General features: G+C 37.4%; 1 protein-coding gene and 1 non-coding gene across 6 annotated transcripts; both read right to left on the bottom strand.

Annotated features, from left to right (window-relative positions):
* Nucleotides 1-29,017: 29,017 nt before the first annotated feature.
* Nucleotides 29,018-130,968, bottom strand: KTN1 (kinectin 1). Of its 5 annotated transcripts, none has more exons than XM_059182167.1 (44): nucleotides 130,833-130,968; nucleotides 103,293-103,845; nucleotides 99,496-99,633; nucleotides 97,886-98,056; nucleotides 96,792-96,922; nucleotides 91,162-91,278; nucleotides 88,944-89,084; nucleotides 84,011-84,117; nucleotides 83,064-83,196; nucleotides 81,677-81,764; nucleotides 78,605-78,771; nucleotides 78,141-78,209; nucleotides 76,655-76,692; nucleotides 75,876-75,966; nucleotides 75,458-75,526; nucleotides 74,900-74,937; nucleotides 74,674-74,755; nucleotides 73,750-73,818; nucleotides 68,094-68,128; nucleotides 67,606-67,696; nucleotides 66,844-66,912; nucleotides 66,184-66,221; nucleotides 65,228-65,318; nucleotides 64,991-65,059; nucleotides 63,874-63,911; nucleotides 62,935-63,025; nucleotides 62,790-62,858; nucleotides 62,271-62,308; nucleotides 59,500-59,590; nucleotides 57,649-57,717; nucleotides 56,485-56,522; nucleotides 54,859-54,949; nucleotides 52,744-52,830; nucleotides 49,154-49,243; nucleotides 43,570-43,650; nucleotides 42,695-42,784; nucleotides 42,476-42,568; nucleotides 41,431-41,502; nucleotides 40,900-40,983; nucleotides 40,656-40,739; nucleotides 38,176-38,259; nucleotides 36,187-36,279; nucleotides 34,896-35,016; nucleotides 29,018-29,505 (listed from the first exon to the last, which is right to left on the bottom strand). In XM_059182167.1, exons 2-44 carry the CDS (start codon nucleotides 103,813-103,815, stop codon nucleotides 29,501-29,503), a joined length of 4,074 nt encoding a protein of 1,357 aa, XP_059038150.1. In that variant the 5' UTR covers nucleotides 103,816-103,845; nucleotides 130,833-130,968; the 3' UTR covers nucleotides 29,018-29,500. The 5 variants fall into 5 exon arrangements, with proteins under 5 accessions (XP_059038150.1, XP_059038151.1, XP_059038152.1 ...); XM_059182168.1 differs by lacking the exon at nucleotides 130,833-130,968 and adding an exon at nucleotides 130,534-130,641; XM_059182169.1 differs by lacking the exon at nucleotides 40,656-40,739.
* Nucleotides 70,133-70,296, bottom strand: LOC131837710 (U1 spliceosomal RNA). The gene has a single exon (XR_009356302.1). It is a non-coding gene; the product is annotated as a U1 spliceosomal RNA (small nuclear RNA).
* Nucleotides 130,969-144,179: the final 13,211 nt, after the last annotated feature.

Raw genomic sequence — 144,179 nt, 5'->3', positions numbered from 1 at the left:
CTATATGACCTCAGGTAAGTTTTTTGTGAGTCTTACTGTTCTCATCTGTAAGACAAAAATTTGGTACCTACTAACAATGGTTTTGAAAACTAAATAATATGATTATATAAAGTATATAGCAGATAGCCTAGCATGCTGTGTGTTTTCAATAAAGACTACTTTTCTTCGTCCTTTGTCTCACGATCTCCCACCCCTGACTCCCAGATGAGGATCTAGTGATCCTAAACCTAGCTCTATCTACTGGGTTTCTCATTTACTTTTATAGAGTTTAGTCCTTCCATAATTAAAAAATTGGGAATGACTGGGTGGCTCAGTCAGTTAAGTGCCTGCCTTCGACTTAAGTCATGATCCCAGGGTCCTGGGATCGAGTCCCACAACAGGCTCCTGCTCAGAGGGGAACCTGCTTCTCCCTCTCCCTCTGCCTGCCTCTTCCCCTGCTTGTGTGGGAAGTTGCTTGCTCTCTCTGACAAACAAAAAAATCTTTTAACAAAATTAAAAATTGTACATGTACAACATACTTACACACACATAGTCATTCAGTCTGTCACTCAAATAATATTTATTAAATACTATACCCATTTTACAAATGAGATGCCTCAAGCAGTAAGAGGTTTCATAACTTCCCCAAGGTCATACATTAAAACATATATATTTACCTCATATTTTAAGGGCTGATAATATTCAACAGTATTGATAAATTATAATTGACTTAATCATTCCCTTTTTGATGGACATTTTTGAACTGTGTTATGTGTTTACCATCACAAAAAAGAAACCTCCTTATACATTTGTAACTTATTTATAGAGTAAACTCTTAAGAATTGGATTGCTAGGTCAAAGAGGAGAGAAATTTAAATTCTGATAGAAGCTGGAAAACTGCTCTTTGAAAACATCTTTACCAGTTTATCCTCCTGTGCTTAGGGTAGGAATGGGCCCTTTCCCCAGACCTTCATCTACACTACCCCCTTAACCTGCAGCAGCTTGTGCCCCTGGAGCAATGTTTGCCGAACCATATTCCCAAGAATACCCTCACTGGGCACTGTTTAGAAAAAGCTCCTGCCTGGAGAGCATGCCTCTTTCTTGTCTCTGGTAGGTTAATGCTTTCTTTCACTGCTTTCACACATAATGCATTTGGGGAGTCTGGCTGGAAGTGAGCTTTGTTCTGCTCTGAACTACTCAAGAATAATTCATCTCTCTGAAAGGTAACTTGTATATTGATCCAGAAACATTGCACGAGTGTAGCTTTTTCATTGATTCTTTGATAATGGGTCATTTCATTTCTATCTCCTTGTGACTTCTCTAACTCGGATAAAAAAACCAGGTGACCCTGAGCACATAATTCTTCTCCGTGGAAAGCATTTTGCCTGCCGATTCACATTAGCTCAAAAAGCGACCCTGCAATCCTCCAAGTCATTTAGAACAATACATTCCAGTGATGCCTCTCCCAACCTGCCTTATTCTTGTTTAATATTTGGGCAAGAAACTAAAGGAGTCTGAAGCAAATTGCTTCTCATATTTTCTTGGAAGGAAGCAGAAGCAGACCTGAAACATCTTCCAATGGAGTGAGCCCACATGGACGAGAGCACTTGTAATCACTTCCATTGAGTGATCTTAGCCAATTTACAACCACATCCATTGAATTTATAATGATCAGCTGGGACTCACAGAGGCCTAATACCCAGGGCTCCACCGGGGGTTGCTGGCCAATAAATATTTATTGATGATCATTTGGTGACAGGGAGTGATGGGCTCAACCAGAAATTCAATCTTCCTGCAAAAGCGTCCCAGCCAAGATTCCTCCTCAAGCCACACAGATGCAGTACCCAGAGAAATGGGGGCAAAAAGAACTTTGAAGATATGTGAAAACTAAGAAATAGAGTTCTATGATTGTTTTGTTTGGTGAAAAGTAAAGGTAAACTCCTTAAGCATCACCTTTTTAACCAAATTGTCAACAAAGGGAAGAAAATTTGGAATTCAACATTTTGCTCTCATGGATTCTGAATTTTCCTTCCTATTTCAAAAAAGTATTTGAGTGATATGAGGCAGCAGGCATATAGCAGGCTGCACAGAGACTAAAAGGAGGCCCAGGACAAGGAATGAAAGAAATAGAAAGCAGGAAAAAAAATGGCAGAAAAAAAAAAGTTAAGAGACCCTTTCAACCTATGACCTATTTCATTGGCACTGAAAAACATTTAATCATTATTTCTCTCAAAGATGAATCAGCCTACTCTCTCCACTTGACAAACAGGAAAATTAGAGAGATAATTTAGCTATCAGTGTTCATCATCTTATTGGAGGGTGTATTAGTCTAGTCAAGATATGACAGGTTATGCTGCAGTAACGAAGAACCTCAAAATCTTAATGACTCAAAACCATGAAGGTTTATTTCATGCTCAAACCACATGTCCATCTCAGGCTGCCAGGACATTCTGCTCATCAGAGTAACTCAAGGACACAGGTGGACAGAAAAGCCAATCGCCCTTTCAGAAGGAGAATCTTGCATCAACAATTTAACATTCTGGCCTTTAAGTAAAGAGCACTGATGACTACCACAGAGGGCAATGGTTAAGGCAGGTCTAGCTTTGACTCCCTGTTTCTCATTAACCAAGTGACCTTGAATATATCACTTAAACTCTTGGAGGCTCAGATTCCTTATCTGAAAAATGGGAATAATACAATTTCTCATGAAGTTGCTGTCAAGAGTAAATAAGATAATAACCATAAAGAATGAGCACACACTTGGGGCTCAGAAAATGATATGCTTTTGTTTGTTTTTTACTATATTAAAAGACTTGCAGCGAGCTCACTGAGTTCACACAGATGGGTGCTTTTGCTCATTTGCACATTGTATGCAAAATTCTTTAAAATCTGAATTAAACTACAACATCTATACATATCTCAAGGCTTTCATTGTTACTTATCATGATTCCTAACAGTTCAGTTTTGTACATGGGGAAAGGTGACCAGAAGGAGATGGCAGAACTGAGCCAAAGCTGTTCTACAGTTAAGAAAGTGTTAATATCCAACTTTGTGTCTCCTGACTTCCAAAACAATCTTATTATCTCATGGCTATTCCCTGCTTTTTGTGCGTGGGGGCAGAGGAGACAATATGCTGCACTCCAGGATAGCATCTTTAGCAGCAAACTTTTAGACACGGATCAAGTAAAATCAAAAGATTATTTTCATTATTCATACACCATGACTATGCTTCACAACCATATTTCACATAATAACTAAAAAAAAGTAAAGAAATTAAAAAAATGATTACAATTAAACTGTAATAATGGCTAACATTTACTAAGAATTTACCCTGTGCCAGGTCCTATTCTGAGAACTTCTAGAGGATTTTCTCATTTACTCTTCCCACTAACACTATGAGGTAGGTAATAATGTTACCCCATTTTGCACCATGAGGTGAAGTATCTTTAAGATATCCTAAATAGTAAGTGGCAGATCAGGAGTCAAGCCCAGACAATCTTTTTCTCAAGCCTATGTTCTTAGCTTCTTCACTACAGAGTCATTATTTCTGAAATCCTGCTTCCCAAAAAAGGGAATGGGGGCTGATGCAATTCCTCCACAAGTTCAAAGTCTGTGCTAAGAACTGTAGGATCGTTCAGACATACTGTTTTACCCTGTTTACACTCCATATTTATACTCAGCATCTCCCCAGCATGAGACAATTAACAAACAGATAAGTTCCTGAACATGTAAAGAAAGAGCAGAAGAAAAGGGGCAGACTGGAGCATAGAGAAGGTGATCAACTGATAATTACTAAATGACTGAATGGCAATTCATCATCACCAACTGAAGAAAACTCAAATTAATGCTCTTCTTGTGCTAGTCAACAATATCCCCATCATAAATGAAATATGAAATTCATCATCTCGAATCTGTCAGCCCCTTAACACAAAATACATGTGCCGGATTCTGAATATTGAACCTCATTGCACCACTGCCTTTTTACAAGCCAAGGAAGAGGGTTTATGCAACAAAGCGTTTTAGGGAAGTGTCATAAAATAGAGGCAGAGGGCGGGGGGAACTCATGCTTATCTCCAGGGAGAAGGGGGAGACCCCATGAATGGAACAGGCAAGCTCCATTAGTCTGAAAGTTACTACTTCTGTGCTATGGGACCAAAAAAATTGGAGACAGAATTTAGTACCTACTATTTTAATGGTCAACTAAAGAAAATTTTATAATTCTCTATCTATGAAATTTTAAGGGACCAAGTTGTCTATACTAACCCCAAGATGTCATGTTCCGTCAAATAAAACAAATCTCTCTCCAGATGAAGACAACATTAAATGTAATTCTGTTTTTTAAAATGCATAACTGATTAATAATCACTTAGTCATGAGCTAATAGAACTTACTAGGTTCCCCTTCCTGATTTCTCAGAAATATCTGGAAATTAATGGGATATGATTTATCAGACTAACCCTATAAGCTATTTTCAAGCCTTTGTTCCCTTTTTTTTTTTTTTCAGGTGACAAAGTGGGCTGCAACTAAGAATTTCTGTGATCACAGTATATGAGTACCATTGCTAAGTGGAAACTGCAAGGGTAACACCAGTTTGCCAGGGTAGATTAGTGTCACATATAAGGCCTCGTCAGTCAACAAGCCTCATATCACACACTTCTACTTGCTGTCCCCACCTCCTCAACTGTGCCTGTTAAAAAAGGCTCAGCCCCAGCAGTTGGTGAATGGTCCCAGCAGTTGGTGAACTGGGATCAGAAATATATGAGCAATGAAAATTTATGGGCAAGGTAGAATCAATCCAAATTCATATACCCTAAAACAATTATGAAACAGTCTCCAAAGTTATCAATTTGTTATCAATAGCTTTCAAGTCAAATGAAACAGACCAGTGTCACTGAACCAACAGAGAGCCAAGATAACCCAAAAGGAAGCCATATGACTTTCTGTCTAGGTGCCTTAATTCAGAAATGATGGAAGGCACTCTCCTGCTTAAATGCTGAGCAGAGAAATAGCTCTCAAAACTACATGTGGTCTTTCTCACACCTTTGGGGTTTTCTGGGCTAGGTCATGGTGGCCATGTTGGAAATGGGAACTCGGCACCAACAACATACATGTAACTACGTGCCCATTTTAGGACTTAAGTTGTTACTTTCCTCTAGGCAGAAACTAACTCTCTAATGGCCTTGGATAGGAGCTATAGCACCTGTATCACCAAGATCTAAAATTGCTTTTGTTAAACTGATGATAGTATCACCATCTTGCCAATAAATACCAAATACATCAGCTCACACTTCCTGCTAGCATAGTAGTTTTTCACTATTCCACAAAGTGCCAGGCTTTCCCAGAATGGCTCACAGACTGTTGCCAAGACAGGAGGGGGAAGAGAAGGTCAAGAGGGTGAAGCATCTATCCCACCTCCACAACCAAGGCCTATGTTTTATATGTTTCATAAGGTGGGGCTACAGTTTTCCACTTGAAAAAGGGTCTGCTTCTTTAAAAAGTATAGAAAACGCTGTTCGAGGGGATGCCCAGATTATCAGAAAAAAATCAGTATCCAGTGTGCCCCATCACAGAGAAGCAGCTACGGAGGTTTCCACTTGCACCTGCGTCCCAGGAGGTACAGTCCCCGTGGTAACAGTGTCCCCTCCATGCCTCTACCTCCCCCCTCCTCCTTAACACCTGGCTCCCTTCCCTCAGAAGGTCTTGGAGAACCTTCCCTCCCTCCTTGACGCCCCAATTCTGACCTGAGCCCAGAACGAGGGGAAGCGGGTGCCCGCGCAGGAGTCCAGCCGAAACTGACCGCACCAGCTCCCTAGGCAGCTCTGCCCCCGCTACTCGGATCAGCAAGGAGGAGGTGCGGGCCCTTTATAGGGCAAAGGTGACCGAGAGTCAGCCACTTCTCAGAAGCCCCGGAGCCAGGCCATCCTGCCCTGGCTTTTCTGCTCTTCCACCCACAGAGCAATGCCCCTGCTGGTGGAGGACAAAGGCGCTGCCCTCAAGACCCCAGTCCAGTACCTGCACCTTGGGGCGGAGGCCCAGGACGTGGAAGATCTGTGCAGTGGTCGCCCTGGACGAGCCCCCGGCACAAGGCCGACTTCAGCAACCCAGCGGCAACCCCAGAGCCAGCAACTGATCCACGTGTCGAGGCGGCCTCAGGTGCCTGAGATCCTGCAGCCAATGGGCGAGCTGCTCGGGCGCATGCGCATTCACTGCCAGGCTCGCCAAGCGCGCAGACTCAGGAGCGGACCTGCTGGACCAGTGCTGGGCTTTCCCGGAGCATCTCCTTCGTGAGTGGCGTGCCTTCCACTGGCTGGCCCGAGACCTGCGGTGGGTGCTCATCCTGGAGAACTCGCCCGCCTGCCACATCCTCCCTCCGGACAGCTCCCGACCTGACGGGTGGCCTGCTGGTTTGACAACGTGAGCGACCCAGAGCTCCACGAAGTCACACCCTCCCTGAGCAGCCCAGCCGCGCGGATGACCGTACTCAGTGCTCATGAGCCTCAGCAGGGCAGCCGAGACCTGCCCTCACACTGGGGCCCACGCCCCTCACACGCGGACTGATCCTTAAGAAAGCCCAGTGACCACCGCCTCCTCAGCATCACGGGGAAGTGGGCTGGCCCCACCAGCCTGACCAGGCTGCTCAGAAGGCAACAGGCTGCACTGAGGGCAATGAGCCCCTGGCTCCTCTTGTCAGTGCCTTAGAACCTCCTTCTTCTTGGGCAACTGGTGGGGCTGAGTGCCACGCCCCGGTTCTCTGTATCTTTGCTTCTATGTGTTTCTGCTGCCAGACTGAGCACCGTGGCCCTTTCCGGTTCCGTTTGGGTGAGGGAGCAGGTTTCCCCCTGCCCCATTCCTTGGGCCCACAGTCTGGGAACAGTTGACTCCAGTGCCTTCCATAGAGCTCTCTTCCCTGCCCAGTTTTCCCAGGGCCGCAAACCCCTCAGCCCTTGCCTTGAAGGGTCTCCAGGTTGTGGCATTCTAGGGTGGTAGGGGAGGAACCAGTCTCCCACCTCCTCCCTTGGGACTGATACAACTGCCACCAATCTCTACCTAGGAGGGCAGGGAGGGGAGAAGATCTGTTACCACTTGTGAAGGAAGCAGGGGTCTGGATTCAGGCCCTCAGAGTCCAACTTCTCTAGGCTTATCAGCAGCTGAAGGCTGCTCCTCCACATCACTCAAGCCCTGACCGCTCATATTTACCTTGACCACCCCAAGGCCTTGGGTCTTGGCTCCCCCAGTTCCTGGTGCAGGGGCATAAGTAGGACCCCTTTGTGGTGCCATATAAATATGCATATGTGTACATAGATTTCTAGGGGAAAAGAAAAGGAAAGGGTTGGAGTAGAGACACTCTTTCAACTCTTTCCTAGGACCATGAATTAGAGAGAGGGAGGGAAAGGATTTTTACAGTTTTTGAACTACTATTTTCTGAATGAAACAGGCTAGGCCAAGAGGCCCCCAGGCCCCATCCTTTGTCCCTCACACCCACTTTGTTACAATTATTCATTAATTCAGTACACATTTATTGAGCATTTTCTCTGTGCCCAGCATTGTGCTAGGCGCAGCAGCTGAGCAGGGTTGGGAGGTGTCTCGACACTTACTTGGTGCCTCCCCCACCCACCCCATACTTAACCATTGCCTTTTGGGGACCTGTGGGAAGTGGGACCCTTTTTGTGCATTTTGGGAGACTCCAGGAAGCCTGACCAAGCTGTCCCCCTCTCCTGTGCCAACCTGCCCCCTGAAGCCCCCTGTCTTGCCCCCTGCTGGCTGGGGGCAGCTGCCAGGACATCTTACAGCTTTGACTTCTTTATCTGAAACCCCTCCCCCGAAATGAGGAGTTTGGAAGTCAAGGCCTTGGACTGTCGCCAGGGTCTAACAGTTAAGGGGACCCACATACCAGTGCCAAGGGTGATGGTAAATAGCGATATCATTGCTCCTCCCTGCCTCCCCCCCAAGAACTGGGAGTGGGAGGGAGGACAAGTTTGATCTAAATCAGGTGACCTTTCCCTTTTAGTGTCTTCTCTGTCATTGAACCCCTCAGTGTTAAGACAACTAAAGAGAATGCCAGAATCTTCCCCCACCCCACCCTCCAAAGAGAAGCAGTTATGTGTATAGCAGTGCTCTGGGTTTTCAGAGTAAGGTATTTTCCTTTCTCATTGGTGAATGTTAGTTACCCCTCAGTACTCTGGAAGGAACCAGCAACCCTGAGTGCCTCAACAGCCTAATGGGACCCCTATTTGATTAACAAAAAAAGAAAAGAAGGAAGGGAGGAAGGAAGTAAAGAAGGAAAGAAAAGACATGAGGAGAAAGAATAGGAGATATGAACAAGACAAGTAGTAAAATAGAATGATGCCACCATGGACATGCTATCTTGTCACCTAGTTTCACAGAAATTTACCCATCTTTATAGAAATGGTTCAACACAGCTATTAAAATCTTCGCACAGGGGCACCTGGGTGGCTCAGTGGGTCAAAGCCTCTGCTTTCGGCTCTGGTCATGATCCCAGGGTCTTGGGATTGAGCCCCGCATGGGGCGCTCTGCTCAGCGGGGAGCCTGCTTCCTCTTCTCTCTCTGCCTGCCTCTCTGCCTACTTGTGATCTCTGTCTGTCAAATAAATGAAAAAAAAAAAACAAAACAAAACAAAAACAAAATCTTCGTACAGACGGAAGGAAGCTGAGAGACCAAAGAACTTGAGTAGAGGCTGTGTCTGTGTTCAAGAGGCTGTGTCTGTGATGGCCTATCAGCTGACAGTCCTGCTGAGTCTACAGAGCAAGGGAATCTAGACCCCAGGCTGAATCATCCCTAGTCAATTCTGGATGCATCTCCAGACAAAACAGCAGTCAGACACTCTGGCACCAAAGATATGACCCAAGAAAATGCAGGGAAATGATCTGGGTACAGGTCTATGATCCCAAAACAGCCTATGGCAAAAAGTCTTTGACTCCACATGCATCAGACCGCTTTCATCCTGGTTGTCCCCGCATCAGACACAACCACTGGCAAGCTCCTTTCAGAGCAGGCCAAGATAACTCCTGCTTCTGAGGCCAGAGCCCCAAGACACCCAAATGGAACTTCTTTCAAAGCTCAGAGAGGATCACTTTAAATGACTTCTCCTCTAAGCACCGAGTCTAGGAGAAACTCCAGTCTCATTGTGAGGGGCACAGACCTCAGTGCATCTGGGCCGAGGATTTTGAGGTGGAAAAAGACAAAGCTCTGCATTATGCACTGCTGGGTGGCTTTCCCAGCCCCTTAAAGACCTTCCTCCATCTTATCTGCAATCTGACCCAGCCTAAGAAACTCTGAAGTCATGAACTAATTCTTTCTCTTCTCCAATAAGGCAGCTTCTTTCATACTAACATTACTAAGGTGACCCCTCATCATTAGCTTGGCTTGGAGGCTTAGCAGCTTTGCTCTGTGGTGGCTTTGATCTGGTATTTTCATTATGATATCTACAGAAGAATTTGGGGACATTTTATAAGCCCTAAAGACCTAAATTGGATTTTTAGAGATTCATCAGCTCATGAAATCTTAGGTTATGTCATTGTTGTGTGACAGCCAATAGAAAGGGATCTGAACTATGTGTCTCTAGTGACCACATGGTTTCTCACAGTGAGATTCCTCTACAGCCAGGGCCATCAGACAACCCAGCGACTAGCTAAAGGAGGTGGCATTGTCAGAAGACACCAGGACTTCTGTCAGCATTTTCTTTGTCCCTGTAGGGGAAAAAGTTCCAGTTCTTATTTCTTTGTTTGCCAACAAGATGCTCAGTTGTCTAGAATTCATCTGTGAAGAGTCCCACAGGAATCTGGCAGTCACACCAGAGCAAAGGAATTCATTCCAAGTGATTAGAATGGAAAGTTATAATAGTAACTTGCTAATATCATTTATTCACAGCAGAGATTTGCAGTCTTTGCGGGCTGAGCCATCATTTTGTTTATTAGGAAGGAACGATATCAAGCTCCATCAGAGGAATTTAGATCATTTAAGTACAAGAGATTTAAAGGCTGTACACATACCTACCAGTGCATAGACAAAAGAGAGAAGATGCAGCCTTATCAAGGCAGGTCCAGGCAAACAGCAAGGAAACGAAAGATGGTGGGAGAGGTCTTTGTCCTCTGATTCTGTATTCCCCATCCCAAACTTGCCATAGAGACACTGGAGACTAGTCTCCCTGATCAGAGCCCACATCTCCCACATAGTTGCCGGATTCTGCTTCTGGTCCATGGACAGAGTCTCTTAGAATGAATGGCATAGGACAGTGGCCTAGATGATAAATTCAGAGGGTACTTCAATTTGACCTCCAAAGCCTATGTTTGACTACTCTTAGCCTAGATTCTTTAGGCAAGGATTAAAGGCTAATACTTTAGTTGGGAAGTTCAATGCCAGGGCAATAAAGTGAAGGGAAAGGAAGGTGAGTTAGGGAAGGATGGGAAGTCAATGCAAGCTCATGTCTTACTGTGCTGTCCGCTGCTTCCTGACAAGTCTTAAAGAGAGATACCAGTGGGTATACCTACTTGGCCACACATGCTCTCTCCATTCAGGCTGTAAAGAGAAAAAAAGAAAAAAACTGTACCACGGGGCTGTCCATCAAAGGGAGGAATGGAGAGGGAATTTACTCATCTCATCTCGCTGGCTAAAATGTAGCCTATTTAATTTCCCTGCCTTTCTGAGTTGCACCGAATGATCCTTACTCCTGAGAAAGCTAGGACCTCCCCCCCACCCCCCCCACCCCCATGGCATGGTGCTCATTTACATCCAGAAGTACTGGAAGGAGACAGACTCTGGGCATCAGAACCGCACCAGATCCTTGCCGGAGTCCATCCCCACCATCACAGCTGAGACCAAGAGAAAAAGGGGGCCCTGAGATGCATCAGATAAAATGACCTGATAATGTAGTTAAAGGACATCACTCTTTGCTCCTGATTTTCAACATAGCTGTCGTTGATTCTGAACCCATCTCGGCAACTGGCAAAATCTGGAGGTTGTGGGAGAGCCTACAGAAAGGAATCTGAGATACGTGCCTCTGGTGACCACAAGGTTTCTCACAGTGAGACTCTTCAGCAGCCTAAAGTAAGGCAAGGAGCTCCTACCCCTCTGCCTGTCTAAGTGACCTTCAGGAATGGAAGACGTCCAAAGCTTTTTTGCACCTGCTCTCTCAGACAGGCTTTCCACTTTCCAGCCGCAAACATAACGTTGGCCAAATTAAATCCGTTTTGGCCCATTGGGCTATTGTGGGACTGCTCTCTAGTTCTTGGTCTGATGATGCGTATCAAGAAGTCAGAAAGAAGTTATGCGTGCCCTCTTCCCTATATTGAGGCAGGCAGCATAGCAATAGAGCCACTCAGGCACCCCAGTAACATCTTTAAAAAAAAATTAGAACCTCTTCATAGACCTGCAGTAAGGATGAAATGAGACATTCTCTGGCGAGTGTCTAAACAGCACCTAAGGGGCAGCTGGGTGGGTCAGTGGGTTAAAGCCTCTGCCTTCAGCTCAAGTCATGATCTCAGGGTCCTGGGATCGAGCCCCACATCGGGCTCTCTGCTCAGCGGGAAGCCTGCTTCCCCCACTCTCTCTGCCTGCCTCTCTGCCTACTTGTGATCCCTCTCTCTCTCTCTCTCTGTAAAAAGAAAGAAAGAAAGAAAGAAAGAAAGAAAGAAAGAAAGAAAGAAAGAAAGAAAGAAAGAGCACCTAAAAGTCAAGAAATACTATTCATAAATAAAAATCTCTTGTGTGTTATTATACTTCATGGTTTTGGTCCTAGCTGCCAAAAAATTGGGAAGTCAATGTGACTGCGTTTGACCTCCTCATTTACACACTTCTTTATTCCTCCTGACTTCCAGCTTTATTGTATTTGCATTGACATGTGACTGTCCTTTATAATAAGCTGCATCTTTTTTTTTTTTAAAGATTTTTATTTATTTGTCAGAGAGAGAGAGGGAGAGAGAGTGAACACAGGCAGATGCAGAGGGAGAAGCAGACTCCCTTCCGAGCAAGGAACCCGATGTGGGACTCGATCCCAGGACGCTGGGATCATGACCTGAGCCGAAGGCAGCTGCTCAACCAACTGAGCCACCCAGGCATCCCTAAGCTGCATCTTTTACCTCCTTTCCCATGTGCTGTTCTCTTTACCCCATCCCCGCTGCTCCAGGTAAAGAAACCGGCAGCGGTCTGTGTCCTGCAGCCAGTGCCCTTTCAGGGGTCGGTGGCTGACAGCAAAATGGTCGCTCCCTCATTAAAAGGTGAGGGCAGGGAGGTAGGGTCCAGCTGTCAGCAGCAGAGTGCTGGGGGGTAGCAGAGTGCGGAGGAAGTGGAGCTGGAGTAAGTCCTTAAAAATAGACAGACCCCCCCTCAGACAGCTGCAACCCTCACAAGCCAGCTCCCCACCCCGTGACCATCCTTGAGCCATTTAGTGCTGGCCAACACTCTTGTGAGGAGGTAGGAGGCACCCTATTTTCTCCTGCCCAAACAGTGCATTCTGTTGCCTACAACAGTGAGTCTCTTGGGTAATGGACAGGATAGTTCATTCCTCCAGATGTAAAACCCCAGACTTCAGAACAGAATTGCAGTTTCCACTAGGTTACTAAAGCTGCAGATTTCCACATAACTTCCCTGGGACCCCAAAAGTCTCACTCACCTTTGTGATTCCTTTGCAACTACCAAAAGGCCCAACAGCTCAGAGCTAGTGGCTTTTCTGAGCCGCAGCCTCCCAACACCGCCATTCGTGCTGCTGAGAGAGCCGACATAAGGTGCGGGGGAGAGGAGGCTGGGAGCCAGCAGCCGGACCCCCGCCCCCCTCCCCCCATACTCCATGCTGCCCCTTCCCCCCACCCCCAGGTGCTGCAAGCTTCCCCTCTGTCCCAGAGTGCTCCATGCTCCCTTCAACTCCTCTGCCCAATGCTCACATCCGACCCCGCCCAGCAGCCAGGGAAGTTATTTGCACTGCTGAAAGAAAGACTGCAGCAAATGCTCCTGCTGTGCGGGATGGAAGAGAACCTCCTGCTTCTTCAGGACTGCAGATGGTCTTCAGCTGTGAGCACCTTTGGGCCCCTGTGCCCCCAGGATCTTTACAGTCCTATCCATCATCTCAGGCCACGGGGCACAGACTGAGAATAAGGAGGGAGCTCTGGAAATGTGGAAAAAGTCCACTGCAAACCACTCAGAGCCCTTCTGTGTCAGGAATCCCAGATGGACTAGGAGAACTGGGCTAAAATAAAGGGTCTGGCCTCACAGTCCTGGGAAACCTTTTAATCCAGAACAAAACAGGCAAAGAAAATCCAGATGCAGTCCCCTCTTGGTAACACCAGAACAATGCCTGCTTATTTGTTCAGGCCCCAGCCAAACCCAACAAAATAAATGTAGTCATTCAATTTTCATGGCCTTGACTAAGACTGTCAGAGTATAACATTAATTTTATAGAAAACATTTTCTGTATCTGAGCCCCCATTTTGCTGAAGGCAGCAAACTTCATCTTGTCAAAGTTAAATCAATGTCAGTGCCTACCCTGTCTTCATCAGTCCGGACCTCTTTCAGCCCCTTCTTGCCCATTGAGGGGCATAAGACCTTTGGATATTCACACTGAACTAAGAGGGATGCCAGGACCCCGCCAGGCTGCCTCAGGGCCCCCTGGCAATTCCCCCATCACCTGTGACTTCTCCACCTCTGGTCTTGAAGGACGGGGAACACAGGTCATGCTCTGGTGCCACCTAGACTTATCTGGGATTTCTATCAACATCTCTCTTCTGCTGCTGGGCTCTAATGGTTTGATCCTTCCCCTGAAATACTCCTAATATCAAATTCAATTTATCTACTAACTCAAAAAACAAAACCAAGGACAATTCTCCAAAGCCAATAAAAAGTTTGCAGTTGTCAAGAAAGACTGACCTTGCTTACTCATTTTTTCCCAATCCTATTGTTTATGCAGTCAACCTTATCCTCCAACAAGTTTTTTTGACTTTTGGAACTCAAATAATAATAACGGTAATAATAACAACAATAATGGTAATTTTTAAATAGCAACAGCATTTATCCTCTAGGCAAGGAACTACAGGTTTCACTGAGCACAGTAGAGCCCAAGGAACTTGTGATCCCTAGGACCCATTTTTAGAGCCTCCCTTGTTCCAGGTGTCTGCCTTGGGTATTGAGCCTGAAAGAGCAAAGAAAGGAAATGCTGGTTTTTTAAAATAAGCAGTTTTTTTGGAACCCAAAGGAGGTAAAAATGTCTTACCCCAAATCAGTGCTGTAGAAGCACTTGTTCAACAGAAACAGGAATAGCCTCTGCCGTCAAAAGCTGTGGCTCTCCTGCAATTGTCTTGAAGGGAAACACGAGCTAATAACACAAGTTGCCCTTCAAGCTGCCATTACTTGATGATTTTCCCTCTTCTTTGTGAGATTCCTTGTCACCAAAAAATAAAGCAGAGAAAATTGAGACAGAAGATAGGAAAAGGAGCAAGTAAAGATCACAGGTATATTTACCAGCCTATAAAATTTGGAGACTTTAAAAAAAAAATAGGTGGGGCGCCTGGGTGGCTCAGTGGGTTGGGCCGCTGCCTTCGGCTTGTGTCATGATCTCAGGGTCCTGGGATCGAGTCCTGCATCGGGCTCTCTGCTCAGCAGGGAGCCTGCTTCCTCCTCTCTCTCTCTCTCTGCCTAATTGTAATCTCTCTCTGTCAAATAAATAAATAAAAATCTTTTAAAAAAATAGGTGTTATCTTTCTGAGACACAAATGCATAAATAATGATTTTTTTAAAAGATTTATTTATTTATATGAGAGAGGGAGAGAGAGCACAAGTGGGGAGAGGAATAGAGGGAGGGAGAGAGAATCTCAAGCAGACTCTGGGCTAAACATGGAGCCTGACATGGGTAGGGCTGGCTCTCTCACAACCCTGAGATCATGACTTGCACTGAATCCAAGAGTTGGATGCCCAACCAACTAAGCCACCCAAATGCCCCCATGATGAAGGTTATTTTATTTCACTTTATTTCTGATTTAATTTTAACTTTCCTACTATTATACAATTTCTAATATTGATATATCATTACAAGCCATATTCAAATTTCCTCAATTATCCTAATGCTGTCCTTTAAAGTCTGATTTTTCTCTAGTATTCAAGATCTAATCAAGGGTCACATATTGCATTTTATTTTTATTTTTTAGGATTTTATTTGTTTGTTAGAGAGAGAGAGCACAAGCAAGGGAGTGACAGGCAGAGGGAGAAGCAGACTCCCATCTGTGTAAGGAACCCGACAGGGGACTCCATTCCAGGACTCTGGGATCATGACGACCTAAGTTGAAGGCAGACACTTAACTGAGCCATCTAGGTGTCCCCTGCATTTTTTTTTTTTTTTTAAGATTTTACTTTTAGAGAAAGGGAAAGAGCATGCATGTGTGAGGTAAGGAACAGAGGGAGAAAGAGAAAGAGTCTCAGGCAGACCCCAGGCTAAATGTGGAGTCTGACATGGGGCTCCATCTCAAGACCCTGAGATCATGACCAGAGCCGAAAAGCAGGAGTCAGGTGCTTAAATGTCTACACCACACAGACGCCTCCATACATTGCATTTGGTTAAAATGTCTTGTTAATTTCCTTTACTCTGGGGTAGTTCCCTCATTTGGTTATTTGACTCTTTCTTCTTGAGCGGATTCAAGCTCAACATTTTTGGCAAGAATCCCATGGGGATGATACTGTATCTTCATGTGTCACACCAGAGGCCAGGAGGTTGATTTGTCCACTATCGGTAATGTTGTTTGATTACTTCGGTTTGGTGGTGTCTGCCAAATATCTCCATCATAAAAGTGCCTTTTTCCTTATGTAATTAGTAAGTGACATAGGGATGATCCTTTGAGACTGTGAGAATTTCCTTTACCCAGTGGCTTTGGCATCCATTAGTAACTCTTACCTAAGTTAATTATTATGATGGTGGTTGAAAAATGATGGCTTTGTAACTCTGCCATTCCTCTGTATTTACTAACTGGCATTCTTCTACAAAGAAAGGCTTTTCTTTCACCCCTCTCTCTTTTATTTAGTACAAATAAAGACTGGTAGAGTCTTTTGTTAATGTAATATATTACTATCCACTACTGTCATTATTAATTTTGATACTCAAGTTATCCCAAATTTGGTTAGGGGAACCCCTTTAAATAAATTATGTGTCCTTTTGACATTTCCCCTTCAGTATTTCTTTGAACCCTTAAGAATTAGTATTTAAAATGAAAGAAAAATGGGATGCTGGGTGGCTCTGTGGGTTAAGCGTCTACCTTCAGCTCAGGTCATGATCCCAGGATCCTGGGATCGAGTCCCACCTCAGGTTCCCTGCTCAGCAGGGATCCTGTTTCTCTGTCTCCCTCTGCCTCTGCCTGCCACTCTCCCTGCTTGTGCTCTCTCTCTGTCAAATAAATAAATAAAATCTTAAAAAAATAATAAAAATAATTTTAAAAAATAAAATGCAAGAAAAAGATTAAGGGAAATGTGGAAAGAGGAAAAAGAACCATGAAGGACTAGACAAGAGGAGACTTATGGTTTCAACTAAAACAGAGATCTTATCTTCAACTAGAGCTTCCCACCGTCCACTACAGGGGTCCAGACATGCTTTGTGGCCATAGGAACCGGTCTAACAATAGTCTATGTGCTTGAGTCATAGTCTTGTGGGAAGAACTCAAGATTTGTCCTCCAATAGGTTCCAAAATTCTGTTATGGCTGGCATATAACCTGTTTTCAGAGGGGTGGAGAAAGGTAGGAATCATCCTAAGGGCACGGGAAGTTCAGCCCAACTGATTGGTCCTTGGTTGTTAAAGGACATCGAAGTTCGCAAGATAAAAGTGTGGGAACTATTAGATGAACCCACCTCCAGCCAGCCCTGAATGTGAGAGAGAGGCAACTCTCCATGAGAGATTTAACAATCCTGCTTTGGGCCCCTTCTAACAGGTGGTAACACAAAGGTAAGAGAGCCACTCTTCCCTTGAGCAGCAGAGCCCCATGCAGCTGTGGTTCCAGGGAAGCGGAGGAAAAATCGAAGGTGGCTGAGGGATTATCCGGTCAAACAGAATTGACACCACAGGGGGGCTTCTTCAGGAGTACCAAGGATTGACCCCCAGAAACACTTCAGAGTAGGAGAGAAAGGGGACTGTTTGGATAATTGTGCAGAGACAAGAGCCAGATTAATATGGGTTACACAATAAATAGTGCTTTACCTGGATGGCAAACAGAAATGATAAATATCCCTGAATCAAAGGCTCAGTGGGATTCCACTATGTCTCAAGGTCAACCAGCGAGTGAGGGGTATTCACCCGGCTTGAACTCTTAGCCCAATACTTTTTTCCACCTAGCAGAGGGGGTGTTGAAGAATTCTAGAAGAAGGGAAAGGGAACACATCTAAGAGAAAAATGCAGATGACAATGACATAGAAGTAGCCATCAAATGATCTACATACAATAGTCAAAGAGGCCAGCTCAGGAGAACACTATTATTGGGATGGGAAGGATCAAGAATGTACCTTACTATGGTGAAATGAAGTGGAGAGAAAGAAGGAGAAGTTGAACCTCAACAAAAACAAAAAAGATCACAAAGGAGACAGAAGGTAAGAAGTCAGAGAACAAAGAAAAAGTCAATTCCTCTCCCTTTAATATCATCCATTCATTTTGGGGGGCAACGCCCACTATTCAAAAGCATTCAGAGAGTCTAGGATGCCTTTGTGGAGACACCTCAACAAAAACACAACATCAAACCTTTATGAGAATGCTTGCCAGTCCCTAATACAAACCTTTGCTTTTCTATTTCAAACCCCTGAGCATCATTTACAGGAAAAATACACTTGCCTTCCAAGACTACATACAGCTTATATGCATTGTCTGTTGCCTCCCCCTAGTGATTGCGTATGTGATGTGCACTAAGAATCCATTGACAGAGTTGGAAAATTAAGTGACCAATGATCACAATAATTGTGCTTTCTACTTGGCTGGCATTGCACGGTCCTCCAAATGCTCTCATACATGTAGTCTCCATATCCTGACCACAGCCCTGTGAAATAGGCACCAAATGGCCTCATGCTGACTTTGTTTCAGAGCCTGTTCCCCAAAACTGGGAAAGGAGAACATGCTAAGAGTTTAGAGTCAAACCCTCCTGTGAAGCCTGGTGCTGTCACGCATCTCTTTGTGATTTCCAGCCGGTGCCTTCTGTGCTGTGCCTGCATTGCTGGATGCACGGAATGGGGCCGAGACGGCAGGTCTCGGAGAGCTGCGGGAAGGGCTCAGTGAGTCCGATCTGTACTGGCCTGTGCGTTGTGCCTGGGGTGAGCGAAGGCCCGTGCAAATTTTATGGTTGTCGCTGCTGCCGCTATTGGTAATGGCATCTTGGGGGAGGGGTTTCTACTTCCTTAGAAATCCATTCATGGTTTCTGGACCTCCTCAGAGGCATTTCTTCCTTGAAACTAAAAAACATGCAGCTAGAAAGTACTAAAATATACTTTCTTTTGTTTAAGTATCCTCATCTTCCAGTTACTTCTCCCTTTGGGACCTGGCTGATGACCTGTTACACGCTTTACTTTTAAAGAAGAATGTTGGCATTTCACAAGAGTCCCCTTCTGCCGTCCCTCACCTTCGGTCACGAGCCTAGAGCGACACGCAAACCCACAGGACACTCTTTCCCGCTGCTCCCTCAGCTCCTGTGAATTTCTCTGTCCACGCCCTAGGCACCCAGGTTCCTGAGCACAGCCAGAAGAGTGTGTTCAGACCAGACTTTGTTCAGCAAAGATGCTCTTACTCAAAGGCTTTCTACCATGGTGGATAAAGAGAAGTCAGTGATCATGAGGAAAGGGAGAAAAATACACAGGAAGCTCTTTAAGACTAAATCAGGGGCGCCTGCGTGGAGCAGTCAGTTAAGCAACTGACTCTTGCTTTTGGCTCAGGTCCTGATCTCAGGATTGTAAGATCAAGCCCTAGGTTGGTCTCCATGCTCACCATGGAGTATGCTTGTCCCTCTTCCCCTGCTCTCTCTCATTCAAACAAACAAACCAACCAAACAAACAAACATACATACATCAGACTTGTTCTTTGGTCAAGCTCATGAAGTACATGTGCACACATAGAAGCCCACAGAGGTTCAGAGCAGTTATAGGCTCATGAGATCTATCTGGGGATGGTGAGGAATAACTCCGATAGTTGGCTACCAAAAATAGGTCCAGCACCTGGAATGAGCAGATGTCAGGGTGCAGAGCAGTTTGTTTCCGAGCACTTTTGACACCCTAGGAGTCACCCAGGCATAAGGTTAACAAGGGTTAACTTCTGTCTCCACTCCCTGACAAGGTCAAGACTTGCCAGGTCTCTTTTCAGTCTCAGGAGATGACAAGTTGGGGAGAAAGAAAAAGGGAAAGCAGGGACTACAGAAATGGGTTTATCCCGATGCCGCCTTCCCCCACAGTGAAAAGGAAACAGTCAGTCTTGGCCAGACCTGTTTTGAATCCTGGTTCTACCCCTCCCTGGTTCTACCCCTCCCTGGTTAGTGTATCCTGAGAAAGTTCTTCAATCTCTCCAGTCCTCAGTTTTCTCATTCTTAAAATGGGCATAATAATAACAACTCCTTCTTGCAAGGAAATCAAGAGGAGTAGAGGAACATGTAAAATCCTGGATCCTCTTAGGCAGGCAGTAAGTGGAACTTTTGTCATTGTTCCCTTGTAACCTAATCAAAGGCCCCTGGTCCCATCAGCGAGAGTGTGATCACAGCCCTGCCATTTTGCCCTACGTGATCACACAGGGTCCTCCAGGGCCTCGAGGCTAATGGCCCTTACACGGTGCCTCTTGTGTTATTCTTGTGCTTAGGCTTCATTAATTGTTTCAGAGATCTGTTAGGCACAACCCTCCCGAGATTCCTACTGTGCCCCAGAATAGCTTACAATTCTTCACATTAAAAATGAGCATCCTGCACTCTTCATTTCTTACCCCAAGCCCTCTGGGACATGTTTAAAACAATAATCAAAGCAGCATAACCAGTTGACACAAGTCTTGAATAAAAGCAGGCTGCACCTAATCCCATTCCTCTTGAGCTCATTAAGTGACTTACAGTCCCACTTTAAATAAAGCCTTTCACTCCAGCGGCTGAGCCTGAGAAGCTGCTGAACATCTTAAAGTCACTGCTCGTTACTTAGGTCCTCCTCCTCGTTCCTCCTGAACGCCCCCTTCCTGCTCACCCTCAGCCTCCTCTCCTTCAACACCCTTCCCGCTTTCTTGCTCTGCGCCCCCAGTATCCACAGATGATGACGGTGACATCTGATAACATGTATGGCACACTTACAATGTGCCAGGCATTGTTAAAAGCAGTTTACACGTGCTATGTCTTTGCCTTCTACAACAAACCCATGTGTGCATTTTTCACATGAGATGACTAAAGCACCCACATGTCTGAGGAACCCAGGACCACAGAACCGGTGGACACCCAAACCCACCAGGCACTGAAGAGCTCTCAGCCATCTTCAAGGCCTTCCTATGCCCATCTGTCTTCCACAACCCCTGACCAGGTCCTGTCCTGTCTGCCTCCTCGGTTAGCCCTGACTTTAGTCTCTCTCATCTGCATTGTCCTGTTTTAGCTCAGGGTCTCACTGCCTCTTGCCTGGATTCTTACTGCTGCCACCTCTCCACTGGCCTCACTGCCACTAGTGTGTCTCCTTCCCCACATCATTCTCCACGCGGCCGCATCATTCATTCGGTTCTTCAGTCATTTAACAAAATAGTACAAAGCAGCTATCACAGGCCAGGCACTGTAATAGCTTTGGGTTCATCCAAATGGTAAGATAGTCCCTGATCCCAAGGAGCTCTTGGTATTGGAGAAGTCAGACTCGGGGATAACGGAAAGAAAGACTGTATGACAAGTAGTGCAGAAGCTCAGAGGATTACTAAGTTCTGCCCAGCATTGTGTAACAATTAAGACTGATTTCTGCTGTAAATCACTATAGTGGTTTAAACAGAGTTGGTGTTTTGTTGTTGTTTCAAAAAATGTACTCAGGAGTCTGGAGGTGAGAAGTTACAGGGGTAGGTCAGAGTTTCAAAGATTTGGGGGTTTCTTTTCCGGTATTTCTTTGGTTTGTCCTATATGCCACAAGATGACTGCTATATCTCCAACCAAGGCAGGTTAAAGAGAAAAGGCAAAAGGGCTAGATGAGCTCATATATTCCTTTTCTTTTTTCCTTTTGAATCAAGTGAGATTTTGCTTTCTAAGAAGTCCCTTCTGTAGTCTTCAACTTAGGGTTCACAGCCCAGATCTGAGCTATATCACCACCCTTCGCTGCAAGGGAAGCTGGAAAAGTGAGTATTTGGCTTTTCAGCCTCTAATGGGGGGCGGCAAAGGAGAAGGATGCTGGGTGTGGCTGTTTAAGTGGACAGGCCACATATGATCAGAAAAGTTTCAGGGCAAAGACTATGCTTGCTATGGTCTGAATGTGACCTCCCAAAATTTGTATGCTGAAATCTTACCCCCAGATGATGGGTTTAGGTGGTGGGACCTGTAGGGAGGAACTAGGTAGGTCATAAGGAAGGAGCCATCATGAATGGGATTGGCGCTCTGGTAAAAGAGGCCCAAGAGAGTTCCCTTGCTCCTGAATTGTACCACGTGAAGGCACAATGAGAAATCTGTGACCTGGAAGCCAGCCCTTACTCCACCATGCTGGCACCCTGATCTCAAACTTCCAACCTCTAGAACTGGAAGAAATAAAGTTCTGTTTTCAAGCCACCCAGTGCAAGGCATTTTGTTATAGAAGCCTGAAAGGACAAAGATATATCTAAACCGAGTCTTGATTCCTAATTCACACATTCCATAAATGAGTGCCATGATGGATATGCTGGTTCTCATTCAGAAATGCTTTAAGAGTGAAACTTTATGGACAGAACTGTCTTGTCTTCATTATCATGTACCCGCTCAACAACAGGGCAGATTTAGATGAAGATGGAAACACACCTAACATTATCCATCACCATTTCCTGTATCTCTGCCACTCCCCACCCTACTACATTCCCTTCTTTGCCTATATCTCCCATTTCAGGCCTTAGTTTAGATGTTGTGTTCTCCTGAGCCATCCCTGACTTGGCTCAGTGGACCTCCCACACGACTTTCCATGATTTGTAACCCCATGCGGCCCTTGGAGCTCTGTGGAGACTCTGCTGTGTTCCAGACCCAGATCTCCTAAAGACTTAAAAACTTGAATGAATAAAAGTCATACATCTGCCATAAACATATTGTAGCATACCTGTATTTATAGGAAGTGCCTTTATTCTTAGCCAGAAAGCAAACAAACAAGCAAAAAACACCTGAGAAGTAAAGCCAAGAAGGAATGGGCTTAACTTTGATATGATCCAATACCAAGAAACTACTTCCTGTGGAGATCTGTAGAAAATCCTAACACAGGAATCGAAATTAGAAGAAGACAAACCAATAAATTAGGCTGAGAGATGGTGTTCAAAGGATCTAAACCAGTTTCCTGGCAGCAAGGACCCAATTCCCCTGCCTCAAACACACCTCAGTGCACGTGCCAGCCCCTTGCAAGTATTTGCTATAGGAGGCTGATGTAGTTTGTCATGGGAGGGAGGAAAATTAACATCAGCCACATCGCATCTCACTTCCCCCACAACCGGGGGTAATTGGCTGTGCTGTATGTGGGACAATGCTACACAGCTAGAACATGCTGTGACAAGTAAGCCCCGGTGGCTGAACAGATTATTTCTTGCCCACTCGGTATGTGTCCGCACAGATCTCCTCCAAACACGGATCTGGAATCTGACAGAGCTCTCTGGTGTGACTCCATCAACCTGATCCTGCATTCCTAGCCATGGAGATCTTGCACTTGTACTTGCCTTGAGGGCAAGAGCAGCTCTATTGCAACTTGCTGCTGCTTCCTTCTTCCTCAATGCATAGGCAGCTGATGTACGTACCTTTAGCTTTTATCTGCTGCTGTCTTTTCCTCCTTCCGATGGTCCTTCTGGAAAGAATCCAAGACAATCCCACTGGCTTTCTCCCTCCTGTGCCTCCTGTCTGGCCTACCACAGACATCCACATATCTTTCATTCTGAAAAGTTTGTGTAATGCAAGCCATTCAGCTTAGCCACTTCTCCCCTAACCTGCCAACGAAGCCACCACCTTTTGGCCTTCGGATTTTCCCGAAGTCATTCCCCAGTCCATTCTTTCCCAAATGCAGAGGATACATTACAAGCTCTAGAGACGGTCCCATTGAAAGCCCTCCCTCTTGACTGGAGATGAAGGATTCCCACCATCCACCTATTTCTCCCCTTTGGTGGAGGTGGGACTCAGCAGAAGAACAGCAATCTCTGAAAAACCCTCTTACCTCATTGCTAACTCTGAACCCCTTTATGACATCAGAGTGGATGGAATTAAAAGCAGCAGCACCATTTCCCCCATCTTCCACTTCCAGTCCTGCAGATTTCAGAATCTCACCACTTGACACATTTGCTTCCACTTTTATTCAGACATGGAGCTCTTTGCCCGGCATGTGTGAAGGACAGGGGTAATGGAACTTGGTTTATCACCAAAGAACTGGAGATAAGATGGACCATCGAGAAAGGGATAAAATCAATAGGCAGTGTAACTTTTTTTTCAAATGTTGTCAAGGGGCAAAGGCCTCCGTAAGGGCAAACGACAGGAACAGTGGCATTTAGAGGCCAAGAGATCTAGAATGATGTAGGACTGTATCAGAGGATAGGACACTGGAGAATCATTACAAGGTTCAAGGTGTGGTCAAAGGTGTGAAAGGGATGAAGGTCTTTGGAGTCTTTCGAATAACGGCCCTCTCCCCAGCCACATCCTAATGCCCAGAACCTGCGACTATGTTATGTTATATGACAAGGGCCACCTGCGACTGTGATTAAGGATTTTGAGATGGGAAGATGATCCCGGATTATCCAGGGGGGCCTTCACTATACTCACAAGGGTCTCTGTAAGAGGAAGGCAAGAAAACCAAAGGAGGATTACATGTGACAACAGAAGTTATGTGTTTGGAATGACACAAGCAAGGGCTGCTCACCAGCCAAGGAATGCAGGGGCCCCCAGAAGACAGAATAGGGAACAGATTCTCCTTGAGAGCCTCCAGAAGGAACAAATCCTGCTGACACCTTTCGTCTACTGAAATTGACCTGGTGCTTCTAGCCTCCTGTAAGACAGTTAAGTTTGTATTGTTTGAAGCTGCTAAGTTTATGGTAATTTATTATACAGCCATAATCAACTCTATAGGAGTCAAGGTCTAAATCTTTATTCCAACTGATTGGAGAGAAAAATCCCAACATTAGTCAATATGAAGAATAACATTCATGCACATTCAGGTTTGGAGTAGTGGAGATAGAGAAATTCATCAAAGAGGAAGGAAACTTAAGATGAACTTGTTTTCAAGAAAATACTCCTGGGGCGCCTGGGTGGCTCAGTGGGTTAAAGCCTCTGCCTTTGGCTCAGGTCATGATTTCAGGGTCCTGGGAGCCTGCTTCCTCCTCTCTGCCTCTCTGTCTAGTTGTGATCTCTGTCTAGTTGTGACCCCTCTGTCAAATAAATAAAATCTTAAAAAATATATATATATTCCTTGTGTGGCATAACCTGGAAATATCAAAAAACACCAAGAAAACCACCAATTGGCACTTTACATCTTTTTTAAGTTTTGGGAGAATTCCGTTTTCAAGGTAGTAGGCTGACATGCTGCAATCTCTCTCCACCTCTCTGAATTTGTAGAAATTATAGAAATGATATAAAAATAATAAATATTTGGCAATGTTTGAAAATAAAAACTCTCATTTGACAAGAAACTGCAAAGAAAATGCAAAAGAAGAAAGTTAAAAACCACAATGCACGATTTTCAAAGTGTGGTCACCAAACCCTTATCAGCATCACTTGAAACTCATTCCAAATTGCAAATTCCTGAGCCCCATCTCAGACCTAACAAACCAGAAATATGGTAGGAATATATCAATTAACAATTTGAATTTAACAAACAGAAAATATCCATTCCCTTCAATTGCTTGGAATATTTAAAAATATTGACTACTGGCAACCAAGGAATTGAAGAAAATTCATTGTTGTATTTGGGTTCGAGTTTACTAGAGCTGCATTGTTTTATTACTTGTACAGCTAGCAAGGAGAAAAACTAGATGCCCAGGGCTGAAAAGCCTGCACAATTTAGATGGTGATCAACACAATTCATCAACCTAAGAACAAATTTCCATTTTCTACAACTATCATCTATAGATTACAACAATACCATGTTTTAGATATTTTGAAATGAATACTGCTTTGAGCAGATAAACAGAAGCTCAGTATTTTGGCAATGAATGAAATCCCAAGAACTCTGTATTGAATAGCTCAGAAAGAACCTGCTCTTAATTCTAACTCATGACTTCTTGATTCTTCATAGCAAGAGAATGCATAAATGTAAATAAGACCTTCACCTACCTCTTTGACTCTGTTTCCTGTGTTCCTGAGATCACCAGAAAATAAATATTACCCAATTCTTAATCATTTTCTAACTGAAGAGGATAAGAATTTGAGATTTCAAATCACTTCATTTAATGAACTCATTTCCTGCCACAACTTCACATTCTTGCTGATAAATCTTTTATTCTAAACCAAAACTAAATGATTGTTTTTGTTGTTGTTGTTTTTAATTTCTTTCTCCTAAAGTCTCCAAAAACTCTGGAGATTGGTGTCATATAAGGCATATTCACAGACCAAATGCAATATTAGGAAATAATACTTTAAAAATCCATGATTTGGCTGCCTGGATGGCTCAGTCAAACATCCAAATCTTCGTTTCTGATCAGGTCATAATCTCAGGGTCATGGGGTCAAGCCCCATGTTGGGCTCTGCATGGAGTCTGCTCCAGATTCTCTCTCCCTCTACCTCCACTCCTCTCACTTTCTTGCTCTCAAAAGAAAAAATCCATGATGTGAAAAATACACACTCCAAAAAAAAATAATCTCTTACCTTAAAGGAAATAAAGTTACATAAAATTTTCACAAATTGGTGATATTTAAATGTCCCTTTGAGGAATATGCCAAATAAACTGTGGCATATCCATAGTTAAAAATGAAGAAAAGAAAAGAAAAAAAGCTCCATGTATAAATTTTAAAGCTAATATTGGGCAAATAAAGCAAATAGCAGAATGATTTATATAAAGTTCAAAGACATGTGAAATACATACTATTTCTGGCTACACATATATATGTTAATTGTGTAACATGAAATTAAATGATAAACATCACCTTTGGTGCAGTAGCTACCTCTGGACCAGGGCGGGGTATACAAGCCTTTTAAACTGTACCTTACTTTAAAAAAAAACAAAAACAAAAAAAAGACCACAAAACCTTACGCAGGACAAAATGTTACTTGCTATTGAGAGGATACTCATAAGTTTTTTTTCTGTATGATTTTCTGTATGTCTAAAATACTTCTGATTTTTTACAAATTAAGAACTGAAAGACAACAAAATCCTCCCATATCAAAATCTGTGGGATGCAAAATAGTACAGAGAACTTAGCCTTAAAATGAATTAGAAAACAAGAATTGAAAATAAATTATAAGAACAAGAAGTTGGCAAAGTGCAGCAAAATAAACAAACAAAAAAGATAAAATGTTTTTAACATTTTTAATTCACTAATCAATGAATGAAATATAAACAAAATACAAGTAAGAAAGTGCTGATAGTTGCCCAGTGTTGGGGAAAAAAACATGCCAGGACAAGCAGCTCTAAAATTTTTGGTCTTAGAAATCCTTTATACTTTACAAAGCTTTTTTGTTATTTCTATAACATTCAATGTACTAGAAATTGAAACCAAGAAACATTTTAGATGTTCATTTCTTATTTTAAAATAACAACATAATGAATATGTTTTTGTTAAATGTAACTTCATTTTCCAAAATAAAACCAACCAAAAAGATGTAGCGAGAAAACTGGCATTACTTTACATGTTTGCAAATTTCTTTACTACATGGCCTAATGGAAGCCAACTACTTCTGTGTGCAATCTGCTGTGATGTGCTGTCTGGGTTGAGTATATGAAGAAAACCTGGCCTCTGGACACAAATAACATGTCATTGGAAAACAGACCAGCAGCCTTTCAGACCACTGTGGATGTTCTCAGACAGAAGAGCAAAACTCAACATGTTATAATCACAGATTAATTACAACATGGAGTCTGAAACCCCATCAGTGAGCTTTTGCACTGTTACACTGAAATCCATTAGAATGGATCTCATCACCATGCATGATTTTGTGAACACTGTGTGTTGGTCATTCTCCCCTCCCTGTCGGTTCTTCTCAACCTGAGTAATTTTCTTAGGGCTTCCTGCCTCAATTGGCTGCAGTGGTGGCAAGGGGAGTCACTAGAGACAGAGAACACAGGACTCTCTCTCTGGATGTTCCTTTCCTCTCTCAGGGATCTGCTTATAACACACTGGGAAAAGGTGGACAGTTGAAGATGGAAGAGGGAAATATGAAACTGTCCCAAATTGGAACAGACCATGTTATGAACTTCTTGCCACTTCAGAGGCAAAAAGGTGAATGTGTATTGATTTGGATGTTGAGGGAGAGGACACAAAATTAATGAGATTGAACTGAATCCTTAATTTAATAATTTAAAAATTGTTTTAACTTTTAAAAATTCAAACATATGAAGAGGTTGAAAAATAATTACACATTTTTTCCAAGGAACTACGCTGTGAAGGGAAGGGAGAATGGCAAGAGAAAGGAAGGATTTGTTTTCTTTTTTCAGATGGCAGAGACATAGGTATATTTATAGACAATCGCCAAGGAAAAAGGTTGAGAGATGATATGGTATCTAGCCTTCCAATCAATTTTCCAGTGGTTTGCTGAAGGCAGCCAGGTAAGCCCTGAGGTAGTCCAAATCCTCAGGCCAATCATCACTGGCCATGAGCAGCCTCTTCAGTTTATCTCTACATACTTTAGAAACACTATCTGGTGTACACGGGATGATATGAAAAGGCACCACTTCAAATAATTCTCTATAAAACTATAAAAATGAATTTCATCCATTCATTTGTTTCAATACCTGAGCACAAATAAGTGTTAGGCACTTGCTCAAGGGTAGGAAAAAGCAAAGAACAGAAGAGAGGATTCCTGCCCTCATGCAGCAACTTTCTAGCAGGAAGAAGAGGTGTGACCAAGTATATACTGGAGGCTATAAACATTGTAATAACAAAAATAGGTAGGTGGATAGGGAGGCAGGGGGGATACTGGATGATCCAGAAAGACCTGGTGAGAAAGGTGACATTCAGATTTCCAGATGGTGAAAAAGCAAGCCACAACTGACATCCAAGAGAAGAGAGTTTTAAGTAGAAGCATTAATGAAATAGCAAGGAGACCACAGTATGGGGCACCTTGGTGGCTCAGTGGGTTAAGCCTCTGCCTTTGGCTTAGGTCATGATCTCAGGGTCCAAGGATTGAGCCCCAATCAGGCTCTCTGTTCAGCAGGGAGCCTGCTCCCCCCCTCCCCACTCTGCCTGCTGCTCTGCCTACTTGTGATCTCTCTCTGTCAAATAAATAAAATCTTTGGGAAAAAAAAAAAAAAAAAGGAGACCACAGTATGGCCTAACAGACACTTTCATATTCAGTAGCACAAGACAGCATTCAGTGGTTAGTTAGCATCTGTAGGGTTCAGTGCTTGCATCAAATTATCTAATTAATTAGAACTTCCTCAACAAAAAATAACACATGCAAATTATATAACATAGTGCCTGACAAGAAGGACACTAAAAAGTTACCTATTATTGGTTAATAACAGTTAAGTGTAAAAGCAGAGCTCTTCCACCAAAAGCTGGAGTGGTGGGTCTGAAAGCTAAATTGTCGCCTCGGCTTTTCTGCAGCACACAGCACTGCAGGACACAGTTCACAGCGCACAGAGCCACACAGAAGACCCAGAACTCCCCTTACAGAAGCTGTATGAGTAACAATACCTATCTTACCTTGTCCAAGAGCTGCAATTAATAACTGTGTTCTAAATTATGTTCATCGGTATAGCTAATGAGATCTGCTAAAGCACAATGAAAATTAGAGCAAGTTTGAATAATAAGCATCCCTTTATTTGCTGACGCCATTACAAAAAACGGATTACATTAGCAACAAAAAAGTGTTTTCTTGAAGTCAGAGGCAGTTCCCCCCCCCCAAAATGTTAAGTAAAACAGTGTACAACATCAGTATTAAAATGTTAAATTTTATATTGTCTTTACCACTTTTGATCTTCTGAACAATTTTATTGAGCAAAATAAGATAAAAGATTACATGTTTATTTTATCTTCAGGAATGTAAAGGTCTAATTATTCAAACAGTTTTTTATTATAAAACTAAACTCTGAAGGTGTCTACAGAGTTGGCTTTTTTTTTTCTCTCTTTAAATCAGTAGTCTAACAAGGATTAGAAAAGACAAAACTCTGTTCAGTGTTTCCGACAAAGTAGAAAGGGTGAAAACATAAATAAGGCTTTAATTTGGCAAAATATAATACAATGCCTTCTGTTATCCTTGAATGAACAGTTTCCCAGTTACTTCACTCTGTAAAAGATCAGAAAGAAACAAATTCATTTTAAAAGAAGAAATAAAAGGCAATCAGAAGACATTTGTCAAACACCAAACATACATACTCTATTTGATCCAGCATGGCTCTTTCAACTAGGATCAAAGCAATTATACTAATGGTAATCAAAAACAAGGGAGAAATAACAGGAATCAGAAGTTTTTGAGGTGGATTTAAAAATATGAGTGAAAACCTCAGACCAAACAGAGTAATGTGGGGATTTAAAAATACCATTAGAAAATTTAAGAGAACATCGGGAATCCATTTTTGTTAGTTCTACTCAAGAAAATATAAAGCTAATGAGATGAGTAGCACTGAAATTTACAACTCTCCCCCATGAATAAAAGTTTCAGACAGAAATTTTCTGAGGTCATGTGAAGCTTTCCAAGTCAGATAAAATGACTGTAAGAAATTAAACCTCAAAAGTCATTAGAGAGACTAAAAAGACTTAACCAGATCCAACATATAAATCCTGGTTTGGGAAAAATAGCTAAAAAGATACTTGCAGTATAAATGGGGAACTTGAATATGGGTTTAATAATGGGTAATTTTATGTAAGTACTGGTTTTGTTTGGATGTGATAGTGGTACAATGCATTTATAACAGAATGCTTTTGTTCTCCAAAGATGCATACCCAAGTGCCTAGGAATAAGCTGTCAAATCTGAAAGGTACTTTCAAACAGTTTGACATTAACCAAATACGTTTATACATGGAAAGAAATGAAGCAGGTAAAGGATGTATGAGTGTTGCACTGTTCTTTCAGCTTTTCTTTATGTGTGAACTATTTCAAAATAAAAAGGGAAAAAGAATGAGAAATAGAAAAAGTGAAGTTATCACTGGCTATTATGTTCTCCATTAAAAACAAGATTAACACTGGATCAGAAAGTCTACATAGCCCACAGGTACAGGACACTTTAAGTGCTACGTAAACACACAACAGAAAATGAAAATGAAAATCAGTGATAGCCAAGTGTAAAGTGTAGATATAAAAGCTACTTTTTACTCTGGAACACTAATCCTTATACTTCAATACCACTATAAAAGAATATCTTTCAGAAACAAGAAACAACTACATCATAAGATCTATTTGTCACACAGAACAGGGAGAGCACCTACATATAAAACACATACACAAAACATCACCTCAATTTTTTTCTAGGTAACACTAAGAGTCTCTCCAACTCACTATTGCCAACAAAATACTTTAGAAAAAAGTCAGAATTGACAACCCAAACTGTAAGATGCTGGCAACAAAGGATTAGACAGAATGAGGAGGAAAAAAAAAAGCATCAAGAAAAAGAGGTCAGGGCACAGAATGCCTGAATTACAAAAGAAAAGTACTCACTAAGAGCACAGGCACTGGGCAGAGATCACCTCAATTTAAATCCCAGCTCACCCAGCCACTAACTGCATGACCTTGGGCAAATTACAGAACCTCTGAGGTTCGGCTGTAGAATGGCAATTAAAAAAATAAACAACAACACCTACCTACCCACTGCCCTGGGTTGCTGTGAAGAATAAGCAAATGACCACAAGTCAGAAGCCTCTCAAGCTTAGAGTGATACTCATAAAGTGACTGCTGTTAAAAATCAACCTCCTGGGGCGCCTGGGTGGCTCAGTGGGTTAGGCCGCTGCCTTCGGCTCAGGTCATGATCTCAGAGTCCTGGGATCGAGTCCCGCATCGGGCTCTCTGCTCAGCGGAGAGCCTGCTTCCCTTTCTCTCTCTCTGCCTGCCTCTCCATCTACTTGTGATTTCTCTCTGTCAAATAAATAAATAAAATCTTAAAAAAAAAAAAAAAAAAAATCAACCTCCTCCCTCCACAGGATTCCATAAACGGGACCTGAGTGTTACAGTCTGAGTGTTTGTGCCTACCCCCAAAATTCATATATTGAAATTCTAATCCTCCAGTGTAATGGCATTTGGAAGTGGGGCCTTTGGAGGACTCCACCATCATGAATGGGATTAGTGTCCTTCTGAAAGGGACCCCAGACAGCTCCCTTGACCCTTCTGCAACGCATGGACTGTCAGAAATAAACGTTATTTAAGCCACCCAGTCTATGCAATTTTTGTGATAGCAGCCCAAACAGACTAAGACATTGGAGTAATGAAATCTTCTGATATGGTCAGACATATAGTTTGAACACTTAGAAGACAAGCAAATATGAAAGAAACATAAGAAAAATAGATATCTGGGAACAACAACAACAAAAAGCATACTATAAAGTACTAGTATTGTTAGTCCAAAGCTTAAAAAAAAAAGTATCTTAATTCATACAAAGGAAGGAAAAAGATGACAATCTTCTATTTTTGGGGTGGGGGGATAGGAGATAGGAAGACTTCCAAAATAAAAGAAAGGTTAAAGTTTTATAAATTAAGGATATAAGGTCAATACACATACCCCTACAGCTCAGAGAAAGGCTAAGTAATGTATATTAGAATTCAAAAAATTAAATAACTGCACATCGTCATCCCATTTTTGCTTTTTTTAAAGATTTTGTTTATTTATTTGATAGATCACAAGTAGGCAGAGAGGCAGGCAGAGAGAGAGGAGGAAGCAGGCTCCCTGCTGAGCAGAGAGCCCGATGCGGGGCTCAATCCCATGACCCTGGGATATGACCTGAGCTGAAGGCGGAGGCTTTAACCCACTGAGCCACCCAGGCGCCCCCTATTTTTGCTTTTTAAAAACTGTTTTTCCCTTAACAAATATGATATATACTTGCTGTATATCTTAAAAAGAAGCAAGTTTCCTGACATCAGATATTAACCTATTAGCTAAGTTTTGATGATTAATAAGCTGTATTTCCAATTTAATCATCACGTAATAGTGGGTTTGTTTTTCTCATCCAATATATGTACTAGTTTTAAAAGAGTTCACAAGAGGGGCGCCTGGCTGACTCAGTTGGTTGAATGTCAGACTCCTGATTTTGGCTCAGGTCGTGATCTCAGGGTTGTGAGATGGAACCCTGCATCAGGTTCCACACTGGCCATCCAGCCTGCTTAAGATTCTCACTCTCCCTCTCCCTCTGATCCTTCCCACCACCCCCTTTTTAAAAGGAAAAAAATAGTTCACAAGAGGAAGAATACACCCAGCTAAAAATGATGGCTGAAGTTTTAAAGGCTGTGGAACCAAGGAAACTGTGGGGAGGGGCTACCACCGCCAATGCCAGGTAGAACTTACAGAAGAAAGAGTTCTCAAATGCCTAGCAGACGCTTTTCTTCATACAATCCATTCTATCCTTCACACTGCACTGCTGATGCTCAACCACCTTTCCACCTGCCAAATTTGGACTGAGGTTCATTAGCTGATGAAGAGTTATCACTTAGAAAAGCTGCCAGCCAAACTATAGTTTGTTTTTAGCTATGTTGCCAGGATATACATATTTAACAAGTTACTACAATTTCATAAATCAAAGAAAAACTCTGAAAAATAAAAGTGTTATACTACCAACAATCAGTAGAAGTCTCAAATTTAATATGAAAATGACCAATGTGGAAATAGGTTCGTAAGACTTAGTATGAGCAGACCACGTGTTTGGGAAGAAAAAGAAACACTAAAGAACACCTTTGAGGTGCCAGAGAGATACTACTGATAAGGTTGAAAGGCACAGGGTAGGAAGTAATCTTACAATTTTTGAGGCTCTCAGAAATGAAGTCCTTTCCTTATCACACCAAGGCCTATGGGATGACTTCAGCCTATTTAGCATATAACTATTTTTAATTTCTTATACTGGAAATTTATACTTTCAGTATCAAAACAAAGGCCTGTATCAGATCTAGCAATCAGGAAATCACTAATGACCTCAGCAAAAAAGTTTTCATCAGAATGCATTCTAGTGTACACAGAGCTGTTAAAACAAGTAAAGAAGTAGATACTGTGAGAATAGTTTCTTATTTTAAGAATCTCTGTTAAACAGTAATGTTAAAAAAAAAATTAGGGTGGTAACTGAAGGAAGTACAAGGTTAAAATAAGACATTAGAGTAGGTTTTCAAGACTGAGCAGAATGAGCATGTGCAGAGAAGAGAATAAGGCTGAAAACATGGGAAAGAGAGTTACCAGCAAAGCAGGAAGCAGATTACTTTCTAATTTGGAAAAGGGAGGTAATGTGGCAGAAGTTTAACTATAGGCGATGGAGAGGTCAGCTTACCAAGGATAAATGATTAGGGTGTAATTATTTTTGCTGACAGGTTAAAAGAATGAGTTGCATTTTTCCACAAAATCTTATGGAGGTAAATGACCTGATTAGCAGTTTTTTTTTTTTTAAGATTTTATTTATTTGACAGACAGAGATCACAAGAAGGCAGAGAGGCAGACAGAGAGAGAGAGAGAGATGGAAGCAGGCTCTCTGCTGAGCAGAGAACCCAATGCGGAGCTCGATCCCAGTATCCCAGGATCACGACCCGAGCAGAAGGCAGAGGTTTTAACCCACTGAGCCACCCAGGCACCCCCTGAATAGCATTTTATTTTTTATTTATTTTATTTTATTTTATTTTTTAAGATTTTATTTATTTATTTATTTGTCAGGGATAGAGGGAGAGAGAGCAAGCGAGCACAGGCAGACAGAGAGGCAGGCAGAGGCAGGGGGAGAAGCAGGCTCCCTGCCGAGCAAGGAGCCCTATGTGGGACTCGATCCCAGGACGCTGGGATCATGACCTGAGCCGAAGGCAGCCGCTCAACCAACTGAGCCACCCTGAATAGCATTTTAAAGGAGAGTTTATGCTAAGGCAGACCAGAGGACAATCATTCTATAAAAGTGAGACAGAATGCCTCTATAACCAAAATGGTGATACATCCAACTTTTCCAGGACACCTAACCTATCAGGAGGGCAATAAAATTTCATAATATTGTTTAGTTAATGATATGTTTAAAAGTGAGATTTCTTTGATTACTTTATAAGCAGACTTAAGTAAAAACTCAGTTTCCAATTTTAAAAAAACTGTGATGACTTGATTTTCAATTCAGTATTTAATCTCAGTAAAAACATTTAACTTTATTTTACCAAGTTATAAAAAAAAAATCACAGATACTTTACCGAAACTAAGATCAGGATAAACTACAGAAGCAGCTGCCCATATTATGCAATGAATAAAACCTAGGTAAACAAATTGTAAGAGAGCCTGTTTTATAAGAAGGTCAAAGGAGTCAAAAAAAGGTCCCCCCACCCAAAGCTGTGAGACCAAAACATGGAAGAGATGAAAATAAAACTCTAAGAAAGCTAAACCTGTTATTTGCAGGGGCTGAAAGAGAGAAAGGGAATATTTCAATGAGGGCAACAGGAGCTCTGGTAGTCCTGGTAAACCCTCACTACAAATACACACATTCTGTCAATTAGCCCTAAAGAGACAACAGTACTTCAGTTACTCTTACCTAATACCTGGTAGTGTTCTTTCTCCTTTGTGAGCTGTTGGTTTACTGCCTGAAGCAACTGCTGTAACTGTGTGACAGTCTGATTTAGACTTACAGACATCGTCTCCTTCTCAGAAGACTCCTGAAGAGAAGAGGGAAGAGATGAAAAAACTCCAAACATAAGGAAAAGGTATTTGCAACCTAAAGCAGAATATTTTATTGTTTTAGATACAAACATGAGAAATCTTTAAAATGACAAAAATTAACAAAAAACACATATAGAAACAGTGTTTGCTATCTAGTGACACAAATTAGGTTGCACCAAAGAAAGCTACGTTATGGGTGCCTGGGTGGCTCAGTGTGTTAAGCAAGGCTTTCCTCACTTTCAGATAAAGCAAAGAATTTTCTATTTTTCTTTATGATTTAACTTTTTAAATTTCTTTATGATTTAACTTGTATACATATACATTTAAATTATAAAAATATTACTTAGGGGCACCTGGGTGCTTCAGTTTGTTAAGTGTCTGCCTTCAGCTCAGGTCATGATTTCAGGGTTCTGGGACTGAGCCCCACATAGGACTTTCTGCTCAGCACAAGCCTACTTGTGATCTCTGTCAAATATTAAATAGATAACATCTTTAAAAAAAAAAAAAAAAAAAAGGCTATGCTAAGTCATTAGGCCAAAAAGGTGAAAATCCAGACTCTGATTAGTAGTTGTAAATCCATTTCTCGTCTCAGAAAAAAAATCTGCCAGACACCAAAGGAGAGGACATTCTTAACAGTAAAACTAAGTTCACATATATTGAGCTCTAAGTGCTAGGCAGCACCGTTTTAAGAGCTACGTACTACTCTTACGTTTTAGATAGTAACTCATTTATTCCCTTCAAAAATCCTACAGGTTTGATGCTATTAATATGGCCTTTCACAGATGGGGCAACCAAAGTACACAGAAGCTAAGTAAAGTTGTCCAAAGTCACACTGCTACTAAGTAGCAGGGTCAGGATTCAAGCACAGGCAGTCTAACAAAGCCCACATTCTTCAGCAATATACCATAATACTTCCAAAACAAACAGTACAATTAAAGTACTATCTTACTAAGCCAAAGTGACATTAATAAAAACATTAATTAAAAAAGTGCATTTCAGAGATGGAATATCTGGAAGAAAAGACAACCTTCGGTAAGAATCCAACAAAACTGACAGAAGTATATCATTTTTTTTTAGTCAGAGAGAGATCTCACACATTTTTATTCTTCATGTAATTTACAACAAGGTAATTAGCCTAGAGATCTGGGGTAAAAGAAAATGCATACCATTTCTGGGGAAACATCACTATTCTCAATAACAGTAGTGTCTCCAGCAGCTTTTACTATTTTTGACTGAATGAGATCCAGCGACTGTTGAGCCTGTAATGAAAGCAATATGGTAGCCTCTAAATACTACAGTGGAGTATTATGAGGGATAAAAGGAGTGATTTTCTAAGGTATTTTGTACAAGACTAAAGTTCATCTCAAAATACAATGGACAGCCAATCTACTCCATTTTTTTCTTCCAAAATGAAAACTGTTCCCTCCCTGACCAGATTATAAAAACATATGCTTGTTTTAAAAAGTTCAAGCAATAGAGGATATGTAAAAAGACATTAAAAGAAGAAATAACCACAGTTGATATTTAGGTTAACATTAGTCTAAATAACATTAGTCTAATCAAGCATCAGCCAAATCTGGCCACAGCCTGTTTCTGTATAGCTCACAAGGTAAGACTGTTTTTTACATTTTTAAGGGTTGTGTTAAACACACAAAGAAGGGTATGTGAGAGAAACCATACATGCCCCACAAATTCTAAGTAGTGGCTTTGTTCTGACCCTCTTTTCCAGATCCCTCTTGTATACATATACATGCTAACAGAAAACTTGGGCAGAAAATTTCATATAAATGGGCTTTTAACATACCTGCTATTTTATACTCGCTTGTTTTACAAAGTATTTTATTAATATTTTATATCAATAAATATTTATGTGCATTTCTAATCAAGTGTTGCACAGTATTTCTGGCCTATAGATATGGGGCAGTTCACGGTCTTCTACGGTTGCATTAGCGATCATAAATAACATGACCTGTTTAATATCCTTAATACTTGAGAAACTAAACTGCTAGGCTAAACCTGCATGTTTTATATTTTGATCAAGAGGTCAAAAAGTTGGGGCGCCTGGGTGGCTCAGTGGGTTAAAGCCTCTGCCTTTGGCTCAAGTCATGATCCCAGGGTCCTGGGATGGAGGGCCCTCTGCTCAGCAGGGGGCCTGCTTACTCCTCTCTCTCTGCCTGCCTCTCTGCCTACTTGTGATCTCTGTCTGTCAAATAAATAAATAAAATCTTGAAAAAAAAAAAAAAAAAGAAGTCAAAAGTTAAAATCACCTATCAAACTAAGTCAGATTGCTCATCCTTGACAATGTATCATGAACCTAGGTTTGAGCAACCTGAATTCACATTTTATCTACTGATAATAGTAACACCAAAATAATCTGAAGCAATTCTGAATTCCTACACTTATTTTTTCATCATGCTAAATGTACTCTTTGGATTCCTAGACTTTTACATAACAATTAGAAGCTATATCATACAAAACAAACAAAAATATTTCTTCCAACCTGTAAAAAAGTGACATATTTGTTTTCCTAATGACTCCCACAAATACAATCATAGAGCTAAAGCAGCTCTGATACAAGCATATGTGACTTGCACTATTAAAAATACCTAAAAACAGAATTAAAAATAACTTGCCATCCTAATGTAGAGAATAAGAAATGTAATCTTAAAAACTACCCCCCCAAAAAACAAAAACAAAAACAAAAAAACCCCTCCCTACTTATATATGAGATTAAAGAAAAGTGTATCTCCACAAAGAAATAAATGAAAGGAACAAATTTCTGAAACATCCAAGGTCTACACATTTTGGATCTATAAAAATCAAAAGAAACATACTCTGTAAGCAACTACGAAGAAAATCCCAACAAAACAATATATGGATGTAACCCCATTTTTAAAAAAGAGTACCTTCAATTACACTTAAAACTTAATCTGTACTTTATAAAGTAATTACTTATATATATGTGTTGAAATAATGAAGCAAATTAAGAATAATCGAAAAACAAGTCAGAAAGTAGTTCCAAAAATGCAACAGCTTAAATTTATAAACACATTAATATGAACAAAAATCCAGAATTAGCAGTACGTTTACTTAAGATTCAAGGCACAACAACATAGCATGGTGATATGGCATCTTTAAGACAAGCAGTGTCTTACCTTGTGCAAGTCACCAGCTACCTTCTGTCTTTCACTTTGTTCAGTTCTAAGCTTTGTGAGTGTTTCATTTAACTGTGTCTTTAACTGTAAAAATAAAGGACCACAATTAACTTAATTTGCATCCTTCTTTGATTGTGCTGAGACCTCTAGAAGAATGAATGAGAAAGAATGGGATCGCTAACAGTTATTATGCACAGTGGATTAGCCAATATGCTGCACCAGATGTATAGAAAAGCTAAGCAGTGGAGGTTCCCATCTGGAAAGCTAAATATAAGAAAAGCTACAGAAACAAAGTAGGGTTCAGAGTAGAAAACTGTAAATGTAAAAATAAAACCATCACATTCCAGTAAAGTGCCTTTTAAAAGTATTACTATTCACTATTCATAAAGTACTTCATTCATATTTAAATTAAAGTAAAAGGCAAGTAGGCCAGAAATTTTACTGATTGGTTTTTTAAGGACTTATGACCTATAGAGTTAACAGTCAATTGTGTAATATTTTTAAAAACATTGAATGGAAGATTACAAATCCAGTAAAATGAAAACTTCAAAAATTTAAATGTTGATCATCCTTTAAAACATCACTAAAGAAATCAGTGCAAGACCACACGGGCCTAATTATACAATAAACAATGTCTTAAGATACACTTCTCAAGAACCAATTTGTCCCAACAGTTATAAAGTTCTATAAACTCTAGTGCCAATATGTAATGCCTCTTCTCATGATAAATGCTCCGATTAAATAAGAATGAGGGAAATGGACTACACTGACAACAAATAACTTTCTTATTAAACTCATCAAGTTAATTAATTTTCCCTAACACTGATAGGCATAATACTCGTTTCTGGAGACCCAAAAGGGAGAAATATAAGATACTAACCTTTCCAACTGAAGAAAGGATTAATGAGGGACATTCCATTTGGAAATTTTATTTGGGGAACTCTATCTAAAGACCCAAATGCTTCAGGTTTTGCTCTTTCACTTAACTCTATTTAGTACATCAGAGTACTACTCCCTTGGCCGCCAAACATACAATGTATGTATAAGCAAAAAAATTATTTTATCTTAAAATGTGCCAACAGTCATCCTGAGCAAACGGAACTAAAATAAAAATTATGAATTCAAGGCAAAAATAAGAAACAAGTATCATTTAAAATGGCCCCTTAACAGAAGTAAAGAGGCAAAAATACAACAAGAACATTAGGCTGAATTTAACCATAATCCTATGGGTTTGATGGTACTGTTGGAGTTAGCTACTAAGCACCAAAGTTGAAAGTAAATTTTCCAACAATTGTAGTTAAAAATGATTTTTAAAAAACACATTATAAGGTAAGGCTTAAGGCTTTCAGCTATGGCATAATCACTGTCCTGATCTGTACAATATATATAACAAGCATATGTATAAAATTAGTCACATGTTGCAGTGGGAATGATTCAATTAAATAAAATGAAGAAGATAAGTAAAACCAAAATTTTATTTCAAAAATAAAGAGGGGGACTCTATGTGTACTTTTCAAAGAGCCCTACCTTGAAAACTCATTTCCATAAATCACTGCCATAACACAGAAGACCAACCACAACTGAGTGAGTTAACAAGTTTTATTTGATACACACAGCAGTACTAAGAAAATTCCAAACCGGGCAAGACTTAAGGTGAGGAGAAAACTAACTATAATCTTCCTAGAGTTTATTCAGATACTTCCAATTTAGTCACGTGTTGTATTAATTTTTCAGTCATAGAAAGACGACGATTGTTTGAAACATACAATGAGACAGTAATATTTATGTAACAGCTAAGAAGCAGTATAAATTTGTAAATTTGCCAGAATCCATTAAATTTCCAGAAAATTTAAGAATGGGAATACAGGGTACTCTGTCATTATAAGGCATTTAGCTATCTTTAGTTAACTTTAAGTCTACAGTTTTAGAATTGCTATACTCTAAATATTATGTTGATGATAAAGACTTTCACAAGCTTATTGTTATCTATAAATTTGTAGGAAGACCAGTTAAAATAAGCAGCTGGAATTAATTATTGCCCTTGAATGAAGAATATGTATCTTCAACCTTCAATAATCTCCTTCAGATTAGAGAACAAGACCAGTTAACTATCAATCATTAACTCTAAAAAGAGAATCTTCACAATTCAGCCAATCTTTATCTATTTGTTTCACTTCTTTATTAACTGAAAATAATGCTGTCCAAAGAATTAAGTTTTACAAAACATGAATTTTTTTCTGGAAAAAAGAGTTGCAAGCCAAACATGCCATTGTTAGGAGCTAAGAAAGAAGGATCATTTTAGAAGTCAAGAAAAGAAAGATCAACTTAGGAGTCATCAGAATACGAAGATTATCTTAAAACTTACAAAAATGCCAAGCTAAAGATGTTAGCAAGGAGAAAAAGTTTGGATGGTTTCTCCACATGTCAACACAAGTGTTTTCAGAGCCTACTTGATACCCAGTGGAGAACAAGCTTCTTACCAAATTTAGCTCTTCATTCTGTCTTACTGCTTCAGAATATGAATCATCAAGTTTTTTCTGCAATTCAGTCAACAGATCTTTCAGCTGCAATGAAGTTTAGAGTTTAAGATTGATCTCCTTATGATATCCCATGTTTTGTACGCTACTTGGAAGCTCTGCCACAAACAACTTACACTGAAATATTTTATCACTATTACAAACTTAATTTAAATTGAGAAGCAAGGTCAAAAAATTCTTTAAGTACCTCTCTGACTTCTGTAACATAGGTAGATCGTTCAATTTCTGCCTTCTCTAGTTCCATTTCCAAATGCTCTCGTTCTCTTCTCAGCTAGCAATGCAACAAAGAAGAAAATGTTAACACATTTAAGAATTCCTTTCGATGCTATGATGCTCCCCCATAATGGAAAGTTATGGAACTTACAAATATAATATCATCTCAAACACTACCCAAGATTTTTTTTTTTAAAGATTTTATTTATTTGACAGACACAGATCACAAGTAGGCAGAGAGGCAGGCAGAAAGAGAGGAAGGGAAGCAGGCTCCTCGCCAAGCAGAGAGCTTGATGCAGGGCTTGATCCCAGGACCCTGGGGATCATGACCTGAGCTGAAGGCAGAGGCTTTAACCCACTGAGCCACCCAGGTGCCCCTACCCAAGATATTCTTAAAAGCGTAACAACTGCATCATTACAGAAATCTTAAAAAACAGATCTTAAGACAATGCTTAATGCTAAAAATGAGTCCACAGGTTATAAGTCAAGCGATGAAATAACATACATTTTCAATATCTTTATTTTCTCTTCTTAATCGCTCTAGCTCTTGTTCTGAAGATGTGACTGACAACTGCATCTGAAATGTGAAACAACTATATGACCAAGTAAATCAAGAATATAGAGCTGCTATCTTGGAGAATTTTAATCAGACACTTCAGAGATTTTGAAATGCGTCTCATTCTAAAGTCATAGTGAATTTTAAAAGACCTTGAAAGTGAGAGCATGACATTTAATTTGATTTATATTGTCACCAAAACGTACCCCATTGGCATATTATATTAAGGCCTAGCTAGAAATGCTTATTTTTTTTTCTAACAATCATTTAATAATTGGCTATATTTAATCCCCAAATGCATTAACATAGAATACCACAGGCAATGCTAAATTCTGTACAGGTTGGCCCAGGAAAACAACTGAGCAACAGAGGACACTCTTTACTTTCCCTTTATTGTAATGGATTTTTATTACAGTATAACTGGCATACCATATCCTGTTAGTTTCAGGTGTACATTATAGTGACTTGATACTTTCATACATTACAAAATATTCCCCACAATAAGTCTAGTTACCATTTGTCACCATATGAAGAGGACTACTACAACAGATGACACTCTTTACCAGAGCCAAGTAAATGGGAGAAAAATTAGGGCTGTACAAGAATATTCAGATCACATGAAGAGAAAGACTCATTAACTTTTTCTTGAAAACGATATCATGGGTCACTTATCAACATCGCAAAGCTTGTTCTGAACCCCAAATTCTTTGCCTTATTTTATCACATAGTAGTTCTATAACTTCCAAAGCATTTTACATTCTAGATAACTACCTTTCAGCCATGCTCTAAAACAATAATTCTCAAACTTGGGTGGGCATCAGAATCAGTTGTGGAAGCTCTTTAATGTACAGCCTGCTGTCTCCACAGTTTCAGATTCAGAAAATCTCAGGTGGGGCCCAAGAATGGGCATTTCTAACAAGTTTCTGGCTTATGGATACTGCTGATCCAGGGCCCACATTCTTGAGAACTACTTGCTCTAAGCTTTTTAAGGTACCTGTTTAATAGTCTTCTGTGATTCATCAACCTTAACTTTCCATTTATTTTCTTCTTGCTCCACACTTCTCTGTAGTTTCTGTAAAATTCCTTCCTATGGGCAAAAGCATAGTTGTTTTGAAAAATTCATGTTCTAATGACAAGATAAACTATTTAAGCCACTAAGGAATAAGTTAATTTAAAAATAAAGCCAAAATGTAGGTTAAAAATCATTTCCTACTGTTTCTGCTAAGACGGATTTGTATTTTTCACACTCGAGCTGTAACAGTGTGTGCATTTCATCAGCTTCTTTCAACTTGTGCTCTAGAACCTAGAAAGAATGAAATAAAGAAAACTTCTCTAGTTTTACCAGTTTTGTGTGCTTCAAATTTGTTACAGTATTTAATGGTATATAATGACAAATGGTTTCTAATTGTTTTATAGTGAGACACTACATTTCAACCTTCTTGAGTAGCAATCAAGTTCAATGACCCTTTTAGTCATCAGTCTTTACTAAAGAAACTCTGAGTCTGATTACTATAAAATATATTACACAATTTATAACAGGCTTATCACTCTTTAGCAGGATGATAAAAATCAAAGCAGAACCACATGTGAAGTCAAGTCACAACACCTATGCTACACACACATGGAAAAGAGGATTTTATTCATGCCACTTGAGATACAAAAAAAATCTTCCAAATTTCAGCTAAGATAAAAACACATCTAGATTCCAAACACTTTTAATGATGTATTTGGGGAATACTTTAGCAAATCAGTCAGTTTCTACCTACCTACCTCAACTGATCTTTACTTTTTAAACCCAGGCTAAAAAGAGAGTAAGAGATAGTTAAATATACAGTTTCAGAAATGATTAAGATACAGAGTTAAAGAAACAGCAAACATTAGCTTTGTATACTTATCAAACGCAATGAAGACTTACAGCATTTCTATCAAAATTTATACAAAATGAAATCACCTTCTTACACTTTCTCAAAAGGTCATTATTCTACCCATAATATATACTTTATCTTTCTAAGCTCATAAAGATAAGTCTGATTTACTTCTTATTTCCATGTCTGGTTACAACATAGAGAGTTCATTTCTTGAACTAACCTTAACCTCCTCTGAACCTGAAGTTTCAGCCACACATTCTTTTGCCTTCTTTTCAAATCCACGCAACCATTCACTGTAACTCTGTAAAAAAGAGAAGTCAAAATAACCAATTTTCAAAAATATCTAAATGAAACAGGTAAAACATTTGAATCAACCAAATTAGATGACCATGAAAAAAACCTATAGACAAACACCACCCCTCTGGAAATTTCAAAGAACATAACTGCTGCATAAATTGTACCTAACCCAGTCTTGAAAATAATAGAGATAAATAGAGATCTGAGTTCACTTAATTCCAGCCTCTACCACTTACTAGTGCCAGGATTAATAGATTCAATCTTTAAAACAGAGAAAAATGAAAATAAATAAATTTCAAAACTTTTCTCGGGTAAACCCATTCTCAAAAACTAAGTGTTCTGAGTTCATGAACTAATGAAGTTCAACTGAAAATACTTTATTCAGAGGATTTCAAACACTATGAAGGCGCTCCAGGGATTCTGAAAATACTTAGAAATACATACATATAATGAAATGTTTTTAAAAGCATAATGAGAAGCAGTAAAAATACATAAACATTTACTTGTTTAAAAAAATTTTTTTTTTTAAGATTTTATTTATTTGACAGAGAGAGAGATCACAAGCAGGCAGAGATGCAGGCAGAGGGGGAGGTGGAAGCAGGCTCCCTGCTGAGCAGAGAGCCCAATGTAGAGTTCAATCCCAGGACCCTTGAGATCATGACCAGAGCCGAAGGCAGAGGCATAACCCACTGAGCCACCCAGGTGCCCCAACATTTACTTGATTAAACCAAGAAAGGGGGAGCACCTGGGTGGCTCAGTTGGTTAAGCAACTGCCTTCGGCTCAGGTCATGATCCTGGAGTCCCGGGATTGAGTCCCACATCGGGCCCTCTGCTCAGCAGGGAGCCGGCTTCTCCCTCTGCCCCTCGACCCTTTCATGCTCTCTCTCTCTCTCAAATAAATAAAATCTTTAAAAAACAAACAAACAAACAAAAAACACCAAAAAGGGGGCACTTTCGTGGATCAGTCAGTTAAGCATCTGTCTTCGGCTCAGGTCATGATCCGGGGGTCCTGGGGCTGAGCCCCACATCAGGCTCTCTGCTCAGCAGGGAATCTGCTTCTCCCTCTCTCCACCCCTAACCCTGCTTGTGCTCTCTCTTGCTATCTCTCTCAAATAAATAAAATCTTTGAAAAATTATAATAAATAAAAACAAAAAAAGCTCTATTTGTGCTGATAGATTAGCTAATGCAAAAACAAGGCATATACCTTGGTTTAAGTCATTCTAGATTTTAGAATAAATTATCCTACATTTTTGATGCTTCTTGTCCAAATTTTAAACTCTGATAAAGAGTATCTCTTATAGGGGCACCTGGGTGGCTCAGTGGGTTAAAGCCTCTGCCTTCGGCTCAGGTCATGATCTCAGCGTCCTGGGATCGAGCCCCATGTCCGGCTCTCTGCCTGCCTCTCTGCCTACTTGTGATCTCTGTCTGTCAAATAAATAAGTAAAATCTTTAAAAAAAAAAAAAAAAAAGAGTATCTGTTAGATACTTAAAAGAGACTAAGAGGAAATTTGATTTAAACTCTTGGGTTCAGTTTACTTCGAGGAAAAAGAACACATGAGATTTCTATCAACTGCTCAAATTTAAAGCTTTACAGATATGGCTGAATCAGGATTCTCTATACTTTATCAAGTAAGAATAAAAAACAAATAAAGCTGGATGCTGTGATCACCCCACAGTACAGTAACTCATAGTTCCAATTGGTCAAAAAGGCCTATTTTTTGTAAAGATTTATTTTTGAGGGAATGAGAGAGCCAGTGAGCGAGTGAACATGTGGTGTGGGGGAGAAGAGGGAGAAAGTCTTAAGCAGACTCCACACTCAATGCAGACCCCAACGCCGGGCTCGTTCTCACATCCCTGAGCCCCTGACCTGAGCCAAGACCAAGAGTCAGACACCTAACATCTGCACCACCCAGGGGCCCCCCAAAATTACATTCTTACATCATAAATTTGATCCAAGACTAAACGTATACTATTAAAATCCTACTTAGCTTCAAATACTGGAATTCGATAAAAGTTAAAAGTCAGCTGAAAAGATGATTTAGTTGCTTAAAGTTTGTAAACATTCCTCTAGGTCATATAGTTTGGATCTCTCCTATATTGATTAGCTAGCAGAAAAGCAAAAGAAAACAGTAAAAGGATTTTACTTCATGTATAAAATTCCTTTTATATCTACTGACTATATTAACTTAATAACTTTAATTAACAGTTTTATCATAAATTAATCTATCCTTCACATTTTCAAAAAGCCTAAAAATGCTATACTTTTAGTAGCAGAGTTGATATATTTCTATATATCAATAGAAATAAGAGACTACATGCAGAAATAGCCAACTTTTAACAAGCGGATGAACAAAAGTGAAATATCATCACCCAAATCTTATGGTAATTTATAAATATTTGTAGTGTCAAAACCTATATGGCGGTTGAGAGTAATACTGCGGTTAAGAAAGAGTCTGTTAGGGCCCCTGGGTGGCTCAGAGGATTAAAGCCTCTGCCTTTGGCTCAGTTCATGATCCCAAGGTCCTGGGATCAAGCCCCACATCAGGCTCTCTCCTTGGCGGGGAGCCTGCTTCCTCCTCTCTCTCTCTCTGCCTACTTGTGATCTCTCTCTGTTGAAAAAAATAAATAAAATCTTTAACAAAAAAAAGAGTCTGTTACATTAAGAAGAATTTTTCATGTCAGTGATTTTATACAATCTTTAAAGAACAGATATCATAATCACTAACTCTCAGCTCAATATAGCCAAATATAATAAATCCCAATTTTATTTCCACTAAGTAATAAAATTGTAAAGTAGAAATAAAAACAGGTCATGGCCATAAAAGAAAAAACATTAAATAAACAAATAGCAACCCCTTTTTCTAGGCTTCATGTAAGACCAGCACTAGAACTAACAATGTATCCTTAAGTCTGTCCAGTACAAGTTGTCTCATTAGTTGAACTCATAGTGGTAAACATTTAACTATAGTGATCAAACCCGAATGTATCCACAACAGTTACCAAGGAAACAAAAGAATTGCTGCTTCTTGTACAAGTTAAATGTAGACAGTATGTAGATATAATCTGAGAGCAACAGCTAAACTCAGACTACACATAAAATGGACTATTAAATTTACTTATACCACACCTAGCACCCACAGAAAGAAGAGCCAAGAGCTCCTCGGAGAAACAGTTGACTCCCAAGTTTGGGGTAGAAGACGTAAACGATATATCAGAAACATCTTGTCATATCACAAAACAAAGAAGCTGTGGGAGTTTAGCAGTGCTGTGTCAAAAAAAAAAGACTTGGGGCGCCTGGGTGGCTCAGTGGGTTAAAGCCTCTGCCTTTGGCTCAGGTCATGATCTCAGCGTCCTGGGATCGAGCCCCGAGTCGGGCTCTCTGCTCAGTGGGGAGCCTGCTTCCTCCCCTCTCTCTGCCTGCCTCTCTGCCTACTTGTGATCTCTGTCTGTCAAATAAATAAAAAAAAAGACTTGATAACCAGCCTAAGTAAGTTCTCATCAGCCAAAGAAAAACAAGCAGACCTTTTACAGACCTCATGATAGAAGTGCACAACACTGCTATGAAGAAGTCTTGCCTTGGGGCGCCTGGGTGGCTCAGTGGGTTAAGCCACTGCCTTCAGCTCGTGTCATGATCTCAGGGTCCTGGGATCAAGTCCCACATCGGGCTCTCTGCTCAGCGGGGAGCCTGCTTCCCTCTCTTTCTCTCTGCCTGCCTCTCTGACTACTGTGATCTCTGTCAAATAAATAAATAAAATCTTAAAAAAGAAAAAAAAAAGAAGTCTTGCCTTACTCCATCCTACAACTGAAGGACCAAACCTGAATCTCATCAGGACTCTACTGACTACCAATTTATGGGACATAAAAAGAACAGAGAACACACTGACACTACAGGGATGCAGTTGGTTAAATCCAGACTGGGAAATTTCTTATGAAACTACCTGGTCTAAAAAAAGGCGGGGGGTGGAGGAGGACTGGGTGGCACCACTGGTTAAGCATCTGACTCAATTTCAGCTCATGAGATCAATTTCAGGTCATGAGATCAAGCATCACATCAGGCTCCATGGTGGGTCTGGAGCCTGCTTAAATTCACTCTCTTCCTCTTGAAAAGAAAATAGAAGAGAAGGGGGGGGGGGGCTGCTGACATATAGGAGGGAATCTGCAGAATCAAAAGGATCTATGAGACATCTTAAACCAATCACATACTGACCTTACTTAGGTCCTGACTATAACAAACTAGAGTAAGTGGTTGTTATTTCATTAAAACTGAAAATTTATATGGCAAAAGGGAGAAATGCAATGACAAATGTATAAATTAAGGATTTTTAATATAATTTTTAAAGCAATCCTTATCTTTTAGAAATATATACTAAAATAATTATAGACAAAATGCTCAGATGTTTGAATTCCTTCAGAATAATCTAGGAAGTACAAGAAACAAGGTAATATAAGACTGTGTACTGATGAATGGGGTACACCAGCCTCATTATGCTATTCTCTCTACTTCTGAGTATTTATATAATTTTCCATGAAAATAAAATTTTAATCATTTTAAGAAACTACATGCACTCACTCTGCCCTCAAATATTCACTGTAATAATTCTCTGAATCAGAGAAACTTTTATCTCTCACTTAAGCTGAAGTAAAGCAAGATCTTCTGTATTATCTTCAAGCCTTTCCTTAAAGAAGTTAATAGGTGACCAAAATCTTGAGCTTTGAAATGAAAAGAGCCTGGTTCAAACTATTAACACATTTAATTAAAAAATAAGGCGTTCCTGGGGCGCCTGTGTGGCCAGTGGGTTAAGGCCTCAGTCTTCAGCTCAGGTCATGATCCCAGGGTCCTGGGATTCAGCCCCTCAGGGAGCCTCCTTCCCCGTCTCTCTGTCTACCTGCCTCTCTGCCTACTTGTGATCTCTGTCAAATAAATAAATAAAATCTTAAAAAAAAAAAAAAGGTGTTCCTAAAATTAGAAGAAATCTATTTTGAGGTGTCGGGGTGGCTCAATCAGTTAAGTGTCCAACTTTGACCTCGGCTCAGGTCTTGATCTCAACATCATGAGTTCGAGCCCCATGTTGGGCTCCATGTGCACTGTGGAGTGTGTATATATATATATACACACACCTATATATATATTTATATATATATATAAAAATACAAAAAATTAAATTACAATAATAAAATCATGCTGTTTTGAATAAAGCTATTAAAAACATAACTGGTTTATTAAACATTAAGAAATATTTCTCTCCCAAATGTTTATGATCTTCTAAATAATACATATTATGTAAATTTCATAGCATACAACAAAAGTATCAGTTGAATAAACAGAAATGAGTTTTGAACCAAGCTATTTATCTTACCTACTCAAAAGCACCCAATGCTAAAAATAGAAAAGATTAAGGAATAGATGTACTTCTAAACCAAGTGTAGAATGCAAATGTTGTTTATTCACAACTTCCTTAAATAATGGTAAAGAGGACTTATTTAAAAAATAATAAATCAATCTTACCAAACTAGGAGGAACAGATACTTTTGGGAATAATTTTTTGAGAACTTCTTTAGCTTCTAATTCAATAGCTTCCACATGTTGTTGTCTTTCCTAAGGCAGAAGATGAACCAAGTCAAACTTACAAGATTATAGAATTTTTTTAAAAAAGCCTTTTAAGCTTTAAGGGAGGAAAAAGTCACAGTATTTTAAAAATTCATCTTAATACTGACAAAAGCTACAATTTCTTATTTTAAAACGTTAAAATGCTTCCATAAGAAAAAATCTGCAAAATTTCTAAAGCATCCTAAATAATGATGTTTTAAGTTAATCAAACCAAGGCAGTATCTGATAATATGGACACTTTCCTTGCTCTTAGAAATCAAGTGATCTCCCTTCTAGAAACAATGAAAAACACAAACAAGAACAAAAAATTAAAAATACACTTCCTACAGCTAAAACTTAAACTACATGCAAAAAATATCTACCTGGACAATATAACTGAGGCTTACTGGCTGGCAAATCTCTATTAAAAAAAAAAAAAAAAAAAGCATCATGGGATTAAAAATGGCATTTCCACATTTCCAGTTTCAAGGTCAAGTGAAGTTACAAAGAAAAAAAAAGGCCATCAAAATTTGATGGGTGGTACATATACAAAAAACAGGAAAGAAAAAGAGGAAAAATTGATGGTGATTAATTCACCAATACCAAGTATCAAGAAGACTAATTCTGACACTCACAGGACTCTATCAGCTGTAAATTTAAAGGTATTACAAATGCATGTCTAAATTTGGTGATTTTAAAACTACAATGGATATCAATTATTAACTCAAAACTATGGTTTGTCAAAATTAGGGTAATGACTTGATTACACGTTAAATAAAAATCTAATGGTCAAACTACCTCTACAAAATTTAAAAAATGACACCCAAAAAACGCACATCTAAACTAAGCCAAGAAAAAAAAACACTTGTGAAGTTCAACAGATGACAAGAAGGAAAGCAAGCTAGCAACATCTCAACCTTATCTTCCAAACACCATTTAAATGTAACCTTTGAAATCCATCGCTGATTTAAGATGAATACACATCAATTTAGAAAGTAAATAAGGGGCGCCTGTGTGGCTCAGTGGGTTAAAGCCTCTGCCTTCAGCTCAGGTCATGATCCTGAGAACAAGCCCCACATTGGGCTCTCCGCTCTTCGGGGAGCCTGCTTCCTCCTCTCTCTCTGCCTGCCTCTCTGCCTACTTGTGATTTCTGTCAAATAAATAAATAAAATCTTAAAAAAAAAAAAGTCTAAATAACATGAAAATCTAAAATTACACAATAAAAAGCTAGAGATTCACCACATTCTGTACACACACAAAAAACTTTTTTTCAACATTAGTGGCAGTATTTTACTAGATGTTTTAATGGATTACTTCCAGTGATTCAATAAAGTCCACTATTTTTCAGAAATACACCTAACTGCAGAAGATACATTCATTCAAGGAAGATGATTAACTGCTAATTCAGCATTAATTCACAATTAAGAGGTCATTTTTATCATCTGACGACAGAAGTGGCAGAACAATCACTAAAGAAAAATAGGAAAAGAGCACTGTGCAACGAAGTTTTATGGAAAACTTTCCAAGGGAAAAAGAATCTAACTAAAAGAAATGTGTCTTATTTATAACAAGAGGGAGAAAAATAAGTTAATTTTGATTTGTACTAATTTTGCTAAAAAGTTTCCATCTAATTTAGTAGTTTGGTTGTGGGTAGCATTTTCTATTCCACTTTAATACCCGGAAAAGATCTGGATATGGAAAGTTGCTATTTTTATCTAAGTGTAATATTTATGAAATATCTTCCACATGAGCCTATCATTTATAGTAGCTCCTCAAGAGTATTTACTACTTTAAAGATAACTGTGAAAAAGCAGTGTATCACCCTCTCTTACATTTTACATAAAGTTATTGTTACTTACTTCTATCATCTAAAGCACTAAAGGAGTTCTACAGAGTTCTTTCTCCTTCCAGCATAACTTATGGTTCTGCTTCAATCAACATCACTTTATACTCAGGCTGTCTGACAACAGTGTAAATTCCATTAAATTAGAGAAAGACTGGAAATTCTATTCTCTGCAGATCACTAGCTATGCAAGCCACCATACACGTGGTGTTGAGTTTTGAAATAAGGGTCAATTTCTATACAAAGCACACGATGAAACATGGATAAATTCTAGTTCTCTTTTGGAAATAATATGCAAGAATGCCGAAAATGATGGCCTGTAATTTCTTGCAGGAATGGCATGATATTAAGTAAGGGATGCATACTTCCCAGAAACCCAGTCTCATGAACAAAATAAAAACTACAAGGCAGGTGTTAAGAGTAAAATACAAAGTAACAAAATCAACCAGAAATTACACCAGAACCCCCATTGCTAATGGAACTGACTGCAACCACTCACAATGAAATAAGTCCTACCTAGCTGGCCCTGCTTTCTATTTTCCCTGGCCTAGATTTCTCTAGTCCCAGTGTCTGCCAGCTGTCCCAAATTAGGTCTTAGTGAAATTTAAGGCAGGTGAATAGGTACAGAAGTACAAGTCTATTACACTAGAGGAAAAATAATGACAAACATACTTGATTATAAAAAAAACTTTATAGAAACTATTCTACTTAAAAAAAAAAAAAAAAAAAGTCCTTCAAATGTCATTAAGACCTACATTTAAAATTCAATAGATTACCATGGTCCACAAAATACTTAGAGAATGCTCAACTAAATCACATAATTGACTTTATTAACCCATCTACAAAATTCAATACCCCTGTTCCACATATATTCCCCCCCCCCCACATATATTCTTGATAGAAACTGTCAAAATGCTTGACTGAACTGGCACATTCATTTGTCTCCATCTTTAAAAACAACTCTTCTCAGTATTAAGCCATCAGAATCTCTGAACCCATGGAACAACCTGAACTCATGGAGAATATCTTCTATTGTTTTGAAAAAGAGGGAGCTATATATTTTAGGAGTACTTTATATACTCAGGTCAAAAGAACTATCCCTTTTATTAATATTCCATACTAAACATAACACATGCCCCATTACTGTCCAGCCACTTCAAAACCTGAAGTTTAACTCATTTCTTCTAAGGAACCACCAGAATTGATCCCTTCCCTTTACTTAACACTTCGATCATTTTCTACCTTGTGTGAGTCATCTTGGTGTGCCCCAAAGAACTTAGGAGAGTTAGTGTGCATCTAGGTATTCAATTGTGATCGTTAATTCAGTTAGATTTTGGGGGGCCAACGTTTTTACTAAAGTGCCCTTAACTAACCCACAAGGGGTACAGTGACAAGAGCTTACATGGGTAGCATAGATCTCTTGAGATTTTTCAGCTTAAAGCAGTCATCACCAAAGCTCAAACAATCAGGTAATCACAACTGCATGCTCAAAATTAAAGCTTCAAAGAGTAGATGAAAAAAGCAGAGATGACAGAGATGATAAATGTGGATGATAAGGAGATTTTATATTTAAATTGCAGTAAAATTAAATGCTTTAGTCTGATTTTAAGACAAGCTGCAGATTTTCTCTGTTCAGTGGATTGCTTCTAGGAGTTAGCATTACAACCTTGGAAGTCTTGTTCACTTTGTCCTGCAGCATTTTTTCAGTTGATGCCAATGCTTCCATTGCTTCCCAGTTTTTCTCCCGAAGGTCCTAATCATTTTTAGAAAGAATGATTTCAGTTTATCCATAATTGAAAGATTTTTTGCTTTTTATTTCATCAGTATTTTGCACTGCATTTAAATGCTGGTTACTGCAAAATTATTTCAATGGGAAATATGTATATTAGCAAAAAAATAAAAAGCAATGTTTAGAAGTCTGAATGAGAAAATAAAGATGCCCACTTCCCATGTTTTAGTATACACACCAGATATGCCAGCTATAGAGTAATTACTGTGTACATGTGACAAAGAAGAAAGCATTCAAAAGTAAACACACAAACCAAGATAAAACTATGGTTTCAGGTACACCAAATATTAGGGGATTAAGGACAGGGCAAATACACAAGTACTGCAAAAAGCTTTACATATGATTCTTAAACAAGGCCCATGAACACTCAGACTTTCCACTACAGCAAAACATTGTTTCCTCTAAATAGGTTTTATTGAATTAATGCATTTCGAGTCCACCTAGGAATAACAGAGTCACTCCTTGTGCTTGCCCATCTTTTTTGGCATAGTCAAATGTGTATGCCATAAAGCAACCTGACATGAATGTATGAGCTACTTGATCAAGGCTGAAAACAGGGAGGCTGGAAAGCTAAAAACCACATTCTTTTGGAAGAGAAAAAGAAGTCACTGGAAACTGAGTTCTGAACTATCTATTTTAATAGCATTTCATTAGCAAATACCAGTAAGGACAATCTGCTATATTTCAGTCTTTCTTCAGATTTAGAAATCTAAACATTAGATTTAAAAAAAATAAAAAGCCAATAATCTTACTGAATTCTTAATGTGCCCAATACTGAACTTGGTGCTTCCCATAAATTCTCGTTAACTCTCACAACAACGCTAAGAGGTGTTTACTCCCATTTTATAGATGGGGAAACCACAGGTAGGGTAAGTTAACAATTTTGGCCAGATGTACACAGCCAGGGTGGTGGCTGAACTAAAATGGACTCATTCCCCAATGTTCTGGCTCTTTTCACACACTTCAGTGCCTGGTGCAATGCTGCTGCATTAGACTGCTATTACTATGTCCACCTCATCTCAGAATCCGGATAATAAAACACAGTTAAGATGTTAGCAGTATATTGGCAAATTCACCTCAGGTTTTGTGGCCAAGCAATACTGTTAGTAATATTACACAAAAATACAAAGGGCAATTCACGTACCTAATTTTGACAAACTCAGGAGTGCAAGTGCATGTCAACTTGTTAAACAAATTTATGCAAATTTTGAAAAACTAAGCTTTCATTAGAAAACACATATCAATTTCCTACCAATATCCCCATAAGAGATTTCAGTAACATGTTTAGCCTTGTTGACGTCTTAGCAATCATACTTTTGTGTGCAAAAATCCCTTCTCTAGCAAGAATGTTTGGATTCTACTTACAGGTATCACCTTCTGGTCAAAAAGAATTTAAGAAAATCACCCAAATTCACTAAAAGTATTCAGTAAAAGTATTAGGACTTAAATTTCTTAGGGTACTACCCCTTCCCATTCTAGTATTAATGTATTAAGGCTCTAAGGCCCCTAATAATCTTAATTACCAAAAATCTGATCCAAAGGAGGTTCCACAAGGCTCTGAAAGACAAGTACTGAAAATACTAGGTTTCAATACTGGATTACTTCTGGTTTACAAAAAGGCTAGCCCAGTCAAATTAAAAGGCGATGCCACTGATTTTAAAATACTGAGATGAAAAAATAATTTTTTCAAATAAAAGTTCAACAGAAAGTTAGCTGTATTTAAAAAAAAATAAGAAATCTGAAGCTGTAGTAATTATAGTTCAATATCTAAAATGATAATTAGAAGTACACAAATTCATCTTTTCATTTATTCATTAAAATATCTGTTCTCCAATAAAACGATTAATAATCCTCCCCAAAAAGGCACACACAGAACAGTACTTTCTTACAAATATCAGGAAGAAAACTACAGAAGTAAATTTTTTAAAAATGTGATGCACGGTATTTCAGTGAATAAAAAGAAAAACTTTATTCTGACAAAGATTTGCTTACATTGTTTTTCTTCCTCTGGTGTTCAACAGCCTCCTTCAAAGAATCTAACTCATTCTGAAGACCAGTTATTTCTTCCTCTCTTTCTGAAATTCTAAACCAGAACATAAATACAGATAGCAACATTTTAGGTAAACACTGAAGGTATTTATTACTACAAAATAAAAACAAGTAGATGATGCTTTGCAAAACTTATTAACTTAACAAGCAAACTCTTTTAAGCTTAGCTATTAATTGTCACCATAGAAAACCTATTTGTGATACATTCTTACTTTCAAAAATGGCTTTTACAATATGGCATGATGATATTTGTGCTCAAGAGAAATCATCCTCTTAAGAAACAGTTCATGAATATATGAACTGCTGTAGTTATAGTTGTTTCTATTTTTATCTGTGGCAGGGAAGTAGCTATTTTCAGAAGAATGAAAACTGACATAGACATATTCCCTTTGATATTTTTCCCAAAAGGTAATGAAATTAGTTATGACTTTCTTTAAATGGCTAACCCACAATAGAAGTATGATATTAATGTGAGGTAGGTATCATCATTTTCATAACATTTTCAAGATTCAGGTTCTTCTAATTCTAATGCATTAGTTAATTCCCAGAAATGCAGAAAACAATGGCAAAGATTCACAATTTAATTCTGTTACAGTTGAGAGCAGCTTGGGTAGAAAGTTAAATTACAAATAGCTCCTTCTTAAGAGTAGGTTCTATATAAAAGGCTGGCAAATTAGGGATTGAGGCCCAAACAACAGTCTTTTTTAGTCTGGCCCTCAAGCCCAGAGCTGAGATTATGGTTTTAAAGAATTGTTAAATCAAACAAACCAAAAAAAAAAAAAAAAAAAATGGGGGGGGGGGATGCAAAACAGAACTCTGTGGCCCACAAAGCCTAAAATGTTCACTACAGGCCATTTATAGAAAAAGTTTGCTGACCTTTGCTCTATACAAACTCCAGACTCAATATACCAGTAAATAATTCTAAACTAGTAAACTAACAACCTTGTAAATGAATCAAGATAAAAGAATCTTTACTTTTATCACCTAATACACATAATGTGGATAACAACTAGAATATTCAAACATACCAACTTAGCTGAAATGACCTTAAATATACCCTTTTACAGAAAAATACAAGCTAACAATGAAAGAAAAATTCTTTAGTAAAAAAAAGTCTCCTTAAGGTGACTGGGTGGCCCAGTCAGTTAAGCATCTGACTCTGGGTTTCAGTTCTGGTCATGATCTCAGAGTCCTGCTCAGTGGGAAGCCTGCTTCTCTCTCTAACTCCCCCTGCTTGTGTTCCCTCTCTCACCGTCAAATAAATAAAATCTTTGAAAAAAAAAAAAATATATATATATACACACATATATGTATTTTAGCTTTATTAGATGTTTTCTAAAGTACTAAAAACCTTAAAATCTCCCTTAACAAAAATCCAAATATCATAAAAAAGCACATCAGTTTAGCCAAGGGCATAGCTAAATGCTAGTGACCCTGTAGTTCAAGAAATCCAAACATTAATGGAAAAATTAGGTGCCATTTGAGGTACATTAAATTCTTATCTGAGAACTGTTTAACACATAAAAACGATTACCACTATCCAAACCGTGAATCAAAATTATTACTTACACTTTTAATAGTTCTTCATGTGGGGGAAAAGATGATGCCTATTAAAAAAAGTTAAATGTTATTTCAAAATAGTTATTTCTACAAGACTACAAAAAAGCTCTTCTCAGATATAAATTAACAAAGGTAAAAACACTATATATTCTACCTGTGACCAAGTATAATTTTAATAAAAATATGTATAAGTTTGGAAAAGTACTGAGTGTTAAATCGAACTTCGTTGCCACAACATAAACTCTTCATTTAGCAAGTATTTATCAATTTCCAATATATGTAAAGCACTGAGCTAATGCCCTAACTCTTCCTATTGTATAATTCTTATTTGACTATATTAAACTTCCAAAAGCCAAAAACAAAACAAAACAAAACACAAAAACCTTAAGATGAAGTCAAAAGAAAAACTAAGAAAAGTTAGCTTCCATGTAAAAACAGAAATTCTACATAATATGTATAAGTACACAGACCTTCACATACAGTATTTACATTCAATCTCCCAAACTTACCTACTATACTATAGTATCCCAAACTGAATGACTACAATCTCCCAAAATGAACCACTGTTCTATAATCTTCTTGCTAAGAACACATTCTTTGGCCCCTCATAATACTCTCTAGCTTACATATATTCAGAAAAATCAAACCATATTTTCTTAACACCTTAAAAAAAATTACACATTTCCATTTTATTTTTATTAAGCAGAATTATACCTTGAAAAAGTATTTTAAATAGAGGCCAACTATTATTCATAACATTATACACTTCCTAGTTTCTCTCCAATTACTAAATTGCAGGGAGGACGGCTGGGGGGGGATGGAAAGGAGGAGGGAAATGCGGTATACACCTAGAGTTAAACTGACCTCTCTAGGATTCTAACTGACTTGCTAAGAAAAACATTCTGGAGTATCTGAAAACACAGAGATATATAAAAGAGCTAGAATACAGGTAGCAGTATTATTTGCATATACCTTATAAATTATAGATTATTTTATCTTGCATAAGGCATAGTAAATTACTCTTTTTAAGGACATCTTCTAAATACTTATAAATAAAACAAGATACTTTAGTCTCCATAAAAAGGCAAAATAGTTAAGAATACTTATAGACAGTTATGAGTTATATAACTTCTTACCACATAACTGAAGGGCAAGCTACCTAATAGTACCTACCTGTTGGTAGTTCAGTTGCTTAAACTGCTCGATTTCAGACTTAAACAATTTGTTTTCTTCCTGTACTTCCTATTGAAACAAAAATTAAACATGAATACCTGCACAGAAATTATTTTCCATATAAATTTTTGAAACATATCATATAAGCCAGGGTAATTCTAAAATAGTTTTTTTAAGTGATCATTTAAAAATAAGCCCTATATTAAAACACAGTATAAAATTAGAATAAATTACTCAGTAACAATCTGAGAGTATGTCTCAATGGAAGAGTTCAGGATCCAGAAACAGATCCAAATACCTCTAAGGTATATAGGGTGACATTTTGGATCAGTAGGTCAAGTTCTAAGTGACATTTTGGGCTGGATGTTTCTCTGTTAATAGGACCATCCTGTATACTCTGGCATGTTCAGCAGTATCTATGGCCTCCATCCTCTATATGCACTAGCACCTCTCCACCTGCTATGACAACCAAAAATGTCTCCAGACATTGTCCCCTGGAAAGCAGAATTACTCCAGTAAAGCAGTAATGGATTCTTTAATAATGTGGTTAATCTTTTTTTCCCCCAAAGCTAAAACACTATTCTCAGAACTTACTCAAATAAATTACACGAGTAAGACATCAAACAAAAAAGCAAATTATAAACATATCGAAACGTGAAAATATTTCTATAATCATAGAGTAAGAGATACTTTTCATTCCAAAACTTCTCAGGAAATTACTTATATTTGAGTATATAAAAGTTTTAACTTCCAAAAGTAGGAAGAAAAACACAAAAGAAATTTTTTTAAAACTTTAAGAAAACAAGTCACTTCTTAGGTGACAAAAGGTTAATTTCTCTTATTATGGAAAAAAAAAAGGTTTTAATTTGGTGAGGAAAAGTCAACCCAGAAAAAAATATGGGAAAAATTAAAGGCCAATTAATAGAAAAATCAAGTACTTCTCTCACAATCAAATGCAAATTACAACAATCCAACCATCTTTCAAGCATAATATCAAATGTTTTCATCTTTGTCAGTGTTGGGAGAGAATGAAAAGGAAATGGCCCCCTGTTTCAGTAGATGAAACAGATGCAAATAGATGCAAAAAAAAAAAAAACTTTTGGAGGGTGATTTAGCACTATCTAACAATATTTAAAATGAATCCACTTAGCGGAGAAAGAGAACGCAACAGAACACTTGGAGCAAGAAATGTAAGCAAGAGTGGTTGGAAACAATACAGCCATCCAAAATTTGCTTTCATTTCAAATTAATGTTCTTTCAATACTTTCAATACTTTCAATATAACAACATGGGGATGAGGAGATAAGGATTTTCAATTTTAACTACCTCTTTTCAAAAAGAAACTACATAACCTTTGGCCCAAAATTTTGTTTCCTGGAATTTTAAATACAGATATACTAGCAAAAGTACTGACAAGGCACACACAAGGATGTTCACTCTTGTAATAGGAAGGCAACCATATGCTGTAATCTAGGCATCCATAAACCAAGACTGGTTATATAAATGACAGCAGATGACACAACAGAATACCACAAAACCATTAAAACTTGAAGACAGAAATGTGCTTACGTGGAAAGATCTCAAAAACATTAATAATAGAGGGAGAAAAGCCAAATACAAACTTGTGTATAGTTGAATACATGTGTTTAAAACAAGTACACACATATTTTATGAATGGACACTTTCTCAAAAGATATACAAATAAGTGCTAGTTTTCTGAAGAATGAGACCCAGTACCTGGCTGGGAGGAAAGAATCTCTCTATCCTATTTTCTTTTGTGGTAGTTAAAATTGTTTAAAATATGCAAAGACAATAATTCACACAATAATTAGTTTTAACTAATATATTCACCTGTAACAGCTTTGTTTTGCTAGAAAGATCATTCTCCCTCTCTTTTAGTACAGTTTCTATTCTCTTCATTTCATTTTCCTTTTCTTTCAACCTAGAATTTTTATAAAGACCTTATATTTAGTTATACAGATAAAAAAGGACAACCAGACTTCAATACCACCCATAAGGAATAAAAGCAGAAACAAGGTCTAACAGATCTTCTCTCCAGATTACACCAATTTATAAATTTGTTTTAAAAAACATTCCAGAATCACTCAACTCAAAGTACATCATAAAACTGTTACAGTTTATTTCATAGTTAACATTTCTTAAGCAAGCATGGTTTTATCAATGCAGAAAATCTAAACCAAAAAAAATTTTTTTTAAAACCCATTATTAGTTGATACTGGAACTTAAAATATGGCCAAGCCTTTGTAAAGCTATGCTACATATAATTTAATCTGGTTCTCCTTTATCCAACATAGATTTAAGTCTTACTCTATCTAGCTCATGTGAATCCCAATTGCCCTTGTCAACCTAAGCAAAAGCCTCAGTAACACCTAGCGCTATTAAATTGATCTGTTTATCTATTTCCTCAGGGCAAGAACCCATCTTAGCCATTTCAGGATTCCTGGGCCAAAGGGCACAAAACCGGCTCTCAAATATTTGCTGAACTGAAAGTTATTTTTATCCCACCTTAATGTAGAAAGAACTTCAAAATGTTTCTAGGTCTACATGAAAAATGGCAAAGGAGAACACATGTAGAATAGGATTAAAAAGTTGAGGGGAATCCCAGAAAAACTTAAATACATATTGTTAGGTGAAACAAGCCATTCTGAAAACCTATATTCCGTAGGATTTCAACTATATCACATTCTGGAACAGTAATTATGGAGAGCAGTGGTAGCTAGAGATTGGGGGTGGTTGGGGGTGGTATTTGGAGGAAGGAAGGGATGAACAGATAGAGCCAGGAGATTTTTAGGACAGTGCAACTATTTTGTACGATACTATAATGATGGATACATGTCATTATACATTCCTCAAAACCCACAGAAGACAGAAGAACCCTAATGGAAACTACAGACTTCAGTTACTAATGGTATTTCCACACTAGTTCATCAATTGTAACACACCTACACACTAACACAAGATTTAACAAGAGAAACAGGGTGGAGGTGGGGGGAAAATAGAAACTGTACTTTTTTCTCAATTTTCTGTAACCCTACAATTGCTCCCCCCACAAACCTAATTCTATTTTTTTATTTTTTCAAAGATTTTATTTCTTTATTGGAGACAAAGAACACACAAGCATGGGGAAGGAGCAGACGGGGAGGTTCAAGCCAACTCCCTGCTTAGCAGGGAGCTTGCCACAGGACTCCATCCCAGGACCGGAGGATGGAGATCATGACCTGAGCTGAAGGCAGACACTTAACCAACTGCGCTACCAAAGGGCTCCTATTAATTTTTTTTAAAAAAGAAAACTAATGCAGAAATAGACCTAAAATCACATACTTTGGGGCACCTGGGTGGCTCAGTGGGTTAAAGCTTCTGCCTTCAGCTCAGGTCATGGTCTCAGGGTTCTGAGATCGAGCCCTGCATTGGGCTCTCTGCTCGGCAGGGAGCCTGCTTCTCTCTTTCTGTCTGCCTCTCTGCCTACTTGTAGTCTCTGTCTGTCAAATAAATGCGTAAACGCTTTAAAAAATAAATAAATAAAATGGGGCGCCTGGGTGGCTCAGTGGGTTAAAGCCTCTGCCTTCGGCTCAGGTCATGATCCCAGGATTCTAGGATTGAGTCCCGCATCGGGCTGTCCGCTCAGCAGGGAGCCTGCTTCCCTTCCTCTCTCTCTACCTGCCTCTCTGCCTACTTGCGATCTCTGTCAAATAAATAAAATCTTAAAATAATAAGTAAATAAAAATAAAAATTTTAAAAAGCACATATTTTAATGATTTATATACCTACTACAAACAGGTCAGAAATGTGTCTCTAAGCTTTCTATTAGCAAATGAAACAAATACCTTGATAACCATACAATGCCCCTATGATAAACAATTAGCTGTACAAATGAGAATTTTAGTGTCAAGAATAGAGACATCTCCTTTGTCCTCATAAAGACAATGACCTAATATCTTCAATATCTTACTTTTAAAGACACAGTTTCAAAGGGCCACTTCTTAAACATCCAAAAAGATTGATGGCATCACAGCAAAGCAAAAATATCTTAAAAGTAATTCTATAGTATGCCAAAAAAGATGAAGTCCAGATATCCCTCTCACCACTGTGAACTGATTTAGTTAGCTAAAATTAAGAGAACAGACATTTTAATACAAAAATTTTCTAGGATGAACATCTATTAAGACTAGTAGTACCTTCTGTGCTGATCAGACTCAATATTTTTATTCTTTAGCACAGTAACTGGTATGAAAACAGATAACCATTCTTCTCAATAAGCAAGTTATTTCTTAGAGATTAAATAATCTTCATCAAGGTTATAACTAAGATTATCTTCTGGTTGATGGGTTTGATATAACTAAGATTATCTTTTTGGTTCATGGGTTTGAAGGGCTTGGAAAGGATAATATCCCCATGTATCTGAAAGCACTCTCTTTTATTACCCCATGTATTTGAAAGCACTCTCTTTTATTACACCAAAAGAGACTTATTAGCTTATATGCCTCTGGACTTTAATTCCTAATTTAACAAGAAATGACTGAGAAGAAACTCATGGTATTCAAGTACATTCTGCAAAATAATGAGAACTTCCTCTTTGAAATGCTGTATAAAATTATACTTACACAGTCTCAAGTTCTTCAAATCGTGATGCAGAACATGCCTAAGGAAGAGATTCACATTTTTAATTCTAACATCAAGAAGATCAGGTATTACAAACTACAAAGTATATGTACTATATATAAAGCACCAATAAAATAGAAACATAAAAATAAAGACATAATTTTATGTTAAAATTAGGCTATCTACAAAGATAGAATGAACTTTAACTGGATTTTGTATATCCATTTCTTTAAGGATTACAGATTAATATACCAATTAAACATGGATACTTAGGTAAGTTTAAGAGTCAATCTCAAAAAGTAAGGATGGGAAATGCTGTTAGGCTTAGGCCAACAAATCAGGCAGAAAGACTTGAAAAAGATAAAATTTAACTTATTTTATCAACAACACCACAACTACAGTACAGTAATTTTTATGCCAAGTAAACTAAGAGAGTATACTAACTTCTTTATTTTCTAACATAATATAAAACAGACTCCTCACTTTTTATGTAATGTGCTGGTAATCTATTTATACTATACCTCTTTCAAGTTACATTGTGCTACCTCCTGAACATGAGCTTTTAAAGATTCATTTTCTTCTTGAAGATCCTGAAAAAGAATTGGTATGAATTGAACTGACAGTCAAGTATAAAAAAGGTGTTTACTTTTGTTTTTAACTTCTTACCTGTAACCATCTTCCTCGACTGGCTAGGTCTTTCTCCTTCTCTTCTAAAACAGTCTTCATGGTCTTCATCTGTTCTTCCTTTCCTTGTAATCTGAAAATAAGTTAATAAGAACTATCAGTGAAAATATTACAGAACCATACAAACCAAAATTATTGACGACTAGAGAAGTAGATTTTGGATTGTAAACACATAAAATAAACTAAATATTTTAAGTAAAAAACCATACAAGATTTTACAGATAATAAATTAAGAAGTATAAGATGATTGGAGTGCCTGGGTGGCTCAGTCAAATAAGAGTCTGCCTTCAGCTCAGGTCATGATCCTAGAATCCTGGGATTAAGCCTCATATCAGGCTTCCTGCTCCGTGAGGTGTCTGCTTCTCTCTCTTCCTCTGCCCCTCCCCCTGCTCATCTTGTGTCTTCTTCTCTTTCTCTGTGTGCTCTTTCTCAAATAAAATCTTAAGAAAGTAAATATAGGATTATTAAAGAAAAAACTTCCATCTATCACTGCAGATCCAGATACTGAATAAATCAGTGTAGCTCTACTCTCACTCCATATCATCTTCTTTAAACCAATACCAGGAAATCAGCGTATTACCACTGGTTTGGCTATGAAATACATAGTCAGTTTCACAGTGGCTATTAAAATGGGCAAAGAGCAATATCTCAGTCCAAGGTCATATTCAGATTATAGATTATGAAAAATAAGACTTTCCACTCTACCCCCATTTCCATCAAAAAGCTTAAGTTAAATCCTAATGAAAACATAAAACTATGATAACATTTTGAGATATAATTTCATATTCCTAAAAATACTACATGAAATTAAATAAAAAGCAGCTCTGATTTTCATTATAACTATAGTGTATTGAATTATACATACTTATATTTAACCTGTGGAAAAAGATATTAAAGGGCAATGAAAGAAATGGTACTTACAAGTTCTGAAGCTCCTGAATTTGAGAAGTAATAGATAACTGAAAGAGAAAAAGAAAAAGCAGAAAAAAGGCTATTTATAATCCATTCAAATGACCTTATGCTTTATGATAAACTTTAAAATGTGTACACTTCAAATTACAAAGATCCTAGCTGAATTATTCATGCCAAAATGAGATGTGTTTGGATTTTGACTTCTTTTGATTCCAAAGACAGGAAGAGTAACAAAATAAAAATTGGAATAATAAGTCTAAATAATGTGGTAAATCTAAAGTTGTGAGAATTAGAGTAGTAACTGTACATATACCTCTCTACTGTATCAGAGCTCTTCTTTCCAGTTTTCCATGTCATCTACTCAACAGTACTCAACACTGTCCTTTTTTTTTTTTTTTTTTTAAATCATACAGTTATTCAACACCAACTTTTACCTTCCACTGTCTTCTCACAAGTTCCTTCAGATTTTGGCTTAGGTGTCAGTTCCTCAAGAGATTTTCCTAACCTTTCAATCTATATCAGAGAACTGTGATCTTTTCATCATACCCTGTTTCTCTCAACACATGATCTTAAATCATTAACACAGTGCTTTCACAAGCAGAAGGAACTCAGGAAATATTGTTGAATAACTCTGTGGGATGAATGGATGAATCCTCACTTTTATGCAATCTTACTTTTTCAATGAAGCCTTATCAGATTAAACTCACCAAACCCCATCTATGTCCAGTAATCTCTGGCTACCTCTGAAATACCCTCAATGCCTTTTGTTCTATAGGCAAAAGTTAAGCAATACATATTCTATAACAAAACATTTTAATCCATGCAATTAAAAAAAAAGGTTAAAAAAAGATTTACCAAACTGTTTTCTGTTTAACTTGGCAAACTAAAATGAAACATTAGTACAGAAAACAATTTTTAAAAGTTAAAAAATATATTGAATAAAATATCAAGAACACTTTCTCAAATCAGGCATAAATAAATAAAATACATTTTTAAAAAATGCACATAACCCAAAATACTTACAGCACACTACTAAAAGTTTTTTCTGAGTAACAAGAAAAAAACCAAACAGCTCATAAACACATACACTAACAAATCTGTCATGCTATGGCTCTGGGATTTTTACCTGTTGAGCCTTTTCAAGCTGGATATTTCCTATTTCTTCTTTTAGAGCCTCTATTTCCTGTTTCAAATCCTTGACAATGACAAAACAGACAAAATTGGACAATGGAAACACAGAAATTGACATAAAATGCAATGTCAGACAAACACATGAAATTAAATGATATTCACTAAAGCTGATAAACAAGGGGGAAAAAAAAGGAAGAAAAAACCCAGCACACAGTTTACTCTCTCCCAATACCTGAATAGTTTTCTCCTTATTAGCAACTTTGAGAACTTCTGCTTCCAGAAGCTCTTCCACAGACTTGATCTTTCCATCCTTTTCATGAATCCTTAGATGAAGAAATGCAGTATTAAACTTTAATAGAAATCAAGACATAAACAAATAGCACCAACAGGGGTTATCCAAATTTACTCTTCCATTTTAAATAAAATAGCAAAGTAGCTTGCACATAAGAAGGGAAAAAGATATTTAAAAGTCTTCTTAAATGAGGGGCGCCTACGTCGCTCAGTCAGTTAAGCATATGACTCTCGATTTTGGCTCAGGTAATGATCTCAGGGTACTGAGATCAAGCCCAGCATCGGGCTCAGTACTAAGAGTGGAGCCTGCTTAAGATTCTCTGCCTCTGTCCACCCTGTCTAAGAAAGAGATGGCAGGGAAGTATTCCTAAATGAGAATTAATCAGTAAATACCAGATGGCTAAAGCTGATACACAGAAGGAGATACACACAATACTTCAAAAGTGCATAGAGAATGATATGACTTATACCCTGAAAAACACCGGGAAGAATCAAGTTTCTCTCAACAATATTGGCTTCCAGAGTTCTGAAAGCAGTGGCAGAATGTATACACAATTATGGCATCAAACTTTACAGAGGTCAAGAAGAAGATAAATGCTCTCTATATCCAGTATATCCTGTTTTGTTGTTGTTGTTTTTTTTTAGTAGTTCAATTCTTACTGCAGAAGCAGAAAATTAACAATTCGATGCCACAAGAAAATAATTGGAATTACGAAATGTTTTAGCAATCACACTGCACTAGAAAAGTACAACGAAATTCCCTTAATCCAGCAGTGAAAAATTCTAGAGTGAAGGTTAAACTAACATACAGCTATCTAAATTGCACAAAACAAGATCTATGAGCACTAAGAAAATGGACCAAAAGAGAAAGACCAGTTTAAAAATATCACCACTTACACTTTCTTAAGTTCTTCAACTAGAGATGCAAAAGAAACCTGGAAATAGGAAAGCATCCTACTTAGCAATTTGCTCAAAATATTAATGAATTCAGAAACAGAGAGTATATTATCCTTAAATTTTCTATTATACCAAAATCTAAATGAGAACAATAAACCCAGGAATTCTTTCTAGGTTTTTTTTAAATGTTCTAATTATGAAAATGAAAAGCACTCTGAAAGTAAGTAGCTTTAAGGCTACTTATGGAAAGTGTAGGCTAAAAGAAAAATCAACAGATACAATGTTACAATAAATGAATAATTCTAACCAGATAAGAAGAAAACAGAACTAGGAAATTGCCTAATTCCAGATAGCTCCTTCTACTATTATTTAGAGTCTTTCTCCACATTTGTACACTCAGAACTTTTATAACTGCAGTAAGCAGCAATGACATCCTATCTAGAGTATAGCTACCCAGTGTCTGGTATATAGTCAGCATTCAAAAAATTGCAGCTTCTAGTACTGTTAATCAAGTCACTAATCATTCACAGATTAAAACTATGACTGACAAATTCCACATTGATGAAAGGAGGAATAACAACAGACTTGCTCTATTTGAAAAGAACAGGTTTGTGCACTGTTTAAAAAGAGAACAGTTGCAGGATCTACTGAATACATTACCTGATCATTTTGCTTAGCCTTTAAGTCTTGAACTTCTTTCGTCAGAGATGAATTTTCTGTTCTTATTGCCTTTTTCAAAGATAAAGAAACACAACACACTCTTAACTTTCTAAAAAATTAGCTATCTTCAAAATATCCTCATTTCTCATTTTTCTTTAGCTGCTTCTTTCCCTCTCTGGAAGACCCAGAAGTCTCTTTGTCACACATGTCTACAATTCTGTAACTTCTGGAGATACTCAAATGAATTTTTAATTCATTTATTCCCACAAATATTTCTACCTATGTTTCCACAACCTCAAGAGCACATAGTATACCACTTAAGTGGTATACTTAAGTCATTTCTCCCCCTAAACTCAAATACATCTTTAACATTTCTTCCAGCAACCCTGTCCTTATCACGTTAGTTAGAACTAATGATAATCACAGAACAGAACAGGAGTCTCTCCTTTCCCTGGCCTCCAATACTATTTCATGAACTTATGAAATCTGTTAGTTTTCATCTGGGCATGGTGGAGGTGGGGAAGCATTAATTACAAACCGAAAAAAAAAAGTATTTCATTAAGACAGTGAATGCTACAATCAACTATGCATTTTTGTATTCCTAATAAACTGTTAAGTTTAACGGAAAAAAATAATATATTCATTAAATGTGGATAACTAATATTAAGTTTTAAAGGTTATGGAAAAAATCTTAATTTACAGTAATCCCCTTCATGTTCACAGACAAACTCACAAGGAAAACAAATGTACAAAATGTTTTACATTCAGTTCCTCCTCTTTTGTGGCCACTTGAATAAGTCCAGTTTCAAGTAACTCTTCTACAGTCTTCAACTTCTCATCCTTTTCTTGAATACTGAAATCATAAATTTAAAATATATTAACCATTTTTCAAGGTAAATACTATCACTGCTAAATATTTTATATCAATCAACTCCTGTGTCTCTCATTTTTTATAAACTTAATTTCTAGAAAGGTTTCTGAGATCTCTGATCATGGTCTAAAAGTACTTCTTAACCAATAAGTAAAATGTGTCAAGTAATACATAATGGCCTAAATAAAATCATTCCCACACCTAACACCACAAACCTACTGTAATCCCAAATCAAACCAATCAACAGCATGCCACCATACTTCCATTATGAAGTACAAAGAGCACTTTAAAAATCTAGATTAATATAGTTAATAATTCTGTTATCTCAAATTTGGTAGAAATTAGTCATTAAAATATAAAAAGAAAAACTTAAACTTACCATTTTTCCATTTGTTCCACAACATCTTTATTAGGCTAAAATAAAAATCACCCCAAAAAAGAAAAATGTTTAATTTTACTAGGTTTACATGATGTAAAACTAATTTAAAAATATGATTCTATGAAAATTGTTTAGTTTTAATTAGAACCAAAATTTAGGAAGGTGAGCCATACTTGAAGACTGCTAATAATTAAAGTGTTATTTAATTTAGAAAACTCAAGACAAAAGAGAAGCAGCTACACAAAAGACACAGAAAAGGATGAAGTATGAGCCAGTAAATTATTAATTATTAATTAATTATTCAGTATCTTCTGAATAATTTTTAATTGCCATAAAAGAAAATCTTAAGAATAAAGAAGAGAATCTGCCTTAATTCTGTATCAATTCTGTTCTTTGAATATAAAAAATCCAAGGCTCTAAAGCCTTGAAGACCAAGAAAGGAGGCTTTGTTCTTTCTTCTAATAAATTGATTTTTGACATTAAAAACTAAAGTATAACATTTATATGGGCAAGTGCAAAAATCCCATATACAAATCAATTAATTTTTAACATGTAGATATTATGTGACCACCACCTAGACAAATATATACAATGTTTTAAAACTGATTATAAGTTGCAGGAGCAACACATGAATATATTCTCCCTGTAAAGCATTAAAACAGGATATGTAAACTGACCCCCACTTTTAACTACTTCCCTTCCAGCATCTCTCCAGAAACACAAAAAGTTCCCACTGCTATAATTTATTTTGTGTCCAGAAGAGAGGCTTCCCCGTTAGCATTCCTAAGCCTTCAGGCAGCTAAGTAGCCTACCAAAACAGACTTGGGGTGTTTTCTTTGAACATTTTTTCTGCCCATCCCATTCCTTATCTGTACTTTTCTAATTTTCTAGTTTCCTTCTTTTCCCCCAATTCTATTATAACCCTTTTCACAAGTACTATTAATTTTTCCATTGCCAAATCCAAGTCCTGAGACTCCACTTCTTACATAATTCTAAAATTAACCCCCTTTTCTTCAATGCCTTAGGTTAGGCCCTTGGCTTCATCCATCTCAAATATCACAATACCACACTATACTTCTCTCTGCCTGTTGCCTACAAGGAGTATTTTGTGAGGGGTACAGGAAAAACTTCCCAATGGGAAAAATTTCCCTATTACCAGAAAGGAGACTGGAGTTGTCAAAAGTATAGTAAGTCAGGTTTATAAACTACAAATATAAATCATGCAATAAGTTTACAAATTTTTCATCAAGATGGGTTTTTGTCCATCTTTATTTTTGCTGATGGCCATCTCATGTAAGGTTTAACAGGAGCATTTGGGAGGCTCAGTCAGTTAAGCACTGGACTCCTGATTTCAGATCAGATCATGATCTCGGTCATGAGATCAGGACACGCATCCCAGCTTCATGCTGGGTGTGGACCCTGCTTGGCGCTCGCCCTCTCTCCCTCCCCTACCACCTCCCCTCCCCCAACTCCCACCCAGCCAGAGCGCGCTCACACACGTGTAGTCTTTTAAAAAAAAAAAAAAGATTAAACAAAAAATTTGTAACCGTATGGTGATGAATGTTAACTATTAACTGGACTTCTGCTGTGCTCATTTCACATTATCAACACATAAATCATTAGTCCTTCTGAAACTAATGTTATATGTCAATTATATCTCAATTTTAAAAAAAGACAACACTATTAAGTCCAAGTTATCTGCACCTTAATCACTTACTGCATTATACCTTTAGTCCTACATACTTCTCCCCCACATAAATTCAAATACCTCATTGTTACCAGAGTGATCTAAAATGCTAGATAGAACATTTATTCATCCTTGCAATTATCTTTCAGGGATTTACCAACATGCTAGCTCAAGTTCATGGTCCATACACAGCATACAAAGTCCTTCATAATTGGGCTATAGCCAGCCTTTCTCTACTCCTTACACTGTATCCTTTGCACTTCTACAACATGCCAATAAACTATGAATACACCAGTTTGGCCACACACTGCCATGACCCATGACTTTTTTTTTTTTTTTTTTTTTTTTAAAACAAGGGAAAGCACACACACAGTCCCCCACAACCACAAATTATGCAGTCGAGTTTCCCACATTTGGGGAAATCGCAGGAGTCAGCACATCCGGAGTGCAATGGATAAGCCTTGCCCTGGGAAAAACACCTTTCTGACCATAGTATCTCCCCTGCCAGGTAAGTATTAACACTTTATTCCCTCAGCTGGATTTCCCCTTAGCTGTTGGGCAAACTGATGGCTATTTTTCCAAATCAAGCCTTCTCTGTGATGCCTCTTTACCCTTAGCGTCCGTCAGAATTCATTATCTCTTCCTCCAACCCTGTACCACAGTTAAAGAAATTTATTCATCATACTTTTCTGTGTTACACATCATTCTCCACACTAAAAGCCATATTCCTGAGGGTAGGAACCAAGTCTCATTCATCTCTGTAGCCTCAGCATGGAGCATAGTGTCTAGCACATACTCAATTCATAAACCTGAATGAAATTAATTTCCTTTAACAGAGGTACACTTTAACATGTACTCTCAGTCATCAGCTTACCAAATATTCAATTGCAGAAAAGTGACCAGCTTAGCATCCATCCAACCTTTTTACTTTAAACATTACCGGCCTAACCCAATCCAATTTCGTTCTCCCTAGACAATTTCCCAAACTACATTTAATACAATAATAAATTCTTCTGCAATAAAACATAAACAGGCAACAGGGCAAAGAGGAAAAGATTTCCTACCCCTATAGTTTTCACTAATAAAAATCTCCTAGAATAAGAATAAATATGCTGTCCCTATGCTTTAAAAAAAAAAAAAAAAAGATAAGTCAGAACCTTGCTTCCCCAGAAGTTTTATTTTGAATAAATGAGATCCTAGTAAGTAACTGATTTATTTGCTTCATTAGGGTTATCATATAGGCTTATATCAGCATGGAGCCTTGCCCTCTTTAGTGTATAAACAGGTTACCTTACCTGGTATTTGTTGTCTTTCTGTCTCCTACACCTGAAGAAACAACAACTTGGCACCATCACTGGTTTCTGTTTCAATAAGCTCAATCTTTTCCTCCCAGATAAAAATCCATGGAGCAAAAAGACGGAATTTTTTTTTTTTATATATATAACTAAACTGTTCATCTCTCAACTGTCACTTAGAATTCTGACTGCTGGATAGGAAGGGGTTAAAGAAAGGTGGAAATCAAAGAAATTAAGATTACACTAATCTTTATCTCTTCTTTCACTAGTGATAGCAATAAAAATGACTAGAAAAGAAGCCAAAGAGATGGTTCTTTGGTCTGCCAAGATGAGAAAGCTAAGTCACAACTACAACCAAAACACACCATTGTAGTTAACATGCTTTCTAAACTATTTTTAAGAGAAAGCTTTAAGAAGAAAAGTTCTAAGAATTACCAAATGGCAAATCTTAAATTAGTACCACAAAGTAAGTTTTCCTTATCAAATTCTTTTAAAAATGTAGCTATAAAATTTTGTTCTGTGGACTCTTCATTAAACTTCCTAAAACTATTCTTCATTCATTAAAACCTATCTCATGCAAAAAGCTGTTATTCTAATAGAATATCTACAGGTACATGGAAATCTTAGGAGTATCAGAAAGCTGATTTGGTTAAGGTAGAAATTAGAGGATTTTTTTTAAAGATTTTATTTATTTATTTCACAGACAGAGATCACAAGTAGGCAGAGAGATAGGCAGAGAGAGAGGAGGAAGCAGGCTCCCTGCTAAGCAGAAAGCCAGATGCAACGTGGGGCTTGATCACAGGACCCTGACATCATGACCTGAGCCAAAGGCAGAAGCTTTAAGCCACTGAACAACCCAGGCGTCCTGAGGATTTTCTTTTTTAATATTAACTTCCACACATACACTGGGGAATTTTATGTAAGATATTAGAATGGCAATTCTTAAATCATCATCATATTCTCTTTAAGAAAAAGAAAAATTTAAAGCTATTGGTTTTGTTCCTGTCTAATGAGGCAGAACTAGAGGATTAAAAGATTCTAAAAGTTAAAAGATTTGTAAAGATTCCAGTTTTCTATTTAAATGTAAGAGTTACCAGCACCATTAATACTGAAATCCCACAACAGAGTCATACATTTCTAGGCATTTGTTTTCCCTTCCATGAAGTTAATTTTAGGAAGTATTTAAAAGCTTATACACTGAAATAAGTTTTTCAGAATCTCTATAACCAACTCACAACTTAACATTCTGCTTTTCTGGGCAAGAGGTAACACAAATCAAAAATTATCAATCACATTTTACCTCATCCAAGTCATTAATGTTACATTTCCTACTGGTATTTTATGTAGCTACTAAAAATTTAAATGCTGCCAGCTAACCAGAGATTCTAAGATACATCCAGACTTCAGAGATGCTAAAGTGAGGGGGGACAATTCTTACAACTGATGAAATGAATCTCTTATAAGCTATATGACAACAAAGGGAAATAAGATTTAACAGTAAGACTTAAATATTATTTTAGGATTACAGTGGCATGAAGTCATGTCCCCGCACTGCACTAAATATCATCAGTTTAGCATTACCTCCTCTACTGCCTTTTGTTTGCAAGGGTAAAGTATATACAAAATAATAAACATCATGCAAGGCATTATCATATTTAAGAGGAAGAGAATAAGATTATTTCTTGAAAAGTGAACAGATATTAACAAATACTTCCATAGCATGTGGCTCACCTGAAAAAGAGCTACTTATACCAATTTAATACCTCCACAATGTGAATTTTAAAATAAAAAATGAAAGCATGTATCTTTGAAAGGAAGTGTTACCATCTGCAACTTACATTTCAGCTTCTAATACAAGTCCCCACGTTTAACACTATTAGAGAAACATTCAAAGCTATTTTAATGTGTCATCTAATACCAAGAGTTTCTAGAGTATTTTTAAACCCTGGAATTTGAAGAGTTCTGTAGGAGAAAAGTCCAAAGGCAACTCTTAGGAACAGCCATAGAATGGACATTGCCTGGAGCTCCAGTTTATGGAGCCATGTATACTAAGGCTGCTACAGTTTTGATAGGTTGCTATAAATACAGAAGAGTCTGATGACAGCAGAGGGTAGAGAGGAGATGAAAAAATAAATATTCTAACGGAAAGGAACTGAGGTTTAAAATGCCTGCTTAATGCCAACCACTAGGCGAAGTACTATACATAAAGGTCCCCATTTAAATCTAACAAGCTTATGATATAAATAAAATCTCAGTGTAAAAGACTTGGAATAAAAGGTCTCAAAAAGGTTAAGCAATTTGATCAACATCACTCCACTTTTAAGTGCTGGTAGCAGGTTTCAAACCCACTTTCTTTTTAGAAACCATGTTGCCTTAGAAAAAAGGCTCCAAAAGTGTAAAGAATTTTATCCTGAGAACCAAATGTAAAATACTTTTTTTTGTATTCTATGGCACTTTTTTTAAGTGCTTATAACAGGGAGTTAGCATTAGCTTCCCCTCAAGGAAGAAAAAAATTTTTTTAGACACTTGATAAGCACAAGATGAACTGAAATGCAATGGAAAGATATACCCATAATTCAGCAAAACTCCTCAAAAATGAGCTGGATATTATTTAAGAAGAATCAGATCTTGTTAATATTAGATATTTCAGCCTTATAATTCATTAAAGCCTTACCTGTTCAGAAACAAGAGTCTGTAGCTTCTGAACTTCTAACTGTAATGCTTTGTTTTGGTCATTTAGAATCTGAAGGGAAAAAAAAAAAACCTCAATATCCTGTTCTATTAAGAAAAGATAAAGCAATCATTTGAATAGGTTAAAAAAAAAAAAAACCAACCCCCCCCCCACCATTCAAACCCATATTAACCCTTCAGATATACTTAAAGTGACAGGTGAATTATATACTGACCTACAATGCAAATTTCATGTGGTTTCCATTTTTCATTTTCAATGAATGTACTTCCAAAATATAAAAATACAGGACTAGTATAAACAATCTGTATAATGATCTCTAAAACTAGTTTCAACTAAGCCTTCCACTTCAGTCATGTGTTTATTCCAAAACAGAACAGTGTTAACACTGTGCTTAGAATTGTATCATGTGTATTTCAAAGAACTGAAACAGTCTATGCTAATGGATTCTGGGAAATCCTGCTTTCCTAAGTGAATATTTACAGGATTCCTATTAAATTAAAGCAAAAAAAAAAAAAAAAAAAAAAAAAAGAGGAAGAAGAAGAAGAATACAAATCTCACACACATGAAGAGATGTACCCCAGCAGTACGAATGCGCTCAACTCAAGCTGAGAGGCCATGACCAGAAACTAGCACTGCACTGACAATGGAGGCAATTAAAACTATCACACACTACCAAATGAAAACCACAGTAGAGCAAAGACTGAGGCAAAACAAATTTCAAAAGTCTATTATAAGAACAGATAATCCAGGCAAAAAGTGTAACATTCATTGTCGTATAATCCCCAAATAAACTACAGAAACATTGCTTCAGGCTGATTTCATATAAAAACTAGTACAATTAGACTCGTTTCAACTGAAAATTTTAGTAGGTTGTTCGAAGCTCAGCTGACAAGCTTAATCACACACCTTAAATTCTTCCATTTTGTTTGAAATTTCACACTGTAGCTGTTCTTCAAGCAATCTTATTTGATCATCCTTAACATGAATACTATGAGAAAAAAAAATCAATAATTCACACTAAGGTTTACATAAATCATGTGCACAACTCTCAGTTATGAGTAGCAATAATTTATGCAACTATACTTGAACATAAATGTATGAATGGCTCCATGTACAGCAACACTCTAATCACCTTTTTTGCATCTTCTCCAGTTCATGTGCAGCAGCAGCCTGTGTTTGGAATGGGATGAGAATTAAATCATTTCTTAGGAAGCACTCAAAACCATTCTTTCCCTTATTTTTATGTACTGAAAAGCTGCATTTCCATATATTTGAAGTAAATGTTAAAGCAGTATCTACGTATTTTTGCAATACTTTTTGCTGTCCAGTATTTTGTACTTCTCACTCATCAAATTTTATCCAAATGAAACTATCCTTTTTGATTAAATAGCAGAAGGCTAAAACAAATCAGCACATTAAGAATGTTTTAGTGGATTCTTTGGAGATCCGAAAAGTGATCAATTCATTTGATCAAACATGAGTTTCAACATGAAAATAGTACTATCTAGGTGGGTTGTAACAGTCATGGTCAAATAGAAGAGGCTTTCAACAATATGCCATGTAACCAAACACAAATAACCATTATATTTACTATGTATATGAATGAAATTAGGGCTTGCAATTCCAATGGAAGTAAGTATAGACAAGGTCAAATTCTGACGTAAACACTCAACAGCTATAAAAAATCTACCTGTTCATTTGCCAGGGCCTGTAACTTTTGCACTTCAGCTTTTAATAAGAAATTCATATTCTGTATGTCCTAGAATAAGAAAGAAAAATATGTAAATATGCTTGTAAAGCATCTCTTCTACCTAAGTAAAGGTCTCAAAGTGAAGGCCTCAAATCACAATTTCTTAAATAGGAAAAGGAAATCATCAATTCCTGTTATTTAGCAAACTTCCCAAATTATTGTGAATTGCATCATATGAGAAAATCCTCTGAACTTCTTTTCTTGGAAGGCTAACGAGGATTTTGTAGCTTAATTAAGAGACACACATTTTAAATGACTTTAGAGTATTTTCCATTTTTCATAGATGGTCATACTGATTACCCTATCAGAATAATTCAATGCTTACAAAATAACTTGCCATTTATCAGAATTACTGTACCTTAAGTTCCTCCTCTTTACTTGTTAAGTGATCATGTTCATTTGCTAAAGAATCTTCAGTCTGTTTTATCTGCTTATCCTTTTCAGCAATCCTTTAACAGGAAGTACATTTTTATATTCAATAAACATTTCGAAGTCAAGTCACAAATCAAAAGATTAAAAGCCTTTAATATGCTCACGCTTAGTTAAGTAGTTTCTCATGCATCTGTACCCTCCATTTCTGTAGCTCCTTTCAGTTTAGTACTATCTATCATATACATTCTACAACTTCCTAAAATACATACCCCTGTTCTAAAACTTGAGGTAAAAGAAGTATTTTGTTCAAGCTCACAAACCTGGTAATGCCAAAGCCAGATTTTAGATCTTCTGAACTCAAGTGAGCCATGTCTATGTAAACTAAACAATACACTAAAAACAGAACCTTGTTTTGGGTATCTCCATATAGTTAAAATACAGTGTAGGTAATAACTACTTATGAGGCACAAAAACTAATTTACTTCCATTAATCTCAAATCACAATTCTCTTTCACTGCTAAACCCCACATAAAAAAAAGGTTCCCCAACTCTTTTTACGATGAAGACATAAAAACACAAATGTGTTCGTGCAATGTTTAGGAACTCAACTCACTGAGGTAAGGGGGAGAGCAAAAGTTGCTCCAGATGTAGGTAGGAGTATTTTCTGAATAAGTCAGAATATAAAGCAAATCATGTTTTGATGGAACAGGTATCATTTAGTGGTGACTAAGCAATTATAAGAGAAGTGTAGAAAGGCAGACTTACACTTTATGTAACTCTTCTGCTAGGACTGAAGCAGAGGTCTAAGAAAGAAAAACAGTATCAACATAAAAGCATTTAAGTCTAAAAGTTGTACAATAATCAAACAGCTTTAAAAATTAAAGAAATTAATGTATATCAAGTTGTTAAGGCAATATCTGGCCCATGATGAGTGTTCAATAAATAGCTATTATTCTGAAAGCAACTTGATCACCAACAACCAGTATCAGGGAATTATACTGCATAAAGCAGTTAAAATGAAACAAATTGCCAGACCTGGAAATTATATAACTGACAAGTAACAATATACAAGAAAAACACCTACAAAGGCCATGTTTCATCTTTATCTTAATAACAACTTCCCATAAAGAAATGATACAGTTCATGATTAAGGTAACAATTAAGTTACCTTAATTTAGTAATTTAGTAATAACCATGCTCCTCTTTTTCAAATACATACTTATAGCATTCTCTATTTAATTCCTGATAAATTTTCTAGAGCTACCTCACAGCTAATAACTTAAGACTTCAATCCACTTTGAATTGGTAATTTATATATACATGTACATTCACATATGTACAAACATCCTCCTCTATAGTAAAAAATTCTTAGTTCATTTTTTATTACAGTCTCTACAAAGAAAACAACTAGAAACAAATATGTGAAATCTCAAAATTTTGGGGTCTGAAATTCAAGAACAAGTTTTTAATGTTAAAATTACTTTTTAAGGTAGAAAAAACTAGTACTTTTTCTACAATTTTTAGAATTTTGAAGTTGAGGAATTGAAATGAACAGTACATGTTACAGAAATAAGTACTTAGAAGTTTTTCTTTTTTAATATTGTATTATAGATATATACACTTTAGACTACATCTATGTTAAAAAACAATGTTGCCAAAGTATAACAGGTCTAACAATACAACTTGCAAAACTCCGGAAGGTGTCCCCACTTGCTAAACAGAAGTTTTAAAGTGATCTTTTTGCACAAATAATCTGAGATTATGTATTAACATACTGTATTATATTATTAACATACTGCTACCACCTGAGGGTATATAAAGTTTTCCCTTATGGCCAGTGAGTATTTAGTAAGCATTTTTAATACATAAACCACTATTCTAAACACCATTTGGGCAATTTCTTCTGTTTGAGTCAAGATTATGAACGTTTCTTCCTCCTATGGTAAAAACTTTCCATTAGTTGGATTTGGACTTCTTTCTTGGTATTTTCCCGCAACACTATATATATAATTATCACAGTGTTGGGCTGATAGTCACAGGACTATCAGTGTTGATTCACAGACTAGTTTCCCAACTACTAATCCAGTGCCTAGCACTCAACAGGCATTCAGACAATTAATTTAATGGCTAAGAATTATATTCTATTATATCATTATTAAATTATATGTATTTATATTATATATTGGTAATAATATGTTATCATTATTATAATATATATTAGTAACAACAAACAATATGAAAGCACATTTACCTGGGCAGCTATCTGGGAATGGAATTGTTGAATTTGAGCTTTCAAAGCCTCGTTCTGCTCCAAAATATCCTTACATAAATAACGACCAAAAAGAAGAGGGGGGAGGAAGTATGCTATTAACAAATATACCAATATACATGAATTAAATGAGGTACAAACTTACGTTTATCTTTAAAAAGCCATTCTCAGATTCCAAAAGCCATAATTTTAACAACAATGACTAGGCACTATATTTTGAGAGTTGATATAGAAGGTAAATTAAGAATAGGTTGTGTTGTTCCTAATCTAACACAATTTAAGACTGAGTGAGGACATCTTTAAGCACATATTCAAACACACCATATTGCAACAACTGCTCAAAGATTAAGTTATAATTATTCATCACCACTCCACAATTAGGATAAAGTAGATGGTCTTCTCTCTTCTACAGAGACACAGATTTTCTCAAAAAGAGAATTAGATACCTGAACTTGCATTTGTAAAGACTCTTCTTTGGTCACCCTTTTTTGCTCCGATTCCATTAACTGCATTAGTCTCTGCTCCAACTGTTGCTTTGATACCAAGGTGTCTGTGAGCTTACTATGCAGACTCTGTACTTCATTTTCTTTGGCCACAAATTTGCTCTGTAAATCTGTAACCAAACAGCATTTTACAAAGTTCTCTTCCTTTGCATGGTTATTACTATTCATCTTTAGCACAGGCATTATCTCCTCTAGAAGAAAACTCCTTGAATCTCTCCTCTTTTCCCCCGCCTGCACATGGCTCCTCTGAGTAGTCCAGGTTTACCTTTATCACAGAACCTGCCACACTGTACTAATTCCTCTCCTCGCCTACAAAGTACACTTTGAGATCAGAATTACCTTTTCTCTATATCCAGAGCAGTGCCCAAGGCTTGGTGCACAATACATTCTCAAAAATGTGTTAAGTTAATGGTACATGGATGCTTAAAAGTGTTGTATCATTTCTTGAAAGCATTCTTTATATCCCCAAAGACAATTTAGTAAGTTATCTAATGAATTTCTTATAAATTCCCCATACTATCCTACCTGGAAAAGAGAGAAAGTTGTTGAGGGCTGACAAATGTTCTGGTGTAGAATGAAATACAACTTTTCTGTTGTACTTTTTTCTGCTTCTCTTATTAGCAATGACCCCAAAACAACAACAACAAAAAATGAGAAACAAACACAAACTATCTTTGATGCAATCAGAAATGAATTAACTCCAAATCCAGAAATTAAGATAAAATGAATGGGGAGATAGATGATCACTAACATGGAAGGGGAAGGTGTCTGAAAAATCTGGGAAGTCTCAGGAAATGGAGGTACTAGGTATCATGAGAGCTACCTCTTAGCCCCACAAAACAAACAAGTCCACCACCACAACCACCACGGAAGAGAAGCAAATACAGAGAAAAAAAGAAAATGCAAGTGTGTGTATATTTTAAAAGATGTTCCTGTCATAACAAAACACCAATAACAGAATGAAACAGAACTCAAAAAAGGACTTATAATTACACATACTGGTCATATCCAGGATTGGAACTCAGAAGAGCGTAATATTTCTTTACCAGCAATAGTGAAAGTCAGAACACTGAATTAATGCCTTCAAACTTCTGTGGGGAAAATTATCAATAACCTAGAACTCTCCATCCAAACTACAAATCAAGCATGAAGACAGAAAAAATAAAAACGTTTTCAGATATGCAAAACCTTAACAAATGTACTTAGAGGCATGCTCTCATGGGACTCAAAGATATGCAATTAAATGAAGAAGGAAAGCAAGAAAGATGGCAGTAACATAGTATCTATCCAGAATCCAGGTAGTCTCAGGAAGACAGCTATGGAGCCAACCTAGAAAACAAACAAGTCCTAAACAGGAAGACAGAGGACTCCAGAGGGATATCCCCAGGAAAATCTGAAAAGATTCTCCACTACCTCATATGTTGAGAGACAGGCAGAGGAGAGAGGGTAATAGTTTAACCATAGGTAAAATTTTAAATCATAAAATAAAAATCAAACAAGTTAAAAACATAAAGCAGTAATTAGCTCTAGGAAAGAAAACATCGTTCATGGGAAGAATTGCAGTTTTAATATTTATCTTGGCTCAGGACTAAGCTACACTGTAATAATGATGTCAACAATGAATACTGACATGATCAAGAAGTATGCGTAACCATGCTGGCAGAATGAGGGGAAGGTGGGAGGAATGGTGTGGGAGTTAAGACCTCATTTCCTGTAATAAAAATCAACAGATGCCTATTAAGGGAAAGCAGTAAATGTACAAATAATACATGTATTTACAAATATGATAGACAATACTAGAAGCAAAAATGATTGCTTCTGGTCAGAGTGAGGTTTTACGGTTTACAGTTACATAGTTTATAGAGAAATATATTCAGTTTACAGATCAATTCTTTTGTCAACATTCATACGTGCTTCATTGATGAAATGTAAAATGTAAATTTAAAAAATAAGCTAATGTATCTGAACATTGACATAAACTTCATATATAAAGAAAAAAGCCTTTAAGTATGTTGGGTATATTAAAATATTGAACCAAAGGGAAATATGGGAATGGAGGGATGGCAGGAATGGAGAATCAGAGGAAACCGAAGGTCTAAAAACCCAAAACTGTTTGATCTATCCTACTGTTTCGAACTGTATTTTACTACACTGACTCTTACAGGAGAAAAGGAGTAACGGTGACAAATAATACACATAATACAAGCTCCATTATCCCCCAGATGGATTCATCAAATTAAGAGTAAGTAATGAAAGTCAGCATTTAAGTAGACTGTTTTAAGTCAGCTATTTGAAATGGTAATGCTCTTTCTCTTCACAATACAGAAAGTGAGTCAGTCCTCCTTTACAAACAAAAGATAAAGAGGTAATCAAGGAACCAAAGGGAATAACTACAGAAAGGAAACACACACAACTAGATTCCTATTACTCCATTATAAACTATAATTTTCTTTGCAATTTAATGCTTCAGGATAAAGCTAGTAGAGAATTTATTTTAGGAACTCCAACAACTCTTAAAAAAATAAAGTACTCTGAAAGTGCAAAAGCTACTTTCAATGGCCTAAACAAAAAATGTCAAATCACACTTTCTTCATATATACAGAGGGGAGCAAATTTTTCTTTTAACTAACATATGATGTATTATTTGCCCCAGGGGTTCAGGTCTGTGAATCATCAGGCTTACACAATTCACAGCACTCACCATAGCACATACCCTCTCCAATGTCCATCACTCAGCCATCCCATCCCTCCCATCCTCCTCTTCCCCAGCAGCCCTCAGTTTGTTTCCTGAGATTAAGAGTCTCTTATGGTTTGTCTCCCTCCTGGTCCCATCTTGTTTCATTTTTTCCCTCCCTACTCCCCCAACCCCCTGCCCTGCCTCTCAAATTCCTCTTATCAGAGGGATCATATAATTGTCTTTCTCTGATTGACTTATTTCATTTAGCATAATACCAAGAGGGGAGCAAATTTAACCCAGGATTATATACCAAATTTACATGAATACCTCTCCCTTACCTTGCTGTGCTGCCTCATGCTCTGCTGTTCTCTTCCTAATATAGCTTTGGACTTCTTCCCACCTTCTCTCAGCTTCTTGTAGTTGAACCTGGAAAAAGAGTAAGTCAGCATAATCACAGGATTTCAAATTAAAAAAAAAAAAAGCATCCTCCTCTTTACTCTTGTCATAAAACTGCTTATTCCATCAGTCTCCCACATTAATAAAACAGGCAGATATATCCAGACTTAAAACATACAAAGATATCAGCCATAGTCATTCTACCCTCCAAGCTACAAAAACCAAGTATTTGTGCAGGTAGATCATTATAGCTACTACTATGTATTTATCTGATCTATTTAGTTAAGATCTGTTTTCCATTTTTATTTTCTTCAGCTGATAGGCTTTCAAAAGACAAAATAGTATCTTTACTGCTAAATCCCAGTAGGTACCTAAAATTCAAATTTTGAGGTCCAGCACACTTCAATGATGACTATAGTCTTTACTATCATTTATCTCCTTATCCATATCCATATAGAACTGCCCTATTTCTAAGTGCCAGCAGTAAACAGACCAGCAAGATAAATTTTGCATAAAAGAAAGGATAATTATATTAATCTCCCAGAGGGAGCCATGAAAATGCCAAGAAAACAAACTTCCACCTTCATTTATTCTCAAAGTTCTTTTAACCCCTACCACTCTGAAACTGATATTAAGGTATGATTCTACCAATGACCTAGGTAGGAATCTAATATACTTACACAAATTAAAGTATGTGTTCAATAAATCCTCTCCCCAGTAAAAGGAAGAAAGGACAATTCTATTTAGAACTCTACTCAATATGCATATGCTATAAGGTACAAAAGAAACAAATCTATTCCTCTGTAGACTAAGCAACCCCATGCATGACTTCTCAACATGAGCTTCTAATGGTACCAAGTATCCTTCTGGTATCTAAAAAAAAACTGTGACTTTTTTTTTTTTTAATACTATGGCTCAAGTGAAAGCTACTAAAGCAGTTCTTGGTCTTATGCAAAAGAAAATCATCTATTCCAATACTGGAAGAAAAATATACTCTAAAGAACTTACTGAAAAATCCAAGTTATGGATGATAAATTAAAGGTAATTTTAACTACTTGATTTTTGCCTCACATGTGAACCCTAACCACCCAAAGAAATTATGTCAATCAGCAAATTTAATTTTTCATTTCTTCAGTCTTTAACTTCAGTCTGAAGCCCAGATTCAATTCTCTTGTTACTACACATGCATCTACACAGGCAGAGTACTTAAATTACAGGTTCCTTTAAACCTCAAACTGCATTTCTCAAACCTACATACACATTTAGGTCCCTGAATTGAATACCTACATTATTTATGAAATGAAAACAAAAGGGGTGGGACTAGATCACCTTCAGCTGAGTAACTGCTTGCTCAGCATTCTTCTTTTGGACCTCCTCTTGCTGTAGCTTTCCTGTTTTCTCCGTTAGCTCATTAACCAACCTAGCATAATCCTGGCGTAGTTTATTTAGTTCAGCAGACTGCCTGAAAACAGTAACTGGATTAGGAACCTTCCGTTATTACAAACACATAAAAAGAATACACAAAACATATTTGATACCTGTTTTTCTGAGTAATTCCACTTATAGCCAATTGAAAAGAAAATGTTTTATGTCTACTAATAATGAAGTTTGGCTGACTATAATTTGTGAATCATCCTGGTAACAATTACACAAATTCTAAAATCACCATAATCAAGAAAAATGGATGACCACATACTCATGAGCATAATCAACAGCGTCACCCTCAAAACGGCTGTTCTGAAAATCGACTGAAATCAGTCAGAGTGCTTATTATTCTTGTAACCATGCTACTAACTCTTCTCGAAGGCACAGTTTCCCAAAGCATAGACCAGGGCCAATTTCATGACTTTCACAAGGTCTATGTCTTAATATACAGATTCCTGGGCTCCACCTCAGAGCCACTAAATTATAATCTTTTAGGGGTAGGACTCAAGAATATGCTTTTTTAATGAACATGCCAGAAGCCTTTCTGAATAATAAAGCTTAAGAACTGCTGTTAAAAGGGACAGGTGTTTTAAAACTTAGAAATTCAGTTTCATATATTTGTAGACAATGTTGCACGGCTAGCACTAGTGTTTATCACATAGCTTAGCTGAAGAGGTTCTTCACATAGCAAGAAAATTGTTTTGGAAAATTAATTCATTTTAGAAACCAATGTAAAACACAGAAGTCTAATCTATTACTATCAAACACGATTTTGATGGTTCAAGAAAATATTCTGCCATTCAATGAAAAATTCTGCCATTCAATGAAAAATAAAGCATTTGGGAACATACTTGCTTTCTAGCTGGTTTGTAGTGTTGCTGACAGCATCTCTCAGTATGCCATTCTCCTGTTTCAAGTGAGCTATCTCTGCCTCCATCTGCTCACGAACTTGCTGGAACTAAAAGTATTTTACAAACGTAAGATTTACAAACAATGACTGCCAAAGCTAACTTAAAACATACTTCATTATAATGAGAATATAAAAGGCATCAATAGAATGAAGTTTGGACCATCTTTCTCAAATAAATATAAACAAATTTAAAGTATGAATTATGTTTCTTTTCAATAATTACTTATTTATTTACTTGACAGAGAGAGATACAACAAGAGAGGGAACAAAAGCAGGGGGACTGGGAGAGGGAGAAGCAGGCTTCCGCCGAGCAGGGAGCCAGATGTGGGGCTCCATCCCAGAACCTCAGGATCATGAACTGAGCCAAACGCAGCCCCTTAACAACTGAGCCACCCAGGCACCCCAAGGATAAATTACATTTTGATTGTGGTGAATGCAAAGTAAATACAAGCTGCCACAACATTCAAGAATGCAAGTGGATGTTAGCTGCTATCATACTGGAAATGTAAAATAAATACAAATAGAAATGTTGTTTTAGAAATAAAAGACTTAGAATTTCCTTCCTATCCAACAGACTCCTACAGAATAACCCTATCTTGATCCTTTATCAATTTTATGTTTGTAGTTTTTAATGAAAAGATTTTAGTAATCAAAAGTTTAAAAACTGAAAATATGCCTAACACATTCATATTCTCACAAACTGAGCTATAACCAAATAGATGGCAAATTCATCATGCAAAAATCTATTCTCTAAAATTCTGGCCCCTTTCAACCCACAGAATGGGAGAAGATATTTGCAAATGACAGCACAGACAAAAGGCTGATATCCAGGATCTATAAAGAACTTCTCAAACTCCACACACACAAAACAGATAATCGTGCCAAAAAATGGGCAGAAGACACGAACAGACTCTTCCCCAGTGAAGACATACAAATGGCTAAAAGACACATGAAAAAATGTTCTTCGTCACTAGCCATCAGGGAGATTCAAATTAAAACCACATTGAGATACCACCTTACACCAGTTAGAATGGCCAAAATTAGCAAGACAGGAAATGTGTGTTGGAGAGGATGTGGAGAAAAGGGAACCGCCTTATACTGTTGGTGGGAATGCAAGTTGGTGCAGCCAATTTGGAGAACAGTGTGGAGATTCCTCAAGAAATTAAAAATAGAGCTTCCTTATGACCACGCAACTGCACTACTGGGTATTTACCCCAAAGATACAGATGTAGTGAAAAGAAGGGCCATCTGTACCCCAATGTTCATAGCAGCAATGGCCACAGTTGCTAAACTGTGGAAAGAGCCAAGATGCCCTTCAACAAATGAATGGATAAGGAAGATGTGGTCCATATACACTATGGAGTATTATGCCTCCATCAGACAGGATGAATACCCAACTTTTGTATCAACATGGACAGGACTGGAAGAGATTATGCTGAGTGAAATAAGTCAAGCAGAGAGAACCAATTATCACATAGTTTCACTTATTTATGGAGCAGAGATAACATGGAAGACATGGGAAAATGGAGAGAAGGGAGTTGAGGGAAATTGGAGGGGGAGATGAACTATGAGAGAGTATGGACTCTGAAAAACAATCTAAGGATTCTGAAGGGGCTGGGGGTGGGAAGTTGGGTGAGCCTGGTAGTGGGTATTATGGAGGGCATGTATTGCATGGAGCACTGGGTGTGGTGCATAAACAATGAATTCTGGTACACTGAAAAGAAATTAAAAAAATAAAAAATAAAAAATTCTGGCCTTTATTTCTTATTTCAGAATTACAGAACCAAGAGATAAAGAACACGAATCTCATATTACCGTAAGAAAAGGTCTTATTTTAAAATGTGAAATAATCTTAATTTTAAGAAAACCTAATTGAGAGAAATTAAAGTATATGTATTTATCTTTCAGAGAACATATCACATAGAACCTATATCCTGGCTTCTAAAAAAGAAAAAGAAAAAAATAAATCAACTTCCATCCTCAATAAGAGTACTACAAATACTTAATAGTAAGTAGCAATTAAGAAGAAGAAAAAGAAAAAAATAATTTGAAACTAGGAAAATCAATTCTTCAATAACCCATTTATTAATGGGAAAGGATATCTCACACCACTCGGGGTTGAAAAGACAGAGGATCAGGTCAAGTGAAAGCACAAAGCAGTGGATATTATAAGAACCTGACAACAGATTCATTCACTTCTTCTTTTTTAGTGTTTTTCTGTGGAAAACATTGGGACTTTGAAAGTTGTGAAGAATAAATTTTTTCACAGACTAGCAATGTGATCAAAATAATATCTAAGAAATAAATATCTGACAGTACTTACGTGTTTGAATGGAAATGAGAGATTAAAAATCGACTATAATTATTCCAGTATGAAATAATAAACTAAGGAAGTATCTAAGAACTGAATGAATGCAAGAGTACCTTGAAATAAAGTATCTTAAAGATTTCAGAAAAAAACTGTAAACTGGGCAAGAGAGAAAAACCAAAATGATTCAAGCATGAGGATAATAATGCCTCGGATGTTGGAAAATAAGAATTTGATCAAAAGCAAGAGTTTGATCTTAGACATATGTTAAATTTGAGGTGATGACGAGAGCTTCCAAATTGAACCATCAGCTAGCAATGGAAAAAATTCAAAAAAATCACTGGCCCAGAAAGATCATATAGGCTAAATATTACACACCCAATAGATAAGCCAACACAAACCATGTTCTTCAACAGCCTCTTCATCAACGATAAAAATGGTATTTCAATCTTAGAGAAAGAGAGAGAGAACCAACCAACCAACCAGACTTAACTGGAATCATGAAAACAAGTAACATGTAGAAAAGAGAGTAAGAACTGAACCTTCTGAAATGCTGAAAGAAGAGAGGTGGAAGACAAGAGACAAGTCACTTGGCCAAAACCTTAGGAGTCATCACCCTTTGTTATCAGCTTTCTCTCTTGCTCTCTCCTACACTCCATCACTAAGCCCAATCTACTAACTCTTCTGTATCACTCAAACTCAACCCTTCATTGTCAACATCTGATTTTAGGCCCTTGTTCTTGGACCTGGATTCCTGCAAAAGCCTTGCAATTATCTCATTCCACTCTCCACACTGCTAGCAGAGTAATAACTAAAAATACTAATATAATCACACCACTGAGTTCCATAAACTCTTTTAGTAGCTCCCCAGTCTTCAGGTATATAAGGCCCTTTAAGACAGGGCTTCTATTTGCATCTCTAGATCTCTTCCTCACTCTACCCTTGATTTCCAAACACAACTTCTACTGCATTTCTTATGAACTGTTATCACTGGGCAACCTCTATCAAAAACATTTGGGATGCACTCATTAAAAAGCTCCATCCTAAAGAACCCAGATGAATGCATAAAGAAGATGTGGTATAGGGGCGCCTGGGTGGCTCAGTCATTAAACGTCTGCCTTCTGCTCGGGTCATGATCCCAGCATCCTGGGATCGAGCCCCCTATCAGGCTCCCTGCTCAGCATTAAGACTGCTTCTCCCTCTCCCACTCCCTCTGCTTCTATTCCTTCTCTCTCTGTCCTGTCAAATAAATAAATTCAAAAATACACACACACAAGGGAATACTATGCAGCCATCACAAGAAATGAAATCTTGCCATTTGCAACAACATGGATGGAACTAGAGGGTATTATTCTGAACGAAATAAGTCAATCAGAGAAAGATAATTATCATATGATCTCTCTGATATGAGGAATTTGAGAGGTAGGGCTGGGGGCTGTGGGGGGTAGGGAAGGAAAAAATGAAACAAGATGGGATTGGGAGGGAGACAAACTGTAAGAGACTCTTAATCTCACAAAATAAACTGAGGGTTGCCGGGGGTGGGGGGTGGGGGGTTGGGTTATGAACACTGGGGAAGGTATGTGCTACAGTGAGTGCTGTGAAGTGTGTAAAACTGGGGATTCACAGATCTGTACCCCTGGGGTTAATAATATATTACATGTTAATAAAAAATTTTGAAAAGTTCCATCCTGGGCCCCAAAATAGACTCACTGAACAACCACCTCTAGGAATGGGACTAAGGAATCACACCAATAACTCACTGCCCATTTCTTCACTCTTTACCTGATAATGCCTAATTGTTTTAAAACATTCAACATAGTCTGCATTATCATTTCTAATAAGTCTTCCCTATAATCCTCCTCTTCCCTACTCCCCATCTCAATAGTTCCAAAGCATCCACTGCTTACCTCTACAGTAATCCCCTACCATCCACAGGTAGTACCTTCCAAGATCCCCACATAGATGCCTGAAACTGCAGAGTACTAAACCATAGGTATACTATGTCTTTTCCCTATACATACATACATACATACATACATATCACAAACTTTAATTTATAAATTAGGCACAGTTAAGAGATTAGTAACTAAAAATAGAACTGCAACAATATACTGTAATAAAAGTTATATGAAGGTGATTTCTCTCTCTCAAATATATTATACTGAATTCACCCTTCTTGTGATGATGTGAGATAATAAATGCCTACATGATGAGATGGAAGGTAATGACGGAGGCACTGTGACACAGTGTTAGACTACTACTGACCCTCTGACAGTATGTCAGAAGAATCATCTGCTTTCAGACCACAGCTGACCATGGTAACTGAAACCACAGAAAGTGAAAAGGGATAAGGCAGGACTACTACATTGTAATGGAGTATTTACTTGTCAGTTTTGAGCCTCTGCCTCATATCTACCTCAAAAAGGTGCTTACTTACAGACAGGGAGCCAGTTTAACTAGTCACTGTACCATTGCCCAGCACACACCCTTGCACATATTAGGCACCTGAAGTTTGCTAATTAATGAATGCAAAATTTCATTTTGTTTTCAAAAAATAAAAAGATACCTTCATCTGCATCTGCTGAGTCTCTTGATAACTAACATGCATTTTGTTTTGAAATACATTATGTTCCTTTTCTAATGTTCCAATACGATCTTTCATCCTTGCTATAACCACATTGCTTCTTTCTTTCTCTGACATCATTTCCTAGAAGAATAAACCAGAAAAAAATGATGAAAACTTATTTAAAAATAAATACCATAAGATTATAATTTTAAAAACATTTTTAGCATCAGCAAAACTGATGTCAGTAAGACAATCATGAATTTTGTAATAAGTATATGCTTGAGGTCAAAGGTTTAAAAAAGAAATTGTCTCTGCATCTTACCTGCATCTAGCTTTACACCAGCTACTTTCATAAACACTTTGTTGTTCCATCTACTCTTATTCCAAATCTACTTTCTGGTCTAAGAGTTAAAGAGCTAAACCTAGAATAATTCCTACATTCTAACTTGATTATAAGAAAGAATAGTTTTAAGGCAAAATAATTAGGGTTTAGATAAAAACCTTAAAAAAAATAACCTAGCAGAGAAAAAAAAGAAGTCCCTTTGCTACGAGAAAAGATAAAAAGATGCTTATAGTAGAATGGAAGATTGGAAGAAGGAAAAGTAAAATATCAGAATTCCAAGTTTTATTATCTTCCCAAATCAAATCTTAAAAGGGTGATTTCATTTTGTATTCCAACTATTATGAGCTCCTAGAACAAATATTACCAAAGTAAAAGAGAGCCAACCAACTTTAAATTTAACCTGCAGACATCATCAGTTTATACTCCCTCCTCTAAAAAACTGAAAAGTTTTAAACTTTTTTTTGAAGTGAATATATGCGCGCATGCAGGGGTGGGGGATGGGGGTAGGGCAGAGCAAGAGGGAGAAAGAGAATCTTAAGTATGCTCCATGCCCAGCATGGGACACAACTCAATCTCACAACTCTGAGACATGACCTGAGCCAAAATCAAGAGTGGGATGCTTAACTGAAAGAGCCACTGAGGCACCGCCAAAACTTAAAACTTTTATGGACTGATGGTTTCCTCCCATAAGAGTTTACTTATATCTGCAAAGTGTTAACTGATGTATATAATACACTTGGGAAGAAAGTATACATGTCATAAGTATATATAGCTCAATGAATTCTACCAAGTGGATAACTTCTTAATCTTTAAATTATAGTCTGAAAATTATAGCCACATAAAACTGTACTAAAGTGTGTAATCTTAAGGAAACATGCTATTTTAGTAACATTTATTGAGTAACAACTTCGATTAATCTTAATCTGACCAAGTTTTTCCATTAATTTTTATTTACTTCAAATTCACATAAAAGGTATTATATTCAAATGAGGCCATCCTCATAATGTCATCAAGTAGCTTTATGAAAGATTAAAAAAAAACCTCATTTACTATATTTAACTCCTAAAAGGAGAAACAAGTACTTCAGGAGGAATAAGACCACATTTTTCCATAGAATTTCAATAAGTCTACCTAATTTTTTTTGGAGATATAATTAACACAGAACATTATGTAAGTTTCAGATACACAACATGGTTCAATATTTATATATATTGCAAAATGATCACAATAAGTCTAGTTAACATCACCATTATAGTTACAATTTTTTTTTCTCATGATGAGATCCTTTAAGATGTGCTTTCTTAGCAACTTTCAAATACATAACACAGTATTACTAACTATAGTTACCATGCTGTATATTATATCCCCAGGACTTATTTTCTAATTAGAAATTTTTATCATTTCACATGATCTTTACATAATTTTTAAAGGTTTTTTGGGTTTTTTTAACCTCTTAGAGTAATATTTCTGGGGTTTGAAGAACTTCATTGATTAAAAATTATAAATATTTATCACAAGAACCTTTATAAATAAAATTAGCTATTAAGAGTTCCACATTTATCCTACTGGATTTAAATAACCAGTTCTATGCTTCCTTCGAAACTAATAATAGGTCAGACCCAAATGAAACATACCCCCAATGCCCAAATGCTTCTGTTATTTGAAATTAATACACTTCGGAGTACTGTTATTTTAAATTTGTAATTCAACTGTAGGTTACAATATGAAAAAGTGAGAAATCACCAAAATTCTGTAAGAAATTGACTCTTCCTGGGTATAAATTTGCTATAACAAGCAATTTCTATGATTACAATTTCTGAAATCCCTCACTGCTTTTGATTCAGAACACATAAGCATTAAATTCAAGAATTTCACCTGAGTCAACTGCTTACACCGATCCTTACTAGCAGCCACGTCTTCCTTCACAGCAGCAAGTAACTTGTCTTTTTCTTGAAGCTGATGTACAAGTGCAGTCAATTCTCCTTTACTTGACTACAATTAGGAAATCAATACAGAATTAGTAAGAGTGAACATGAGCTACTGAAAATTATGAAAATGAAGTATCTAACAAAGTGTTCTTAGGCCGATGCAGAGTTCACAATTACATATAAAGCAGAATCATGTTCAAGTACTACTCAGTGAAATAACTTTCATGAAAGTCACTGTATCATTCTATATTCTGATGCATACAATAGGATACATAACAACCAAGAAATAAATTTTTTACAAAGAATTTTAAGTCTCCAGTTTTAAACCCAGAGTCAAGATAGCAATCTCCTTCTTCTCTTCCTAAAAGATCAAAAGAGGAATATAAAACCAAAATGAGAACAACCAAAATGAAACAATCATCTGTAATATCAAAACGTACATCAGAAAAGACTGCCAAAATTAGTGCAGATCAAATACAAGTGCTTGACAACCCTGTCAAAATACACAAGACTATAGAAGTGCCCCAGTGCCTAGTTCTCTGAAATTAACCAGCATATCCTGAAACGAAAAACCAACAATCTTCCACTTGACATCAGGAACAAAGACAGAAGGTAAGAATCTTCTTGGAAGGAGAGCTCAAGAAGCAAGAAAAGAAGAAATCAGACAGACAAACTTTACAAAGTGAGCAGCTAGTGAGGAAGAGTCGAGAGAAATTCTCTATAGTGGGACTCCACAGTGAAATCTTTTTTTCTTATGATTTATTTGACAGAGAGAAAGACAGAGCACACAAGCAGAGGAAGGGACAGACAGAGGGAGAAGCAGAGTCCCCACTAAGCAGAGAGCCCAATATAGAAATCGATCCTAGGACCCTGGGCTCATGACCTCAGCTGAAGGCAGACATTTAACCAACTGAGCCACCCATGTACCCCATAGTAGTGAAGTTTTTTATCTGAGAAGATGGAAAGGCTAAAACAACTTATTTTCACACACAGCCTGAGGAAAACAGCAGCTACCCTTGGTCCTTCCATTATCAATCTCCAGGCACAGAGCTGATCCAAGAGCAACACCCTCACTGAGAGTACTGATTAAAAAGAAAATAGGGTCATGGCGCCTGGGTGGCTCAGTATGGTAAGCATCTGACTTTAGCTCAGGTCATGATCCCAGGGTCCAGGGATCCAGCCCCAACACTGGGCTTCCTGCTTGGCAGGGAGCCTGCTTTTCCCTCTCCCTCTGTGCTCTCTTCAAATAAATTAAAAAAATCTTCAAAAGAAAATCAAGTCTATGCAACATACATGAAAAACGGAAGGAAAATAACAAAAATAACAACAAACGAAGAAAAATCACCCAAAAAGGATTGTAAAAGAGCAGACAAAATTGTGTCAAAAAATATTGCCAGGATTATTAAAAATCTTACAGCAGTCACTTTTGGAAAAACAAGAGCAAAGAACAGAGCTCATGAGAATAGATAAGCTCAAAGAAAAGACCAGAGAATGAGATGAAATATGAGCTGGCAAAACCCAAACCGAAAGTAAAAATTATATCATCTGAGAAGTAAAATCCAACTAGAAGCAGAGAACAGAAAAAGACACGCTGCTGAACTACGGTAAGACATAGCATCCAGGATGGAGAAAAGTAAAAAAGAAAGAAAAATAAACCAAAAAAAAAATTTTTTTTTAAGGATTAAAATGTGAAAGATAAAAACAACAGGTAGAGATTTGGCATATACTTAATCGATACCCATTATTTCAATTATGCTAAAGGGGCAAATCTCATGACTGAAAATACATGCTTTACCCAAAGAAATATTGAAAGAGGACACAGGTGTCAAGGCCAAAACATTATTAAATTTACTGCTGAACTTAAAAGAAGCTGAATCCCTTGATGTTTGTATAGTAGGTGGACACTGGTAAAGTCCAATAAATAATAAATACTTGGAAAGATTGCCCAAAGGATGTTTTTATTCTGAGTGTGTAGTCTGACAAAACTACATGAGAAGAGTACAAAATTCAGCATGGTTTCAGACATCTATCCAGCTATATGAGTAGAGAATAGTAAAGCAAGAGTGAAAAATTCTCTAGAAAGTGAAACCCAGATATATTATACCCCACCAAATTATCATTCAAATATAATGACCAAAAAAGTCATTTTCATCTGCCAGAATTTGGAAAATATAGTTCCTATGAGCCCTTTTTGAAGAAATTTCAAGAAAAAGAACTTCAGCCAACCAAGAAATGAACACAGAAACTATGTCCAAAAACAGTTATCAGATAAGCTTTAAACCCACCATTAATCTGTGAAACTATGACGAAAACAAACATGAAAATTACAGTCACAAAACAAACATTAAGTATTCTAAGTATCTGACAAACAAGTGCTATAATTAACAAAAGTTTAGAGGCAAAAAGGAGAAAGTATAGGAAAAAATTTAAGTAGGCAGACTTCTTCCTGTTATATAGCAGAGTCAAAAGAATTAAAATTTAAAGTTGTAAATCACATAATTGAGGCAAGTATATCTAAAGGCCAACACTAAGAAATTAATAATCAACTCAAATTATCAAATCAAATATTTTCTTACTAATAATTACATTAACAGTTAACATTTTTGAGCATTTACTGTATGCTAGGAACTCTAAGCACCTACTATATATTATTTCATTTAATTTCAAAACCTGATTATCATTCCCATTTGGGAAATAAGGAAACTGAGGCACTCGGGTTAAGTCACTTACCTAAAGCCAAATAAATCTCAATATAGCAGAACTCAGATATGACCAGGAAATGTGACTCCAGAACCCAATATATTAACCTAGGTCTAATATAAAACACAAGTGTCTTGTACTTTAAAGATAAAGACACATGCGAGCACACATGCACACAACATAAAATCTCCTCTTCAAGTCTGCAACCCCTTTAGCACTTTTTCTCCTCTTCCCATCTAAGATTATTCAAACTGGACACATTATCACCTTTCCTATTTAATAGTTATTTACAGTCTAATACTCCAATGAAACTGCTTTTACTGAGGATATCACATCTAATTTTTCCATCCTAATCCTCCTTGATCTCTCTAAAGCAGGTCACTGCTGACTTTTCCCCCTCACCTGTGAACTCTCTATCCGCCTTAAGCATCTGTGATTCCACTGTCTCCTGGTGTTGCTGCTCCTCTTCATATTCTTTGTGGTGGCTTTACCTAATCTTTACATGTTGATGTTTCTCAGGGCTCATTCTTAAACCTTCTTAGCACTCCCCACATCACACATTTACCATGTGCATTGGAGATAGATTACTTTCCTAAGTCACACCCTAAGTAATATTTTTTCAACTCCAGAAAATATATATTCAACTGTGAAATGAATATACCCACTTAAATGATCCAAAGGATGCCTAAAACAACTTCCTAAAATTTTTCATAATCCTCTACACTCTCCTGCTCAGCAAAGCGTTCATAAATACCGCAATCACCACAAGCTATCCAGTGACTCGAGGAATAATAAGCATTCATTCTAGACCTTTCTTTAGTCACCGTATCCAACTGGTCAGCAAGTCCTCTAACTCCTATATCTCTATCCTGTGTTGGTGCTCCTGCACTTACTTTCACCCTTTACCTGGAGCAATCTTTATTAGGTGTGGGGATTTATTTATACCTAGAACCCTGCCATCTCTTAAAAGGTCTGATCAAGGCAGTTGTTATGACAGGAAAGGGAGAAACTAAACTTACTTTTGCAGTTACAGAGGACAAAGATACTGAATCCCTACAAGTGAGAACAGTACCACTCCAGTGGTTCCAGAACATTTTACAAAAAAACAAATAGTTCCAAAGATGGGGAAAAATGTGAAGCTGCAAAATACTCTATTTTAAAATGCTATCATTAAGAGTACCCAACTTCCTCTTTGGCCTGTCTAAAACAGCTATCAAGGGGAGGCTCATTTACCACCCAGTCTCTAAAGTTCAAAGCAATCTCAGACAATAAAATAATTATTCTTGCCCCCATAAGCCACCACCAACATCCTCAGAAAAGAACAATTAAAGCAGTTATTTTCAATTTTAAAGAGGAGTAATTTCAAACATTCGGCATAGTAACTTCAGCTAGAGGCTTTTCCCTTATCCCCACAAATAACTAAGCACCCTTTTAAGATATACACTTACCCAATTAAAATAAAGTAAACGAAAGGGCAAATTCTTCAAATAAGAATTTCAAGAAAGTTTCTTGGAACTGAATAGTCGATTTTGTAGCCAAAGTTACACATAGTCACCACACATACCCTGATAAACCCTGGAATTCCTTGTTTACTCTAGGCCATTGCTGGCACCATGTGGAGACCCTTCAAAAAGCATTATAAAATTCCAGAGTTGTAAAATACACTGTCAACAGATCCTCTGAAGTATAGACACACTTAATATGCTATGATAAATGCTATGACAAAAAAGTCCATATAGTTAGGAGAAAGAATAGTAGAGAGAACAATTTAGATAGGGAAATTCACATTAGCCTTCTATGAGGAAATGATACAGACACATCAACTAGGACTACTAAAAAGTAATCAGGTGAGGGGGATGGCTTGGACTGAAGAAAAAATGGAAGCCACTCATGGTTTTAAAGCAGGTAAGTGGCTAGCTGTGTGTGTGTTAGTATGTGGGTGTTTAGAATAAGAACAGTTAAGTCCAATATCTAATATTGAATATCAGACACCATGTCATCTTATCTCACACAAGTAACACTTGAAAACTTATCACCTTTCTCGGCATGACACAGTATACATGAAAATAGAGTGAGCATGACTCATGAGAAATTAAATATTAACTCAATGGATTATCTTTTGTTGGGGGGGTTGTTTTGGTTTTTTTGTTGTGGTGGTGGTGGTGGTGGTGTTTTTGTTTTTTAACATATTTTAGTCAGTCATAGTAGTAATTCTACCATCCAAATCACTTATTTTAGAAGTATGATATCATATGCATATACATACATATACACACACACACTCCCAGGTTCTCTGAAGTATGCTATACTGAGTCACAGAAACATTCCATATAGTCTACCCAGAAATCACCTGACCTTGCCTTCAATACTTCCAAGCAGTGCAAAGCAAGGTTAAGTGCCAAATGACTTTAAAATCCTATAAATCATCAAATCATCTTACTCATTATAAGCACTTCATTTTTGTCAAAATATCAGATGACTCAACACCTGACAAAATAAGTATAATGATTAGTATGGATATAAGAAATAATTTCTGAAGCCACTCTGGAATTAAATAAGACTGTGCTTTGGAGTCTGAACGATAGGAATGTGAATTTATTCCTCTAAGCAAAAATCTTATTTGGCGAACTTTTGTTTGTTTTTGTTTTTGTTGGAGAGTGCAAGCAGAGGAGGAGGGGTAGAGGGAGAGAGAGACTCTCAAGCAGGCTCTACACCCAGCACAGAGCCTGACATGGGGCTCAATCTCACAACCCCATGATCATGACCTGAGCCGAAACCAAGAGCTGGACATCTAACCAACGGAGACTCAGGGAATCCTTGTTCAATGAACTTCTCATCTCTGTTCCCAAATATGCCCATGATTAAAAATATGCTTACCCTCTTTAAAGCATCCTGTATCACACCGGACTTCTCCTTTAGCAGGTCTACAACACAAAGGGCCTCATCTTCAGAAAACATCATAGTCTTCAAGGACAGAAGAAAATCTTTAAATTTCACTTCAGCATTTTCTTCAAAAAAATAAAAAGTTGGCATTTAAGAAACACAAGTAATAACTTCAGCAAAGCTAAGCATCAAAATTTCTTGACCCAGAAAGTCAATAACCAAAACAGATTTACATTTCAGGTCAAACAACAAAAAATGTTTACCAGGCAAGAGAGAAAAAAGAGTTCATCATCTTTAATATACTATGGAATAATTTACATTAACTAAAAATTTGATCAAATTGTGGAATACTTTTAAAGTGCCAATATGCTCTCACTTTAAAAACATCCAAATGTCTAGTATGCTGATATCTATACCAGATATGTTCATTAATATTCTCATTTAATACTCATGACATATGAATCAAATTTTACAGGAGAAAATAAGCACAAAGATAATTTAAAAAAAATCTACAAACAATCTTGACATTAAAAAAAAATCCATGCATCAAGCATCCCCTGATTCACCCAATTTCCCCAGGAAGCTCTTAATATCAAGTACAAACTTCCTCTTTGTAAAAAGCAACTGCAACCCATTAGACCAAAAGAAGCCCAGAGTTATAATAGTTCAGTAACATGGTAAGTTTAAAAAATCAGATGTGTGCATGTGTGAGGACAACACGTATATGGGAATTCTCTGTACTTTTCACTCCATTATGCTGTGAAGCTATCACTGCTCTTAAAAATAAAAATAAAAATAAAGTCTGTTAAGAAAATAGTAGTAAAAGATGGGTTGTGAATTAACATAGAAACCTCACAAGAGACCACAGCCAAAGCAAAACAACTGTGAAATCTTAGGGAAGTCAAATTCAAGAGTCCAGCTCTACAAAACTTAGCAGACTGGACTAGAAACCACCAATAAGCCTTTTAGTACAAAGATTCTATTATTCTTTTACAATTCATTATTTCTATGAGAAAATTTCCTCGACTCCACCAGAACTCAAAAATGTGTTTCTTCAATACAACAAACTGTTGCATGCTATGTGTTACCTTTGTCGGTTTCAGTCTTCAATTTTTTAGCCCCCGTTTTCTGGATTCCTTCTACTTGGTCAGGTTTAATTAGATCAATAACCTCTCTCTTATCAAGCACAGGATTTGAATCAGCATTATCCATCAAAGGAATATAAGTAGTTGCATGAATAAGGGGTTCATCTACCAAGGCTGCAATTTGAATTCAACAAAATTACAATTATTCACGGCTTTATGTAACAGTAATTAATGACATGCACACACATTTAAGTTTAATGATAAATGGAGTTATTTTCAAATATCCTACACCAACTTGGCTTTAAATTCCTCTTATATCATTTAACAAGTCAAACAGTCTAAAGCAGTACCCGTTCAATATTATTTTACATTAAATCACTTAAGTTATCTAAAAGTGAGTTAGCATATCTTTTTAATTATATCTTAGGATTTCTTCTTCTACATCCTTTACATTTTAGTTAGTTCTCATTTTCTTCCTGTTTTAACCAAAAATCCATCCACATTTAATGAGTGCCCAAGGAAAACCATTAATCTGTATTTATATTGGTACTTTACTAAATTCTTACTGCAATTGCTAGTTTTTAACTGAGTCACTTTCTAGGTACAAGAATCAGTCATTGTTCCTTGCAGATATCATCTCATCTCTATAAGTTATGCCTATAATTTCCATGGTACATCTTACTAAACTGGTTAAAATTTGCAAAACAACATTAAAAGTGGAGGTAGGAACCCTCCTTATACTTTGTTCCTGATTTTAATGGGAAGAACTTTAAGAGTGTCAACATTAAAGTCTGATGTCTGGTGACCAGAGATATAAACTTACACACACATATGGAAATCTCTCTCTACTTCTTTTAAAAAAAAAATAATAATAATTGGGGCACATATTTTTTTATTTAAAATTTTAATAAATATTTAATATCATCAAATATTTGAGGGTAGTATTTTTCTATTGAGGGTAGTATATTTTCTATCTGGTTGCTTGATACATTATAATTTTAATACAAATAATAGAATTTCATCTTTTCCCTTCCCAATTATACTATCTTCTAGCAATAGTTGGTATCACAGCCCAGTATTATTTGAATAACATGATTTAATCTACAATCATTTCTTAACTGCCTTCTCTAGACAATTCTGAACCCATAAAAATTGCCCTACCACTCTTACTTGGACGCTTCCTATATATACATGCAAGCTATGTTTAGGAAATAATTGGGACTATAGGATAATGACAGATCTAGTCAATGTCCCCTAGCAAAATCTTTAAGTAATATTTAAAAGTACAAATGTTTCAGGAATACTGTTCTTCTATAATTTGTATGCTATTTACATTATTTCTAAGACTCCATTAAGAATGAGAATATTTAATAAATGCTTTGTCCTTTTTAAATTTCAGATTAACTTCCTCATCACAAACTTAGACCCTGGCCATCTGTCAAAGCACTACAAAACCCCAAAGCTCAAGAGATCCCTGGACTTGTATTAGCATTAACAGTTGTTATAGTACACGTTAAGCTGGGAATTAAAGAGCACGCAAGGTCTCTAGGGTCCTTGTCCTAGTCTACTTCTCTAGGATTAGTATTTATAAAATATATATCTACACATCTCACCATTTTCTGCCTTTTGCTTCTTTGAAGAAACTTTCTTCTTTCCTGATCCACTTTCTTGTTTAGTCTCTTGATGGAGGGGTAATGATTCTTGTTTTTTTGAAGGTGCCAGAAGAGTTTCCACCTTTTTATCCTGATCATCTTTATTGAAAATAAATGAAAAGTCATCACAGCAAACAATGCAGTAGATTCAATTACTAATGAATAATTAGCAAACACAGAAAATTCAATTACTACCTAAATGCTTTACCTTCAAATTTTGAAACTCTCTACTGTAAACATCATTCTAGCTTTCTTATGGTTATACCTGTTTTTAACTTTATCAAGATTTCTAAGTACTTGCTCCTTCTTTTACCTCCCAATTCTGAGCCACTCTTAATCTACTCAACCTATGTGCATGCTCAAATCTCTACCATCTTAAAAAAATAAAACCCTTCCACCACTATAATTCCTAGCTTCCCACACCCATTTCCTTCTAATATTGACAACAGAATGATCTGTACTTCCTTTTCTACCAATCATTTCATGACTGAGACCTGATTTTTATCTCCTTCATTATATCCATGAAAGAGTTTACACAGCCACCTAGTGTCCCAAATGCTATGCTATACCAATATCCTTTAATTCTTCTGACTTCTATTTTGCATTCTACACTACTGCTTTCTACCTCCTAAAATTCTCTCCTCTCCATAACTGAAATAAGACAATCACAAAAGGACAAATAACATATGATTTCATAGATATTAAGTACCTAGTATAGTCAAATTCACAGAAATAGAAAGCAGAATGGCTGCTGCCAGGGTCTGGGGGAGACGGGAAAGAGGAATTATTGGCTAATGGGTACAGAGCTTCTGTTGGGAAAGATGAAAAAGTTCTTGAGATAGCTGGTAGTGATGGTTGCATAAGAATGTAAATGTACTTAATGCCACAGAACTATACACTTAAAAATGGTTAAAATGGTAAACTGTATGTTATTGTTTATTTTACGACAAAATAAATTTAAAATTCTCTATCAGCTCCTATAATTCTTACACTTGAAATATTCCTTTTCAGACCCTATGTGAGCTGTTCCTACAGAAGACCTCATGGTGAGTATTCTTCGGAGTAGAGTCTTTAATTTAAATAATTTCCTTGGATGCCCTTATCTACAGCCATAACTTCGACGACTACTGTCATGCTTAAGGCTTCTGAATTTATATTCTAGCTTTATGCCTCTGCACTTACATGTCCTATTGCATCCTAAATTGCTCCTTAGGTAAGGGGCCCCTCATAGGAACCTGAAACAACCTGAAGGCATTCTCCTCTCCATATACATCCCCTCTCTCTCCAGTATTCCTTCCCCGTCTTAGGGCTACCAACCATCTACCAATCAGGGGTCGGCAATCTTTTTCTGTAAAGGGCCAAACATTACATAGGTTAGGTTCTACAGACCACACAGACTCTGTCAAAATTATTCATCTATTGTTGTAGTATGAAAGCCAGCCATAGATATGTTAATGAATGAGTGTGGCTGCATTCAAGAAAAACTTTATTTATGGACAAAGAGGTTTGAATTACATATAATTTCCACATTTAGCAAAGTATTACTCTTCCTTGAATTTTTTTCAAATCATTTAAAATGTAAAAAACTATTCTTGGCTCGTGGGCCATTAAAAAAAAAAAAAAAAAAAACAGAAAGCAAGGCCAGATTTAGCTCAATGATTTTAGTATGTGAACCCTGAGAAACTTAGAACTGGGTAATTAGCTTTGATCCTGCCTTCTCCTAATCCATCATACCTTATCTAATACAATTAGTCATGTCATCTTTTTTTTTTTTTTTAACTTTGTAGTCTTCTCTAATCCACTTTCTTTTCTTCTTCTTTTTTTTTTTCCCCCCCAAAGTAGGTCCCATGACCAAGGTGGGGCTTGGACTCAGGAGTTGAATGCACTACTAACTGAGCCAACCAGGCACCCTTTTCATCTACTTCCTATTTCTTCTCATCACAGTAGTTCAATCCTCCAATTTAACTTCAGAAAACCTCTTAACTATTTAACCCCTTAACTAGTCTACTTAATTAGTCTATCAACATTAAACATTGCCCCATAAAACTTGTCCTCCTCAAGTTCTGCCAAAGATACAGTTCTAAAATATAAATGTGACCATGTAAGGTAACCAGCTTGAAAATCTTCAACAACAGCCAACCTACAGCAACCCATCTCCTTAACACTATACAAAAACCATTATGGTCTATCCCCTGCATATCTTTTCATCTTTGTGTCCTTCCACTCCCAACCTCTCATTTCATGGTTCAACAATACTCCATATTCTTCTTTATGCCTTTCTACATGACATTCTGCCAGTATGGAATGAGATACACTAGCTGCTTGGGTGAAGTGATTCATTCTGGAAGATCTCAAGCACTGCCTCCTTGTAAAGTTCCTCCCCGCTGGCCCCCATCAGCAGTCATTTAGGCTTCTTGCGTTTCTTCTATACTTTGTACATCTCTTATGGAAGTCACATTTTTATTACAAGTCCTTTTCCCCTGCTAAAATAGAGGAGCTTACTCTTATTTCTCTAAGTACCATGCCTTGATCATAGCTGGCAAACAAATATTTAAAATTCAATATAACTAATTTAACACTCCATTAAGACACAAACAACTTAGGGGTGCCTGGGTGGCTCAGTTGGTTGAGTGACTGCCTTCGGCTCAGATCATGATCCTGGACTTCCGGGATCGAGTCCCACATTAAGCACCCAGCTCCTTGGGGAGTCTGCTTCTCCCTCTGACCTTCTCCTCTCTCCTGCTCTCTCTCTCACTCATTCTCTCTCAAATAAATAAAATCTTTTAAACAAACAAAAAAGACACAAACAACTTAATGATGAACATAAATCCTTTCATAGGATTTCACACATCATGACACCATTTCTTATGTGCTTTCCATTACATGTTTGTTTTGTCTTGTTTTTTAAGTAGGCTCCACAGCCAATGTGGAGCCCAAGATGGGGGTCAAACTCACAACCCTAAGATCAAGACCTGAGCTGAGATCAAGAGTCAGACCCCCAACCGACTGAGCCACCCAGATGTCCCTTCATTACATCTGTTAACCCCTCTACCTGGAATACCCTATCCCACCCCTCCCCTACCATCCAAACTAGCTAGTACTTATGTATCCTCTAAGATAAATTTCAGGCATTACATCCTCTAAGTGATCCACCTTAGAACTACTACATTGGTTTAGACATAACCAAGATCATTATTCTAAACAGTTTGTAAGAGGGGCACCTGGTGGCTCAATTATGATTCTTGATCTCAGGGTCATGAGTTTAAGACTCATGATTGGCATGAGCCTACTTAATTAAGAAAAAATTAAATAGACATTTTATAATAATTACTTGTGTTCATGTCTACAGCTTAAAAAGGCACTATTTTCATCTCTGGAGTCCTAGTACTTAGTGTATTGCCTAGTTTTAAAAAAGCTGTACCATAAACCTTTGCAAAATCAAAGGCAAAAAATGGTATCTAATTTATCTTTTCATCTTTAATTCCTATCACACTAATTAGAAAGTACTGGTTGAAATAAATGTAAGTTTCTAACTGCTGATATTTATAGGTCCTTAGTGGTTTTAAATGCTGTTTTATGATCATTTATTTTATCAGCAATTAATGTTAATGAAAGCAAACACACAGTAAAAGGACAATGTTCTTGGTTTCTAACTCAGTATCTAATATAGTGTACACACCTAACAAACTAAATTTCAGGTTCTAAAGTTATTAAAACAAATACAATTATTTATAATATAGTTGAATATATTATAATACCGCTTCCATTTTTAGACTTCTTCTGTCCTGGTTTCTTCTTTGAGGCAGTTGCTTCAGAGGGGGGAGTGGGCTGTTTAGTAACTGGGACAGGTTCTACTTTTTTGCCTGGAATCTTTGACACGTCACTTTCTTTGGTGACCTGTTCTTCTGCTATAGGCTTATGTTTCTTTTCTTTTTTCTTTCTTTCTCTGACACTACTTGAAGTTTCAACTACATTCAGTGGAACAGGTACAACTTGCTCATCTTCTACAGCCAAGGCATCAGCTAATTTAAAGTCCCGGGGTACACTCTCAGAATCAGATTCGTGAAGGTTCCCATTCTGAATTTCTTTCTTTTTATTCTTTTTCTTTTCCGCCTTCTTTTTATCTGTTTTGGTAGGAATAAGCTTTTGTTCTCTTTTCTGCTTTGCAAGAACTTCATCATATAATGTTTCTTTCATGAAAAGCCAGAAGAAGAGGAAAATTACTGTAATAACTACTGAAGGAATAAGAACAATAAAATATGTTGACTCATAAAACTCCATGGTGCTTTTGTTAATGTGATCCTGTAAAACCTAAATGTGGGGAGAAAAAAACAACCTTGAGTCAGTATTGTAAAAATTAAGCATGCAAAATTTCTGCTCTTTTAAATAGTATTTCATATCTAATCTGATATACAATCTAAACAGGTTAATCGCTTAAATCATACTCTTGTTTTGCCATCCTCAATTCAAATACACTATGAAAAAAAAAATGTGTGGCAATAACTAAAGAGTGTAACACATCCTGCTATTTTTAAATCATGTGAAAAGATCCTCATGGGAGGAAAAGAACCTAGACATTCATTACTTTTTTTCCCCCAAATATCAACTTTTGATGTTTTATTAGTATTTACCTTTTTTCCTTTTATTAGACATTAGTTAATGCAACTATATGTGGAAATAGAGGCATCAACTATTAATGAAACACTGAGTATTCATTAATAGTACCATACTTTTTTAATGATTTTTTTTTTAAGATTTTATTTATTTATTTGACAGAGAGAGATCACAAGTAGGCAGAGAGGCAGGCAGAGAGAGAGAGGAGGAAGCAGGGAGCCCGATGCAGGACTCGATCCCAGGTCGGGGGGGAAAAAAGGCAGTTCATTCCTTCACTTAGAGATTTAAGCCCATTCACAAACTCCTAGCACCTTAATTTCAGGGACTAATAGCCTCATGATATAATGGGATACATCACAAATATGGAAATATAATAAAGACAAAATCAAAATATTAGGTTTTATCATTTGGTATTAAAATAAATTACAAATTAGATGGTTTTCTCTCTTTTTTTTTCATGATATTCCTTACTACAAACAAAGTACATACTGCAAAAAAAAAGCTGGCCGTCATAAACTTTCCCAAATGCTAAAAGATAAAAGAGGCCTTGCCTAATCAACAGAGTAAGTCCTACTTTTAGATTAACCCAATAGTTACAGAAAATAAAGGTAATGCTGTGGTTATCTAGATCTGCCTTGAATATAAGCACTATAATCCCTCATCTGAAGGGTGGCTACAGCTAAAATTAAACCCCAAAGTAAGACTGATTCTGATGTTTAGACTCTAGATATCCTTATTCCTATAAATATGTGTAAGCCACATAAATATGGTTTGTAATCTTGTAACTCTTACCAAACTTATTGTGAAAAAAGGCAAGGTTGAATGCAGATAAAATTAAGCCTGAAGACATGCTTAAGATAAAGCTGGTTAAATTCAACTTTTGTGCTTTTAATGTATAAATGAATCTGAGAATTTAAATTTTTTAATTATCCACTGAAGTCTCAAAAAGAGGTAATGATTAAAGAAACAAAATACTACCTGAACAGAGGAATCATTCTGAGAATTATTTTAGTCCTTTGAAAACATCAGCTTTACAAACTGAATAAATCTGAGTTTAATGATTTTAAGACCACCAGAATGATTTTAATAGAACTTGAATTTTCCAAGATAAAATAAAGCTATTCACAGTGGTCTCTATTAACTGCCAAGATAGACCTAGAAATCTTTTATTGATAACAATAAATTTAAGCAAATTATTTAAGTCTTTCAACTTGCTTATATCTCATTTTAAAATGTGGGGTATACTTTTTCGAGTTGGAACCTGAAAACAGAGTTGTTTATTAGGCACACTCTATATCTTTATGATTAAAACAGCATTTGCAGGGACACCTGAGTGGCTCAGCTGGTTAAGCCTGAGCCTGCCTTTGGCTCAGGTCAGGATCTCAGGGTCCTGGGATTAAGTCCCAAATCGGGCCCCTTGCTCAGTGGGGACCCTGCTTTTCCCTCTGTTTGCAAGTTCTGTCAAATAAATAAATCTAAAATAAAATCTAATCAAATAGCATTTAACACTTCATACTTCCATAAGCAATTTTTAATGGTATTAACACAACCCTAGACTTACTTAGACAAGGTTTTAACAAGTTGAAGTGGAACAGGAATCACACACTAACAAAATACTAAAAGAAACTAAACAGAATTGTTCTTCCCTGATAATTCATGAACTCTCCAGATTTTTAATTGATTAGACATATTTTACTGTGTCTGTTAAATGTTACTAGTCAACCAGAAATGCTTTCAAGGAGCAGAGACCACGTTCTATTTCTGGTTTTTTGTTTGTTTTAACCTTACCATCCATAGGCTACCCATAGCCTATCCAACTTAGCTGGGGATTTGGGGGAAGAAAAAGGACAAAACAACAAGTCAATACCCAGATTTTTAACTTGGGGAAGAAAAGACACAAAGGCACTTAGCAGCAGCCATAGACGGTCAGATCTAAGGGGTCAGATCTAAGGGGTCAGATCTAAGGGGTCAGATCAAAGTCAGATCTTGATGAACAACAAACCGCAGCCATGTGCAGCCAAGGTCTTAGGAAAGCAAGCCAAGTAAGAAGCAAATGTTCAGGGAAAAGAGAAGCCATAAGACCACAAGAACTCTGAAACACACATTCCTCAAATGTTCTGACGATTTTCTCATTTCCTTTTCCAAGTCCCATATAAGCCTGGAAGAATCATGATTCCCATCTTTGGATTTTCAGGAGATTCCCTTTACCAATTTCAATTCACCTTCTCTTGAACTTGCTTTCCACATTTATAAGAGCCTAACAAGAACACCGAGACAAATTTAAAGTCAAGAAAATGCTTGAGTTTCTTTAATCCAATAATCCTGATAATCCAAGACATTTGTAAGGAAAACCACAGATAAAGATATTCACAGCAAGAATTACACATAATATGAAAAACTGAGAAAAATATAAAATATCCAACATCAAAATGGGTTCAAATATCAACTCAATAAAACACTGCTATTAAAACTGTAAATACTTGGAGCCTGGGTGGCTCAGTTGTTAAAGCATTTGCCTTGGGCTCAGGTCATGATCCCAGGGTTCTGGGATTGAGTCCCACATAGGGATCCCTGCTTAGCAGGAAGCCTGCTTCTCTCTCCCATAACACTTGCTTGTATTCCCTCTCTCAAAGAGTCTCTGTCAAATAAATAAAACCTTTAAAAAAAACTGTAAATACTTAAAAATAAGTTTTGTCAAATTCAATTCAATAAAGCTAAAGTGTCAAAAACCATAATTTTACTTGTACAATCAAGACATTTCATGAACAATAGGATATAAAAAGATGATTTTTTTAAAGAGTTGTGCCAGAATCATGGCTGTAGTCTCACCTGCCTTAACATTTTAGTTTTATACTTTGTTTAAAAGAAATCCATAAAAATGTTTAATTCTTTCCCTATTTTAAAACTGGCAAATAAGTACTACAATATCCATAATAAACAAATGAAAATCAAAATAAGAAACTTCACATATAAGGAGAGGGGCACCTGGGTGACTCAGCCAGTTGAGCATCTAACTCTTGGATTCAGCTCAGTCAGGGTCATGAGATCAAGCAGCTCAGCAGGAACTTGGATGAGATTCCCTCCCTCACTATCCCCCCTCAAGTGCAAGCACACACATGCTCTCAAATAAATAAATCTTTAAAAAAAAAAAAAAAAAAGTAATTTAAGGAGAGAAAAGAGGCAAAAAGCGACTGGGAATGAAATCCAGAGAAATACAAAGAAGAGCAAAAGTGGGGGCAGGGGAATACAATGGAAAAATAAAAGGAAGGGGCAGGAGAAGTTAAGACAAAGTTAATTTAGCTCAGGATGACAGGAATCAAGTTGCTAAAATTTTCTCAGTCCACAATATGCAACTCAATGTAATGTTTGTTGAGTTCATAAAACACAGAGACAAATGGCAACTCGGGTTTTGAGATGACAGCAAAATTCACCAGCATCAATAATTTCTCCTCACTATTCCCTTTGTAATATTAATGAACTTCAAACCTAATCATTCCTTAAGCCTTAACAGATTCTAACCTGAATGTAATTAACAGTCAATGGTAGACAGGAATGAGATATCCATTGGATCATAAGAAATGTAGCTCAAACTCTTCTCAAAAGGTATTCCATACCAGTGGCCTTAATATTTTATTTAGACTAAAATCCTCCAAAAAAAAAACTGAAGAAAGACCAGTCCACTTCCTCAAAATGCAGAGATGCCTGGTCAGTCGTTAAGCATCTGCCTTCGGATCAGGTCATGGTCCCATGGTCCCATGGTCCTGGGATCAAGTCCCACATCAGGCTCCTTGCCCAATGAGGAGCTTGCTTCTCCCTCTGCCTACCGCTCCCCCTGCTTGTGCTTGCTCTCTCTACTGCTCTCTCTCTCTCTGAAAAATAAATAAAGTCTTAAAAAAAAAGTCTAATATGCTAAGGTGTACAAAAGGTTTCTGGCCTCCTTAAAGAGTATACAGGAATCCCACGCTTAAAATCCTGCTCTAAAATAAGAGATGAGAGTTTTCATCCCTGCCCTACCAATAAAGGTCTTAGAATTTTAGAATTTTTTTTAGGTCATCAGAACAGAGAAACAATATTTAAAATTCCGTTTCATCTGAATATATATTATGAATGGTAATCAAATAATTTTAAGATTCCATTTACCAGTCCTTATAACTTAATTTGTTCATACAAAAATTGAACTCCGTTACTCAGTTAAATCTTGTAAACTTTTCAGAAGACTTAACATTCTTTTTGTATTAATAATGTAAAACCTAACATTTTAAATTATAAAAAAATAAAATTGAGGAACAATTATTATAATTTCAACCAAATCACTTAATCAAAAAGGATAAAACTATATACATAATAACAGATTCACTGTTTATAATGGTAAAGCAACAAAACTATCTAAGTGTAGGACATCTACAGAAACATCAGGCATTTAAAACATCACACCATTTGGATGCCTGGGTGGCACAGGCCCTTGAACATAGATAGATTCTTGTTTTTGCTCAGGTCATGACCTCAGGGTGGTAAGATCAAGCCTGGCTCAGAGCTCAGTGAAGCATCAGCTTGAGATTCTCCCTCTCTCTCTGCCCCTTCCTCTAGTGTTCCTGCCTTCACTATCTCTAAAATAAATCTTTAAAAATCTCACCATTTAAAAATAATTAAGACAGTGTAATGCAGCAAAATATATTACACTAACAAAAAAGCTAAAAATTATGTTGAGCACAATTATATACATATAGATATAACCAGATATTATACTGAAAAATGAGAATCACTTTTTAGAGTAAGATTACAGATATATTTAATGGACAGATGACCCTTGAACATCACAGGTTTGAACTGCACAGATTATGAGAGCTTTTTTCAATACATAAACTTTCATTATTGATAAATACAACAGTGCTATAAATGTATTTTCTCTTCCTTATGATTATCTTAATAATATTTTATTTTCTGTAGCTTACTTTAACTGTAGGAATACAGTATATAATCGTAGATTACACAAAACATGTTAACTGTCATTAGGAAGACTCCCAGTCAACAATAGGCTATTAGTAGTTAAGTTTTGAAGCAGTCAAGTTAAATGTGGGTTTTTGACTGCCTCTAACCCCCGCATAAGTGTTCAAGTTTTAAATCCTTCTACATTAAAACAGAAATTTAAGTAACCATCTTGAATGCACATTATACTCTTAAAGGTTTAAGTAAGCACAAATAAAAAGGAATTGGTTACATGTTATAAGGAGGGAAAACGAAAAGAATTTGATCAGTATACTACTGAATTTCAAGTAAATATTAGATTTTAAATTCTACTTTCTTAACACCATAGCATTTCAGTTACTCTTGTTTCTGCCATCATTTTCTTTAACCTAAAAAGATTTAAAACAAAGGGTATCCAAAAAAAAAAATTTTTTTTATCAATTCTGCTCGTAAGTTGATAAAATTGTGTTAACTGGGATGACTCAAAGAATTACTGGGAAAACAACAACAACATTTAGACTAAAATTCAAAGAAATTCAAAGTCAATTTTTTTCCATTGATATACACCAAACATAGTAGTAAGCAGGCACATTCGTAAAAAAGCAATCAATTGAGGGAAAGATAGTTCTCAACCTAGGAATACTAAATTTCATTAAAGTTCCTATATAAATCAATACTTATCTGGACAACTAAATGAACATACCTTTAAAATATATACAGACACTCAAAGTAGCTTATAGGAGCTTTATTCAGTATACAACATAGCTATAATTCTGTAAGTAACTATGAAGCCTAAACTAAAAGCTCTTACTACTGTTCATAAGCAAAAAAGAGATCTGTAACCTGGTTGCACTGAATCTAAATCATCTGCATTCCAAACATGCCACTACTCATACCATGTCTCCCTTCCTTTAAACCCATAATAACATCTTACGTTTTTTTAAATGAACAAGTTAATTTTTTTATGAAAAATGGTTTATGGAAAGTACAGTGATAAAAAGTCTATTATTGGTAGGTAAGTATTTAATCAGATTTTCATTCCACAACAGAAGTATCTATAATTTTTCCAAACTCTTCTTGCTAAAATTTAAGAGTAGGCATTGTGTTGTTGCTAACCTTCAAATACAGTCTGCATGTTACAGTCCAAATATATCCTAAGCCAAAATAAATTAAGACCAATGAATAGCAGTAGAATAAAGCACTAAAATGAAAGAGAGTCTTGACTTTTGGTCCCCTTCTGCCCTGGCTCCAGGGGTCTTTTTTTACAAAGCTCTTAAGGTCAAAAAACCCACATATCTTGGACTATGAAGCCAAAAAATTTAAGTGGTCCCAAGGTGGTGGTGCCCACAGTGCCTGTGGCCAGAAATAAATGCACACACCCTCTCTGGTGGAATGCTCTCTCAAGCTAGGCTCCTCAAGATACCCAAAGACTGTCATCCAAGTAAGAGTTCACAATCCAAAATGACAGAACACAAGATAAGCCACCATGAGCAATAGGCAACAAAAACAAAGTAAGGAATTAGATCCCTAAAAATTTAAGATACTGGAACCAATAGATTACAACATACACAAGTAAGAGGGAATTGGGAAAATAAGAAAAGAACTGAAACTACCAAAAGTTAACTGGGTAGATATGAGTCAATCAGAACATTTACAAATAAAAATATAAAATTTAAAATCCAATGGATACAAAAAACATAGATACAAGGAAGCCAATTAAAATTACTATTTCGGGGCACCTGGGTGGCTCAGGGGGTTAAGCCTCTATCTTCAGCTCAGGTCATGATCTCAAGGTCCTGGGACTGAGCCCTGCATCGGGCTCTCTGCTCCGCAGGGAGCCTGCTTTTCCTTCTCCTTCTGCCTGCCCCTCTGCCTACTTGTGATCTCTCTGTCAAAGAAATAAATAAAATATTTTAAAAAAATAAAATTACTATTTCGCTAGGCCAAAGAGATCTGATGAGAGTAAATTAAGTTAATGCAGACAGGGACACTTAGGTGGAACAACAAACAGGGAAAAGGCAACTCTTAGAACATAGTGAAAGTGATGGAGGAGATTAACACACTCTTCATGTCTAGCTAGGCAAGTTGGTGGCATGGGGACTATTAATAAGAAGTTGTTAAATTATATACATTTTGAAGGTAAAGACAAGATGATGTGCTGAGGACTAAACTGTGGGGTATGAGAGAATCAGCAAAAAAAAAAAAGTCAACTCCAAAGATTTTAGACAACACCAAAACAACAGAACTGCCCTTTACTGAGATGAAGGAAATGTGGAAAGGACAAGATTGGGGTTGAAGATCAGGAGATAGGTTTTAAACAGGTGGAGATGTCTAGGAGACAGCTAAACAAAAGTGGGTGACAGGTGAGACATGCAAGCTGGAGATACAAATTTAGGAGTATTCAGCACATGAATTATACCTAAAGTCAATTAACAAAAATCAAGATCATGCTAACCTGGTGGCTAAATGAATGGTGTATGAAGAAGGAGAGATGGATTAAATTTACCAAATGGCATCTTTAATAAAGTACAATGAAATCTAGAAAGTGACTATTGGATTTAGGAACAGAGACTTCAGTGTTGATTTTGGCTAAAGCAGTAGTTGTGATGAAAACCTGACTGAAATGAATTCAAAAGTGAGGATGCCAGCAGGTGTAGACACAACTCTTTGGAAGAATTTCTATGAAGAGATTATAGAAATGAAATGGAAGCTAGAAGGAAATATGAGCTTGAGAGTTTGATTTTTAAAAATAGAAGAAAGAAATTACAGCACGTTAATATACTGACAAAGATGATCCAGTAGAAAGCGAAGATTGGTCTTGCAGGAGAATGAAGGGCAATGTTTTCAAAGGGCAAGAATAGGGTTTGGTGTACAAGCAGAGAGAGTGGTCTTAGATGGAAGCATAAACTTGTGTAAAAACAGAAGGAATGAAGAGTCCATAGGCACCTATACAGGCAAGGGGATAGATATGGTACAGAAGTTTGTGGAAACACTCTTCCACAATGCTGCCATTTTCTTAATGAAATGGGGAACAGTTATTAGTCCAAAGTAAGGATAAAAATGATGGTACTGGAAGTCCCACTGAAAACACTGTTTTCAGTTAACAATTATAATTAACAATTATATTGTTAATTTTTTATTCTTGGTAAATTATTTGACTGTCCAGTTAAATTTAAAAATGTGAATGGAAAATGCAGGATGCTTTAGCAGTGTTCACAAACTGATCTGCTGACTTTAAATGAATTCGTGCTCTTGCTGAGGAAGTTAAGCATATAGTACCAATAAATCAGACCATAAAAACCAAACCCGAACCTCCATGTAGTTCCACTCCTACAGCTCAAGTACCATTCCTACAGCTAGTCTCCCTTCTCCTAAAATCCTAGAGTACTTTCCATGTACACATTAACAGAATTCTATGACATAGGAAACAATCTATCTAACAAAGGGAGGCAACAACAGTCTATTGCAGTGTGGTACAGATAAAAGGACAATAACAGAATCCAAATCTAAGATGGAACCAAATAGATAAATATTTAGTTTACTGTATGTTATTCCAAGTCAATAAAGGCTGCATCATTTACATCAAAGGAAGACACCAGATTAAATTTTTAAACATTAAGAAAATGTACAAAGTACTAAAAAAACACAAGAAATAAAAGACTCACCTTATTCTGTACAGTTGTGTATGGTTAAAAGTTCACAACTATATTGTACCTGCAGTAATAATTTTTTAAAACTTGATTCTAGGGGTGCCTGGGTGGCTCAGCGGGTTAAGCCTCTGCCTTTGGCTCAGTCATGACCTCAGGGTCCTGAGATCAAGCCTCACATCGGGCTCTCTGCTCAGCAAGGAGCCTGCTTCCCCCTCTCTCTCTGCCTGCCTCTGCCTACTTGTGACTTCTCTGTCAAATAAATAAATAAATAAATACGTCTTTTTTTTTTTCTACATATCAATAAGAAAAAGACACCAATGAGAAAAACCGAAGCCATTAGCCACTGGCCGTCAAAATATAAATATAAAAACTCATCCAAATTTCCATTCTCTAGTCAGTTGCTACACCAAAAGCATAATGGCCCCAGAATCCACAATAAAACTATAAATTCATCTTTTAAAGTAAGATGAAAAGATCTCAAAGTTACTAAAATATAATCTAGTAAATGAAACACTGAATTGCCTGACATGGGAATTCCATTTACAACAGCTTTTCTAAAATTAACTTTATAGACTACACTGAAATCTCAAAGCTGTGGTGTAATTTCTTCTTTTAAACTGTAACACACAGTTATTTCTGTGACTCATACCTTATTAACACACCTCTTAACTTATTTGAAGCAATACCCATTCTAAGGCACTACTACTCCAATCTGAAACAAATTCAACTAATGCCAGAGATGAGTAATAAAATTTAATTTCTCCATTTGATATTATGTCACAATACATAATGAAGCTTCTATATTTTCTTTTAGCCAAGCTTACTTTTTTTAAAAAAATACAAGAATAGATAAATCAGTCTGAACAGCTTCTTCAAGAAATTAAAAAGGATCTGCATAGCTGGTAGGTGCTGAACGTTAAACCAGTATCTTTCAGACTTCTGTTTAACCATCAAGCCCAAACTAGTCCATTTTCTCAGGAAACACCATTGCATAAAACCTCCATAAGTGGTAATCTTGTTAAAAGTTTATTCTGTAAAGAAATCTAACTTCTGATAATAGGGGCACCTGGGTGGCTCAGTGGGTTAAAGCCTCTGCTTTCGGCTCAGGTCATGATCCCGGGGTCTTGGGATCAAGCCCCACATCAGGCTCTCTGCTTGGCAGGGAGCCTGCTTCCTCCTCTCTCTCTGCCTGCCTCTGCCTGCTTGTGGTCTCTGTCAAATAAATAAATAAAATCTTTAAAAAAAAATAAATAAATAAATAAAAATAACTTCTGATAATAAAACAAATCAAAAACTTTAATACCAAAAGCACACTTTAAACACACAGTATTTCAAATAGGTTCCATGTCCAGCATGGAACTCAATGCAGGGCTTGAACTCACAACCCCAAGATCAAAACTTGAGCTGAGATTGAGAATCAGACATTCAACCACCTGAGCCACCCAGACACCCCTAAATACTCAGTATTTCAAATCAATACATAGTTTCCAAAGACACGAACATAAATCATCAAAACTGCTCAAAAGTGAACATTAGGACATAAAATTCACATCAGTAATATAATTGTAAAATAGCTATACCATATACAGAAGACTCCCTTCCCTTAACATCTATAATCTTGATTTACCTTTACCTTTTCTTTTTTTTTAATTTTATTTATTTATTTGAGAAAGTCACTGAGAGAGAGCATGAGAGAGGAGAAGGTCAGAGGGAGAAGCAAACTCCCCATGGAGCTGGGAGCCTGATGTCCTCCGAGATCATGACCTGAGCTGAAGGCAGTTGCTTAACCAACTGAGCCACCCAGGAACCCTACCTTTACCTTTTCACTAGACTTTTAGGTTAGAGAGAGCCATCCAATCCAATTAGCCATTCAAAGATTGGACCCACCTGAATGGTCAGTGAGTCTCTGTTTGAAAACCTAGGACGAGCACTTCCCATAAGCCCCTTTTATAGCCTCAGAAAGTTGTTAGAACATTTTTCTTGGTTTTGATCCAAAATTTTATCTCCCTATAACCTCCTCCCAAGGTCCTACTCCTGCCTAACATCACGAAACAGGTGCAATCCACCACCAAAAAGTAGTTCTAATGTCTGGTATTAATTCAATTTACCAGCAAACAGAAAATCTACTTCAAAACCTGTCATCCCTTAGGAAAGCCTGATTAGAGTGTTAAAAAGTTGCATCTAAGAGTTATTTTATCAGCCTGTTTTGTTCATCACTTTAGGTCACTCAACAATGAGAATACTAAAATGATAAAATGTTATATTTATTCTTGCCTGTTCCCAGGAAAGGCATAATACTAAAAAAAAAAAAAAACATCATTTCACAAACCAAACATGAAATGCAAATGATGAGACAAGAATGTCAAATACTATCCAAAAAGACTGAGGGAACTACTGAAAAAGCTTCACTTAGTAGGAAACAAGAATTTTTAAAACTTGCCCAAGAACAGCCAAATAAAGACAGAAGAAATAGACCAAATACATATGAAAACTTTAGTATATAATTGACAGGCCATTTCAAATCAATACATAAAAAATAGATTTAATAAGCAGTACTAACACAAATGACAGCCATTTTCATAGGAAAATAAGTCCCCCACACCTCAATAATATATGGATCAAAGTTTTAAAGGATAAAAAATTAAACCATAACTAGAAGACAGAAGTGTATTTCTTTGCATTTTAAATAATCCTGTTTTGAAAAAGGCTTTTCTGTGCCTCAAGTAAAACCAAGCGCCATAAAGGAAAAGACTGAGAAAGCTGACTAGAAAAATTAAAGATTTTTACGGCAAAAGAAAAGTGACTAATCACAAAAAAATGACCAAGGTCTGACTGCCCTAACTTACAAGTATCACTTAAAATGTGAGAAAAAGATAAACCCAAAGGACATGTTAAGAAGGTTCTCAAGGGAAAACAAATATATACAATAAATGTATTTTTTTTTTAAATGCAACCTCAGTAAATTTAAAGAAATGCAAATTTCTACTTAAACTGGCAAGGCAAGAGAATGTGAAAATGAGGAATCACAAAGGGGTACAAGGAAAATTTTGGAGGTGATGCATATATGTTCATATATGTTCATTATCATAACTGTAGTGGTTTCTATGTACACATCAAATTTTACACATCAAAATTTATCATATTGTGCACTTTAAATATTTGCAGTTTATTGTGTGTTATATCCTGATAAAGCTGCCTAAAATATCAGACATAAAGAGGGAGTATGAAAACCAATATTCTCATTTAGCTTTTAATTATAAATAGTGTAATCTCCTTGGAGAGAAATTTGGGGAAATCATTAAGTATAAAAATAGTGCATACTCTTTGACAGAATAAAATTCCTACTCCAGAAAAGCCACCAGACATCCATATTATATAGATCTAATCACAAGTACAAAGACATACCCAACAGTGCTCACTTAGCAATGTGAAAACCAAAAAATGTCCAGCATTAGGGAAATGACTAAATAAGCCTGTAATAGAGTTTCACATGTAATATGGTAAGACATTGAAAGAAATATTGCACATAAGTCAAACACACATAAAAAGTTGCAGAGCAGTATAGAGAGAAAATTACCTTTCACATGACAGAGTCATGCTCATACATGCTTAGAAAACCCCTAGGAAACATCAGAAACCATTAACTCTATGGTGATTTCTGGATACTTTTTTTGGTAACTTTTCACTTTTTATCCTTCAGAATGTTTATATTTTCCCATCATGCATACATTAGTTTTATAACATAATTTAAACTTAATTTTTTTAAAGATTTTATTTATCTATTTGACAAAGAGAGATCACAAGTAGATGGAGAGGCAGGCAGAGAGAGAGAGAGAGAAGCAGGCTCCCCTGCTGAGCAGAGAGCCCGATGCGGTACTCGATCCCAGGACCCTGAGATCATGACCTGAGCCGAAAGCAACGGCTTTAACCCACTGAGCCACTCAGGAGCCCTAAACTTAATTGTTTTTAAATTACGAGTTTATTTATGACTTAAAAACCAAATTGAGGAATCCATGTGTAGCACTATGAACACTCTTCCAATTAAATATAACAAGAATTGTTTTGCTCTAAAACAGGCACGTCTTCTGGTATTTAAGGGAACTCCTAAGGAAGGGGGAAAATCAAATAGGAAATGAAAGTGTTAATGGCCATTTGAGGCAAAGACAGAAGACAATGAACTGCACTTGGGGAAGTGGAAATTAGGTACTAAAATTGAGACTTTCGAGGGTTCCACAGTCAGCAAAGGCTAATTAAGAGGAAGAAATTCCCATATTTACACAAGAAAAAGGAAAGCTTGTCCCACTTTTCCTACCATTCAAAAGCTAACAGAAAGTTTTCATAAAGATTTTTATAACCATGGGTTCTGAGATTTGCATCCACAGTCTCTGCCAGTCCAGAACACTCCCACCCCTTCAATCAAAAATAACACAAAAATGGTGCCAACGTCCTGAAATCCGCTGGGAAAAAATTTCTTCTACCCTGTCAAGCCTACACCGTACAGTATTTACATTCCTCCAGAAAGTGAACTTACAAAACAGGGATTATACCTCCAAGAATTCCAAACAGAATAATGTGAGAGAGTATTAAAAAAAAACAAAAACTTTCATTTGTTAGAAGCACAAAAGAAATCACATACAAGAAAGAAAACTCTTAAGACCAAAAAGATTAGAAAGAACAGAAGAAATTGTGTATGAGCATCCTTACATATGTATACATACAGATACACAGACTTTTAAAACTAAACAGACTGATAATGATAAAGAATAATAAAACAGAAAGATCTCATCAAAACTGATAATGTGGCACAAAAGAATACATTAGAGAAAACATGAAAAAAAAAACCCAATAGACACAAAGGAAAGAATGTGAAAAGGTCCAGAAGGTCAAACAGGAATTCAAGGCAAGAAAAGAATCAAGAAAGGTAGTATTTGATGAGATAATAACTGAGAATTTTCAAAAACTATTGAAAGATTAGAACCTTCCAATTCTAGAAGGGCAATAAAATCTAGATAGAATACACATTTAAGAGTGTGTGTGTGTGTATACATACATGTATATTAATATACACTTAAATATATATATATATCAGGGGGCACTTAGGTGGCACAGCTGGTTAAGAGACAACTCTTGATTTCGGCTCAAGTCCCTATCTCAGGGTTGTAAGATCAAGCCCTACATCTGGTTCTGTGCTCAGCATGAGTCTGTTTAAGTTTCTCTCTCTGCTCCTTCTCTTCTCTGCCTCAAATAAATAAATCTTTTAAAAAATAATAATAATAAAGGCTATGTCAGATTCAGGATTATGACTTGAGTATATGATTATGGCATAAAAATACATACATACATACATAAAGTATGTATCTAATGTCCAGATGTCTCCCCCTTTGTAGTGACAATAGCAGCCATTGATGATCTTTGCCTAGACATTATTAAGAGATACAAAATGGTGGTATTCCATTATTCTTTCTTGATTAGGTAGAATACATCCATAGAAATTTCTCTCCTGCTCTATTTGGTTACCCTGAGACATAAATCATATGAGTAAGACAAATGTTTATTGTTTTATGTACCAGTTGTCAAAATAATAAGCTGGCCCAATAGCAACTAATTAAAGAGTTTTTTTTTTAATGTTTTTTAGTATCTTGAATTCACAGGTTAGACATTTGATTGGTCTCGAATCACTAATTACTATCATTGATGTTCAAATTCCCCCCCTTTCTGGCCAATGAGATATTATTCAGGATGGCTCCTGGGTTGTTTTGATACTACCGTCATAGTTTGCGGCCTCTCTGTTGCTTCGGATAGGTTCTAGGCTGTGGCAAACAGACTCTAGAGTTCCCCACGGCCCCTGCCTCATGGTGTTCTCACCCTTGTGCAATCTCCTCCTGTTATGTGTGCAGGAGACCTATGTCTTGCTTCTGATTAATAAAGTAGGGCAAAAGTGACATGATCTCAGTCACCTTACATATACATGATTACACTACCTAAGACTGTAACCCATGTTACTAGGACACGCGTTCTCTCCCTTAATGGCTTTGAAAAGCAAGCTGCCATGTTGTGAGCTGCCTATGGAGAGGGCCATATGGCAAGGAGGTAACAACAGCTCCCTAGACAACAACCAGCAACAAAGTGAGGCTTTTACTTGGGCAATCTTCAAGGATCTGAAAGCTGTCAACAACCACATGAACTTGGAAGCAGATCTTCCCCCAGCTAACCTTCAGGTGGGGTCCTAGCCTTGGTGAACACAATAATAGCAGCTCTGTGAAACAATGTAGACCCAATTAAGCAGAGGACCCAGTTAAGCAACTTCTGACCCACAGAAACCGTAGTATAATAATGTGTCTTGTTTTGAATGTGTATTGTATAATAAATGTGTTGTTTCTAAACTTGTAGTAATATTGTAACACAGAAATTAATCATTAATTTGTAGGTTCATCTCATACAATTCCTGCCTTAGAAAATGCCCATTCTAAACACTAGTTTACTTTTATTGAGAGAGGTACTTGAAGACCACAATATAAGCAGCAGAAGTGTTTTTTGCTATTGGGTTTGATCTTTGTTTCTAGGTCTTTTGGGCCAGAAAATGTACACATCTTTAATAAGGTAAATAACTGCATGACTCATACAGATCCTTTCATTCAAATATAGTACTATGGGATTTTTTTACTTAATTTCACTGACCTTAACACTACATCAGTTTTCAACAATGTTAAAAATCCATTTTCAGTAATACCAATGTAATTGCTCATTTCATTTAGCCCACAATGCACACATTACTCAGTACTGGAACAACAATGTACACATTACTACCAAAATTATGGTTATAATAGTTGAAGATTTGTTTTTCTTTTTTTTTTTTTTGCCATCCCTCCTCCAATCTCTTCCTAGAGTATATTCTAACTAGGACTTACAGTCAAGTACCATGTTTTAAAGTCATGTGGCATAGTTCACTCTGGCATCCAGCAAGCAAATACAAGAAAGATTCAGTGGTTTCATTTTACTTTTGACTTTTACAGATTTTTAGATTTTTGTTTAATAATTATATAAAATATTTAAACGGCTCCAAAGTCAAGTCTTCAGAAAAAGGAAAATTCAAAGCATAGAATATACCCTTGTGCTTTTCTACACTATGCTTCTTTCCCCGTAAGTAGTCATCATTTTTTTAGACTTCATTCTTTTAGTAAGAGCAATATATATAACCATCTCCTTCTTAGTACACGATTGCATATTAAAAACATCTATCCACTTTGCCTATTTTTTTTTTTAACTGCATCTAGAGGCAGTGGACCTCATAGAAACTAAATAACTTGGAAAGAGGGGTAAAGGGAGTTAGCACTGATGGAAAAAAAAAAGTTTTAAAAACTCTCCACTCAAAATAAGCCCAACAAACCAAAATTTCAAACCACAGAAGAAATTTAATGACGGGTGGGGTGCCTAATAAAAAAATTAACACCAAATGGTACTAGCTTTACAAAATAGTCTTCACAAAGATTTTTAAATTTGAACATGTTGAAGATGTCAGAGAGATAAGAGACTCCTTTAAAGTAGCCAAAAGATTATAGAAAACCAGAAGGAACTCAAATAGACAGGTATGTATGAAAAAACAACTCCAAATCCAAGAAAACTGTAGATACTAGCATAGAGACTCAACAGAGAAGATAGTCTACACTGAATAGAGAGGTATTGGTAATTGCTACATAGTACTAAATTATGTGGCATAGAAAAATAAAGGGAAAAAACCGAAATAACAATTAAGACCCCAACTTAGGTCTTTCAAAAGAGAAATGAAAATAACAGAAGACATATTTAAAGAGCTGAGAATTTTCCTAACTTGAAGATCAGATTCCTCACAGTATATGTAATTACTCTCAGTACTAGTTGGATATAAAGAAGTTTGTCCACACTTACAATGCACTGTGGTGAAACTGCAAAATATCAAGCACAAATTGCTGCTACTTAAGGAAATAATTAACCAGACTGCTTCACAACAATGTCTGTAACTTAAGGAAACCACATGCAAACACTGGCATCACTAAAATGTTTTCAAATCTCTTATAAAGTCGCATGGGATGTAGACTTCAAAGTTACCTATACTTTAAACTCTATCCATACTTGAACATTCTTACATAATTACGACCCTATGAAAGCAAGCTGTGGACACTGCATAAAAACTAGTACCTCAAAGACTTACTTCAAAGTATCTAGTAAATTCACGCATTTTAGCCTTAAAAAAAACCAAACAAATGCTGAGCAATAAAATTTTAGAGAAAAGAAAACAGTAGCATTAAAAGAGAACAAAACTCAATTCCAAGCAAAGAATTGTGAAAGGCGACATAAAAGGATGTGTAAGAGTATCTTTATAACCTTGAAGTAGAGAAGGATTTCTTAAGACACAAAGTATAAATTGTAAATGGAAAATACTAATAAATTAAACTAAATTAAAATTCTGAACGTTTACTAAGAAAATATATAAGGCAAAGAAAAAAAAGTATGAGACACGAAGTAGGAGAAGGCATTTGTGATACTTATCAGCAAAGAATGAATATTCAGAACATATACAGAACTCCTATCAAAAACAAAAACATCCCAACAGAAAAATAAACAGCCATACCGAGAGAAGGGGAAAAAAATAGCCAGCAAACATTAGAAAAAAGGTTTCTTCTCAGGAAGCAGAAATGCAAAAACTATAAGTTATCATTTCATTAGGGTTTCTAACTTTAGCATTTGCCAATTATCAAGTATAGGCAAGAACATGAGCCAACACATGTATATATTAGTGAGGGGAAAAAATAAACTGGTACAACGACACTGGAAAACATTTTGGTGGTACCTAATAAAGCTGAAAATGCACCCCCTCCAACAGTTCAGCAATCTCATTCCTAGTGTAAACAGGTGCTCCAAAACAATATGCCTAAACTGCAAATTTCAGCTCATTAGTGAGTAGCAAAAATCAACTTAGTGGGTCTTAATCAATATTCTTATTTTTAATGAAATGGACTAGCATCACATAGGTACCTTTTCTTGAACATTTTTTGTTACAGATGTGGCACATCTGATAGCGTACTGAGTCTCACAATGTAAAATTTATTACAGTAAGTAGTAACAAAAAGGTTTTTCAAACACTATCCTGGGAAAAAAATTTTTAAAAATAAGAAATAAATAAAACACTATCCTAGAGACATTTATGTATGCAAGTGTACAAAAAAACCTATGCAGGGTGTTCACAGCATCATTTTTTTAAAACAGCAAAAGAAAAGTGGAAACAATTGAAATGCCCATGAACAGGTAATTAAGTGAAAAATATTCACACAAACAAAACAAAAAGTTCAAATACAAAACAGAAAAAAATATTTTAGGTATAAAAGTATAAAAATATATGTGGCAAAACTACAAAAAGAAAAAAAAGCAAATATAAATGGTTACTTCTGGGGCAGAAAAGCACCAAAAGGAATCAAAAGTTAGGATAATGTTCCTGAACCGCGGATTAGGTACAAGGTTGTTCACTGTATCCTTACTCTGTATCTTACATATATCTTATAAATACTATTTTTATGTACTTAGTTTTAAAAGAAAAATTTTTTAAAATAAAGTTGAATGAAAGGTACACAGGTATTTGGTACAAGGTCACTTCTTTTGTATTTTATCTTTAAATTGCACAGACACATTCTATATTCTCTTGTACATCCGAATCATTCAGTATTTGTTTTATTTGAGAGCAAGCAAGCCCGCACAAGCAGGGGAATGGTAGGGAAGGGAGGTGAAGAGAAGAGGACTCCTCGCTGAGAAGAGAGCCTGATATGGGGCTTGATCCTGGACCCTAGGATCATGACCTGAGCCGGAGGCAGGCACTCAACTGACTGAACCACCCAGGCACCCCTCAATATTTGTTTTAACTTTCAACAAAATAAAAAGATGACAAGAACAAAAAGGTCAACGTAAGTTTAAAACTAACAAACAGGTATATACTTCCCCCCTTCTTAAATGTATACAATATAATTACTACAGCACTAAATACCTCTAGAAAGTTACACTTTGAAACAAATCCTCCATGCCCCAAAATAAAAGCAAATACTTCAAAATATAAAGAAATTTCTAAAATCTTTACCAAAAATACCTAGGGTTTTCTTGACCTACCAAAAAGCTACCTTAAGAAATCAAATATAGTAACCCAAAGTAGTAACTAAAACTCCTTATACCAAAGTAATGTTATTTTAGGGGCACCTGGCTGGCTCAGTCAGTGGAGTGATTGATTCTATCTCAGGGTTTTGAGTTCAAGCCCCATGTTGGGTATAGAGATTACTTAAAAAAATAAAATCTTTAAAAAAAAAAAAGTAGTATGTTATTTGAAATGCTGCTGGGATGTTTTGCTTAAATAAAACTGAAAGAATATGGAATATAATTATTCAATTCATGCCAGATAAATAATGCCAGACAAGCAGACAAGAATGCAGCCTTGCCCATTTTATAGTTATTTTATATTTATAAGGTATTTTTTTTCTCCCTTACCCCTATTAAACAAGGTAAATGCATGGGTTATATTTTACATAAAATTCCAAGGCTAATCTTAAGTGCGTATTTTACTTGAAAAGTACTCCAAAAATTTCCAATTCAGAAAGACTCAGTTCAGGTTAAAACTAAATGTAATTTTTTGGACTCTCCCCCACTTGCAACTACCAAAGGAACAAAAGAACTAAGACACTTTTACAAAGGATCCAATTTAACCTTAAATTACAGTTAACATCTAGGTCAAACTGAAAGAAATTACTTCCATCAGAACAGTGTACCAGCCACGTTTTATATACCACAGTACATGAAAACTGTATCTAGAAATGAAGAGTACCAAATGATATGAGAAATTCACATCACAGAAATCGTAACTGTCAGTCAACCTCATTCAGGTTAAGAAAACTATAAAAAGAATTAGAGCACATTTCAAATAAACATGACTTTCCAATAAACTAAGTACAGGTCAGAAACAACATAAATGAATTCAACCTGTGTGTAGATATTTAGAAAGTAAGGAAACATCCTAATCAGCAACATAGCACTCAGAACACTTGGGAGCTTTCAGTGTACAGCTTAGCTTGTTCTAGTTTATTTCAAAGACAACTAGATCTAAACACATGTAATCACTAAATTATGTACACATTTTACTCAAAACACATTAATGATCAACAAAGTTAACTGGTACTAGGCACAGATACATTTTTGCTAAAATTCGTGTATTAAAAGCTTTCCATTCCGCTCCCAAGAGTAACCCTAAAACCCTTATTCTGGAGGTTTCATTTTACATGGGATTTCATATCAATCAACTAGCCTTGCTAGCAGAGAAGAATGGCACAAATGATAAGCAGAAGGCTCAGTGAGTCCTCATCACGTTCAATCAAGCAATTCATTCATTGAACTGACCACCACCCACCAGAGATAGAGTTCAATGGTAAATGACAAAGTTCCCACTTTGTAGCGCTATATTCTTATAGGTGAGACAGCTATCAAGCAATATAAATAAGCATATACTATAATGGTTGGTAGTAACTGATCAATGAAGAAAAATAAGGCTGGGACAAGGAATAGAGTATTTTAGGCAGGGTGGTAAGGGTTGGGCCTTTCTGATATAGCCACTCAGCGATGCCTACAAGATCACATGGCAGTAACTCATAATACACAGTCAAAAGAATTAAAACTAAAAAAATTTCTTAGGATCCAGAACAATCATAGTCCATCTATTTTCTACATAAAACATTTTATGGCATTTGGTTTAAAGTTGCTTTTTCTATTTCCTCCACTTAAAAAATTTCAAGTTCTCAAATTTAAGTCACTAACATTAAGAGCCAATCCTCTAACTCTGGGAGAAAAAAAATCTGTGTAACATTAATGTAGTTTTCTAACACCTAACAGATAATTGCACATGGACAGTGCCTTATTTTTATTTTTTTTGAAGATTTTATTTATTCACTTGACAGAGAATATAAGAGAGAGAGAACACAAATGGAGCAGCAAAGGGAGAGAAAGAAGTGGGCTCCCTGCTTAGCTGAGCAGGAAGCCCCATGGAGGCACCCCTATTTTTAAGACATCTCTACACCCATTGTGGGACTTGAACTCCACCAATGATGGACCACACTCCACCAACTGAGGCAACCAGGCACTTCCTTCCTTCCTTTTCCTTCCTGCTTTCTATTTTTAGAAAGCATACTTACAAAACAGCTCAATGAGTGAGGACAGACTCTAGGGTCAGAACACCTCAGTTCACATTCAGGTTCCTCCTCTTGCTGCTCTTTGGACAAATTATTTAACCTGTCTCCCTAGTTTCCACCCAATAGTAACAATCTCATAAAACTGTTCAGAAGGATTAAATATGGTACTGTACAGAAAGTGTTCACAGAGACTTACAGTACTCTAATAATTAGCTATCTCTTATGTAGCAACTAGTAAGATAATACAAGCAAGGCAAATGAGCCTTAGGCAGGTTAAAGATAGTAAGTTCACACATACAGTAAGTGGTACTAACTAGCAAGACCAAACTTAAGCTCTTCAGACTCCCTACCATGCTTTTTCCATTACACCAAACATTATATAAAGTACTGAGAAAAAAGAAAATTGCATAAAACCTAGGAGTTATTAAAGTTTAAGACGTGTAGGTCTCCTAAGTACGGACTTCCAGCTTATTACACCAGGCCAGACTGTTTCCCTGGCAACTTAAATGACTCATGAGCAAAAATAAGTAATAATTGCCCCACATTTTCCAGTAAGAATGTAGAATATCAGGTCTCTTGATAGCCAATTACTGAAAACCATATAAGTTCTGATAACTAATCATAAATATTACTAACCAGTCAAAATAAAGAAATGTGGATAAAGGACATTTTCCTCAAGTAATGGTAGGCAGCTAGGATCCTATACCGCAACAAAACCTTTTCAATATGGAAGCTATCTTCAAGATTCTCTTCCACTGCAGTAAATGACATTTCTCCCCTTGGTAAAAACACAAGAGCTAATATCTACAGAAAGCTAAATGTTTCTGGAGAGCAGTCTACTCTCCTATATACTCATTTATTTCTATAAATTCATTAAATAGAAGATTAAAAACAGAAGCTGTTATTTCTATAAAAACTAAGTTACATCCTTTGGAAGGCCTTAATGAAAGGAAAATCTAGAATGATTTTTAACTTGGAATGCTTCCCAGAGCCCAGATTTTCACTCCATTTTAAAGAAACCAATACTAGAGGGGCGCCTGGGCTCAGTGGGTTAAGCCGCTGCCTTCGGCTCATGTCATGATCTCAGGGTCCTGGGATCGAGTCCCGCATGGGGCTCTCTGCTCAGCAGGGAGCCTGCTTCCTCCTCTCTCTCTCTCTGCCTACTTGTGATCTCTCTCTGTCAAATAAATAAATAAAATCTTTAAAAAAAAAAAAAAAAAGAAAAAGAAACCAATATTAGAAACCATAGGCAATGCTTCCAGGGTATAATTTACAGAAAAAAGATCAGTAACCCTTACTCAGAGACTGATCCAAATAAAAAGACAAAAATAAATGTTTTGAGTTAAAAAAAAAAAAACACTTAAGGTACATATAGATATGAGTTCTTGCTTCAACCAACTTTTTAAGTCACCTAACCAATGGTCCTAATCGCACAGGGAAGGTCCAGAAGATCTTAGCACTCTAACATCACTACCTCCAACAAGGAATCCCAAAGGCTCTTGCCACTTTTCTTCTGTTCTCTGTTCCTGCGTAAGGAGCAAACTGAAAACTCCATGTGTTCAAGAATGAATCCATCACAGAAAGAAACTGCAGGATAAGGATTTAATTCACTTACAATGAACAGATATTTAATAAATCTTTACTTTGGATTTAATAAATCCAAATAATAATAAATATTTATTTATTAAATAAATATTTAATATATCTTATTTAATAAATCCGAGACCCTTAGGATCCATCAATAAACAAAACAGACAAAACGCCCTGTCTTCATAAAGGTTACATTACAGTATGTACAGTATGTATGGCAGAGAGGAGAGACAATGAACACGATTAACAACGAAACTATATAGTATATTGGAAGGTGCAAGTGCCATGGAGAAAACAGAGCTGCATACAAGACTCATTAAGTAGGGGAGTGCAGCTTTATTTTTTTGTTAAGACTCATTTATTTATTTATTTGAGAAAGAAAGGGAGAGGGAATCTCCAGCAGACTCCCCAACTGAGCTTAGAGCCGCACTACGGGGCTGCATCACCACCCTGAAATGAGGACCTGAGCCAAAACCAAGAGCTGAAGAACGCTTAACCGACTGAGTCACCCAGGCATCCCAAGGGAGTGCAGCTTTAAATAAAGCAGTTAAGATAGACCTTTTGAAAAACATGTGAAGAATAAAGATTTGAAGGAGACGAGAGAGTTGGGCATGCTGATATCTTAGGGAAAAATGATCCAAGGAGGGACAACAGTCAATTTAAAGGCCTTAAGACAGCAAACAGGGCTGGAAAGAAATAAGTAGGGGGTAGAGCAGTAGCTAACTTGAGAGGTAAAGGATATGGAAGAGGAGATTCTATAAGGCACTGCAGGCTATAGGGACTTTGGCCTTTATTCCGCAAATGAAAAGTCACTGCAGTGTTTTGAGAAGTGATTGGATCTGCTTGAAAAAGACTAAGGGAGCTAGGGAAGAAGCAGGAACGCTTCTTCCTTCAGGAGGCTAATCACCAAACTCGAGGCTAAAGATAAGATGGTGGGGACCAACTTAGCAAGCAATACAGGTGGTAAGAAGTGACCAGATTCTGGATATACTTCCAAGATAACACAAAGCCAAGAATGCCAAGTGTAAAGGATAAAAAAGAGATTAGTCAGGAATGACTCGCAACTTTTCTTTTGCCTGAATATTAGGTAGAGCTGCCATCAAATGAGATGGCATAGACTGCACCATAGGAGTTTTAAAGGGAAAAATGGAAGTTAGCTTTGAGTTGACTACTTCACCTACAAGTGGAAAAGCAGAACAGGTTGTCTGGAGTACAAAAGGAAAGCCTGGGCTGGAGATATAAATATGGAAGCCATCAGCCATGACATTGGATGAGATCACCAAGGGAGTATAAAAAGAAAAGTGAACCAAGGACTGAGCACTTCTACTTCAAGAGTAGAGGATGAATCATAAGGTAGAAAGAGCAAAGCAATTACTAGGAGAGAAACCCAAAAAGCAATGTCCTGGAAGGAGGGGAGAGTATAAACAAATTAACTTGGGTTCTACTTAGTGTACAAATCACTTTGCTGAAACTTTAAGCTAAAAGTTCTTAATCCACCTGTGGTAAAGATGATACATAAAATACTACATCACAACTTTTTCGAAAGGAGTGGAACATTTCTTAAAAAATGCCTAGGAATACTCTATCTCCTAGCAGAGTCTCTACTAAAACTAGGCTTAGTACTAAAAGTACATTTTGCCTATCCTTCCAACGTTAAAGCCAATGGGGTGAGGGGGAAGCCTAAATGGTTTGCTCTCTCTCTCAAAGATCCAAAAATATTTAAACAGCAAGTGAACAGCCTGGCATGCAAACAATTACAAATTATCATTTCTTTTTCTACAGCTCAGCTACAGCAAGTTAAGTTCATCAAACTCCTTAATTCACAGTACTTAAGTTTTTCCCGTTTAATTCTGTTTATAGAAAAAGTAGCTTACACTCTTACCTAAACCAATGTTTTCCTTTTGATTTGCACATGAACTACATTTTTAAGATCAGAACATCCAAAGTCATGTTCACAAAAACTGGAAGAGAAAGCAGTAAAACCCAACTCTATTTATGCATAAGAGTAATCAATGTCATTTATAAAAAACCAGTTACTTGCTTCTAACCTCTAAGTATACTCTGGATTTACCTTCAATGTAATTAAAAACATAAACAGTACAAGAACAAGCAGCTTATAAGATGCTGTCATCCTCAAATATTTTAATGTTCCTGCAAAGCATGATTTCTCTTCACTTCTTTATTACACATTAGAGATCAGATCCCTAAAAAACCCAAAACCTTCCTGGAAACATTAGAGATCTTTTAGATTAAAACTTTCTTTGCAATACAAAAATTAGAATAAATATTCAATTAAATATACATCTTTCCATATCTTTTCAGGTAAAATTCAATTTTTACTTCAATAACAGTAACAATTTTAACATGAGTCCTTCAGTCCTTCAAAAAAGCCTTCACTTATTAGGCCCTTTAGAAAAGCCATATTGACTGTTATTTAACATCTAATTATTAAAATGTTTTCCCTACTCAAAGGAGATTAAGGCCTACAAACTGGAAGAAGACTTGGAGTGAGAGATCCAAGAAAACACATCATCAAGCAAGCAGAAGAGACACTGATGTTAAGGAAAAATACAAAAAATACTAAATTGGGAACAAAATCATAAATGGTTCTCCATATTGCTGACCCTGAGTCATCAAGAAAAGGTTAAATAATATTTGATATCCTTTATAATTTTAAAGTGCTTAACACATTTACGAAAAATTTTCATTATGCTTTCTTATCTTTTAAGTTTCAGTAGGAGTCTCAGAAAGGTAAACAGAACACCTCATTCTCCAAGCACACCTGACAGATACTGTTATGACTGCTCATGCTGCAAAATTAGAAAACTCATTTCTAATTCAATGTTACGGAGGGAAATTAATGTTTTTCTTAGAACCTACCAATAAGCCCAGCTACTTCTTGTTAGATCCTAAGACAAAGGGCGAAGGGGGAAGCTTGTTTATGAGAGAACACAGTAAATACCAAAGTCTACAGCAAAGCAGGTCTACCAGAGTACTCTGTTATTCTTGGGAAGATCATCCCAATCTTGTTAGCAACCGTTTTAGCCAACCTGGAGACGCCGGCTAGGTGAGGTAGCACCAGTGCAACCTAATTTAGCAAGAACTCAAACTTTAAATCAATTCCTACTCAATTCAAAGTGTTTCGTACATCCCAAGGTATTTATCTATAGCAAGGCACGGGTGTCTAAAATCTTCAGGACTTTCCACAAAGCATCTCAAAAAAAACCCACAACTTTAAACAGTCAGCTCTTTAGACAGTGCATATGCACACGTCTGCTATGGAATCCTTCTCTGATACAGGCCCAAATACGAATTTCGATTCCTCCTTCCTCCCGGGAGAAGGAATGTCTAAAATTAAACAGCCCGCTCTTGAACCTAATCAAGCTGCTGCTGGACGAGGTTAGGATGCCGCTCCCCGTGCTGGGAGCTCCCCGTCTCTGGTGCACACACACTCCTTCACGACAAACGTGTGTGCGGGGCTGCACATCCCACACCAGGTGTCTGATTACCGAACGACTTTTCTAGGGGGCCGGTTTGATTTTCCGCGGAGCTCCCCAACGCCAAAAATCTCATTGTTGGAAACCGAAAGGGGGAGGGGGAATCGCTAAGGAAGACACACCCCTCGGGGAGAGGAAGGGATAACTTCCCCCGGCTGGAGGGCGGTCCACATTTTTCCAAACTCCCCTCAGGCCGCTTTCCTAGCCCCAACCGCCCCCCACCGCGACCCGGGGACTCGCACACGGCGGTGGGAGGGAGCACTGGGAAGGGGGCCAGCGCCGGTTCCCTAAGTATCCGGAGGGACAGCGAGAACTGAAATTCCAGCATGGCGTAAGCATGGCCCAGCTCCGGCCCAGGGACGCCGCCGGAGACGGGCTCCCTCTGTCCACCGGCCGAGGACGCGGTAATCCGCCTTCCTCCTGGGGGCCCTCAGGCCCGGCTAAAAATAGGTGCCTCGGTCACCCCAGGGCCCTCTCCGGCCAACCTCTCACCGGGAGACATCCCCAGGAGACTCCGCGCCCGCCAGCGCTGCCGCGGAGCCGGGGTCGGGCCCTTAGCGGCCCGGCGAGGCCAAGCGGTCCCTCGGAACTCTCCCGCCGCGGCGACCCGGCGCCCGAGGCCTACCGGCGAGGAGGGGCAAGCAGCGGGCGGCGTCCGGGCCCCGGGGCCGCGCCCCCCGTCCGGCTTAGCCCTCCCGCCCGCCCTGGGACACCGCGGCTGGCACAACCCTCCCCCCATGCGGTCCCCGCGGTCCCCGCGACCGGCGCCAGGCCCGGCGCGGCCTGCTTACCCTTACTCTGCGCAGCCGGGAAAGGAGACCGGGAAGACGCGGCGGCACGGGCACTACAGCCCGGGCCGCCCGCTCTGAGGCGCCGCCACCACCGCAGTTGCTCAGGTGCCGTCGCGCCGCCCGGCAGGAAACGGGCAGCTTCGGGGCGGGGCGGCCCCCGGCACGTCCCGGCGTCTGGGCCGGCGGTGCCCGGAGACCGGCCCCTTAAAGGGACAGGCGCCCGCCGCCTCGACCTCCGCGCGCGCGTCCGGGGGCTCCCGTAAGCCTCAGCGTGAGGCTGGTTCGGGATTCCGGGGCTTTCCTCCCGAGGCAATGTCCCGCAGCTAGGTGGGGGGGGTGGGAGCACAGGGTTTGGAGGCTCAGCGGAATCCCCTTCATTCATTAGCCCTGCTCTCGTTCTCTCTCCCTCTCCCCCCTTTCGCCAAAGCTGGTTTCGTCTTGCGTGGCCCTCCCACTGAAGAACCACCTGGCCCCCACACTGGATGATTTTTTTTTTTTTTAAACCTTAACCAAATGGTACCCGATTTCACCCTGCCCGTCCTGAATTTCCTCCCAGAAATCACTAGAAAACGAAATCTTCTTCTCCTCCGTCTCCAGAGTTTGCCTGAATTCTCCTCTGGGTAACCCCAGCTTCAAGCGGAGAGAGAAATGAAAAACCGACCCAAACAAATTGTATGCAAATATTATGAAGCTGTTGTGTCTGCCAGCTGGTGGCCATTCATTAAGCCAGAGTAAATAACAAGAAGCTGCAACGGAAAGAAGAGGTTGGCCCGAATCCCTGCTTATTAGTTCGCTCTTTGCTGAGAGGATAGCAGCGATCTTCCTGGTCTACTGGCAAAGGAGAGGTGCTGATTATCATTACTGATTGCTCATCAGTCCCTTGCAAAATGCCAGGCACTGCCCAGAACACACACAAACACCCCAAGCTCTCCTCAAACGTTATGGAAACTCAAAATGATTGAAACGCTTTCAATCATTTGAAGATGGGGACTGAGATAAGTAAAATTAGGGACTCTTCACTAACTCCTCCCCCTACATCCTGACCTGGAGGGAATAGCAGCAGTCTTCAAGGAATGAACATCAGAACAGTTCCTACACCAACAGAGAATCTCCTGTAAATGGGCTGGCTAAAAATGCACTTGACATTTGAATTTAATTATTTTTGTCTAAGCTTTCTAGAGCACCCCCAAAATACAAATGAAAACTGAAAATTATGTGTCTTCACATAATTAATTATGTAAATAATAATTTATTAATTTAATTAATTAATTTAATGTGAAATAATAATTTCACAAAATTATGTGTTTTCATCTCACAGCCTGAGATGTTGAAAATTCTGCCAGTCTGCAGCCACTATGTCCTCCAAAGATGAATTCTGTCTTATTTTAACTGTCCTCCTTTTTCCTTTCTCAGTAGTGTAATTCAGTCCCTCAGCTGCTCCAGTGCTCCCAAAGCAATCTACCTCTAAACCATTGGATGTCTCCTGAGTGTGTGCCCAAGGATCCAGCTCTATTGAAGAGGGAAGCCATTAGACCCAATACAAAGGGGGCAGTGCATCATTTGTATAATGGAGTTTAAGGACTCTTTATTAGCTTACAAATAGCCACCTAATTCCCTTGGGTTAGTACTAAAGCACGTTCTAGGCTAGAATAAAAATTTCTATAATTTTCATGACTAGAGTAAAACCTCAGTGTCATTTTAGAGACAGTAATATTTAAGTACATTTATACATAAGACAATAAGAGGAGTTTGGGGACATGTTTACCCTAAATACACTAAGTTTTACAATCAAAGTACACTTATTTTTGTACTCTGCAGTCTGAAACAAAGAAGCATAAATGTATCAGCTATTTAGGTTTTTCTGGGTGATTGAACTTTGACTTAAAAGGAGAGTGATTAGTTGCTTCATTTTTATAAGCTTCCTATTTATTCTCATCTTAACAAAAACACTAACTAGAACTGTTATGCATGGTAAACTCTATTAAGAACTAAGACATATCCTCTAAGTTTTGAAATATAGTACAATTAACTATAATTAGCATGTATAATTAACTTAAAACATAATTAATTTTGGTGGCTGCTTACTACCTTCCAAAGCTACTGAGAGAGCAACTAACCTGCTAAAAAGGATTATTAGCATCTGAGGTATCTCTAATTGTAACAACTAAGAAATAAATTAAATTGAAAATTTTGAAGTGTAACACTGTTACCTAAGAGGACTGTGTGTGTGGGGGGGGGGGGGGTGTCTCTTTTTTTAATTTAACAAAGTGCAATTTACTGGAGCGTGCCTCCCGATAATAATTCTCTTTGTTCTGAATTTTGGAAAAGTTTTAAAGACACAGTACACATCTCTCCAGTGGAGAGAGAAGGAGCTGGCTATTCCTGTTTTTACCAGGGAAGATTTCCCAGAAGTGGTGAGTTATGTAGAGATCTGAGTAATATGTGAGTAAAGGATTACATCTCCACCAGATCATGAATGTGAGGTGAAAGTATAATGAAGCGATTCACAGAACTGAAAGTAAAGGGCAGATTCCAGGTATACTTCTCTTCCCAAGTAATGGAATGCGGAAGCACTTGGGAACATCTGCAGGAGCTGATCTACAAGTAATCAGCTATTCCAACAAAGTATCTGGCACATAACTGTGCTTATTTGAATCTGAACTGTGCCCCCTTTGACATGTACTTGCTTCAAGCATATGGTATTCAAGTGCTTTCATGACAAATTGTTACCAATCTTTGCACAAAGAGGTAGGGTCTGTGTCTCCTACTCTTGAATGTGGGAGGGCTCTGTGACTGCTGTGACTAATAGGATACGTTAGAAGTAAATATCCCAAGTTCTGGGCCCAGACTGTAAGAGACAGGCAGCTCCACTTCCTGTCCCTTGGAACCATTGATCTTAGAACCCTGAGCTACTGTGGGAGAAGTCCAACTACCTTGCTGGAGAGACCATGTGGAGAGGTTGTGAGACTACATGGGAGTGGGGGGTGTGGGGGGAGGACCCACCTGGGCCTAGCCTTCTAACTGTACCTACCACTGTGCCAGATATATGAACGAAGCCTTCTAGAACCCCAGATCACCCAGGCCACAAGTTAAATACCACCAAGGGGTCCTCAATACCACGTGGAGGAGAATAATCCATCCAGCCAAGCCCCAAGTGAATTTCTGCCCCCATATAATTTTTATGATTTTTAAGTTGTTTGTTAATCAATAATAGATAAGCAGAACAATCTTTCTTCCACTTCTAAATAGCTGCAAGAAATACGAGAGTCTCATATAAGCAGAAAGGATTTCCAACGTTACCCATACAACCCCAAGACTTCACTGGGGGAAGTCTTCAAGGGAAACATGGGCAGGATTGGGTAGTGATATAAAGCTACTTGATAGCATAATTTAATATTATCGAAACCACCTTCATGTCTCCCATCTTCAAAGTCTTGTCCAAGGATCGAAAACTTGTAGATTAAATGAGGAAAGACAAACCAGTACTGATTGTATCTATGCACAGTGCAAGTGTTTATTGTACACTAGTTCACACAATTACCAAAGCCACCCTATAGTATAGTACTAGGCTTACACTGGATAACTAGCTTAAGGGCACAGAACTTAAAAACCAGCATCTAAACCCAGACTCCAATTCCACGCGTGTGCCACTGTACTATGTTAACTTCCAAAGTATAAACCTTTAGGTACACAAACATTTAAAACCTAAGTTTTCATTTATATGTAGGTTTCACTTACTCAAGATGTCTTTTCTGTCATTAGCATAAATAAGGAGCACACATATAACATTCAACTAAATCAGCAATTTGAAAATGGCTATCAGCCACTGTCCTGTAAACTCTAATAGAATTCAGTATTGAAATGGGAAAAGAACAGTCTCTTCAATAAATCCTTCTGGGAAAATTGGCCAGCCACTTGCAGAAGAATGAAACTGGACCATTCTCTTATACCAAACACAACGATAAACTCAAAATGAATCAAAGACTTAAATGTGTGACAGGAATCCATCAAAATCTTAGAGGAGAACAAAGGCAGCAACCTCTTTGACCTCAGCCACAGCAACTTCTTGCTAAACATGTCTCTAAAGGCAAAGGAAACAAAAGCAAAAATGAACTATTTGGACTTCATCAAGATAAAATCTTCTGCACAGCAAAGGAAGCAGTCAACAAGACTAAAAGGCAACCTACAGAATGGGAGAAGATATTTGCAAATGACAACTCAGATAAAGGGCTAGTATCAAAGATCTGTAAAGAACTTATCAAATTCAACACCCAAAAATCAAATAATCCAGTCAAGAAATGAGCAGAAGACATGAACAGACACTTCTCCCAAAAAAAAAAAAAAAAAAAAAAACATACAAATGGTTAACAGACACATGATAAAATGCTCAACATCACTTGTTATCTGTGAAATACAAATCAAAACCACAATGAAGTACCATCTTACATCAGTCAGAATGGCTAAAATTAACAAGACAGAAAACAACAAAAGTTGGTGAGGATGTGGAGAAAGGGAATCCTCTTATGCTGTTGGTGGGAATGCAAGCTGGTACAGCCATTCTGGAAAAGAGTATTTAGGTTCCTCAAGAAGTTAAAAATAGAGCGCCCTTACAACCCAGCAATTGCACTACTGGGTATTTACCCCAAAGATACAGATGTAGTGAAACAAAGGGGTACCTGCACCCCAATGTTCATAGCAGCAATGTTCACAATAGCCACATTATGAAAGGGGACAAGATGTCCATCAACAGATGAATGGATAAAGAAGAGGTGGTGTAAATATGTATACAATGGAATATTACTCAACCATCAGAAAAGATGAATACTTACCATTTACATCCGTGTGGATAGAACTTGAGGGTATTTTGCTAAGGGAAATAAGTCAATTGGAGAAAGACAGTTATCATATGGTTTCACTCATGTGGAATATAAGATACAGTGCAGAAGACTACAAGGAAAGGGAGGGAAAACAGTGGGAAGAAATCAGAGTAGGAAACAAACTATGAGAGACTCTTAGCTATGGGAATCAAACTGAGGGTTGTTAAAGAGGAATTGGGTGGGGAAATGGGAAAATTGGGTGATGTGCATTAAGAAGGATACATGATATGATGAGCACTGGGTGTTCTACGCAACACAGTTGCTGAACACTATCTCTGAAACCAGTGATGTACTATATATTGGCTAATTGAATTTAAATTTTGAAAAAAAGAAAGAAAAATGAATTCAGTATTGAAAACATACACTTTGTCTTAGTATACATAGTAACTGGAAGAAACGACCTTTAAATTTAAAGCCTCTTTGATACCTGACTCCATGATTTTATAAGGACTTTTGTTAAATAATTGAATTTGTAATCACAGAACCTGGTTTTGCCCCCTAGCTGTGCTCCTTCCTAGCTGTGTGACTTTGGACAAGTCACTTTACTTCTCAGAGTTTTAGGTTCCTCCATGATTACAGCAGATAAGAGTACTTAGCTTTAAGCATTAGTGTGAGAATTAAATGAGATTGTGTGTGTGTGTGTGTGTGTGTGTTTAAAGTAATCTCTACACCCAACATGGGACTTGAACTCACATCTCCAAGATCAAGAGTCACATGCTCTACTAATTGAGCCAGCCAGGTGCCCTGAGATTATGTATTTTTAAATATTCTGAAATAAGATGGTAATAATGTTATTATAGACTAACCAACCACCTTATGACAGGTTCTTACTCAATATGAATATTAAACCATGTGTTGTTTAAACTAAATTATATCTGAAGTATAAATATGATATCAGCTGCTTTTTATATACTGCTTAAAATTGCTAATTCTAACAACAGTTGAGTGAGACATAATTATGCCCATTTTACGGTTGAGAAAGCTGTCTCCAGAAGTCAAGTAACCTGCTTAGGTCAAATGGCTCGTTAGTGGCAGAGCTGAATCTGAAATTCCCAAATCCAAGCTTCTTCCACTCTAACCCTGACATGCCAGTAGGCTAGTGGATAAACTGCTTGAACAGTGTTAAAAAAGAGAGAGCTGATATCTCTCCTTTCACCTCAGGCCAAACCACTCCTACCCCTACCCATTAGGCAGAAATGGTTCTTTTCCCTTAAAAAAAAAAAAAAAAAAAAGTTATGTACAATTCAACATTCTTCCTCAAACATTGACTTCACAGTTAAAATGTTTAGTAAACCCCCCCTCCCCAATGTAATCCTTCTGTTAGTCTAACCTCCATCTTGGACACCTTTTTAATTACACATTCATTGTTAAAATACACTTGGCAAAGAAAAATAAATAAATAGAAAGAAGCAAAATAAGTAAGTAAATAAATAAGTTTATTACCTATACAGCTATAGAGTTACCAGAGGTAACATTTTAAAATTTTTGCCATTTTTAAAAATCTGTGCACATTTTTATCATAAGCAGGATTATAAATGCCAAATGAAGTAACATATGCAAAAATTTTAGATAACGTTCTGTTTTTTATCATCTATTCTTTCTGACTTTAACTCAGGAAGCTGGCAGGACTGCTACATATTAAAGAGACAGAACAAAGAAATGTGATAAGTTACCCTTGATTGGATCATCATGCAAAGAATGTTATGAAAGACATTTGGGGTACAAATTGGGGTTATCTGAATATGGAATGAGTATTGGATAATACTAGAGGATGACTGCTAATTTTCTGGTGCATAGCAATATATGTGATGGCAATAAATAAACATGTCTGATCCCTTTATTTTTCAGAAACACCTGTTGAAGTATTTAGATGAAAAATCATGATGTCTATAACATACTTTCAAATGATTCCCCAAAATTATATATAAATAAAGGAAATATGGGGAAATGTCAACAACTGTTGAGTCTAAGAGGTAGGCATGCAGGTGTATATTACACTGTTTTTCAAATTTTCTGTACATTTGAAATTTTTCCACAATAAAACACTGAAGAAAAAAATCCAAAAGAAACATATGTTTGTTAATAGGAAATTTGCAGAAAACACAAAAATGTAAGGACCAAAGTCAGTGTGGTTTTAAACCTTTTCTTGTATCTTCTGATACATTTCTTTGTAAGTACTTGAAGACTTTAGGAAAATGACCCTCACAGTGTTCTCCTTTCTCTAATCCAATTACTACCCGTCTTACTTTTCAGTTCTCGCCTCATCTTTGGGGTCCTCTCTTAACATTTTCATGGCACCCTAACAACCGATGCTACACTTTTACTAATCAGAGATCTAAATAATGCTCAAGGTCAAAGAAGATTAACTTTTCTTTCTTGAGTCTTCCCATGACAAGGGTCACTTGTTTGGTAGGTTTCACCTGTTCATTAGTATTAGCTATTTAATAAGGTCTAAAGAAAAAAAGTGGTCAACACGCAGGCTGCTTAGTGTCACATTAAACAAAACAAAACAAAACAAAACAACAACAAAAACTAAACAAAACTCTCTTTCACACTATTGTCTACAAGTGTTATCCTAACCAGCCATGTTGCAAGGATGAACCATGGCCTGAGGACTCAGGCAAGAGAACATGGACATTTCAGCATAAACCATCACCACTCCTACTCAAATAATTCTTAAGAGTGTGACCTGTTGAGGCCAGATCAAATCAAACAAAATAAGCAATATTTGCAACATGTATAGCATCACATTAGGTATTTAAATATAAAATGTACATCTAAAAATTTTTGTTGCCAGGGGCACCTGGGTGGCACAGTCATTTAAGTGTCCAAGTGTCCCATGCTCAGAGGGAAGAGGCAGGGAGAGAGAGGGGGAAGCAGACTCCCCACTGAACAGGGAGACCAATGCAGGACTCCATCCCAGGACCCCAGGATCATGACCTGAACCAAAGGCAGACACTTAACCAACTGAGCCATTGAGGTGCCCCTGTTTGGGAAACTTTGTGCTTATGAGACAAGGTAAACAGATTGCAAACTCCATTATAAATAATCATCCTGTGAAGGCTGTAGAATAATTCCTCTGGATGCTGACTCATACACAGAACTCTGAATGTCAGCTCTCCTGGCCTCCTCAGGGACCTTATTTAATCAGCAATACCCTTTCTGTCTGTTTCTTCACTCTTTCCCTCTCTGTCAGCCATTCATGCATTCAGGGCTCTCTCCACTCAAATGGAGGGAGAAGAGACATTCCTTCAAACTCTAGACTACCCCATTTCTTCCAATGCCAGGTTTTTTATTGGTTGGTTGATTGCTTGGTTAAGAGACAACTTACTTGACTCTATTCTCACTATTCATTCACTTACTCCTTATACTACAGCAATCTGTGACCACAACTGGTTTCTGAAACACTTCTCATCAATGATTCCTCCCCTGCTAACCTCTCTTTGTCACTTGACACCACTGATTACTTCTGGAAATGCTCTTTACTTGACTTCAGGGACCATACCAACATAGCTCTTTTGCCTCTTCTTCTCTGTAGCCTGAAGCTCCTTCTCAGTCTCCTTTTGAGTTTCTCTTCTCTGTCCCTTTCCTTTTGCTGTCCCTCAGGGTTCCAGCCTGGTCCCTTTGTTTTCTCATTTTGCAGTTCCTCCCTTGGATTACAGTATAATCTGTATTCCCGAGAGAGGGCCAAGTTGGTACATTTTTGCAACCCCTGCCACTATGGAAGAGGCAACTGTATTAGGTTATAATATATATTGAGAAAGAGAAAGAGAGAGAGAGATTTAAGGAATTCATGATTCCTTAACTTCTGTAGTTCTAGAAACTAGCAAGTCCAAAATATTATGGGTGAGCAGGCAGGATGAGGACTCAGAGAAGAGCCAATGTTGCAGTTCAAGTCCCAAAGTAGGCTACTGGGAGGACTCCTATTCTCCCAGGGAGGTCAGGCTTTCTCCAGTAAGACCTTTAGCTGGTTAGGTGAGGCTAGCCACTTTATGAAGGACAATTAGCTTTACCCCAAATCTGCTGATTTGTATGTTAATTCCATCTAAAAACTATTTTCATAGAATCACCTAGAATAATGTTTGACCAAATATTTGGATACTGTGGCTTAGTCAAGTTGATACCTAAAAAATAGCCGTCCTGAGTAACTTTGGACTCTGAGGGTGATAGATATCACATCTGGGTCTGCTACTCTAATTTACTGAATGATTTAGTTTGCTAACTTCAAGTGGGGCTGAGGACAAGAAAGAACTCCATCCAGGGCTTTTGTGCCCTATCATCAGTTGAACCTTATGACTCAGCAGATTCAATAATGCTGGAGGCATTGTCATCCGCAGAAGATGAGAAAACTGTAGATAGCCTCTGGTAAGTCTCAACAGAAGAATCAGAGTGCAGACATCTAGGTTTTGGGACATACTGAATGCCACTGTGCCCTAATCAAGTTCAAGTACCTGACCATGAAATGACACCAAGTGACCAGGTGACCTGAGCTGCCCATTATAAATTAGATGTAATCCAACCCATCAACCCTTTTGGGTGAGGGAAAGGATGTTCATCATCAAGCTAGATCTTACATATGGCTTATGTAAGATCTAGCTTGAGCAGTTTCTGAAAGCACAAATGAGTTACACAAACATGCTGTCTACTCCAGTGCCACCTCTGCTTCATTCACACCTATAGTCTCATATGAAATTCCACTTGATCGAGGAAGCAAAAAATTTGAGTCTGGCTTAGAGATGCATCTACATGATATGTGAGCACCAGCTGAAAGTCAACTGTTGCAGAATCATAACCCCATTCAAGGGTGGCCCTGAAGGATGATAGGAAAGATAAATCTTCCGAGTGGACAGGAAATCATACATTTGGTGTGCACTTTGCCTGAAGGAGAGATGCTTATGTATTTAGGTCTACACAGATTCATGGGTGAAGGTTAGTGACCTAGAAGGTGCAAAATTGAAGAACTAATAACAAGGAGGTTTGGGAGAGAGGCATGTGGATATGTCTACTTAATAATCGACATAAAATGTAAGGACATTTCTTTTCCATGTCAATGTTCATCGAGGGCATAAGATTGCTGTTCTTTATAATCAAAGGAGCAAGAGGAGCCGTAACTACAGGTATACCAACTCTTTCCTTGCCCAACCTGCAATTTGTTAAATGAGCTCATAAATAAAATGGACACAGTTAGGAGGGATGGAGATTATGCAAGTTTTCAAGCATGGAGACTTCTCGCCAGGACTAATCTAGCTACCACCACTGCTAAGTGCCCAACCTACCAACCAGTAGAAACCTACATGGAACCCTGGTACACAGCACCATACCATGGGTGGAACAGCAGCCATCAGATAGCAGGCTGATTTTTCTTAAACACCTTCCATCATAAAGGAAGCAGTGATTGGCCCTCACTAGAATAGATACTCATTCTAAATGTGGATTTGCTTCCCTGCAGGCAACACTTCTGCCATTATCACCATCTGTGTATTTAGTGAATGCCTATTCACTATCCCAGAATCCCAGACAATATTGTTCTGACAAAAGACCTCATTTCGCAACAAAAAGAGTAAAGCAATGGACTAAGACCCAAGGGATTTACTAGAAATAGCTGACATTACAGAATGGTTGGAATGGCTATCAAAGACCCTGTTTTGGTGACAAATGAGAGACAAAGATGATACCTCGCAACATGAATGTGCTCTTTCTGGAAGTGTAATATATACTCTGAGTCAGCTACCAAAATGTATGGCTTTTTTCCCCATAGATTATATAGGTGCAGAAATGAAGGGGAAGACAGGAGAGTAGCATCTACTTACAAAGTTTTGCTTCTGCTCTCTTCAGATTTAGAAGTCTTAGTTCCCAAAGGAGGAAGGTTTCTCCCAGGAGACCCAACGTGACTCAGTTTGAACTGGAAATTGAGGCTCCCATCTGGCCATTTTGTGTTTTCTCAAGCCACTGAACAAGAGGAGGGCTATACTCTACTGACTATACTGATGGATCTGTACCAAGGGTATCTGACCTCTGCTTAGTTCTCATAACTATGGTGACCAACTTGTGCAAAACAGCCTGAGGTTTTCCCAGTTTTATCACTCAAAGCCTCCTATCCTGAAAAACCCCATGGTCCTAGGCAAACTGGGGCAGATGTTTACCCAACTAACTTGATACATTTAAGGCATTCAGTAAAATTGCTTTAGAGTGGATCTGGTTTATATCAGACTAAATCCATCACTATCCACCCAAATTATATCCTTTTATTGATATATTTTTTTAAAGTAGGCTCTGTACTCAACATGGAGCCCAACATGGGGCTTGAACTCACGACCCTGAGATCAAGCTCTGACCTGAGATCAATAGTTGGACATTTAACTGACTGAGCCACCCTGGTGTCCCCAAAGTATATCTTTGATGACACCAAAACTTATTTTGCCTCCCAGGGAGAAATGTTTGATAGGAATATTGGCTTACCCTTCCTTTTGCTCACTTCTCAGAATTATCTTCTGTGGCTTACATGTTTTTGAGGACAGAGTTATGCTTTCTTGGCAAGTTGAAGAGAAAGTCTTGGAAGTCAGGTGCTTCAGCTCAGTTATGCTCTTCACTCATGTTTTCCCATATTTTCTAGGGCATGGATGTAATACTTTGATCTTTATCTTTTTTTGTGAATTCTCATTGATCTAATTTTTCAGGACTATGGAAAATTTATGTTAGATCTAGAAGAAACCACAGAAATCATCTCATCCCCCAAGACTTTTGTGTTCATTTACAATTTTCTGTTATTTAAATTTCTTTATTTTTGTTTTAGTGATTTGTCACGTTCACAAAACATTCATTTCCTTAAGCGACCAAAAATTATACTTATACATTTAATCCAGTGAGTAACCTATTTTTTGCATGTAAAATGATTGTGAGCTCTGACTTTCAAAACCTAGAAAAAGCTCAGTGTTTTTTAGCATCTCATCAAAAATCACAACTCAATGAGGGTTTGTTGATGAGGGACCCTAGTCTTCTAAGTATTGCACATCAGTCTCATTTTCTATTGTGCCTGAGTAATGACATCAGTGATTGTCAAAAGATCTGTTTGCAGATGGACTTGCCTTACAGCACCAATCACAGAGTAGAACTCAATCTTAAGATGTATTTCATTTCAGGTCAGCAAAAACTAAGGTAAAACAATAGCCTCCCACAAAACCTCCATTGGTGCTACTCTCCACCAAATAATGGGTAAATAGATCATTAGTTCTGTATTATGTTCTTACGAATCAGTTCTAATAGTTCAATGACAACAATAAAGAAGAGCAGAATATGCAGAAACAACGAACTGAATTTAAACACTGACCAAGATGTAGTCATCATTCTTAAAAGCTCATGCAAGGATTTATCAGAATCTACTTGCTATGAAATTGCCAGGAAAGAAAGGAGATTCCTACAGTTAACTAAAAGCCTCAGAAAGGGATTTTTTTTAACCATGTTTTTCCTTCTTTGACTTTAAAACTCATTCTTTTATTACTTTATTTCCTCACTTTGAGTGCATTGAGACTGTTATGGGAGATCTGAATTCCCGCTGGTGCAGGAGGTTGAAAGAAACCAAGATGACAAGAGCAGGAGGGTCAACAGCACCAAACTCCTTTCAGCTCCTAGTCTGACAGTAGAGGATACAATGTCAAGATTGGTAAAAAACCCAGATCCAAGCATGAATAATGCCCCCCCCCAATCTATAAATACTTTTGTGAAAAGTTATTTAATATTGGGAAAAGAGAAATAATGGATATCTCTGAAAGAAAAAAAATTGTTTTGGGCACTTGGGTGGCTCAGTCGGTTGACTGTCTGCCTTGGGCTCAGATCATGATTACAGGGTCCTGGGATCAAATCCTAATTCGGCCTCCCTGCTCAGCGGGATGTCAGCTTCTCCCTCTGCTTCTCCCTCTGCTCCTCCCCCTGCTCATGCACGTGTGCACACACTCTCACTTTCTCTCACTTAAATAAATCTTAAAAAAAGAAAAAATGTTTGGTTTAAAAGGAGTTCAAGTCAGGAGCTGAAGCATTATACAACAGCTTCTGGTTTGAATGATCCCTCAACTCTGTCCCTATTTCTTCGCATAAATCCTGTCGTTAATCTGGTCTCATCAAGCTGTAGGAGTGTACTGTAAGTGGCAAACTATTCTCAAAGGGCTCCAGAGCAGAGACCAAGTCTAGGATACAGCCGTAAGATCCTTTATTTAGAAGTCAAGGAGACTTAAGGCAGTGCCTCATAGATCCTGCAGACAGACAGAAAGGCTTCTAAGGATTTTAAGAATGTGTCTCACAGACTTTCTTTGTTACAGCAACAAGGCTTCTAAGGATCTAAGGTCATGGTCAGTCCCACAGCGGTTTTACAGAGTCCAAGATAGAGGAAAGCTTATTTCAAAGAGATTTGTGAGTCTGACTTCTATACCACGGAATGGGTTATAAATGGACACTCGGGAACTCCATAAAGTTTTAA

This window comes from Mustela lutreola, chromosome 7 (assembly GCF_030435805.1).
Source record: "Mustela lutreola isolate mMusLut2 chromosome 7, mMusLut2.pri, whole genome shotgun sequence".
Lineage (NCBI taxonomy): Eukaryota > Metazoa > Chordata > Mammalia > Carnivora > Mustelidae > Mustela > Mustela lutreola.
This window is presented reverse-complemented; position numbering and strand designations above follow the sequence as displayed.

Bases quoted from the DNA above. Each gene is read 5' to 3' on its own strand.
- KTN1 (XM_059182167.1), bottom strand. From the start codon at position 103,815: ATGGAGTTTTATGAGTCAACATATTTTATTGTTCTTATTCCTTCAGTA. The intron at 66,222-66,843 runs GTAATGTATTCA...TCCTATTTCCAG, and splicing joins AGGCTAAGCAAAATGATCAG to GTTTCTTTTGCATCTCTAGT. The intron at 41,503-42,475 runs GTACCTTAAAAA...TTCACATTTCAG, and splicing joins CACAGAAGACTATTAAACAG to ATGCAGTTGTCAGTCACATC.